Genomic DNA, 144,179 nt, shown 5'->3' with positions numbered 1-144,179 from the left:
CATCAATTTGACGAAAACACTTCATATGCAACGTGATCTCACCAAGCTGCTGATGAAAAGCCCAGCACCGAGAGAGCGGCCGGAGTGCTCAGAGCAGGCGCACTGAGTGAGTAATAGAGTCATACTGTGTTGCATCTCAAACGCCTCTCAGTCGGTGTCTGTCCTTTACCAGCCGACGACTTAGCAGGCTAGCAAGGGAGCATGTGCATTAGTGCAGACTCAGACCCTCATCCCCATCATTTGAGTTACATAATGCGGAAACGTCTAACATGGGCACCTGCCTCTACCCCACCTCTCACTTTTACCCCCGCTAGCAACCTCCACAGGACCTCCCCTTGTTCTTCGCACCTAACATTCCTTTTTCTTCCTCTCTCCTCTGTCGTGTCCCTGTACTCCCCTCTGATCTCCTGCTCTCCTCCTCCTCTTCTCCCTCCATCAAATGGTAATGCATATCTGCTCGCCCACTGCCTTTGGCTAGGGCGGCACTTTGAACCCCAGGATGAAAGAGCTGATCCTGTAATGAGAATCTTAATACCAAGAAAGTGTTTGGCTCTAACACGCACGCACGCACACGGACATACACTCGCCAGCTTTGAACAAGTGAATTTTACAGTGCTACTCGGCTACATGTCTAATGCGAGCTATTTTAAAATTCTGCTGCCGCGTGGAAGTGGAGTTAAAGTGTTATGCCGTCAAAGTATCACTCTAACGTGTGGCGGATGGACAGCATGCATATGTTCAGAGCACAGGACTACAGGTAAACAAGTGGCATGGTTCTTAGGAGTACTTGTAAGAATGTGAGCACAGACTCCACGCTCATTAGGCGTGACAAAATGCACTCTTATCACTATTAAATTGGCCTGAAGCAAACCTGTACATGTAGGGCAGAAAGGGACAAACGCACAGGGACTGTGCTTTTTGTGTCAAATTCAGTAAGCTGAATATGTTTTACTTGTAAGAATTTACCTCACTTCAGCTTATCTCACAATAAGAATTGTCTCAAGGTGCTTTACACTGCACAGTAGATGCCCAGTCATCACATGATGCAAGGGCAAATTGGCACGAAGAACTTCCCTTTAACAGGAAGAGACCTGTGTCAGAACCAGGTTCAGGGAATTGCAACTATCTGTGATCCTACAGTGATGTTGGTATCTGGCAACGTGCAGCTACAGAGTAGAGCAGCTAGCATGCACTGGAGATTTATGATGGTGAAGACAGTGCTCTAAGAGCTGAGGAAAGTTTAATATAAATACAGTGTAAATGAAACTAGGTTAAAGTGGCAACTATGCTGTTTCATAATATGGACCTCCCCACTTTTGGATGAAACAGTTTTGACATATGGAGAGATGTAATTGAATCACAAGGTGACACGATGCCGTGTGAAACACTAAAACTTAATTTCTGTCCCTACAGGAAGAATCCTTCATTAATTAGCCCCCAGGGCCCCCAGAGCTAATTTATACACCTCAGGGTAACAATGTGTATCTTTTTGAGGGACAAAAAGTACATAGTAAGAGGTACATACAGCATGACATTATGAACACTAACAGGAGAAGTGAATAACACTTTGTTCATCATAGTCCCCTTTAGTGGGTGGGAGCATATGAAATATTTTTCAGAAGCAGGAAAAATGGGCCAGTGTATGGATTCGAATGAGTCTGACATTGAGCCAAATTGTGACAGCCAGACACCTGGGTAAGAGCATCTCCAAAACTGCAGCTCTTGTGGAGCATTACTGGTTTGTAGTGGTCGGTATCTACAAAAGTGGTTTAAGGAAGGGACAGTGGTGAACCAGCGACAGGGTCGTGGGACAGCCAAGACTCACTGGTGCACGTGGGGAGTCAAGGCTGGACTATCCAAGGCCAATTCAACAGACAAGCTACTGTAGCTCGAACTCCAAATTCCCCAAATCTCAAACCAATCCAGTATCTGGTAAAATCCGATCCATGGAGGCACGAAGGGAGGAGGGACCAATTCAATTCAATTCAATTCAATTTTATTTATATAGCGCCAAATCACAACAAAAGTCGCCTCAAGGCGCTTTATATTGTACAGTAGATAGCACAATAATAAATACAGAGAAAAACCCAACAATCATATGACCCCCTATGAGCAAGCACTTTGGCGACAGTGGGAAGGAAAAACTCCCTTTTAACAGGAAGAAACCTCCGGCAGAACCAGGCTCAGGGAGGGCGGCCATCTGCTGCGACCGGTTGGGGTGAAAGAAGGAAAACAGGATGAAAGACATGCTGTGGAAGAGAGACAGAGATTAATAACAGATATGATTCGATGCAGAGAGGTCTATTAGCACATAGTGAGTGAGAAAGGTGACTGGAAGGGAAAAACTCAATGCATCATGGGAATCCCCGGCAGCCTACGTCTATTGCAGCATAACTAAGCCAACAAAATATTACACAGGTCATCTTATAGATCTTAGGGTCTCCTTGTTCAGTAAGCTTAGACAATTCGATCTGCCCCAGACAAACAGAGTGGGAGGTTCAGCTAGCTCCCATGCTCCATGTTTTTCATGAAGTCGATCAAAACAATTAGTCAATTAAAACTAGACTGAAGCTAAAACACTTAACATACATGGTGACCCAGTGTTTTGGGTTTTGTATTATTATTGATCTTTGTTTTTATTTGGGGTTCAACTGCTAGTGTGATGGTTTTGTATTTCTAGTTCTTAGGTTTTGTCATGTGGTTTCTCTGTGTTCTGTGTTTCCTGTTTTACTTTGAAGGTCCATGTGTGGTATTCTGCTTTGCTTCCTCCCTGTCTCATCATGTCTATTAGGTTCAGCTGTGTCCCCCTTCTGTCTGCCATTTCCTTGTTACCTTGTGTGTATATGTAGTGTGTGGTTACTCCTGTACTTCGTCACAGCGTCTGTGTATCATCCCCGGTGTTTCTCTGCCCAAGTGTGTCTCCAGCTATATTTCCAGGTTCATGTTTAGCTGTTCCTAGTTTAGGTTTCTTACAGGTTGTTTAGTGTTCAGCCACCAATAAAGGCTCATTTTCAGTTTGAAACATTCTCTCCTGCATCATTGTCTGCGCCTGGGTCCACCCTAGTCAGAAGTTTCATTTAGTCTTATAGTCCTTCTGTACAATGGTGGTTGAAGATGAGGATGTGAGATCAAGCTTTGGTCAGTAAAACAATCAGACTGCTCTCTGTAAGGTGCAAACAAATAAGTACCCTTTGTCAAGAGTTCAGTGGTAGTAGCTCAAAGGATACCACTACACTGATAAGCTATTTCACTTCAATAAAGTACTTATTTCCTCCAAAACCAACACTGCAGGTATCTACATGGGGATTATTTGTGACATTTACTGTCAGGTAACCCAAGAGGATTATTTCTATAGACTTCTTTTTAAAAAACCTTCTGCACTTACTTCACTTTTCAAACCCTGAAGCTATGAGCAACTCTGAGCACACAGAAAAAATGAAGCAGTAATGTGACCAAATCGGAGGATGATGAAAAGCACTTGCATGAAACTGAAAGACACCAGCTGAGTGTAAATGACCCCCAAAAATCTGTCTCAGTGTTTAATTTCACGTGTCCTTCACACAAACATTTCTTCAGTGCACTCCTACAGTGCTTTTCATACAATAATACTCCTATATAATGATGTCTCTTGTGGATTCTAGCAGCAAACATTGTTTTGTTGTTGCTTTTTTTTTCAAACCTAAACCACATCTGACAAGAATGAAGTGTTGCCCTTAAATCTGTGTCATCCTTTGCATGTGTCACATAACCACGTTTGAGGACTCACAGGAATGCAAGTGTGCACAATGTTGAGTAACCAAAATCTGTACTGTAAGAGTCAGGGAGTTCACCTCATTGTAGTGCAAACAATGAAAAAAATGGAGAAGACATTCTTTGGACCTGAGTTTCTACTCATTTCTATTGCTACTGTAAACATAAGATAAAATCCTAAAGCAGAATATATTGCAACTCCCTTGTGACTTAGAAAGCTCATACAGAGCAAAACCGTCAGCACTAGCAACATGATGACATACTGAATGTGACAGTAATGCTTAATATATAAATTTATACTGCAAAGTTAAAAGCTCATTGGCTGGATTTTTGTATATCCACAGGCCACAAGTCTAAGAAGAAATCAAATGAGTCGATATTTCAGAGAGGCTCGGAGCTGGGGTAGTGGAATGAAAGCCATATCGACCCACAGAGTAATGATCTGAGGCTGATGTTACTCCAGCCGACAGATTTCCCAGCAGCACTTGCTCTCGCAGAGTCCTAAAATCGGCACAGATGTGAATCTTTCCATTCCACCTTGACCTTTTACTGAATATCGTGTAGCGCATCAGAACACCATTTACTCTCTCAGCTAGTGAAATATTTAAACCGTGGGAGACGGCTCCTTAAAGTGCAGCGCCTATCCCTCGGCCCCTCTTCTGAGAGAACTATGACAGAGGCTGGAGCTGACTGCGCTCCATCTATTTTGATGTGGGCCATAAATGAAACATGGCGGTGGGGTGATGAAGGCTCAGAATGGACAAACAAAGAACATTTCAATAAAGTTTTCACATTTATGATTTACAATCAGAACTCAAACAACCTCACCTGCTCTGCTCCTACAGCAAACATTGATTAAGAGGAAGGCCCCTTTGGCATTTGTTCTCACCTTATCTGTTTTTCTAATCACTCCTCTTTACAGGAGCTATAGCATTTTAATCATTCTGTAAGAGCAACAGGACATGCAAAGGCAAGAGAGCAGAGACACAATTTAACCTGCCTCCGGCTGGTGGAGAAAGGAATCCTCCAGCAGTGAGTCATCTTGGAGTGGTTCCCTCTATACATGCTCGGCTTACATAAACAACAACATGGCAACCAGCCCATAGTGCTCAGAGTCATTCACTGCCTTCATTTGACACACACGGGATGTAATGCGACTGGCTGTAAGCTAACTTACTAAACCCAGCATGCTTCAGTTATCATAATGACACTTTTCATTAAAGTTTTAGATTAAAATAGAAAGCAATTCTTAATCAGAAATGACAGCAGCAGATACACACCTATAAATTCTTGGCAAACTTTAAAAAGGGGGTGTCACTGATTTTCAACAACAGACAATAATGTGCTCTTGATTTTTTTAGCCACTGACTATGTTCTTCTTGCTTAAAAAGAAGCTAGAAGATTTTTAGCAGTTGTAGCTAGCCAGCTAACTTAGCTTAGCTACATGAGTTAGATAGTTAAAATCAAAGTTAACTCTTTGATCCAACTATTTAAACATAAAATGTGTGGACATTTAATTTTTAATAACATTTTAATAAGTAGGACACAACGAATTATAATGTTAGCCTAAACTAATTTAGACTAACATTAGCATTTTTATTAGCATACATTAGTGTTATTAGCGTTTTCGTGGTCGTTTTCTATTGCAATCTGATAAGGAAAAGTTAGGAAATAGTTAATGATATATTGTTTGGTCTTGGAAATAAGTGCATTATTTGTTCCATTTCATCCAAGTTTGCTCGTATCTTATTAATTTATAAAGCAAATAAGACACTACCCTAAGTAATAAAATGTCAGTATCAATATTATTCTTGTTAGTTTCTGATTCAGAATACTCAAGCATAAATGCAAAGCTTGATGGGCAGTTACTGTGCATGCTACAAGCTGGAAAACTGGTCAATTAGCAGAAAAGGAAAAGGAAATAATAATCCATATTAATTTCAATGACGCTTTCATTAAATGTAATCGTTTGGCCTTTTGTATGTCAACCATTCCTTTCCCAGATTCTGTATCACTATTGCAATTTGGGAGTAAAAGTTATCCTAGTCTCAGAGTGGCCAAAACAAATGCAGCGTTATCTCTGTGGTGCAGAAGCAGGAGCAGTTACACACAAACATTCACTCACAGAGGCACAGATTAGAGAGGAGACTGCGCCTCGGCTTCCTATTATTAGAGCAGAGGTTTATGGTCAGAGAGCGCTGCAGGGAATCACTGAGATTAAATTACACAGACGGAGAACATCAAATACAGAAGAAACTTCCCAGGCTCTGGAGAGAATGATGAGGTTTGGGTGAGCTGCGAATTTTTAAAAAAAAGGAGATACTAGAGCAGCGTGAAAAAGAGGGATGTATTACACCAAACCTATCTCCATTACTTCCTCTACGCTTGGTTGTCCTCAGACACACTGCCAAGCAAGGCTTTACAGGATTAATGTGGCAACAGAACTCATACAAACACTCCAGAGTTAGTACTGCATAGTACAGGTCAGCACCCTAATGCAACCTAGCAATGCTTTGTACACCATAATGAAAACCATAATGAATACATAAATTATATTAGCTTGATGTCTTTTTATAGATGGGTGAAGCTGCACAATGGGGCTTCTTCAATTTAACCATTCATTGAAGTTACACCCAGTGATGTGACTCACTTTTAATTTGAGAATATTGACCACTGCTGCTTTAATCACGCATAGATACTTACCAACAGTAAGAACACCTACAACAGTGTGTCAGAGATCTGTGGATACGTGGGAAATATGCTGATATGTTAATATGTCTGGTTATATATACATAATAATAATAATAATAATAATATATACATTTGTTTTTATGGACTTTTATCATACTAATATTTATAATAATAAAACATTTATACTACTGATATCTTATTATAATACATAAACCGTTTGTCTGTGTATTTGTTTCTTTGTTCACCAACTCCTTCTACACAATCAGAAGCAACATATCTTGGCACACAGGTTCATCTTAGACGTCTGAAGGTTCTTATCAGATATTGTGATGTTATCATGTTGCCTAGCAACTATTAGCAAAAGGTTAAAATAACTTGGTTTTAATATTTATCCATCTGTGATGCCCTATAAAATTATTGTATCATTGTTACATAATGGTAGTAATGTCTTATTTCCATTTACAAATCTTCAGTTATGCATGATATGTCATGACGCTATCAGGTTGCCTGGCAACCACCTAGCAAGGCTACAGTGACCTGTTTTTTGTCACTGTCATTAAAGCACACTGCCTTTTTAGTGACAATAACATTTTATTTATATTCACAAAAGCTGAATTATTCATGATATTATAGCATCATCATGTTACCTACCAACTACCCAGCAATGAGTTAAGTTTATCCACATGTGTGTGTATATGTATTTATGCACCCACAACACACACATGTGCAAAAACACATGACTTGTGAGATCAAAAATGACATATTTTTTAGGGTTAGGCTTCGAATCATCACAGAATCAGATTCAAGCCACTCCTTTGTCTGTACAGCTGGCTTTGAAACATGCCCTAACATGTCTCTGGACATGTGGTAAGGACACTAAAATCTGTAAATATCTGACATTTTGTTCTTGTAGATGGCAACACTTTATAATTCAACCCACAATTTCTGGTATATTTTCCCAAAACTTAGCATGTAATTGTTTTAAATTTATGGTTCAGTCACTTTATAGCTTAAAGTATTTAAATGAAAAGTACCTGTCACAATTAAAATCTAATGGTTATTTTGTTTAACCATAGTTCTAAAACCCAAATATAGTTCAATAGTTTACAAGAACCTGAAACAAAATTATTATATTCGGTGAACTAGAATTGGCAAGTTGTGTTCAAAGTCACGTTTTCATTAAAGTATTAATGAATACTCAAAACTGTTGTTAATTAACTTTGAGGGGAAACGGAGGCATTTCAGTTGTAACAAAAACCTACTGTATCCTTTGAGCTTTACTTTGATCTACTTGCAGGAGAGCAAAAAAGATCAGATTACTGTGTAAGACCTGACACCACAACCAATCCCCCTTTTTTCAGATGAATGAAAACAGTGGAGGTAAGAGTAACTCTGGTACTCTTGTTTCCATTATCTTCAGTATATACCACTTTGGAATCTCCTGACTCTGCCATTTTCCAACTGATTATCTGTGTATGAGCCTCAACCCGAGGGACCCAGCGGTGTTTCTGTCAACCTCCCACAGTCTAATAAACAAGATTATACCTGTGAAGCAAAGACTTTTTCAGTGTTTGTTTTTTGTTTTCGGTGAATTGCCCAGGCCTAATTCAACAGCTCGTGCCCCCCTTTCTGCTTCAGCAAGCCACTATCAGCGTGAAAAGGTGAAGGAAATGTGTTGTCATGGCTACATGACTTGCCATTAATGCAGTCGGAAAAACATCTTTGTATGTCCTTCCTTTGTCTCGGTCTATTTTTTCACAGGCAGGCCTGCCTGCTCCTCCAGCTTTCCTTCATACCTTTAACTTGGGAGGGCAGCGTACTCGGCATAACTCTAGAAAGTGACCCACCCAGGTTCTTCCAAAGGGTATTCATTCCTCTCAGGGCGCTACGTCAGAGCAGGTTGTGATGCTAGCGCAAGCGGAAAGAATATTTCCATGCCGTATTTGCATGCATGCAGTCCCTGCTGTGAAGTCAGGCAGGGTTGGCTGATGGGAGGACGAGGAGGGAGGAGGGGTAGTAAGAGTGGCGAGGATTCTCCTGCGATGACGCAGAAACCCTGCACGGTCTATTTTTAAACCTATTGAAGTGTGCAACACCCTTGCATTACTGTAACTCTCAACTGCGCCTTCAAACCAAAACAAATAGAGACAGAGAGGCAGAGCATAGCAATACAATCAGCCCCTTCTTTTACTTTCCTCTCAGGCTTATAGAACCACAGTGAAATATGGATTATGACTTCATATAGTTGAGATGTGGTGCTTTTAGGCTGAATGATTGTCTGGCTTGGAATAAGAATAGGGTCGAATGGATGATCCCCACTAAAATGAGTTGGCAGCACTTGAAAGCAGCGACTGGCTGAGGTTGTGTCCTGGCCAAACGCACCGCAGCCTGTATTCATTAAAGTCTCAGCTCCGGGTTTATCAGTGAATAACACAAGCTGGATGGAGCTTTTTTTTTATATCCTCTTTATCTTCTCTCTGGTCTTTGTTTTCTTTCAGTGGACTGAAATGCTGAGCTTCCTTGAATTGCAGATGTGCTTCCCACTCGCGTGGCGGTATCTCTGGCCCTCAAGCCTCTGAAATGTCACCGCTAGACTGTACATGCCAAATTCAATAACCAGGAACAGGTGCTATCCCCTCTGATCATGGGCTTAGTATAGAACTGTGAGCTGAGATCAAGGTTAAAACCTACCAGCACCTATTGATGATCTGTGACGAGATGGAAAAAGTGTAATACTCTTCATGATTCATCTCTGGCCTGCTCTAAAACCCTCATCTGGTATCAGCTACGATCCAAAACACGCTGAATTCCCCTCCCCACTCCCCTCTTTGTTCCTTGGCATTGTGCTGACATACTTGGATCCATCTGTCCTTGCTGGGAGCCTTGTGATAAACACCACTGTGTTAAAATACAGTTCAAATGTATCATCTGCACTTCAGGATGACTCACTCTGGCTTGGCCTTTGCATAAACATTTTACAGCACAGCCATTTGGACCTTCAAACTGAGAGTTATAGTATGTTTATTTGAGCAGTAGGAAAAACTGATAACTACTCTTGCTCTAGCAAATTTAAAAGAGAAATGTGTTTTATTTGTACAAAAAGAAGACTGAAAATAAAGATGAAAAGTTCCCCAGCAAAATAATTGTGGAAATAAATCCTGGATTTGAATTTTAAAAGCAGCTAATTCTCTGATTGAGAACATGGATCAGTACAGAATATTTAAAAGAGTAATAAACTTGCTGGCTTCACTGCAGAGAGCTTGATGGAAAGATCAACAGACTAACGCTCAGATATCTTTCTGTCAAATCTGAAGCAAAAGTCAGGAGCCAGCTGGCTTACATACTTAAAATATAACCTGGAAACAGCAGCCGTCTCGCAAACAAACACGCAAAAAAAATATCTGGTTAACCAGTTAACACATTTAATTTGATTTAATCATCATTATTAAAAACTGATCTGTGTAAATAATTTTTTTTCTTGGTAATTTAGCTAAGCTAAATTAGGTCATTTTCACTTCCCACACAAAGGCCTGATTACTGCCAGACTTGTTGGATCAAGAAATAACTTAAATAGAACCTGAATAAGTGAAGATCGAGAATAAAAAGTTACACATCATGCACAATCTAAAGAAACTTTAGCACAGCTGAGAAACAGTCCATGACATCTGAAAGGGTCCATTTGAGCCACTATGGAGACTTGGAACTGGACCTTCCCCAGATTGACTGACCTGGCAAAATTACCCCATGAGTGCAACAACTCATCCAGGATTTCACAAAAGAACCCAGAACAACCTTTAAAAACCTGCAGGCCTCACCTCCCTCAGTTAAGATCAGTGTTCACGATACAATAATAAGAGAGAGCCGGGGCAAAAATTGCATCCATGGGAAAGTTGAGGCGAAAACCACTGTTGACAAAAAAGAACACAAAGGCTCACATTTGCAAAAAAAAAAAAGGTCTTGATGACTCCAAAGGCTTCTGGGAAAATATTTCATCGACGGACTAAACAAAAGTTTAACTTTTTGAAAGGTTTAAGTTCCGTTACATCTGCTGTAAAACTGACACAGCATTGATATACAGAAAATCACCAACAAAGAAGTTCTGCAAAGAAGAGAAACCAAAGTTTCTCCTACTTCCTTACCTTCTGGAGGTATTTGGTTGTGGCTGACTTTCATGCTTTTTTATCGTGGGCTACCAGGGTACTTGTAGCTGTCCTGTATATGTACTATTCTGCCTTCTGGCAACTCCAGACCATCATTCAAGATCATCTTCCCTCTCTTTTTGCAACCATTTGGCGACTCTTACCCAGTCTGAATAACATCCAAATGTCCTCGTTGTAGATCCTTGTGATCCTGATGGATCAGTGAGTCGAAGTCTCTCTCCCTTCTGGCATATAGCTTTTTTGCAGTTTCTCTTAGCATTGCACAGACTTATAACCAGCAAACTGCCCAAATCTCTGCTTTTACAGAAGTTGTCCAACTTGCTGGTGATCAGTTAATCAAGTGCATTTGATCACCTGACTCTGATTTTCCCTCTGAATTTGTATAGAAGCAGTAAGGTTTTTCCACAGGACTGCATAGTCCTGCAAAAGATGCAGTTTTTTATTACTGAGAGCATTCAAACAATTTACTGAGAGCTGTTTCTGCTGTATAATCTAACTTAGCTAGTTTTCAGGGTTAGTGCTAATAAACAACCAATGGTTGATAATACATTATTATCAATTACATGTTCACACATGCAATGCCTGAATATACACCAATAGTGAAATAACATTAAACAATCAGCCAAACATTTATATTTTTACTACTTGTTTCAATTTTAAACAATGTTAGACGCCAGTCTGGAACTCATTTTTCCAAATATACAGGTATCAAATCAAATCACTACAATTCAAGAGCTTCTTTTAACCTTAATGCTACCAGATTCCCTCAGTTTGCTATGCTAAGCTAAATAAAAGCTGCAATGCAATAGTAACTGTAAAGACAAGAGCAAGAAAGTCAACAATCATAAAAAAAAGAACAAAAAGTGTCCCACTTCATTCAGTTGCATGAAAAGTATGAAAAGTTTTCACAGCTTTTCTATTCGAGCTTTAAACGTAGATCTGAACAGGTAATTTTGTTAAAGTAAACTAACCACCTGCTATTTAACATGAACACATGAGTTCCTATCTGTTCTACTTATCTAACTCTTGGCTCAAAAGCAAATACATTTAGAAATGTCAGTCTTTTTTATTAAATTTCAACTCAAAGTTATTTCAGCCCTTATTGCTCCTTATTGTACCAACAAACACAGGCAAAGAAACACCCTTCAAAACAAACACTAGTCCTACGGCACACTACAGGGCTGGGCCTGCAAGAGATACAGTATGATAAGGCCCTTTGAGTAATAAATGCAGTTCATGTCAGGAATGTATCTGGAGGGGGGCACACTGTGGAACAGACAAGATGGAGTCACAGCAAGGCAACACCCCTCACCACGGGAGTCTCCCAGCTGGTGTGACACCAGACCATCTGTGGACCTGTTTATCCCAGAGAGCTGAGGTGGTCATGTGGAACCGAATGTGTGTGTGTGTGTGTGTGTGTGTGTGTGTGTGTGTGTGTGTGTGTGTGTGTGTTCTGAATATTGTTTTCCACCTAGATTGCAAGGCTTCATCGACTTCATTACCTATATTGTAATGCAACGGTTTAAGCTGAGGACTAAAATAGTTTCTCTGGTACATGCTGACCCAGTAAACTAGAGCAGTGCACAGTGTGCAAAATGGACTTGCTCCACGGCTAGTTAAATGTTCCTGTATTTACTGAGCATACAACACTCACTTAAATGCATCCAGAATTTCAGGGGCGTGTTATCGGACAAAAAAAGGGAAGAGCAGGGTGTTTCTGCAAAAAAAGAAGGGAAAAAAAAGCAATGACATTACTCACGGCATCAGCCGAGAATGTTTCCAGTACAACTGTGTCTCACAAGGGTGGACTCGAAACTAGCAAAAATCGCTTTTCCCTCTAATCCTCCGCGAGCTACTCCCACTGAGCCCTGCAGGAATTAATTTGCAATGCTGGGGATTCTGAGCAATTTATTTGCCACAGCAATCTTAACTGAGATTTGGATTTCATTATAGCAAACAAGAATTCAGAAACAGATGTATACCACTAAGGCCTTTTCCAGTGTTTCAGCTCTGTGCAAAGCTGCATAAGACATTACTGAGGGTTGCCATGATGACATGTACATGATCATCCAGAAATGTAGCAGTGGAAAGCACATTTACTGAATACTGAGTACAAATTGTATGGAGTACAAATACTTGCACTTTAGATAGGTATTTCACTAGCTGGGACCACATCCTTGGTAACGATAGGCGATGAGGGATGAGGAAGTGTGAACTGGTGCTGCGGTTTGGGGAAGGCCTCGAAGGGGACTGGCGACGGCTCCCGGGCCGGGCAGATCCCCATTTACTAACGAGAAATGAATGAAGGAAAGGAAGAGAGGAGAAGAGAGGGGAAAATGGGGGGGAAGGGTGGGGCATGAAAATGAGAACAGCAGGTATTGGAGGTCTGAGGCCGGAGGGGGCGTGAAGGAGGAGTGGTCCCGTTCCTGAAATTCAGATGAATTTCAGGAATGCACAAGGGAATGATACGCTTAAACTCACTGAACAACCAAAAACATTACAAACACTGACAGGCAAAGCGATAAACATTGTTGTTCTCTCTAAAACACAAAGATCTTTTGTAATCTAACATTCATATAGATGTTACTATTAAAATTACTATTACCACCTAAATATTGTTGCACAACGCCCATGGCAAAAGCACTCCCAGATGGCAGCAGCCTCCCCCAGCAGGATAATTCCTCCACCACACCACAAAAAACACTCCAGGAATGGAGAGTCCAAGGTGTTGACGTGGCCACCAAGCTACCTAAATTCAACATAGGATGACCCGATGGACCCGATTACGACACACAGGAACCAAAGAAGGCCAGATTCCTTGTGCCAGACACTACAGGACACCCTTAGAGGTCCCAAGTGACCCACACAATTTTAGGCAGCAAGTTTTAATGTTATGGCTGATTCTTGTATGATAAACTTATTAAACCATAGACAGTGCCTCCAAACCATTTTAATCTTTGAGACTTCGTAGTAATAAACAGCATCAACTACATGTCTATTGGTCATTTCAATTTCAAAAGACAAAAAGAAGAAAATATGTGACCCCCAACATGTTTTGAGTGGTCAAACATGTCTAAAAATAGGAGAAGAATAAGACTGACTTATATATAAACAAAAGGTGAGACAAAGAGTGTGTTTGGGTTGGACACTAGGATGCATTTCTTACCTGCTAAACTAGTCTAAGATTTTGGGAACTATGCACTATGGAACTGGTTTGTCAGGAACAAATAGACGTCATTTTATCTAATCCATCTATAGCCTCCTGAAACCTGAGTGCTTGTTTGCATTTTTTTATTTCTTCTAGCTGTTGTTGGGACTGATAGTATAACATTAAATGTCACCTAAGAGCTGTTTATCAAACTTTCCCAAAGTTCTTCATTAGAAAGCACAATTTTTTTTATATTTGCACACAATAACAGATTCATTCAACAAAATTATCAGGCTCGATATAATTAGCCCCTTGAAAAACTGACCTTCTTATTAAGACATGGCACAAAACACTGCTGTGCAAAGATGTGCTTTAAGTTTGCAATGCTCAAAGCTTATAAAGTCAAGTTAAACCTGAGGGTTATCTTCCAGTGTACACGTACTATAAAAATGTCAGCAAGTGTTTGAGCTGTCACTCGAGAAAGCATCACACCAAAAACAAAAGAAATCCGTTTAGACTTGAGAAATAGAATTGTTGATGCTCACAAAGCAGGAGATAGACATACAAAGTTATCAGAGCGTTTCCAAGTGTCAAGAACTGGAGTGAGAGGCATCGTCAAGAAATTCAAAGACGAGTACAGAACAAGCCTGGCAGAGATAGGAAGCAAAGGATTTCAAAGACTTCAAGCCAGACTGAACTATGCTAAGGACAAACCTGTGGAAAGATTACGCATACTGGAAACGCTGGGTACGGATTGTTGCTTTGTCTTTCAACACGACAACGACCCGAAACATTTGCTGCTCCTGGTGAGGAATTACCTCCAGAAGACCAAAGTGAAGGTTACTGACATGACTTTAATCCTACTGAAAATCTGTGAGCTGAATTGAAGATGAAAGTCCCTGCCAGAAGAAATCTGAGAGATTTCCCAACACGCCTTTCAAAGTAAAATAATGTAACCGTCGAAAATTATACTGGGATGTTTGGAACAGCTGTGTTAAATATTCCTTGCTCTGCTTGACAGCACTTGGAGAATACTCTTTTTAACATGATTTTTTATAGGGAGGCTAATAATGCTGTCGTCATCTGAATTTTAAAGTATAACACACAAAAAAATCACAATTTTAATACAGTGTAAAACACTTTATAAAGCATAACGAAGTATAAGGTGCAGAAAAGTCCAAATTTAATATCTCCATATGCGGACGCAGGGTCTCAGCAGGGTGGGTAAATGCTCTAAACCTGAAACAAAGCTGAGCATCTCCTCTCCTGGCCTCATGTAATTACAATTAGCTTTCCAATCTTTGTTGTAACTGAATTTTCTTTTCATTGTGATGCTTTCCATGATTTTTGCTTTCTTTACAACCACTGGATAAAAAGCAGACTGTCTAGCAATGTTAACTTTTGAACATCAGATCCGTTAAAAATGTGGGACATTGCGTTAATATGTGGGAAAAGGGAGCAAGGTATTAAAAGTTCGGTGAAATCCCGCTCTCTTGGGAACTAAAAGATAAAGCAATCACACTCAACATGTTAAAACCATCTCCATTTTAGCTAGCTAAAACAGGAACATGATATCAGTCATTGCCTGTCTTTGTCTCACACTGAAGTGCAATTAAGTCACTAACCAGAGCAACACACTTGCTTTCCTTTAGTGTAGTGACACCAACCCAAACATTCCTCAAAATGAAAGACAAGCTGGGTGACATTTTTATTTGTGTGATGTTTCATTCTGCTGTGACACACGACACACAGTGGAGAAAAACCAATGCACTCCACCCACCTTTACAGCCATGATTACAAAGACAACAGATCATAAACCAATCCAGAGTTTACTGCCAGTTTTAACCTTGTTACCCTTTTGATAGGGCAGCACCACCATAGCCACTCACACGCTAAATATTAAAGAGAAGTCTGCATATAAGAGGTAATAAATAAGTCCACTTCCCACAGATCATGTTCAACTGTAGTTTATTTTATTAAAAAGACCAGGGTGCAAATATGAAATTAAAAAAAATAAAGACAAGCATATAATTTTTAAGCATTTAATACAAACTTAACAATATAAACTATTTCAGTCCCTCTTGACATGTAAGACACTGACTCAAAATACTTTGTTATACCTTAATGTTTTTGTTTGTTTTTTTTTTATCAAGTATTGCACAATGTAGGTACAAAATTAATATTCATACGATTACATTTTGTCCATAGTATAGCAAAATCTTTTAACTTCTTAACAGAAAATACAATTCATCTTTCAGAAAAAAGCAAATATTCCTACACTTTACTTCCACCACTAAGGAGTACTCTGTACACAATCTTCAGAATATTTGATGTATAGTATTTATTTATTTTTTTTAAAAGATGGATTTCTTTAACAATTATCTTTAAAAAAAGAAAAGGAAAAGCTGCTGCAGCCATCACAGATCACTGGAGTAGTAAAAAGATATAAATGCAACACCATGTCATAGAAACAATATATACTCTGATATCTTACAAACTCTGTACTAAATTAAATTATACAATTAGAAAAAGACCAAGTAACCCCACTTAGAAGTGCCAATTCATAAAAATCAGCCTTGTCTTACCACCTGTAAAATACTGTAAGAGGCCAAAACTTGAAGCTTGTGTTTTTTTTATATTTTTTTTTAATCTTATTTTAAAGTTATTTTCCTCAACATAGTAAAAAACTTTGTGCTTGGTTGGCAAAAAGAAATCAAGAAAAACAATGATGCATGTTGAATTGAAGTAACCAAGCTTGGATGTGTTTGTACAACAAGCTTTTAGTAGAAACTAACTCAAGGGGGCATGGTCAAAACACCCTTGGGCACATGCGCTTTATTGACTAGACACTACATCCTTAAAGTCCAGTTTCTAAGTGTGCGTTTTGTTTTTCCTTCTCTTTGAGCCACCGTCATTCATAAATAGCATCTTCTGATGATGAGCTTAGTTAGCCATGACTGGCTGGAATTGCTGGTTAGAATACTGCATGTTGCTCAGACTGAAGTTGAGGCCATCCATAAGAGACTTGTCGTTGAGGCTTCCGTAGGCTGCAAACATGTCAAAGGCATTGTTGTACTGCAGTGGGCCAAGCCCCAGGGAGCCCTCCCCGGGGAACACGGCTCCAGGGCTGGACTGGCCCTGGAGGCTGGGGAACACAAACTCCTTGGCGTTGGGAGAGAGAGCAGAGGCTTTCTGCTGCTGCTGCTGTTGACTCAGGCCGAGCCCGTACAACGAGTGCATGGAGGTGGAGATGGCTTTCTGCTTCAATAGGGTGTTGACATTCAGACCCAGGTTGTTGGTAGGGGAGGTGCGGGCCACCTTGCTGCTACTGCCGCTGTTGCCGTTACTGCGTCCGCTGCTCTTCATCTTAGTGGAGCCAAATTTGGTGGCGGCGAAGGTGGCAGTGGTGAAGGTTAAGGGCTGGGTGGAGCGTGGCATAAAAGATGGGCTTACAGCAGCAGACTGCCCAAAAGGAGGGGAGGGGGAGCTGGACTCTGAAGAAGCCCCGACAGGGTCGCTGATTGGCATGAAGACCTGGGCCTCAGGATTAAAGCTGTTCTTGATCTCCTTGTCCAACTCGGACCCATTTTCATTGTTATCATCCACGTATAGCACCTTAACCGGTCCCTTTTCCCCGATCTGGTAGGAAACCTCAAACGGGTCAATCCACACGCTAAGGTCCTGAGGAAGATTATTCCGGACGTCTTCGATGTCCAGCCCGCTCTCTTTGGCTGCCTGCTCCACCACGGGGTCCACCTTCTCCCCTACATGGATGCACCTGAACCCCGACCCTTTGTATGGCTTATCCGGATACCAGTGGCCTTCATATTTTTTCTTCAGCTGTCTCTCAAGCTCTTCGCCAAAGATATTCACTCGTCGTCGAGGGAGTTTGTTGTATAAATAGGAAATAATAAAGTTGAGGGCTACTTGAATTTCAAGCTGCATAGCTGCTTTCAGTGGCAAGAGGGCTTCTTTTACCGTCACAGGTTTGCTTTTTCCTCCCACAAAGCGTTGCAAAAAACCTCCAAGGCAGCAGTGATGAGTGTAATGAAAAAGCTCAGCACGTGTTGCCGAAACAAATATCCGTCCTGCAGCAGAGTCGAAGTCAGGATCCTGAAATGGAAAGAAAAGGGGACGCATTATAGATGTGCAGCTCTTCACAGCATAACACAAGAAAAGCAAAACAATTATCAGTTTGGGCCCCTTCAAAAACAAAAACAACATTTTAATCACTATCCACTTCCTTCCCTCTCTCTGCACAGCAATGCTGGCATCGCAGCTGTACAACAGCTATAAATACATACAGGCCACTGACTCAGATGGTGTCAGCAGTGCGTGCTCCCCAGCGGTCTAGTGTGACAGATAAGTGCACCCACGGTTGACCTCTGCAGAGGGCGGTGGATGTAATGGCAGGTGTCAATAGTGAGACGGATTTTCGATCGCTTCGTTTTCGCACTGGACATGTTTAGACAAACTCCAGCCTTCTTTAGTTGGATAAGCTTCATTTTAAATAACCCAGCCGGGCTATTCCAGCGCTTTCACCCCCGCTGAGCTACAGTAGGTAGGGAGAGGAGCACGTACACACTCGCGAGGAGAATTGCTGTTACATAATCATCATTCAAAGTCTAACCACGGCCATAAAACCCTCTGTTACAGCAGAGCAAGAGCGTACGTGACGTCGTCAGCGCTGTATACACATAAACTGTCCGCTTTCTCACCCCGTCAGCTCTGTCGCTGTCGTCCACCTAGCATTAGCTGGCCAACTTAATGATGGGTGTGAACTGAAATGTGGCAAGCTAGCTATCAAGAAGGCAGATAGTGTTAATGTTTAGCTCGCCCAGCTGCTTATCAGCATTACCTCGCGGTGACATCGCGTGTGCCAGCCGCAAGATATGCGCACAATGAAAGTCGATCGTAAGAGACAGTCAATGTCACCGTTAACGACAACGTAAGACGAAAATTGGCGTTTTAGCCGGACTCCGGTCGACACCAAGCTGTGTAGCATTTTAATTAGCTAGGAAGCTACAGCTTGAATACTCGACAAAAATACTTTCGTTTAATAACATCGCTGATTGCGACACTTAGAAAACTAACAAGAGATAGTGATGCACGGCTGTGTCAGAGTCCGAGAAATTGATGTTACGGCGACGGTACGTTAATATTTACCTTACATGGAATCAGCAGGTCCTTCTTGCACGAACCAGAGTCTGCTCCAGGAAACGTTAGAGTCTACACAGCTTCTAGTGTCACTTTCTAAAGAAGATAGAAAATAATGTAGCGCTCCAGGCGATTTTCTTGCTTCCGTGGGGTTATAGTTGAATTCCGATTTGCAGGCTTCTAAGCTTACTCCCCACAGCCTGGGAGTTTTTACAACTCTGCCCTTTAAAACTTGGGCTTGTTTGTTTTTATAGTAGTCCTCCGCCACGGACATGGAATGGGGTGGTGATGCGGCTTACAGGGGTCAACACCCAGTAACGGGTTTCTATTGGCCAAGCGCTTCGTCGTCACGATAAACCACACCAACTACAGCTGTGACTGGATGATTTTATGTTCAGTCAAACACAGGGTTCTATTTACGGTAGTGGTTTGCCTTTCATCTGTTATGGACTACTTTGTCGGAAAAAAGGTTTTAACTAAAAACCATTTGAAACCTGTGCGGAGAAATATGATTTTTATTAAAACAAAAACTATTAAAAATATAATACCTGCATGGCTGAAAGGTAAAGAACTGACACTGACTGTCTTTTTATGTGACATATCCTCTTGAGGGCTCTACATCTCAATGATTGTGCTCAGTTGTGCATAAAACATACCGCTAGTTATATTTATTATGATAAAAATTTCGAATAGTCAGTATAGTTATTGCTGACAGCGAGTAACAAGGCTGAAATGAGACCACACTTGGCACCACTTCTCCCACTACAGGGTTAAAGGAAGCTAGGATAACCACTGTGGCGGAGGGACACACCTGTCACTGGCTTTGTTCCCTGCTCCTCACCAATGACATTTTGATGTTCCTTGAGTGTAAACCTTGCTGAACAGCATTCTCTTACTATTAAACAACACGATTCAAACAAAACAGATTTTGTAATTGTAAAATAAAAATAATGAAATAATAATGCTGTCATTTTTCAACCCATGTCCCTGCCATTGAATTCTCTTCATTATAAGGCCTGTGGACTGTGAAATTCATTAGTTACACATTGAATCTTGGCTGCTCTCCTGCCTACGTGCAGGCTACTTGTTTTTAGCAGCTGTGCAGTGCGGGGCTTACACTCTCCCCTGTCAGACCCAAGGTGTTTGACGCCACAGTCTGCTCTTACCTAACATGGGCTCCCGCACTCCCATGTTTGCACAATAAATACAATGCCACATGAATTATACAGCTGTGAGGGAGGTAGCGGGGCAGGAGAGTAAGAGAGGAGGAGGGAGAGAGGACAGACTGTTCTTTAGAAAGGGGGGGAATGACTGAGAAACAAAAGTATCTCTTCCTGACTCAAAAAATATCCCACTCATTGCTGTATGCCATGTCTGTTAAATCTGAAAGCTGATTTATAGCTGCCAGCTGCTTACAGGCTCTCTAGAGGGAGCAGCAGGGAAGTCAATATAATTTCAGAGGAGTATACGATTGATCTGAATCAATCATAATTCATTTAGATAGTCTGTTGTTTGAGTATGTACCATGCCAAATCATATAGCAGTAATAAAAAATAGACACATTCCTGTTCTTGTTCCCCTGTTCAGTTATGTATATATATACACGTGTGTGTGTGTGTGTGTGTGTGTGTGTTTTAGCATGATTTTTTATTTTCTTTTATAGATAGATAGATAGATATAATTCATTTCTAATAAAGTGTGTGTTTGTATTGCTGATTACTTCATTTCTTACTCGTGACTCGTTTCTAAAAATAATCTCTTAAAAATCCTGTATAAGTTAACCCATATGTGTGCACTCAGAGGTTAATTGTGGCTTATCAACAGGACGGTTGATGGTTAGCCCAGCATCACATCCCAGCACCGTAAACAGTGCTATAAAATGCAGTCAGATCATAGCCAGAGGGCTGCAGGGTGCTGCGGGCACAATGGAGAGTTCTTCCAGCCTCCAGATTGAGACTCAGCAGGGGTGAGAGATGAGCCCCCACCCACCAACGAGGAGCATGTGTGATGGATGACCCGAACAGAAACTAAACACACCGTGGGGGCCTTGGAGACACACCAAGGCCACCAGAGCAGGGCAGGCTTTGTTTTTTTTGTTTTTTTGCCTCCGCTTTTCAAAGCACAGAAAATGTGCGACTATGACCAAATGTTCAGGCATGTTTCAATTTGCACTCAGCTGCATCACTCTTCAACAAGAAATACGTGTCTCCAGCGCCGTACCAAAAGAATGAGCGGGCCTGCCTATCCTCCCACTGGGTATACTCGATACACAAGTGTTAGTTTTGGCGGTGGACAGGTGGAAAAATAGCCCCACACCGTGCTTAACAATGACTTATTTGTTATTCTCCACTAGAGTATGGATCTGGAGCGCAGGGAAAGTTTCCTCCTCTTGTTGCAAGTCTCCCTGGCTGGAACCTGGAGGTAAACACAGTTAATGAAGTAAGATGTTTTAGCGTGATTCTTGCAGATTTTTTTTTAAGTGAAGTTGGTTCACATCAAAGTTTTTCAGCCCTTCTCGTCACAAAGCCGTGAAATCCTTTTTTCCTCTCTGGCTTTGCAGCTGCACACGAGATAAATTCCCAGATGCACTCAATGGATTTTAATTTGTTATGCGTAACCTTATGTGACTGATGTCTGAGATGAAATGAAATCCAACATTGGGCAGAAGAATATCTGCCACGCTTTGCTTGCTTAGTGCAACGATATGAGTAAAAAAATGCTCCAAAGACCATGTTTTATGGGAAGAAAGTGGCTTTTGGCACATGAAATTAATAGAACTGGCACAAAAGCAATGCTCATGTGAACATGGTGTATAATGAAATGTGTCACAGGCTGCATTCATTTCTTTTGGTTATTTGACTAACACTGAGATGGCTTGGATAGATGTATTAGATCCTGTTCTTACCAGCAGACTTCAAAGCTCAAACACTATTCTGAACAACGATTTACTCTTTCATGCCTCACACGAGGGCTTCCTTTCTATCTTGTTTTCGGAATTTTTACCTGTAGGGAGGAAAAGAACTGACTTTTTTATAACCCCTTTCAATCTCAAGTTATAGTAACTCATTGAGCTGTATTTTTTTTTCAGCTGGTTGTGTTTTTTAGCAGAAGATAAAAAGGTATCATTTGAAATGAATAGGCTGCTATAACAAACTACCGACTTTTACATTTCCATTACTTCTTCATTAAAGGCTGTGCCTCAGATTAATGTGTCTACATATCTTTTTAATTCAGCGTTTTTTGACCTTTTGGTAACAGCAGCAAAAATATTTATGTTTAAACAGGAACAGCAACCAAAGCATGTTTTTTATTAAAGCAGCCATAATCAATATTTTTATGTTAACAAGGGATTACTGTGTGTGTGTGTACCCTTAAGTCTTACTCTCACTGTCCCTCTTTAGTGTGATTTCTGGCAGAGAGGTAGCTGTGTGAATTGAAAAAGCTTTGTTAGACTGTACCTTGTGATACCCATTCAATATCAAATACTTAACAGAGCAAGCTGGTGACTAGCTGCTGAGCATTTAGCAACACAGACAGAAGTTATATCTCACTGGAGCTCATTGCAACCAAAAGCTAAAGCATTTGAATACTGGATTTAGTGCCAAATAAGAGAACCTACAGGGTGCAAGCACTGCATAGGTACACTTTGTCCCTGCAATGCTACTGTTTGCATTAAAGCACCATGGAGTTGGAATTAGTGCCATCATGCAGTCAAATTGTAGCCATATGATGAACTAAACTATCCATTCACTGATTTTCTTAACCACTCATCATAGGGTTCATATCCTGCCATAGAATCAGGGCAGATAAACCCTGGTCCATCACAGCAAACCAAACTAATGGTAAATGGTGAATTGACCAGTATGTGTACTGGTATGTATTTCCACTTACATATTCAACTCAGAACTCTAAGTGCTTTTTACTGCAAGTCTCGTTCACCCAATAACACACACATTCATATAAGTGCCTTTTTCTATACCTAAGCATACACACTTACACTCCGACGGATGCGTTGGGGGCACACATGTTTCAGTATCTTACCCAAGGATACTTTGACATGCAGACTGGAGTAGTCGGGAATCGATTTACATCCCTCAGACTTGAGCTCCTAGTAGACTTGTGGACATGGAAAGTATAATAAGGTCAAACTCAAGAGAGTCTAAAGTCTTCTAATATAAGATAGTATTAGCCACTTAGGCAACACAGACCAGGTAAGGGTGTTACAGAAAACTGGATAGTTTTGTCTCCAATCCCTTTTAGGTTTTGCAGTTTAGTTAGGTTTAGGAACAAACATTATGCTGTTAAGGTTGTGGAAAGATAATGGTGAGTTAAAAAAAAAAAAGGACAATTTTACATCAAAAAGCAAACTCCAAGACTAAAAAATAAAGTCAACATAAAAGTGTCATAAATTGCAGTTCCACAGGCTGCATTCATTTATTTGGTTATTTGACTAACAATGACATGGCTTGGGTAGATGTATTAGATCCCGTTCATTCCAGCGGACTTCAAAGCTCAAACGGCATTCAGAACAATAATATACTCTTTTATGCCTCACACGACGGCCTCCTTTTTATCTTGTTCTCAGAATTTTTACCTGTAGGGAGGAAAAAAATCTGACTCTCAAGTTATGGCAAGTCAACTCATGGAGCTATTTTTTCTTCATTAAATGCTGTGCCTCAGATTAATTCATCTACATGTTGTTTTAATTTAGTGTGGCACTTTTAACATGAAAGTTGCAGTTCCTCCACTGGCCACTTGAGGCTGGTTTCAAAAATGAGTCAATCCACGCCCACAATAAAAAAATTATGTCTTTGATAGAATTATCTGACAAATTTTTATGTCCTTGTGTACATTTGAACCATCCATCCATCCATCCATCTATTCGCTTCCGCTTATCCTTTTCAGGGTTGCGGGGGGCGCTGGAGCCTATCCCAGCTGTCATAGGGCGAGAGGCGGGGTACACCCTGGACAGGTCGCCAGTCTGTCGCAGGGCTAATGCACACGGACAGACAACCATTCGCGCTCACATTCACTCCCGCATTCACACCTAAGGGCAATTTGGATTAACCAATTAACCTATCCCCACTAACTGCATGTCTTTGGACAGTGGGAGGAAGCCGGAGTACCCGGAGGGAACCCACGCAAACACGCAAAGTCCACACAGAAAGGCCTGATAGTGAAATTGAACTCAGGACCTTCTTGCGGTGCGGCAACAGTGCTAACCACCGTGCCACGGTGCTACATTTGAACCTTTCAAGAAATCTGCATTTCAGTTCAATTCTCCCACGGTGTTAGTGTGGAGCTTGCTAACCAAACTTGCAAATATTAAGTGATAACGTAATAGCACTCCACCCTTGTCAGTTTTGGCTCTAGAAAACAAATATGGCAGCAGGCAAACGGCCAGCATTCGGACTTCAGAATGTGGAGGGCAGCGGGTGATGTCAAAGTGTCCATCCTTTATATACAGTCTTGGCACTAAACGCATTTTTACAAAGCTTGTTTACCTATGTTAGAGAGCGCAGTTCCACCTTATCTAATGATTCACTCAGCTGTTAGAGATGGCTGTACTTTCAAACATTAGCTCACTGGTTGATTTCTGGGAGATGACTGTCATAACTTTTTTAATGTGCTCAGGATTATGGCTCATTTAAGTGTGGAAAGATAAGCAATACCCATGTGAGAGTATGCAAGATTTTATGTATTTATTTGCTGATCAGTTATTTTGTAGAGAAATGTGCTTTTTATATAGAATTGTGGACCTATTTAGGTGTCTGTAAATATGATTTTGTTATACTGCCACGTTCCTGAAATGCAGTCTTACCCACAGAAGACGAGGTGATGCTCAATTAGTATTCATTGCAGCTCTGTAGTGATGGCAATCTAAGATTACGCTGCACACTGGAATTTATAGCTTCATGCACACACGCACAAGCATCTGCTTTATTCTTCTTCCTAAATTCAAAGGAATGACAGTCTTTAAGCACTCCACTGCAATGAAGAAAGCAGGCAGAGCTGACTTTTACACGTGTGTTTACGCAGGTTAAGCATCTAAAAGTTTAGAAAATGAGTCCTTGCGGCAGTACGTGACAGCCTTCTTGAGGGTGGAGTGCATGGGGATCGGGTATTACGTGCCGCTTCCTCTTGAGTTGCTTACAAATGTAAGCGGGGGAGGCCAGAGAGTTCTTTTTCACACCAGTGCCAGGAATGTCATCAATATATGCACTGGTAATATTTGTCCCTCCTCCCTCCCCAGATGTACTCTCATGCCTACATGCATGGATAAACACAGACATTTCTCTGAGTCTAAGCCTCTAAGCTTACCATGCATCTGCAGAGTGGGAGGGTGGGAGGTTAGGGGGGTTAAGGCCATGTTTATGTGGAATAATGAGCATATTCATGCCACATAGCACCCAGCGGTTTCATATTTGAGCCGGGTTGCAGTGTTTTGACCCCTGGAAAGATTCATATCAAGCCATCTGGAGGACAAGGAAGGTTACACAATAGGGGATCAGCTGCGCTCATCCTATTTAAATACCATTCTGCTCTGCTATTTGGTTTCATGTCGGGGGATTATGTTTAGCATGCCGGGTGCTGTGTCATGAATCAGGCAGCAGAACAGAACAGAGTTGCGTTAAGCTTAATAACATGGGCATGGCACGGAGACAAGATCACTTTTTGCTGTCGGCCTGGCGCACGCGGCGCACTACATGGCAAAGCTGTGCCCTTGCAGTCAGATCGACTTTTTGAGAAATTCAATTACACTCTGAAATGAACAGCCAGGGCTTGTGGATAGAATGGGTTTTAGACTGAGAGCCATCCATTGCAACAGGAATGTGCCACATACCCATGAATACTGAATGGAGTGTGCTACAGTAGGCAGGCTGTCCCTGTCATTTTGATTTGTATTTTAGCCGTCCTCCACCTCAACTCACCCGCCACTGCTCTTCTTCCATTTGGACTATAACCTTCTCCCCCACACCTGCTGCGCACTCCTTAAAACAGATTTCTGTCTTTTCCCCTCATCTACGTGGGTGAGATCCTTCCCTGGGCAGGCACTGCTACGGATGATGTCAGGTTATGTGAACACCGTGCATCATCATCGTCATCGGAGGATATTAACAAAAACATTTGCATTTACGAGCCTCGAAGATATCCTCGAAACACAGGCTGTTAACGGCGGCAAATATGCACAGCTCCTCTATTGAGAAGCCTTCAATTCTGTTTGCCAGAAATGATGTCAGTGTAGTCATGGCAACTATTCTTACACATTACCCCATGCTCTTCCACAGTTAGAGTAGCACTCAAGTGCTATTTTTCTGACAAATGTCAGATCTCATCTCTTAAATGGCAATGAGGATTTTTTTTTCACCACTTTGAAACGCAGAGGAGGAAGGATGGGCCACAGAGACAAATGTGATTGCTTCGTTCTGCCTTCATAAGCAGCTGACGCGGATGAGATGGAATAATGAGCCTGAAGTCATGATCTTTCATGTGCAGAGAGGGCAAAGAGTGCTTCTGTCTATATAAGTGTTGTAAATGTCCATAACAGGATAATTATCATTTAAGAAGATAAACTTGCTAACGATAAACACGCACGACGTTGGAGTGTGCGGTTTTTTAACCTTCTTGGCAGCACAAGCAGCAGTCTGTGCTCTCTGACTTGGAGAGCTGACACAGTGCTGTTGGGGTAACAAGAGAAGGTGGAGCCATATTTCGCTGATGGATGTCCTTTCATAGAAATGGAGAAAGGTGATAGGCTGGGCGAAAAAGAGCGTGAGAACACAAAAAAGAGCCGCGGTGCAGAAAAACGAGTGTTTCAGAGGCCCGATCTGTACTGAACGCAACTGCATCAGCAGCTCGATGTTGTAATCTCCAGGGAGAGGGGGAGGAGAGTAATTGTGACATTGCTCTTTGGCTCGGAATTGCTACTCTGTGCGATTCAGCCCAGTAATCAGAAAGCGCAGGGGTGAATAGTCAAAGCGGTCAATTCAATTGGTTTAGATGATTAATGTAAAAGCAACACCTCTCTGTATTACACCTTAATGATAAAGACCCAGTCTGTTAGCAGCATTTGGTCTAATTAGACTAAATGTTCATAACTTTATTCTGATGCTTGCGTAAACAATGCTTGTTACATGGTTGACGAGTCAATTCCCTTATATTACGTTCAAACATATCTCTAAATCGGGTGGTATTTACCCACCCGTGCAGATGGTTTTGCGTGCCTGGGTTCTGAGATAGTTTTCATTTACTTTCAACTGAAGAAATAGTTCCTCAAAATGGTCCCGGGAAAAAAATGTTGGCAGGGTATTATTTGTCATAGCTTTGAGCATTGAAAAATGACATTCACCTCAGCTGTACTGCAGTGGTGGCAGACACGGATTTCTCAAAATTTGAGCACATAACACTCACACTAGCTGCACCCTGGATGTTCAAGTAATGATGTAACACTTGGGAAATGTGCTTTCTTAAATATCAGACCAGCGCTGGGAGAAAGGGTGGACCATTTTCATGACTGCAGATTACATACGTCTGGAGCTGGGAGGCAATTAGCATAGGTTAGAGAAAAATCCAAATAAAAAGTCCAAAAAACCTAGACCTGTCAGGGTCCTGGGTCTCTCGACCCAGTGTTTTGAGTTCTTTGTGTCTTTATAATTTTATATTGTGATTCATGTTTAAGATCTTGGTTTATTCCATAGTGTCTGGTGTTCTAGTTTAGGTTTCCTGTATTCTGTTTAGTTCCCTGAGTATTTAATAGGTTCTCCTCGTGCAGTTGCCCTCTGTGTCTCCCTCTGTGTGTCTGTGTTTATATTGTGGTGTTAGTTCTGGTGCTGTTCCCACTCCTTGTGTTCTGGATTTTCTCATCCCATCATGTTCTCCTCCATATTCTATTTCTTCCTCCAGGCTGTCTCTGTATACTTCCTGTTTTACTTTGAAAGTCTGTGATGTCTCCCCGAGCCTGCCTGTGTTTCCGCCGCGTTTCTTCCTGTGTTCCTTTGCATGTCATCCCGTGAGTTTTTCCATGTGTGTAGGTTTTCCCAGTTTAGTTATTTCTTAGTTCCATCTCCACTTAAATAAACTCACTTCTCATATCAACCTCTGCCTGCACTTGGGTCCTTATTTCACTTCCACACGTCGTGTCACGCCGTGACAAGACCAGCACCAATTAACATGTTTTGTCTTTGTAGGTAAATATAAAATGAAAAAACTATTGTGTTTTTACTGGGAGTACAGATGCTATTTTACTTTTTAGCTTTGCTAACTAAGAGTTCATATATTTAGCTGACATGTTTAAATTAACTCATTTGTATTTCAATCATTCCCATTAAAAGAAAAAAGTTAGCTATAAATCATCAACAAACTAGCAAGCACATTATTACAGAGAAAGGGATGTTTATGCTCATCATAAACCTGAAAGCACAACTTTTTTTTAGGTGTTCATTTTAGGTGAGCACAAAGAAAAATGAACTCTTTAGATAACTTTTTTCAAGCTAGAAGAATTTTTTTACATTCTCATAATAAATTCTCTTACATCTATCCATCCAGTCATGTTTTCTTCTGCTCATTTAATTCAGATGTTTTCGAGGGAATAGAACGTACTCCAGCTGTCACAGGACGAACACAGAGAAACAGACAACCATTCATGCTCACATTTATAGCCTAACATGCACATATTTGGACATGCATGTCCGCACTGCAAAGGAGGAACATACATTACATTGGCAAAAGTATTTAGTCACCATTCCAAATGATTGAATTCAGGTGTTATGATCACTTTCATGGCCACAAGTGGATAAAATCAAGCATGCATATTTGAAAGAATGGGTCACTCTCAGGAGATCGGTGAATTCCAGCGTGGTACTGTGATGGGATGACATATTTCACAGTCCGCTGTTAGTGGTATTATAACAAAAAAGAAGCAATTGGGAACGACACCCACTCAGCCACAATGTGACCTTCAAAATTAGCTCAAGAACAGTGCGTGGAGAGCTCCATGGAATGGGTTCCAAGCCTTACATCACAAAGGACAATGTAAAGAGTCGGATGCAGTGATGTAAAACACAGTGGCACTGGAATCTTGAAGTGTTCTCTGCAGTGACGAATCATGTTTCTCTTTCTGGCAATCCGATGGGAAGGTCTGGGTTTGGTGGTTGCCAGGAGAACGGTATTTGTCTGACTACATTGTGCCAAGTGTAAAGTTTGGTGGAGGAGGGATTATGGCCCCTAAGTTCCAGTGAAAAGAACTCTTAATGCTTCAGCATGCCGAGGCATTTTCTGGACACTTTCATGGTCCCAACTTTGTGGAACTAGTTTGGAGATGGCCCCCTCCTGTTTCAACATGACTGCACACCGCTACAAAAAGCAAGGCCCGGAAAAACATGGATGAGTGATTTTTGTGTGGAAGAACTTGACTGACCTGCACGGAGTCCTGACCCCAACCTGATAGAACACTTTTGGGATGAATTAGACCGAGGACTGCAGCCAGGGTGTGTCGGTCACAGCAGGTAAGTCTAAATACTCCGAAATGTTACCTTAGTGGGTCAGTTCACCTTCTCCCATATCTCTCACCATCTGTTCCCAACGTCATGAGCCTCTTTGTTGCACCACATTCTACAATAAAAAGGCTACTTAAGGCCAATCCAGTACAATACAACTGAGCTGTGTCAATCCCACAAAGCTGCTGGTGTTGGGAAATACTCACATGCTAGTGGGACTTAGAGACTCAGTATCCGTATCAACAGCTTAGCTTACACTGTGAGGAAAGGGAAATTCCTGTGTCCTGGTTAGTGTAGTAAATACTACTGTATTAGAAACGCCACACAGTTGAACTTTCCTTCACAGTAGTTATTCATATATCATTAGTGGCATAACTCAACATGTAGCCTCAGCTAGAGAGAAATAGCTCAATAGCTACTGGACATTTCGTTCACCGTGAATATATCCCAGTGACTTTATTGACTTTTTACTTGTATCACCATCACACTGTTTCGATTTCTTGTGTGTAGAAAGCTCAAAACACCTTTTACTATAAAATTTGTCCACACATTCATGTTCACTGTGGTGACAGCCGCCACCTTGTATTCACGAACTCTCCTGAGGTCTGTAATTAGTGACAACCCCAAACCTAATCCTAATGGTAACTACAGGCAATCACAACATCTAAATGTTGCTTAAATTATTCTCCCAACAACTGACACACATCAAAAACTCTTCTTTTTTCCCCAAAAAAAGGTCTCTTTGGCCTTTTCCAAAATAAGGGTTAGGGTCTTCACCAATGATGACTTAGAGCAGGGGTAGGGGAACTCAAGAGCTGGTATCCTGCTGTTTTTAGATGTGTCCTTGATCCATCACAGCTGATTTATCCTCATCATGTAATAAATGAATCATTTGATTCAGGTGTGCTAACCCAGGGTGATATCTAAAACCTGCAGGACACCGGTCCCTGAGGCCTGGAGTTCCCCAAATAAAAAGCTCCTTTGGTAAATGTCAATCAAGATTAAAAATCCTAGCAGCCAACCAGAAGAATGTTGAGTAATTCTATAGTTGTATAACAAGCAGTGCCTGTCAAAGAAATGTATTCACAGCCCAGCTTAAAAAACAAGTGTTAACTGCATGCGTTTAATAAGAGTTTGGTGTATGCCTCAGCTTACAGAGGTGTTAATAAATAAGCTTGTGCATATACACGTCGATGCAGCTAACCTCTGCCTCTGAGCTGAGTCCCATCCAACTTTTACTTAGTGCAGTGTTTACCGTCTGCTATGGCCCACGCTGTGGGTGGAGAAATACCCACAGCCTTGAAATGGGAGCCTGGAAGGGGATTGGGAAAAATGTCACGGGAAAGTGGCAAATGATTTCATGTCCCTGTGAAAATCCATTAATCACATATTTGCCCCGATCGAAGCGAGAGGTCAAAGAACCCAAACATGGCCCTCTGTGCTGCCTCCCCCACCGCTGACCAGGTCTTCCTCTGTCTATTCCTGTTTCTTAACTCTGTTGTGTAAGCATTTTCTATTCGACACTTAACTCGGTAATGTTTGCCCTTTCTCCCTGTGACAGTTTGTTCATCTTATCTGTACCTTTTTTTTTTTTCCATAAAATGTTCCATATTTTCCCCCCTCTGCTCTCAGTCACAGTGTGAGTGGCTGTAGTCTGGAGCAATGCCAGTACAAACAGCTTGGGCAAACCTACTTTCAGAGCGGGGTCCGTATGAGTATTCTTTCCCCGGTATAGTCCACATGAGTGTGTGTGTGTCTGTGTGACATGGTCAAATCCAGGACATAGTGCCATGAATCCATGAGGTCACAGGCATACAATCTCCCTTCTGTTGGCTTGGCTTGATGTTGTGTGTGTCAGGAAACAATGCGCACATCCTGGAATAATCAGCTGTAATATTGATAATTGGTCCGAGGCTTGCCATTACTTACTAAAGCAGCAGTACCAGCAACACACAATGACTATTATCTATAGGAAAAGCACTTCCTCTGATGCAATTACAGGCACAATCAATATGGTTAGCAATAAGGGCAGGAATCTTATGTTTACATTTTAAACCTGCTTGTTTATGTTGAGAATCTACCGCTGAGCAAGCAGGGCTGTTTAAGCTAATACATCTAAATGTAACATTAAAAAGTGAGGGTAGCTAAGATTTAAAGGACTGCATTAGTGATCTACCTCAAGCAGCAAATAAATGTCATTATAGATTACTTGCTTTGTTGTCTGGTTTAATCTTTGTTTGCAAATCTGATAACAACATGTCGCAAATTGTTTACAAAATTAAAAATGAAAGAGAAGAATGGGATTATTTTAAAGCTGCATTAGCTGTTGTTGGCCAAGCGGGGTAGTACAAGCTATAACCACTGTTAATGTAATCACAGAATAATAATGCAGACCCAAGGAACTTTCCAATTATTTTCACATTTCAGACCTGGACAAGGTATCCATCATTATTAATAATAAAAATATATGTTTGATGCTCTAATCAGAGCTTTTTCTTTTAGTCTACCGTATTTTTCGGACCATAACGTGCACCGGATTATAAGGCGCATTAAGCGAAACAAAACAGTCAGATAAGTCAAAGTTTACTCGGCTCATTCTTCTTGAATTGATTCATTAATGTTGAATCTCGCAGCTGCTCTATTCCCATGTTGTTGCAGTATATTAATGACTAACCTCGTATTGTGGATGGATTATCTCAGTTGTTCTCCTGACTGAAGTTTGGTCCATTTTCAGCATCCTGCCATGCGATTGCATTTGTCCCTAACCATCGGGAACCCTCACGTTAGCTTTTATCAAGTGGAAAAAAGTTAGCGTTCATCCTCCACCTTCACTGTTTATATTATGCTCACATAGCTGTGTCACTAGCGATCACGTAGCACATCATTATATAGCAGCTAGCCCAACTTCAGTAACCCTACAAACGTCACTGCTGTTTAGTTTTCTGTCTTCATTTATGTTGGAAGTGATAGCAGAGCGGTACATTATAATTTCTTCAAAAATCTCTCAGTCAGAACATGCTATATCATGCTTAGGTGGAAACTAGCGAGCTAACTTCCTGCTAACTTCTAACTCCGTTAAATTTGATAAAATCTGTTTTCATGGATGCCTGGATGTTAAACTTAACTGTTATACCTGGTAAAGTAGCAATACTGATCATTTTATTAAAGATGAAAGAATTTAGACGGTTTGTAAGTCTCAGTGATGCCGCAGTGTTCATTTGACTTTGGGACCTGAAGTGGACGGAGTTTTGGACCCAGATTACTAGGCTCCTGACTATGGTAGCCGTAATGCTCCGACAATCCTTCAAGCGGTGCGGCTTCGTAGCTTACCAAGGTCGTACTAAAACATTTTTTGGCAGATTTTTGAGCACCATGTACCACATAAAATCGGTTTGGGGTCAGTAAGCACAACCAGAATTCATACATAAGGCGCACTGTCGATGTTTGAGAAAATTAAAGGATTTTAAGTGAGCCTTATAGTGTGGAAAATACGGTAGTTCTAGTTATTATTTTAGAGCTGCGTTTGCTCACTTTACTGACAGATTTTTTCTTCTTCTTCTTGAGATTAGCAAACACGATTGGACTGCAAAATATCTCGATTGCATCTACACGGTGAGTTTTACAGTGCCAAGATACCGGCAGCTTCACCTTTCCCTGGTGAACATTCAACCTCTCAATCAACCTGCTGTCTCTACTGTAGAAAAAATAAAAGAAATACAAGAACGTAACCCAGGAGATTACTAATCACACACAGCAATCTGCGGTTTGTCTCCATATCTAAAGCCTGCATCTGTGCTCCTGAACGAGCCAGATTGCTGTTGTTAATGGCGGAAAATAAAGAAATAAAAATACAGGCATGTCACTCAAGCTGCTTAACAAAAACCACCTCCAACAACGGTGAGTCATCACGGCAAACTCCCCGACTAAAACTCCAGACTAAAGGCGTGATAGAGGAGGGGTAGAGAAAGAGGAAGGGAGGCAGATTGTCACATCTTTCATGCCTTGGACCTAAGAGTGAGATTTTGAATACTGTTAGTAATAATATACTCAAAGCTACTTTCTTTTGCTTTGAAGTTTGAGGGGTGAATTCTTGAGTAGGCTCTGACGTAAGTTTCTCCAACACACCAACCCAAAGGCAAAAAGCAGCCCACGAGCCGAGAGAGGGAGCTTTATTCCCTTCAGAGAAACCAAAACAATAGCGAAGCTACATCTTGTTTCGTGCAGCTATATTTTCAACATCCATTTAGGGGAAACTGGCCTGACGAACAAGACACATCATAGCCTGACTGTGAAGCTGCAAACTTTCTCAGCAGAACAGTGGGCAGCTTATGCAAGCGGAGCTCCACTTTCAACAGCAGCTGTTATCGAATGCTAATTCACAATCCCATCTTGTGTTTGTGTATCCATGTATTCATTATTGGCACAGGACAGGCTGAGCACAGGATCATAATTGTATACAGCCACTGGTGCCGTGAACGGTTTCAGGAGGAGTTGTCCTCTTCAGTAGAGTGGCGCTGAGTTGCCACAATGCGGTATTGTTCTGCTACATGCTGATATGAGCTTTCCTGTTATCCATTTTCACCTGAGCAATAACAAAATATGGAGGGGTCGCATAGAGAAATCAATAATGTGTTTCTAGAGGGAATCAAAGTCTGTGATGGGAGAGGTTAGGATTTCACCGGGCCAGACTCGGGTGAAACTCCAGCCCAGGCCTGATCTCTGTGGGAAAGAGGCAGAGGCAGCGCTGAATACTCTCTATTCATGGACGATGTCCTTGCTCTCTGTCTTTCTGTCTCTGAATCCCTGTAACATGTTAACTGTGTGCTGCCCAGGACTGATCCAAGAGGTGGACATTTATGAATATATTTACAGATTATAAAAATGTGGATTTGTAATCATTTGAGAATATAGACTGTATATAAGAGATGGTCCATTGGATGAATGGATGTTGTATTTTGAAAGATGCCTGTAGTTTCATTTTTAGCCGTTGAGTTAGCCAATGTTGTTAAGGGTTGCTCTATCTTACTGTTGCATTGACAGAGAGCATGAAGTACAATTCATCAAACCAAAACATGTTTCATTATCAGTCAGACTGAAATTTTAACATTATCATTTATTTATGTATTTACAGTGCTCCAGTATATTTATTTATCAAGGCTGTCACGCAGCCTTAATCAGCCACTTTAGTCAGCCAAAACTTTTTTGATGTCTCATTTTTTAAAAAGTACAAAAACTCCTAACATTGTGATGGTTAAATTATATTAAACTAATTCAATGCAAGTGAGCAAAAATACATTTGGATTTTTCATCTTGTCCTTAAGTTCTTGTGCTCACCCATTAGATTGATTAGAAACCTTAGAAAGTCCTTCCATAAGCATGTTTTGGATTCAGCCATTTTTTATTATTATTAATATTATTTTTCCATCTTGAATATCTTTAGTCTTTCAGACTTTGTCAATTCAGAATTTACTGAGTACCATAACCTATCCTTATATAATGTCTCTGCAAAAGGTCGTGGCTGCATGGCTACATGAATCGGAGCATTCATGCAGTGATCTTGGTTCTGTCAGATCTATCTCCACTTGTTCAGCTATTTGCTTATATCGAGTGATAGCCCACTCTTTCCAGTTAGCCTTTTTAACAGTTTTTCACAACAACAAAAACCATCTCAGCTAATGTCACAGACAGTAAGAGATCAGCACTAGCGTTAGCTTGTCTACTTTTGAAACACTAAATGGTTACAGCCAAAATTATAACTGTAATTATAAGCATGCCTGGACACTGACATGATGTTTGCAGTTTTACCCCTGTCCACCACCTGTATAAGCTTTGAAATTATAGTCTACAAACTAGCAACTTCACAGTGGCTGCGTCCGTCTTTCATATACAGTCGATGCTTAAAAAACAGTCTCATCCAGTCACAGTCGTAAAACAACCAACAGCGAATATGGGTTTTTTAGATAAGTCTTAAACAGAGCACTAATACGACATTCATAGATAAAAAGTCTTATATATCTAAGCAATACAAGTACACAGTACACCAGTTGTGCTACAAATAGCGCCTGCTAATGTTATGTAGCATTAGCTAAGCCTTATGTATGAATCTTATGTATATAATGCAGCTAAAAGAGAGAAAATTTGCTGTAAGAATTTTACTGTCAGATGTTTTTATCCATTAATTTGGACCAAGATGCTTCACCTGTCCATATCTGTCACTCCCAAAACTAGCTTTAGGTGACATAGGCCTGCAAGCTAATACTACAGCTGTGTCTAGCAAACTGTACACAATCTTTTATTACTGACATGTAAATATTTTAACAGTTTTATCACAAGATTAAGCAAGAAGTAAACTAGTAAATGCATCGTCTCATGGGATTTTTGTGTGCTTGTGTTTCTGTTGTGTTTCCTCTTCATTCTTAAGGGTCCAGAATGCATTATGAGATGTAAGATTTGAGCCATTATTACCAATAAAAGTTGCTCACCCAGTGCATACAGCTAAAATGGTTTCCCTGTTTTTTATTTTGCCTTACTTCCACATTATGCGGCCCACTGCCCATGTGGATTAGTGACTCGCTCCGTGGTCTTTCCCACTCAACACAGAATTTAAATAGAAATGACATCAGGAAAATAAAAATACCTTTCCAAGCAGTGAACCTGATTTTTGAATGCTTTCATGCTTAATAATATTTATAATACAAGGAGTGAAAACTGAAGTCTGCACTTTGAGTCGTCCTGAACAGCTTTAACGTCTAATCATCACATCAATTGCACTGCCACTCAGCACCCAGCCTTCATAATAAATCTTTTGTGGTCCCATTCCTTTCTCTCCCAGTCATAATGATGGTATCTTTACAGCAGCTAAATGTGGGAAACAAAATGGAAATATAATCCTGTAATTACGACTTGTGGCCAAAGTGGATGGTGCTCAGCAAAACCCATATTCACACATCTTTGGGCCAGTTCACTTAGCTAACAGTCGCCTATTCACACACACGGCAGACAGAGTTACACTAGTGTTTCTGGTCACTTGATCTGTACCAGTTTTGCTCTCCACCAACTCCTCAGGGGAAAAATTTGTTACTTTGATTTCTAAATGCTCCACTGTTTTCACAAGTTTGTTGTTAACTTTGTTGTCAGTTTGTTTTGTGCATCTTTACACACCTTTTTATGCTGATGCAAAAAATAATGCAGTAAAAAGTAACATTCTCACTCTGATCCTTAAGAAGTACACCATGCACACGGGACAAAAACTTACAGAACGGGTAAGCAAAACATGCTGCATGCATATCAGAGAATGCATTGCACTCATGCATGAGTGTGTGTGTGTGTGTATGCAGATCTCTGTACAAGACAGCGTGTCCCTACCGAGCTCCTCTTTAGTTTCCACCCTGTGCTCAGTTTCACTCTGTTTCAGAGTTGGCTAATTAATCATGCATTATTGAGAGACAGAACCAGTGAGTGTAATAGCCTTCACTGCAGTCCCAGCACAACGCAAAACCGGGTCTTAACGACCACGTGTCTGTGTGTGTCTGTGTGTCTGTGTGTGTGTGTGTGTCTGTGGGAGCCGCTCAAGGTCAGGTAGAGAGAAACTTTGGATTTCTTTGATTTTCCTGTCCATTTTCAATTATTTAAGGACGAGTTCACACAAACGTGGGTACATCAGCCAGCACCTGTCACCTAAGAGTCTGCTTTGTCTGTTCTACTCTCTTCTGTTCTCTTTTTTTGTGTTCTCCCACATTTGCTGGTGACTGGCTGTCTGTGTTTGCAGTGACTCAAGACAGAGCCCTCTAATCCCTCTTCGTCATCTTCCAGGTGGGAATTCCTGGTTAGGTGCAGTTAGCCAGTTAGTTTATTGATCCACAGCACTTGGACGTGACATGGGTCACCTGCACTTTCCTCTTCATATGCTTCATCTCTCTTTTCCTCTGTCAGCAGGCACCACAGTGGACGGATGAACCGACAGACTGCCCTCCCCATCTCCTCCTCCTCCTACCTCGGTACATAACGTGGGTCGGCACACACGTGCACACTGAGCTCTGCCGCTACCTACCTTCCTCTCTCATTCGCCTCACACACACAAATGGACGTGCTCTTTCTTTTCTACACACGCACAAGCACGCACAATTTCTTGGCAGGATGAAGACCTTGCTTCAAGGGTTTAATCAGAGTCGAAGGGACTCTCGTCTGCAGGCAGCCGTTCTGCGAAATAACACATAAACCGAACAGCAGTGAGGTGCAGCAGCCCACTTTGCAATCAGGCATTTCAAATACTAATCAAACATGAGGCAGAAAATTTGAATTTAACTGAAGGGATGTTGAGGAGCCATCTGCCCATTGATTAGCAGGACACCGCAGAGATCAGTCTCCTCCAGGATGGCAGACGAGACATGCATATTAGAAATATTATTGATTCGGCTGTTTTTATCATAAATTAGTATGACTTCTGTGTCTAAGAAGGACACGGGTGACATTTTACACTGACTGTCTGCCAGTGCTGCTGACCTCTCCCCCATGTCCCTTGATAGTCAATTTAAAAACTGAATTTTATTATCTCAATTATTGTTGCCACGTTACATTAAAATATCCCCTAACCCTGAGTTTTTCACCAATTTGAAGAGCCACAAACACTTCCAGGCTGGTTTATCATCTCGGAAATAATTGTTAGAAAGTGCTCTCCAACCAAGTTGGAAAAGAAATCGTGAGAATAGTTACACCATTTAGTCACAACAGTAAAACCACTGGTAAGTTAAACAAATAACACTGATAATGTCATTAGAATGCAATGTTCTGCTGACATGTACCAAAGCCGTGCATGGGTCCCTCATGGAAGCACAGAAGCAGGGAAGACTGGAAAAACTGCTCAGGAAACTGCTTGCCACAGTCACATGACCCAGAGGACACCCCCAAAGTGAACCTTTGGACCTGAAAAATACAGCACAAAATTCAGAAGGCATCAAAAATTCCAGTTAAATTGCTTTCTACTTTCTACTCTGTGGCCGTTTAAAGTACTTCTTATTACAAGCCGTGTCTATCTGTTCATAAACATGCCTTCAAGTGTTTTCTTATTATCAAACACACACTCACACAGGAGCTATCTGGCATTTCGTATTTTGCCCATGGGCACTTTAGCATGTGATCTGAAGGAACTGAGGCTGGAATTGCTGCCTTCTGATTAATGAATAATCCACTCAAACTCTCGAGCCACAGCTGCAAAGGATCAAAAGACCCATAACTAATTTATCAAACAGTGGCCTACACTGGCCACATGTACTTAGACCTCCATGGTTTAAACTTCAAGACAACCAACTGCAACTATCAGGATCACACAGGGTTCCTTCTGAGCTCTGAAGCCAGATGGGTCTGATAGGGGTGCAACCACAAACAGAGATCTCAACTACTGTTTGTTTGTGCTGTGGACACTGCATCCACATCACCTACTGCTTTCTAGACTTAAGACTCATCTAGTCTCATTTTAAGCCTAAAACTTCATTTCACTCTTGCCATGTTTTTTACTCTGGCAGCAGAAGATGACATATTTTGGGTAAAGAGTGCCAAACTTCTTTAAGAATCTGCATTCATAAACTGTATGCGACATTGCTTTTTAGTCCTAAACAATAGGTTTAGACATTTGCACTCACCAAAGCTTGAACACAAACTTCACGGGCTGTTTGTGCCACACAGAAACTTTATTATTTCTGAGAGTTCCAATAAAAATGTTCAATCAAAGTACAAATATGGTTAAGTAGCCTCAATCAGCGACTCAAAATTGGCAAATTTGCAAATATATTATATATAAATATATATGCCATATAAAATGATGTTGAAAACATTTTAAACACGGGAGTCTATAAAGACTGACTCGCTTTTGTTGCCAAGCACAAATGGTGATTAGAGGAACTGTTTTTGGCACTTGGACATTGGCTTCATTTTTCAGCCCATGAGATTGCGGTTTGGTTTAATTACTGTCAGTGTGAGTTCTCAACAAAGTGACAGGAAAGGAAAAACCATAGGCGTGTGTTTTAAAGGTACTTTGGAAATGGAAACGTGTTCTACACGTGCTGCTGTGCGTTGGGCTCAGAGTGCTTCCAAAATCCAGCTGATGTCACCCTTATTACTGTGCCTGACAGCCTCTTATCACATTTACTGCAACTTATCACAAGTGATAGAGCATTGCTTGCGAAGCAGACGGCACTTGAAACCGTTGGAATGAAGTGGAATTTTCCTTTAACTACCAGCCTCACTCCTTGATCGTGACTGGTGTAAATTTCAAGCTCCCTTGTTGAACCGTGTTAAATGCCCTCCCTTGTCTCATATAAAACTTGTCATACTTTTAAATTTAACTGCACTTTGACCCCTTGTGGCACATGATCCTTTGTTGCTATAGTGTAAGCTCTATCCTGCAGCTTTCCTCCCTGGCTGTTTTCTTCCACTTGTGTGCATTTATACAATGCTAAATCTGAGCTCAGGATAGCATTTAGCGAAATGCTGTGAAAGCTTCACCTGACCTCGCCACACTCTGAAGGCGTACAGCCCTGCTCAGCCCTGGATAATCTGGAGCCAAAAGGGAACAAAGTCAAGCCCACAGAGAGAGAGCGAGATAGAGAGGGGGAAAGAGAGAAGCAGCTGATCTATATGTCAGGCTCCAGTTACATGAGAGGTGAGCTCTCTTAATGCCTCAGTGCTCCCCATCACAAGGAAGTGGTCACACAGATCGCTGACGGAGCGAGTGACCCGGAAAACGTGACTCGCTAATAAACACACTGCAGTGTTTGGTACAGTGATAACGTGAGCGTGGAACATAATACACTGCTTTTTTTCTTCTTTTTTTTCAGTGACTAATCTGTAACCTCTGAGATCATCTACTGAAGGGATGTCATGGAAAAACCAGCAGCTCGCTAATAATCTGAGAAATCTCTTGTCTGCCCATCTGTCAATCATCCAGGCGTGTGGGGGGAGGGGCACACATGCACATGTAAGATTGTTGTAAGGACATTTTTTAAAATTATTATTATTTCTGAAGTTTAACCACTAGTGTCAAACGCTTAGGTTAACCTAATTTTAACTTTAATCCTAAAACAAGTCATAAAAAAAAATGTGACCAGGCCAAAAAGTTCTAACCTGGACAAACTTTCTTAAATTTGATGGTTTAAAAACTCAAACTAGTTCAACTACACATTATTCTTTATTCATTTATTGTATGTATGTATTGTCATTGATTTTGTGTCTTTGGTTTCCTGTGACAAATGTCTCAGACTCGTGTTACTTGGGAAAGAGGTCCTTGAAAAAGCTGCAACACACAATCCATGCATTCAGCACAGCCTTGCTCTAAATAGATACAGTCTTATGCACACCTTCACTGAGAGAGCTGAGTTTGAGAGACATCCTTACAGATGCCCTGTTTTCATAAAAGTAACTTTTTATATGATTAATTAAAGCTGCAAAACCATTGCTTACCCTGCGCTAGGAGTGCCACATTTCAGAGCATCATGGAGGTGTTTTTCTGTCTTTTAATAGCGCAGAGATGGCGAGGGGGAATCCTGGTGGTCAGCAGAAGACTATTCCTGCAAGGGACCTCTTAGATTACAGCACAAGACCCCCTCAAGTGACTGCTGACATCCAAACATCAGGTGATATCACCCTAAACCACCCTGCCTGAGCTTCTTACAAGACTCTAAAAGATCATTTATGGGGACTTGAGCAATAAAGCTGTTCAAGTTGGAACCTTGACTGGCAATCAGCTGTGTACAGCTGGAGGCAACACTTCAGACATTAATGAGAATATGATTGATCACATGGGGAGTAATTGAAATTGATTACTCATTGGAAAGTTAGGACTTAATCCTTGAGGTCTCCAGGAGTTATGAGGGTTATGAGATAGTGGTGAGATTATGCATTATCATGCACACCGTAGGCATGCCAACAGAGGTCAACAGAGCAGACTGTGATCAATACTAGCAGAGACAGACCTGGCGGAGACAGCTGATTTCCATCCTCGGCAGGTTCAAAAGTAACGAGTGCTGAGGTATTTGTCGACAACTTTGAAGAGTACCTCCAGGGTACAGTTGAGTTGATGGATAACGTGCCAGGTATGGACAGAGAAGTGGCTGTAACCATAAGTTAAAAGTTGTTGTGTAATTTGATGTTGCATGCCAAAATTTGAAGATCTCAGCAATAAACACTCAGAGGCAGATATGTGCGCACACCCACAGCATCTGGCTCATCTGGCTCAGGCCCTGACAGGAAGTGGATTAGAGGAATGGTTGGTTTGATGAGGACAAGCCAACAGAGAATATCTATAATCTGCACAACCACAAATCCAATAGAGATCATGGCAGCAGCCTCAAGTTACACTAACATCTGATTGAGGCAACCAGCTGTTATGGGACCCAGCGTATTCCGGCTAAAGACACAGCATAATGAGTGCATAGGAAAAACAGGACTCAAACGCAGCAAGTATCTCTTTGCACCAATTAGCTCTTGATTCATGACATCAAACAAAGGTGCATTGTGACCATATGTTACCTGTGTGCAAACTACAATAGCAGCGGACAACGTTAAATGCCCTCCTGGATTGTTTGAGCATCCATTTGCATTTTAGAGTTGCTGTGTTCTCTTGGCACATGATAGGTCCATGACTAAAATAAACCATCTGAAAGCTCTGAGGCTTACAGCCCTTCTGTCGCTCACATATTAGGTGGGCAGAGGCAATTTTTTAAAGATAATTCAAATCCTATTTGTCTGAAGCCTTAAACCTGAATGAAGAAAAATTCTCAAAGAGATTTTAAGAGAATGCATCTCTTGCAGTTCAAGGATTATTTATAATAATTAGGTCTTATTTCTGTCGGTGTCTATTCATCTAAAATTTACACAGGGTTGAGAAATGAGCAGTCAGTCAAACAGCTCGCAAATTATTTAAAACTGAGAGGACTTGCTGTCAAAATGTCAGATATAAAATTTCACTGCACATGAGCACAAAGTCTAATCATAACTGAGGTCAAAGTTAAGTAAAAGAAAGTTTGGTAATCATTTCCCATTAAAGTAAACACTTCTTAAGTCTAGGAGCTCCTAACACCAGTCTGTCATGTTATATGTGATTTTTGGATTTCAAAAAGTTGTTTCAGAACAAAAGATGAAAATTCCAACTGACACACATCACGAACTTCACACTTTTCTTTCCCCAAAGAAGTTCTTTGTGTTTTTCTCCAAGAACACTGGGTTAGGGTCACTCAGAGTTTATCATTATTGATTACTTTGACTTCACATGGTCAAACTGAAGGGAAAAAACAACCTGCACACCTATTTTATATCACGTCCAAAGTAAGACAACTGAAAACAGACTTATTTTTAAGTTGAAAACCAGCACAAGATTTAGCTCAGTGACTCAATCAGTTACATATTCAATAGACTGCTGAGGCTGGTGTGTCATTAATTAAAAATACTTAACTCACCAAATGAAAAGTTTAACTCTGTTAGTTCGGGATTTGTCCAATAGAGTAACAAGTGTTTAGACACAAGGGGTGTGAGTGTTTAATAAGTGTTTAAGATCTCAGTAGGCATAAACGTCACTCTATCACAGTAGCCTCTATTACGATATGTTTAAGGTGAGAATGTTAAGCCACAATTTTGCTTCAATACTCTGTAAAAAAGGTACGAATGCGAAATGGAGAGGTTTTATTGTTGCAGCAGATATAATGGTAACTGTGGGACGATGTAAGCTTATTGCACATGGGAACAGTTTGCCTTTTGTTCACTTGATTAACTTTGTAAAAGAGTAAAACTGAACCCGAACAATAATTAACAAACTTACCCATGTGGTCTTTGTACTAAAACTAACTTCAGAGTAACTCCCACCCTAATCCCATCACCCTAACTCTGTATTTTAACCTATATTTGAATATTTTTGATGTGTTTCAGTTAGAAGTATTATTTTCTTTGTTCCCTGATTGCCAAGATGTAAGATGAGAACAACTTAATAAAATAAAAAAAATTACTTATTCTGATTGGTTAAGGTTACAGCCTTTACACACTAAGCTTGTTGCAAAACAGCAACACAGGATTCCAAATTTGGGGGTTGCAAACGTCTCATCCAACATAAATACACACTAAACATGTGGCATTTTTGCAAAAAATGTGTCTTTAAAAAAAACACACTTTGACAAAAAAGCCATTTGCATCGAGCAATAACCTGGTCTTGATGTTTCTAAATAAGGAAAAAGAAGAAACAAAGATTTTAGGTTGACCCAGTTCTCAACAGAAGACAGCAGCAGGGAGAATTTCAGAGTTTGGTCCAGGAGTTGAAGCTGCATTACAACTGCTTTCGTACATATTTCGGGGAACCACATCTGAGGAGGCAGAGAAATCATTTCAGAGAGTCTAGCTGAGGTAAAATAGTATTATTTTATGATTTCCATGTCATTACTACTGCATTTGTTGCCAAATTTTCAGATTTGCTTTTGTATGTGAAAATTCTAATTAAAACAAGAAAAATCTAGCTTGATCTGAAAAAATAAATTCTCAAAAACTGTCCTGCAAATCTAAATTATTGTCCTGCATGTCTAAATAATCACTGCTGAAGATCTCAGATGTTTAGGAAAAGTCAGAAATGTGAAAAATGTGGAAATGTCCTCTGCTGAATGATACAAGGAAAGGAGAATCCCACTGAATTGGAATACAAAGTGCACAGAGGTATAGACTTTGGAAAGTTTGTATGTATGTAAAAACTCAGTAGCATGAATATGTTGTTAAATCAATGAAGAGGCAGTGGTGTGGCTGAAAGGCATCATGAAGAGGGGTATTCTGAACACAGTTCAGATAAACCAGCTATAAAAAGGATTAAGGTTTAATGTTGCGAGCTTTGAAGAGGTCATAGATTCTGAATTGACAAAAAAACAAAAAATCCAATAGAAAAACCTCTTGCAAGCCTGCTCTTTGTTTTTCAGTTAAGATTTCCAAGAGCAATGGTGAAATTTCATGCTCAAGATCCCAGTCGTAATACACCGAAATCATCCTGTGTGAAGATCCAGACAGGACTGACTGCAGGCAATCTTCATCCAACGTGCACAGAATCAGATCCCAAATCACAAAGCCGTGTCCTTGTTTTTCTTGCACTCGCATATTTTTTGCAAAAATCATTTCCTGCTTCTGTCGCTTCCTCTCGTAAATCACAGCGACACTTCTTTTTGCCATTTCCCTAAAGCATGTTCCTCAAAAAAGGCTTCTCTCCCTGCTTCTTATTCATGCCTCAGGTTTAATGTTGTCTGCTCTGTTGTGTGTTTTTTTTTAGCCTCAAACCACTGCTCAACTTTCCATCCTCCAACTCAAAATGAATACACTATGGGATGGTGCATTCAACAGTGTATCAGGATAAAAGTTTCATATTTTTTACTTTTAAATAGAGTGAAATAGATGTTCAAGGCAGATGCTGAAGCTTAAATGTGATTGATATTTCCTCAAGCACACAAAAATCAAGCTTGTCTCAAGTGAATAAGGTCTGCTGGAGCTGGAATAGATCTAACATGTATACCAGGGCTCCAAGAATAGGAAATCGCTTTGAAGGCATGCATTTTCAAATAATGTGGTGCACAGTCATGCTAATTTCAACAAGTTTCATTTTAATGCAATGTATCGCTGTCCCAATTAAAAAGCTCCTTCAATCAAACAGCATGAGCCCCCAGGCATGTGGCTCATTAGCTCTTGGGCTTCTAAAGTTAGCTGTTCTGATTGTTCTGTTCAGTGATTTTGAGTTTAAAGTTACTTATAAGCAAGTACGTTTTTAATTGTTGTTATCTGTGTTACTTTGTAAAAGCTACACTTTTGTATTTTGTTCTTATTAGGTACTGAAAGCTGAACACTGTATTTTTGGGCAATTAAAACTTTAAGAGACACCATCAGAATCTGAGAGGATGGCAATTTGTATGCATAATGACTGTATATTTAGGGCACTGAAATTTCATGCCTGCTGTGGTGAATGTTCCCTGGTTTTCTGCTTCTATATTAGCTTTGCAATATCCTGTAGTATCTTCTTTACTAATCCCAAAAGGTTGATTCTGTTCATCTGGACGTAGCTTCTTCAGTGGGGGAAACGTTTCATCACTCATCCACATGACTTCTTCAGTGTTAGCTGACTGCAGGTTTCCCCAGCCTTATAAACAGTACACTTGCACAATGACTGAAACTAGCCCACTGAGTGAACAATAGGCTGGGAGGTCACTTTCTTGATCATCAATATGCATATTGTCATGACCATTGATCATTGATCAAAGACCATTGATCAGTGACCCCTGATCAATGGCTATGAGTACCATTCACAGAGAGTTGGGGAACGGCTGCAATCACAGCATTGTGAGATGGTGAAGATTCACCATCAGTGGTTGTTGATCAATGGTCATGACAATTTGCATATTGATTAATTAGAAGCTAAAAACAGTTCACCCATTGACCAATACAGGAGGACTCAACATTAGCCAAACAACAGCCAACTTAAAAATACTATAAATTTAGGAGGCTATTCCCCATTTCTCTAGTGATTGATTATAGAAATTTGAAATACGTCTTTTATCCTGTCTTTTGTCCCCTAACCTCCAAACAGTCACGGCAGATGGCAGGTGATCCCTGAGCCTAGTTCAACCAGAGGTATCTTCCTGTTAAAGGGGAGTTTTTCCTTCTAGCTATTGCCAAGTACTTGCACATAGGTGCCCGTGTGATTGCTGTTGTTTTCTTTGTATTACTGTAGAACCTTTGCCTTACAGTATAAAGCAATTTGAGGTTACGGTTGTTGTGATTTGGTGCTATATAAACAAAACTGAATTTGCATTGGATTGAATTGAATTGAATTAAAATACCTTTCACATGGAAGTTAGTTAGATTGGACAACATGTAAGCCTTAAGATGAAAAGAGAGTGTGATGAATGTGGTTCTGTCTGATATCAGGCTATTAAAACCTCAGAAAGTTGCTGAGGAATACTTGAGTAACTAGAACAGGAGTTCTCAGAGTTTTTAAGACTAAGTGCCAATTAAGGGAGCCAGCATATGGACAACGCAGACATGAAACACTTAGATTTAGTGTTTGTAATATTTCTGCTCAGAGACTGTGCTTATGCCTAAGACCTGATTTAGACTGGGGAGCATCTTTGTAGAGCCTACAACATAATCTACACAAGTGACTGAAGCGACTGACATCGTTACCATCGTTATGCTTGTGCTGATGCATTATCTGTTAATTACCTTGTGTTTGCATCCTAATGTTTTATTGAGAGTGGCAGACAATTTTCTCTTTGTACATTCTCTCACATCAGTTCTGATAGTTTCTCCAGGAAGTCCAGATGCTTTTCTTTCCAAGATTTTACACATTATATTTTCCCCTATTTATTCGTGTACTTGGTTTTGTTAGCCCCAAGCATGGCTACCAAATGTCTATACTGGGTTCTGAATTCTGTTGCGGACACGTAGTGTACATGGACAGCTGGCTACACAGATGTGTAGTCACTCCTATTATGGTTCTTTAAAGTTCACCTGAAGGTCAAACGCATAGTTGGTGCATTGCAGTGTTGTGTCTCCATGAACAAATATGCACGGTTACAAAAAGTTAGCAGGGGCACAGATGTCCTCTCAGAGCTTTTCACTCTCATGATGGAATCGATGTTACTTGGACCCAAGCTGACAATACTTGGATGCAGAAACTATAACACACTCTGGTTTCTCAGAGATACCATTCACAACATGTGTGTTACCAACAACGCACAATGGATGTTAACACTATCTTACTTTATATATATTCAGTTATAAACAAATCACCTGATTGGGCTCCATCAATGTAATCAATGTGCTAAAATTGATCATGGCTATCATGTTTAAAAAAACAGAGTTTTTTTTAAGGGTTACTGCTGCTAGAAGTAAGGAAAATATGGTTGAATAGTTAACAGGTTATACAGTTATCACCTTAGTCCTTTTCTGAGTCTCTAGCCACCGTTTGTCAAGAGGATTGTGGAGCTGTTGTGGCTGTTAATAAAGTATTTGGTGTATATGCCAATGCATCAAAGATGGTAAAGGTTGGTTCTCTTGACTCAGTTTTCAGAAATAATTTCAGGTTTTATTCATCATTGGTGGAAATGTCTTGAGACAGAGAGAGGCAGGCAGAGAGGATGAAGAATCCGACTGTAGTTAAGGTGAACTGAGGTTTGTTTATGATTTTCTATTGCATGTTTTTCACTCACTGAATGTATTCTTTTGTTATAATCTGATCATGCTGTCTAACAAAAATGGATAGTAATACCGTCAGGTTCACATTCCAAGTTGTTGGGGGGGGAAAGCTCAGTGCAATAATTGCCAGCAGGACCCTTTGTAGTTTTCCAGACAGTTTTACTAATTAAGTTAGAATAGTCTCTGAATACAAGAAATAAATATCTGCTGGCTCATGGTTTGATAAGCAAAACAACGCTGGGCTCCCTGGAGGCTGTGAGTGAACCTCTGTCTGGCCCATGAGGCTCACAGTCAACAGTCTGATTCAGGCTGACAGCCTTCTGGGGAACTGGTCTGAGGAAAAGAACAACAGCACAGCAACAAGGTGAATCACAAACGCGACAAGGCCGTGTAAGGATAAGTAAACGATCAAACGACAACACTCCCTTTACCTCGGCATGTCTGCGAAGGCCGCGCTGTAATTGGATGAGCAGCCTGCATTTGAAGAAATCCTCCTTCCTGGTAGCAATGCTGAGGGACCCTTCAAAAAGGTGTTGCCTAATTTAAATTGCATTCTGGCAAAAAGCCTTAAAACAAAGGGCTTATTTAGTGCTTTAGAAATTTTTGAGGCAGTTCTCTTTTGACCTGTCAAAACTAATGAAACAAGTGACTCCAAAGGCTTGTTTTCATTCATATATGTAAATAGCTTGATCTACAGAGGAGGGGGAAAAGCCTAAGTAAGGAGTGCAGTTTGTTTTCAGCATCATTATTGCCTCTCAAATGAGCGCTTGTTCTAATATGTTAGATGTACAAAGAACTTAGTTTAAAACCAAAGTTTTTAAACCAGTAATCAAATCCTCTCTCCAGAGGAAGAATGTGATTTATCTGGGTTTTAAAAACTGAAGCGTCATACGGGCGTTAGTATAACAAGTAACCAGTTCAGAGTTGATGCCGTGCCTGCCAGCTGTCAGCTTTTTACTAACAAGACAGCCAGAAGCTGATTCTAACAAAAGCTGAGTGCTTCAAAAAGCAACAGGTGAAGCGGACGACATCTGAAATAAAATCAGCCACAACGGCTGACAGAACCGAGCATACGGAACTGAAATGATCTTTTTCTAATGCAAACGATCTGCAGCACTATCATCACACAGCGGGCTACAAGGGAGGCAACTGCTCATGCCAATTTTGTGACCTGAAGTGTCCTTCATTTTGTGAAACTACTTTTTTTTTTTTTGTTCCTTCAGTGCAACTGGAAGATTTCAGCTTTGGAACTTGGCAACTTGCACATTTGAATTTTTCCCTGATGTCACCGTAAAGCCATTTTCACACATGAACTTCAGACGATTTCAGGGGAATCGTTTTGGGATTTTTGCTACAGCTGTCTGACCCACGTGCAGCACTCAGCAGGAAATAGTCCGCTTCAGATGCATTCACTATACTTGAAATGGGGTGAGGGAGCTCCCTGATAGAGTAGCTACCAGAATGTTATCTGCTATAGAATCCTCTTTTGGTTTTAGAATAACATTTTCTTATCTCCATCATTGTTTATGGTTTATATTAATTATAAATCACCCCTGTTAGTATTCCTGATTTGTCAAACTCTGTCTTGTATCAGGTTGGTTATCACTCTTTGTTTAATCTGTCTGCACTTTTAGTTTTTGTTATTTTATATTCTGATATTTTGATTCTTCTGTTAGTGCAGGGGTCTCAAACTCCAGTCCTCGAGGGCCGGTGTCCTGCAACTTTTCCATGTGTCCCTGTTGCCACACACCTGAATACGATTAGTAGGTCATTAGCAAGACTCTATAGAAGCATGCTGAGGTAGCAATTCATCCATTTGATTCATGTTACAGCAGCTCATGAGTGAATGAACATGGTGCAATAAAAGTACTTTTAGAAGTACATTTTTTTAACCACTTACATTTACTTAAATTTACTTGAGTACGGTTAGGGTTTGCCACTTCAGCATGCAGTCAAGTTCTATGCTCTTGCTAATGACCTACTAATTTTATTCAGGTGTGTTGCAACATGGAAAAGTTTCAGGACTCCGGCCCTCGAGGACTGGAGTTTGACACCCCTGTGTTAGCGTCAGAGATGTTTGGTTTTTGTATGTCGTAGTTTAGTCCCCCTCTGTCTATTTGGTGTATCTCCATGTTTCTTTTTAGTAAGCATTTGTCTCTCATGTCTTGTATTCAGTTTTACTGCCCTCGTCTCATTAGCGTCTCCTGTTCCTCATTTGCCCAGCTGTATTTCGTTCCCCTGATTAGCTTTTAGTGTGAGTATTTAAATCCTGTTTTTCCCCAGAGTTGTCTTTAGAGCTGGGGTCTCGAACTCCAGGCCTCGAGGGCCGATGTCCTGCAGATTTTAGATGTCACCCTGGGTCAACACACCTGAATCAAATGATTAGCTCATTACCAGGCCTCTGGAGAACTTCAAGACATGTTGAGGAGGTAATTTAGCCATTTAAATCAGCTGTGTTGGATCAAGGACACATCTAAAGCCTGCGGGACACCGGCCCTTGAGGCCTGGAGTTCGAGACCCCTGCTTTAGAGTATCTCCTCCTGTTGTCATGTCTCATGTTTGTGTTTCCTTGCTTTATATTGTGGACATTTACTGACTTTGCTGGTCTTTCTCTTTCAGCCATAAAAAGGTTGGGTTGTGTTTTTATTTTATTTATTCTTTAAACCTGACTTGTAAGGGCTAATGTCTGCAGTGCGTTTGGTTTAACTGTAACGTACGCAGCAGTTCAAAGACCTCTCTATGTAGCCTCAGAGCAACTGCGGTCTGAGAAGATGTTACTTTGATGTGACCTTCATCTACAGCATGTGCTCTGTTAATGTATCCCACAGCTTCTCTTGTGATCTGTGCATGTTGCAGTCAGGGGTAGTCACTTTAAGAAAGCACAACGTGGTGCCACAGACACCTGGGTCATAATCTAAAAAAAAAAAAATTACACTTGAAGGCATTGATTAGTCACTGGAGTGCTTTGACCTAATTTCTGTTGTCGTGTCAGCATGCACCTTTGGACAATGTTAACACAGTGATGTCGTGACATGTGATACCGATTTCCATTCCTATCTGATACCAAGTAAAGTTCAGGCTCTTATCAATGATACTGATCTGATACATTGTATTAAAAACTTGATGTGTCTGGAAAATCAAAAGTAATATAGTTCAGTATATTTTATATCTCTATAATGAATACAAGACATCAGGCTACTTGTGAGTTATTACTTGTGACTTAATTGTGAATAATTTACTCACAATCTAAGACTGCACATGGAATACATTACACATTAATGCAGTGAGGCATTATTGTACTAAATGCAGTAATCAAATTACAGTTCCAGTTGTTACTGGTTCTTCAGTTACATGATGAGAGGATAGCAAAAGTATCAAACGTACCATTTTCTTCCTGTGCAACAATGCTGCAATCAGCCTGCTTCAGTTAGTATGCAGGGAGGAGCAAAATAGTGCAGGGCTCTACAACTTTTAGAGGTTTTTATTTATATTGCAGAAAAGGACAAGAGCACGATAAGGTGTAAACTGCATGCAAAAGAGAAATAACTGCATTATACTGCTGATGCAATATCAGCTCTTTGCATACATCAACACAGAGAGCATGCTAACACACAAGCAAAGAACCCGGAGTGAGTGTATGCTAACGCCAGCTGCAGCCTAAGGTTTATATGGTAACTGGTAATTTCAGCAAACGTTTTGAGACTGTTTAATTGTAGTACTTCCATTAGTTCACTTCTATGTACTACACTACATATTGTTTTTGTGTGTGTGTGTGTGTGTGTGTGTGTGTACGGGTTCGTACTATCCTGGTGGGGACCAAAATCTGACATTTACTATCCTGGTGGGGACTTTCTGCACCGTGGGGACCAAAATCCAGGTCCCCTCGGGGTTGAAAGCAATTTTCACACTCAAAATGCGGTTTTACTGTCAGGGTTACAATTAGGTTATGGTTAGGTTTAGGGTAAGGGTTAGGGTTAGGCATTCATTTTTAATGGTTAGGGTTAGGGTAAGGGGCTAGGGAAAGCATTATGTCAATGGGATGTCCCCACGAAGATAGCAAACCAGACATGTGTGTGTGTGTGTGTGTGTGTGTGTGTGTGTTTCAAAAGTTAGATTGAGCTGAAACTAAATATACCAAATTATGCGCCTTCTGACATTTGGAATGACTGACTAGAAATACCATAATAGGGCAGCATTTGCAATGTGTTGTTTAGTGTTTGTGGTCAGAGGCACAACACTAATTATAAATACTATTGTATGTGTTCTACTAAAAGTTATGAGTAATTTTTTCTTTTTGTTTTTTTTAAGTAGTTGTATTGTCAGTGTGACTGATTCACGTGTTGGTCTTTGTCTTTTTTTAGACCAACATGTTGGAGAGACCAGCCACTCAGTACTCCCAACCACAGAGCCTTGTGGCCAATGTGACTAAAATCAATAAGCTTTTGCTTACATCAGCACATAGCTAAGCTTATCCTCTGGCAAAAGTAAATGAAACAATGGTTGAAAAATGACTGTGACAAAGCAGTAATAAGGAAAAGGACAATTTAGCATAGCCAACAGCAGTTCATTCTTCAGACAAGTCCAGTTTGCCCAGTTTAGGATTACTGACCCAGTAAACCTTCACACTCCTGATAAAGTCACGGTCATTTTTAGCATCATAGATGTTCTTCTGACTTTTGACCTTGGGCTGCACATCTCAGGTTCTGTTTATGCCAAGTCATAAACCACATGGAAGTAGAATCCCAAAATGCTAACCAGTGAGTGGGCTCCCTGCGTCTGCACCAGAAGAAAACACGAACACCTATATGTTACTGTTTGTCAGCTTCCTCGAAACGCTGCTACTTAAAAGCTGCAGGAACAAGCACAATATGGAAAACTGAAGTTGACTCAAGCGTGGTAAATATCTCCCAACCAATTCACAATACACCATCCAGCCACAATCCCCTGCCTCTCAAACACTCGTGCACATATCCTGTTTGTGTAAAGACGGCGCGTCTCATCAGTGTGGTATTATACCCACAAAAGTCCACATTAGCACATGAATAGGCATTAAAACAGTGAATTAGAGCTCCCGTGATGCTTTCAACGTGTCCTTCCTTCTATCTCTTCAATCCACAAACTCAAGGCCCTCCTCAGACTCCCCTATCTCTCTCTCTCTTTGTGAGATGAAAGGATGAAAGCGGCGAGGATGAGGGGGTGGACTATTCCTGTCAGAAGAGGGCAAGCCTCAGTGAGTAGACTGTGCGTCACAGGTGTTTGTGTTTTTTCTGGTGCTTCTCTCTGGCTGCGCCAAAACGACATTTGTTTTGCTCTTTTTTTCAGAAATGCTGAGCGCATTTATTGACTTGTTCTCACAGCACTCCAAGGAATCAAGAGGGGAGTGGGAAAAACAAGGTGAAGGAGAGCTACACAGGGAAATAAAACATAAGGGAGTTGGGGAGGCGAGGGACCGTGGTAAATGAGAACATAAATCATCCGAATGAGACACATGAGTCAGTAAGCAGAATTATGCTCTGAATCTTACCATCAGCAGCTTACCGCAGTCACTGGTTGGGCAGTTGCTACTGTACTTGAGTAGTTTGGGGGGTGGGGATGGGAACCATCCATGTCTGGATTTCCTGCAGCAATTACAGGCCAGGCTGAGTCAGAGAGAGAAGGTTTAAGGACGATTCTGGTTTCATATCACATGGGCTTTAGCTTTGTAGATGTGTTCATCGCAATATGCTTATAAGGAGGGCGTCATGGGGCGAGGAGCAACCATTTGCTGCAAGGCTGAAATGCAGCAGCCTGGCTTCAAGTCTAAGTCTTTGCTGCGTGTCTTCCCCCAGTCCCTCTCCTGGTCCAACTGTGGACCCTCCAATGAAGGCAAAAGGCAAAAAAATAATATATATATTAAAAAAACAAAGGTGCCAATTGCAGCAAGGGTTTGATTTGCAGGCCCTTCTCTCCCCCCTGTCTGTCCCCCAACCTTACTGTCTGACTGTCCTATAAAATAAAGGCAAATATGTCCAGAAAATACTGTATCCACACACATATTTCTTTATGTATACATAAAAAATTGAAAGTAGAAGTAGCATCTCGTGCGTCAGCAACTTGTATCCACTTCTGCTCAGACCTGATTTTTGGCCCTTTCGAGATAAATTATTAATACTTGAGCAGTCTATGCTCTGTAGATGCTTTCCAAATGTAGCCACAGTTATAGAAGCACAAACATATTTGTCTTAGATTGCAGAAGTTAAGCAGGAGACAAAACAGGAACAGCAATATTATCTCTATTTCTAGAAGTGGATCAGTGAATTCACCAAACAATAGGACAGTGCACTGAGGAGGAATATTTTCAACAAAGTTCTTTTTGTGGTTTTGATTTTTGAGACTACACCATAAGGGAAAAAAAGTACTGGGCCACTTAGACATTACACCTACAGGAGCTGCTTGGCCATGGAAACCCATGCCACGAAGCTCCCAGCACACAGTTTCTGTGCTGCTCTGTTTGGAAGCCTGCAGTTAGTGAGTCAGCAGAGCACTGCCAACCTTTATGTACTATTCACCATACACCCACTCTGTAACTTTTCCTATATATTGTTAGACTGTTCTAAACATGGCAGGTTTAGAAGCTTAAGCTTTAATTCCAAATAAAGTGACTCATATATCAAGTGAAGTGGTGCTTGCTGTAATCCATTTGAAACTTAAAACAGCAGCAGTGATATGTTCTCGTGCACTTTTTAACCAGTATTTATTTCAGCCTGGCCTCTTGTAACCGTGTGAACAGTGTTTGTTGTCACTGAGAAGTGAAGCTGCCGTAGCATTGCATTGTTTGTGGTGAATGCTTGAGCGTACAAATCGCATGACTTTGAACCCAGACTTCTTGATTCACATTGGTCTGCTAGCAAAAAACCAAGACAAAGGTTTATTTCAATAGATAAAATTCAACAAACACATCTGGGTGTCTAAAGAAAAATAGCCTTAGACTTGCTTTAATATGTTAAGGCTTTTATATAAATATTTTAAAAAATGGCTTTCTTCAGGAAAAACTTTGTCTGGAAGCCTTCAAGGTTAAAGTTTTCCACCAAACCTCAACTGATGTCAGAAAACATTCATGAAGGTAACAACAAGAGTTAATCTCTCCAGATGATGAACGTATTTCATTTAATTAGAGAGCAGAATAAGGTAGCCTGTGTTTGTGTGCACAGGATATATCTTTGTGGAAGGGTTACTTGGTCAGCCATATCTGACTCTCGGCGACTGGCCCCCTCAGAGGCGAGTCCCCCTCCCTGGCAGCCGGTGCAATCCTCAGCTGGTGGGTAGAGAGGGATACCAGGCTCACCCCAGCTTCATAACTTTGTGACCTGGAACTTTTTGATTGACCTTGTGGGGATTTGGGATTAAAGCAGGGATATAATGTGTTGTGTGTGCTGGTAGGGTGTGTGTGTGTGTGTGTGTGTGTGTGTGTGTGTGTGTGTGTGTGTGGGAGGTGGTATTAAGGTAATCCTGCTGGAATCTGTATATAAACCGTACAAACTACACGATGATGGCCGAGCACAGACGGATAGACTGACATCATGGTGGCTGTGTGCAAATGTTAAGTCACAAGTTATGTAAGAGATATATGCACACACAGTATACACCATCCCACTATCACTGTCTCCCGCTTACTTTCCCCTCTCTCTCACACTCCTACATGTGCAGAGTATGCAGGACCCGAGGCTCTCGGAGAGGTTAGTATATTTTGACCGATCGCCATTCCAACCTACACAAAAACCTCAAATAGACTCGGGACATGTAGCATGTCACCGTTCTAAAAATAGCATCAGAATGAATGCTATAAACTTAGGAGACATGCGATCATATGGCTGCCTCTGCTTAAGAACAATGCAGAAATATTCAAGCAATTCTTAAATTGAATTATTGAAATTTCACCCTCACTGAGCACCAGGGATGATGAAACAACCCACAAAAGCAGAATTATTTAGAAGATTCTAATATTTCTATTTTTTGACTCATTTCTTGGTCATCAAATAATCCTCTAGCATGCTGACTTAGCCTCTGGGGCCAACAGTCCATGACTGAGGGCTTTCAGTTTATTAATGCAGAAATTTGATAGGCATAATAAATGTAATCATCTAAATGTATCTAATCTATCTCATGAGAAATGTAAATCAACATCAGATGATAGGTCAGTGTTTTTAAGATTGAATTTTGGGATTCTGCACATTGACATGCTCTGTTTATGATCTGTTTAAAGTCACAGGTTGACTGACACAGAGGGAGAAACATCAGTGGTTAGACTTCTCTCCAATTGATTGGTATCATCCAAAAACAAGAACTTATTAAAAGACCCAAAAAGCCTTATTTATCCTTGATTATTAAATTAGTTTCAGAAAACTGAAATAACTCAAAGTAAATAAACTGCTTATGATTATTTCAGACTTATTTTGACTAACACAGCTGACGAGGAATGAGTCTGTAGTGTAGATGGCATGACTGACACACTAACAAAAGCAGCATTTGTTAACCCTTTGAGGTCTAAGTCATCATCACCCTAACTATAGGATTTCAGAATATTATGTTTTTGTTCTTTTTAAAAATGTTCTCTCCGGTTTTGGCATTAAAAGCACACAAAAGATGCACCAAAAACTGTTTACATTTTTTTTTTTGCAAAATTGTGTTTCTTGCTTGTCTTTGAGTTACGGTCAGGATTGCAGTAATCGCTGATGATGGCTCAGACCTCAAAGGGAAAGGCCAGATACCACAGCCCAACCTTAAGGGTCTAGCAGAGCACAGGGCTGTTTTGCCAGTAAAAGTTAGACTAACACAACATCAGGCAGGTGTTCATAATTTTACGCCTGATCAGTGCATAATAGATTTCTTCTCGAACGTTACATTGTAACTAAGCTAAACTAAAGGCCCATTATTCATCTGTGTTCGGTTTGGCTTATATGCCACCATAATTTCAAGAAGATTTAGTGTGTATTTTTCACATTTTTCTCAAGTTTTGTTTTTGCGAGTGTTAAGGTGAATCCATGCTTTTGTATGATTCATGCTTCTTTCAGTAACTCAGACTAACGAGGCAGATAAGGCATGAGGGCAACCAAACAGATGGCTGGACCTGCCACCATCCCCTAACTAATGGTGCATAAGATTTTCAGCTTTGTGTATGAGACATTTCACATTATCCAGAAAGAAAGGGAAAAACTGGATTATTCTTCCTTTTTTTAATTAAACTGTAGATTTAATAAGTGCAAAAAAGCTTTTTTTACTTCCTTGACAGGAACATGATTCCAGCAGTGGCTACTAATCTTGGCTCCTGTGCCACAATCACTTCATCATCCCATGTTTTCCCCTCTCTCTCTCTCTCTCTCTCTCTCTCTGGAGTGTTTTTGTGGGGGGTTACATGCTACTTAGCATGGCAACCTAGTGACGCTCTGAGCCTCTTACACAAGTCCATTAGCAAGCTCATGTGTGCATACAAACGCACGCATACACGCACACAGGGATTAGCTGTCGTCACAGCGAGCAGAACCCGTCGCGGCTGCTGGAATGGGAACAGGGTTTCCTCCTATGAAGAGGCTTAAATTAGGAAAGGAAATAAGAAGTGAAGTCAGGTGGGGACTGAAAGGTTAAAGATACAAGAAAAGCCCTGACGACAGGGCAGCTTTACACTCGCGCTCACATAACAGCTGTGCATCATAAACAAGTATCTGAGTTGACCCCAGTAGGGTAAAATTAGAACCAGACACTCAGATGGCCACGCTCTTAGATTGTATCGCTGCTGTTGCAATCGGTGGCTTTAGTGATCTCGCCGTGTTAATAAACTCTGCACAGAATAGCTCCTGTCTGAGCCGATAGGAGATTGATTGCAGCTTTTGTCCAGCAGCTCTTTACAGTGTTTGATATCTGCTTGTGTATGCAGCAGCAGTTCTTCTTTCTCTACTCTCTGTCTTTGACCAAGGTGAAACACGGCTTGATGGGGTTTGCTCTCTCTCTGTGTCGGACTGTGACAGACGTGGATCTTTTTGCTACACCGATCAGCATGGATGCGGCTCTTGGGGGGGGGGGGTGAAACTGTAGCAACAGGATGGAATTTCAACCTCAAACTCGGCATCAGGTGATTAAAATAAAAATCTGTGCCGCGCTCTCCACATCGCCATCTCTGGTGATTTACAGCATTAAATATGCTACAGTCATCCTGTGTCTGACTGAGAAGCTGCTCGAGAAAAACCTCACGTCGTCTTCTTCTCCCAGAAAAAAAGTGACTCTTTTCTGCTCGCTCCATTTGTTCCCTCACACTTAAATAGCCTTCATCGTTCTCTTCTAACACTTCCTGATTGTTCTCGTGGGAATATTTAAAGCCATTACGACGGGAACCTTTAACCTCGCAGCACTCGTTCCTTTGTAATGTTGCCGATCTTGGTGTTAAATCTTTTTAATGTTGCACTAAGTCTATGTTCATGTACAAAAGAGATCTATAAACGAAGCTGAGGTGAAACAGTTTAGTGTTTGTTCTCTAACAGAGCATTAAAATCTTTATATTGCGTCATGTGACTCTAAGTTGGGTATTAGGGGGGTATTAGCTGGTGTTTACTACATTCGGGAAATTGCATAAACAACAGAAACGGAAGGTAAACAGTTCAGCATGTAGCCATAACACAGTGATTTAGGGTTTATATACTTATGCAAACATTCTGCAATATTAAAGGTTAGCAGCATGGTGAGAATTAAAGCCACAATGGTTTGTTCGGTGGGACCGAACAAGCAAAATATTCTTCTCCACAGTTTCTGAAAAAGCAAACGACAGATGATTAATAATGAAAATATCCCTGCTGTAATTTTTAGCTATTACAACCAAGTACAAACAAGGCAAAGTAGGAAAATGCATCAGAGCGACTGGCTGTTCTAGGCTTCTTGTGACAATTACTTTGAGGTGCTTTAATTCTTAATCTGGCTTTTCCTGAAAATACAGGAGCAAGACATATTTCTGAGGTCCTGCATCTCATAGGAATAAAAACAAAAATGAGTGAGGTTTGAACCATCAAATAAATTTGCAAAAAATGTAACTAGGCCTCAGTCAACATCAGCCACTCCTGATAGATCAGCTTATTTCAAAGTATGGCAAAATCTGTGTGGCAAATCTCATACAGGCTGTGCTATTTCAGCTGCTACAGCCTGCACAGGCGTTGCACATCTGCAAGCTGCTTTGCAACACACATTTGCCCCAGTTTTAATTGTGAGTCTGACTTCATCGCTTTCATATCTGTTGCCCTTGACGCCCGCTCTGTGCTGATGTCTGGTTGCTTCCCCTGCCTCTGGCTTTTCATGTGTGCACATGAAAGGTCCTAGAAGATAGAAAGTACTTGGGGGGATTCATTCATTCATTCTCTGGGTTCATTTTGGCAGCATCCTGCCTTTTCTGCCCTGCCTTGCTTGACTCATCTTTAAAAAAAAATAGACCTGGTACTTCTGGGAGTTCTGGGTTACTCTGTGGCATGACTGCGGGAATCACAAACATTGTTTTGGGTGGGTTCAGTCATCTCCAGTTGCCTCTGGTGGCCACATCAGAGCCAGAATGTAGAGCAGCCATGCTCAGTGTTTCCCCAGATTATGGTCAGGAGAGGTGTATCTACAGTATATATACTATCTTTGTACCTATGATTTGGACACAGTACCTGGGCACTTTGCAGTGATTGGTCAGTATTCCAGAGTCAAATGTGAGGCCATTTATCCTGATCCCAAACAAGTCTATAAAAGAATGACAGACAAAGAAAAGAATTAAGCTCTCACAATGATCTAGTCAAACACTGGAACTCAACCTGATTGAAATGTTTTGGTGGAAGAGAGTTGTACATAAACAAACCTGCAAACTTCAGTGAACTGAACTAATGTTGTAGAGAAGCACGGGTCAAAATACCTCCACAGTGATATGAGAAACTGATAAAGTCATACAGAAAACAATGACTTCAAAGTATTCTTGCTAACGATAGTTCTACAAACTACTCAATCTGCACACCTCTTTCAATATCTATATATCTACCAATAGTAACCTGAGTTATCTTCAGTTAGCTGAAGGTTTTTTGTTTGGTATTTTCCAATAAAATTCCACTGATTTCCGCCAGTGTTGTCTCCTTGCAGGGCTGACTTTGACCTGTGGTAACAGAATAGGTTCTAGAAGTCTATGTATCTTTGTTGATGTGGCACATTATCTAAATTTCATCAATATATGAAAATCAGGATCACAGCAAGTAATATTAGAGGTGCTAGAATTACTTTGAAATAAACTTTTAAAGAATCCTCCAATTTCGAGTTGATTGCTAGAAGTTATCAGTAAAGCACTGCTGGCATTGAACGTGAGAGTTTACAGATCAATAGAGTCGATGGTGTGGGTAAAAACACAAGCACTCAGGTTGACATTGAAGGAGAGCCTGGGTACTGTTTTGCCCTGTTCTCTCTAACCTGCTATACAAACAGCATGGTGTCGGGGGGAGGGGGGCGGCCGGGATGCTGCAGCACTCTGTCGAGTCCTGGAGGACAGCACAAGTCCATCTCATCTCTTAATTACTGTTGTCCCTGAGAACCAACCGGCTAATAACTGCCCCACTGCTGCAGCAGGCGGAGGACTCCACTGAGCACAAGCAGATGGAGGAAGAGAGAGAAAGTCTCTGCTTCACAGCGAGCCAGAAGAGAGAGGGCTCAACTAGGCCTTTCTTGACCATCTGGACTAGCATGCAAAACACGGTTCATGCGCACAAGCAGGCACGCACTTTATTTTTGTAATAACACAGGCCGTGCTACACCCTGTTCCCAGTCACAGCTGATTTGTAAGAACATTTGTCATCATCATCACCTCTGATCACCTCCATTAGAGATGCCCTTGTCAGAGAGCCAGTGGCAGCAGTACCAGGTAGAGAAAGTACAGTACATATGCTGCTCTATACTTAACAAAACAAGCCCTGCTATTGCTGGTCCGTGCTATACGTGCATAGCCAGATACAGTAGCAGCCACACTGTAAATAGCAGTGCATTACTGTAAATACACACAGCTTTAACCTGGTCAGCGTACAGAACTCCTTTTGCTGCTTCCTTTTCTAGGAACATATGCGCTGATGAGGATCAGTGGCAGATATGGGGCAGTATTAGCTCGGACACTGATGCGGCTAATCTCCCCAACTTTCTAAGATGTTCTTCTCGTCGGTGTGGACGAGCGCGCACACACGGGCATGCAAGCCGACCTCAATCCTCCCCTTTCTCTAGGCCTGTGGATCCAAGGGCGCAGGTTTTATTTCAGTGCAGTCTTGATGAAGGTCTGGCCTGCACACCACTGCCACCACAGTGCGGGTGTGCAGTAGTCCAGTGGGCTTTTTCTCCTGTGTGACTTTGTATATGAGGAGACTCTGCAGTGGAGAGAAATACTGTCCGGGCTGCAAGACTTTCTGGAGACTTTCATCTCATCTCAAAGCACACACCATCCAGAATATTAACACTATGGATTTCATCCAAACCCTAAAAAGAAAAAGCTGTCAGATCACCGCAGGGGGATAAATGTAAAGCCAGGAACACTTCAGGAAACATTAATTAGAGATAATTAACACCTTCCTTAAAATTGAAGGGGATGATAAAGATGCTCACCCCTCGACGCTTCTGTGTGAGGGGATAAACACAAGGAGAACCTACAAAGTATTAGACAGATGGTTTTAATCTTGCAGCTCATTGGTGTATGCCGCAGTTGCCTTGTCATCTTGAGGTTAAATAGGCTGAATACATTTTCAAAGTAATCTATGTTCTTCTGTGCTTTTGTGGGAAGTTCAAATGTATTCTGATACTACAGGAAGGTAGGGAAATCGAACGACTAACTGCAATATCCAGATGACAAAACTCAAAAACTAAAAGCCTCAAAAACATCTTTTCTTCCTCCTGCCAAGTTTTTCCTTGACTAGAAAAGAAAGTCAGTGTGGCTGCCTTGCCAGCTCAGGTTCATCTCTGCTTGTTATGCGCAACCTTGATCAAACTATGAAAATAATTTATAAGACTGGCAATTCGAAGAGGCGAGAGCGCAGGCTTTTATTTTCTCCTTCCCTGCCAATCACGGCTTCTGAAGGAATTCTCGCCGTTTGCTGTTCGGTTGGTGTCGAGTCGGGTCATCTGTCAGTCTGCTGAGATTCCTGAAGCCCGTTCACCGCAGGTAAGGTAGAGCGGTTCGCAAGTTGTTTTTCCAGTCACCGTGGAAACGCCAAACACTCATTTACATGGATGTGGTAATGTTTTTATTTGGGGTTTGATGTTTTTTTCTTCTCCATCAGCTGACTGTTAAAGAATAGCCTGCTGCTGCACTGTATGAAGACTAGTATCTCTCAGGTATAGTGAACTGAACAGGTGCTGCAGACGGTGACAGGAACTCGATTTCTGCTCACCTCTCTCTCTCTCTCTTACACACACACACACACACACACACACACACACACACACACACACAGAAAACAGTGGCCCGCACAAACAACAGCAGCCCAGAGGTAATGCAGATAAGTCCCATTATCCTTTGCACGCTCGCACTCGCTGCCTCTCCTCCTGTATCCCCGGCTCCACACTGTCCTTCAGTGTTTCCATCTCACTCATGAATGTTTGATGGTGCTGCCAGCTGCTCTCTAGTCTGAGGGCGGCACGTGCTCTTGCTCACAAACACAGGCTCTGTATTGTTTGTGGCCTCAGTGGCTCCTGGAAAACAACGGCCACATGCATGTGTAAGATAGGCACGCTTATGATAACCGTGGAATCGCACGAGAGCGCTTTTTTAAATACACAGGAAAGTCATTGTTTTGTGTCCAAACGCGGGAAACGGCATGAGGCTCATTCATTGGAGAAATCTTTCACAAATGAAGTGTGGGCAACTTTCCCACCCACACAAATCACTCATTTGTCTCCTTCTTTCTCCATCCTCTTGTTTTTTCTGATTTTCAGAGTGCAGCATCCTCGGTCATATATTCCTGAGCGGCTGTTTGCCAGGAAAGATCAGTTGAGGAGGCGGTGGTGGTGGCAGGTGGAAGGGTGGGGCTGTTGGCACACACTAAAACATTTGCACTGTGCATCAGGATGCTCGATAGCACAAAAAGACCAAAAGATTTCTCTCATTCGCCCCACCTTGCGCGAAACACTCAGCGAGAGCTTCCACCTTTTCTGACACCCCGAGGATTCTCTGAAAGAGCCATATGTCTCCTCTGCGTTGTCACAGCAACAATATCGTGCATTTCTCCCTTATCATGCAAATGAAGTGGAGATGCAGACCTACTGCCCTGCAGGAAAAATACTAGAGTTGACCGGTTGCCTTATGCTCGCATACTGTCTGGGCCATAGAAATAAGCCAGGTGTTCAGTTTACAACTTGCATATTCTCTCCTCCTATATTTATCCATCAGTGGTGTTCATTTGTTTAGAATAGATTATAATTCACTCTTATTATTACTTTTAAATGCGTATCAGATTTGCCAGTGAAGCATTTACATATTTCATCTTCTGGTTATGAGCAGCAGCTAGTTTTCTAGCTGTTTTATATTTATGTTGACACGTGTAGTCAGACAATGAAACGACCTATATAACCAGTTATATAGGTTATGTAGGTCATATAGGCTAACATTTTACACTTTTAAAATAATAATTAAGCTGCTTTAGCCGGCTTGCTGTTCAAATTGAAAGCCACTTTGCAACCCACATAAACCCCAGCTGTTTCTTTCATCCTGTGTCCGACAGTGTTGGCTGCTCTGGTCTGTGCATCTTGCTTTCCATGTCTATGTGTGGAAGGGCCGGCAGGTCCCAGAACACAGCCATACTACTGCGTATAGATTAATGCAGGCGTAAATAATCTTCTCTTGACTATAGTTGTCCTAACTGAAATCTAATGAGCAGAAAACTGTTTCTAGTTAGTCTGCAAACTTGCCATTTTAAATTGTTTTCTATTTTTCTTCCAAATCTTGTTAGATCATTGCTGATTAAGCTTGATTCTTTTCTGACACCAAAGCAAACTGACAGTTTTTAGTGGCGAGTATTTTTGAGTGGTAGGGTGTGCATTTGCGGGCTTTTGGTACGTACAGTTCACCCTGAAAGTATTCAAGCATTTCACTTGTTCCACAGTTTGTCATGTTACAGCCTTATTCTAAAGTTGATCAAATTTATTTTTCACATCAGAATTCTGCAGGACTCCTCCAATCAGGCCTCTATGATAGAGTGGCCAGACAGAAGCCCCTCCTCAGTGGCCCACCTGCAGAGACTTTTGTCTTTTGCGTGTTTTCTGGCAAAAATTTAACTCTTTGATCTGAATACCAAGCGGCATGTCTGGAGGAAACCAGGCAACGCTCATTATCTGGCTGATACTGTTCCTACTGTAAAGCACGGTGGTGGCGGCATCATGCTGTGGGATGTTTCTCAGCAGCAGGAACTGGGAGACTAGTCAGGGATGAATGCAGCAATGTACAGAGCCTTGATGATAACCTGCTCCAGAGCACTCTTGACCTTCCAACAGGACAACAACCCTAAGCACACAGCAAAGATAACAAAGAAATGGCTTTCAGACCACACTGTGAATGTCTTTGAGTGACCCAGCCAGAACACAGACTGTATCTGAACATCTCTGTGCACTGACAATCCAACCTGATAGAGCTTGAGAAGTTCTGGAAAAAACAGTGGAAGAAGCCTAAAAATAGGTGCGCCAAGCTTGTAGCATTATCTTTAAAGACTTGATGCTGTAATTGCTGCTGAAGGTGCTTCAACAAAGTAATGAGCAAAAACTTCAGCATGACTAAATGTGGAACAAATGATCTTGCTGTGATGGATGAATATATAATTGTTTTATCTGCATGCATCAGACAACTTGTTCCAAGTCATGAACCAGCCAAGAAGAAGGCCAAGGACAAAATGCTATAAAATTGCTCCCTTACAGACAGTGTCTTATTGTTCACATTTGGAAATTTTTCTGTCTGCTGTAAAAGTAGTTGTTATCCACCCCTACAGCTGCTTTCACTATTCAGAAATAATTATATATAGGTCTCTAAATCAAAGAGGAAGCAGTCCTATCATTATCCCTATGCTAAACTGTTTTGGATGTGAAAAGTCTAAAGAAATAAAATTTGAGGAAGAACTTTTTCACCTTTTGTATTAAGTATTTAAAGTGTTTTGGACACTGACACTGGCTCCTTGACATTTTTCAGGGGAGGAAACTGCTTTTCTCATTTACTAAAGCAAAACAGATATAGTTGCCAATCTGGGGAGCTGAAAGGAAAAATAACACAGTAACTGTTTTGGCCCCCTACTGCCAGTGAAAGACGCAATAATTCATTAGTGTTATTTTAACTCTTTGCATTGCTTGAAAGAGGTTTGCTGGGGGTATAAATAGCTGTGCAGTACCCTAAATAAAACTCTGCTCCCTAGTCCAATGAAATCTCTTTTCTCTTAACCCAGCCTCTCATGTCTAGTGTTCGTCTCCTCAACAAACCTCCACTCAGCCAAATGTCCAGACAACAGGAAGACAGAACTGGGTCATGGCAAACCTGAGGCTTGAAGCTCTGGTTATGTTACCTCCAGAGTCGGGACCTCAAGGCCCTGAACGAGATCCAAACGTCAAAGTCTGGCTCCATCAGCTGAGCTGGTCAGCAGAGCTGCTTCCTTAGAGCAGTTAACAGAAATTATGATTTTTGGAACCAACTCTCTGGTCAATAACACACTTTTCCAACTCTAGACAAGTGATTGCGTAGTGGCTCATTGTGCTGATGTGAGCTCAGTGTGTTTTATTTGGGTCACGGTTGTGCAAACTTTTGGTCTGGGCTGCAGGTGTTCTAATGGTGATAGATTCACAGAGCTGAAATTTACTTAATTTTTTACAAAAGCAAGTGTTAGAGGTTCTTTGTTAAAACCTACTACGTGCAGTACAGTTATCACACTACTTTGAAATCTGACACTGTGTAAGATCACTTTACAGGATTCTTGATCACAAGAATACAAGAATGGTTTTTAGCTGCCTATACATCTTTGTGAAGATACCAGAATAGATCAAATGCAAAGTTTGGTCACCTAAGGACCTTCGCAATAAAACCTAATACATTATCAATAAGTGATAAAACATTCCAAGGTTTTATGGTAAATATGCTAGAGAGTAGCCATCTTTTACCCTTTTACATTTGCAGTTATGAGCAGCTTTGTTTTCCATCAAGAAAACCAAAATATGTCTGATATCTGCTCTTTTTTAATTTGTTTTGGTCTCATTTATAACTTATGAGAAAAATATCAGCTATTTAATGTCGACATCTACTGACTGCCTTTACCTGTATCCCATTTGATCCTCGGTAAGTAGTGTACAGTGTGTTTACCACACATAGGTAGCATGGCCAGGTGACCAGTGGAGTTGTCAGCTAATGCTAGCAAGCTGTATATGCAAACTCAGTGCAAGCAAACACAGACTTACATATAATATAACCAGCTACAAGTTACAGTTCATATGAAAAACGCTTTCAAGAGGTCCAGTTTGGTGTCTAGTACGAGAAGAAGAGAAGCTCAGCAGACAAGAATTGGCAACAGTGGCCTGTGTTAGCACACCAGTACAGCTAGCAGTACCAGCTAGTGTTAGCAGCTACACCCATAACATGGATAGCATCCAAATAATGATCTATGGAAAACACTGTGTGCAGTTCTTATTAAACAGGAATTATGAGAGCTCTCTAGTTTTCAAATTTAGCTTAAAATTTTGTTTTTTGATAAAGCTTATAGTCGGGCTGGATCAGGTGACCCTGAACCTTCTGCAACAGGCTTAGGTTGCTGACTCACTCACCTTTTTTTCTAACCCTATGTGTTTATACACCACTGTGCATTTGGCTGCCCCTCCCTACGCCTGTTACTGCTGGAGGTTTCTTCCTGTTAAAAGAGTTTTTCCTTCCACTGTCGCCAAGTGCTTGCTCATAGTTGGTTATCTGATTGTTGGGGTTTTCTCCATTATTGAAAGGTCTTTACTGCACAATATAAATTGAAATTGAGTTCAAAGGTGTGTTTTTTGTTTTTTTGTGTGTGTGTGTGTTTTGAGTAAGCTATAAATGAATTATTTTTACAGTTGAAGGTGAGCATTTTTACATGGGAGTATATGGAAATACACTCACTTCTGAAGCACAGCTAAAGTGGCCATTAGAGAAACTGCTTTTTTTTTCTTTTTCCAGCCCACAGCTTGCCCTTGATTTATTACAGACAAATAGGTAATTACATGGTTTGTCACCAAGAATGCAGTTTTAGCTATTTGACATGAAGAGAAGACTGGAGGATCAAATCATCCCTGTTTTAGGTTTTAGTGTTGTCTTAAGACATTAAGATTGACAACTAAGGCTACCCAGTGCATGCTGGGATGTGTTTGATTCCCATAAACAAACATCAGAAATCATGTCACTGAGTGATGTTGAGTATGCTACAGTATGTAATAAAAACTATATCTTTTTCAAATGCTGTGGGGAAATTGTATTTCACAATATTTAAGAAGCTTATAGACAGGAGCCCAAATGTTCCTTAAAATGAGGTGATTGGCCATAATGTTTCTCAGTCAGTTAACTGATGCATCGCTGTGACTAAGCGGGCAAACATATAACTGAACAGTGTGAAATTGTGGTCTATTATTGCACTCCACATGCATAATCTTGTGTCATCAAGACTCCACTCTCCATGGTTATTTGCAGTATTTTAAGAGAGAGGTTTGCAGTCAAATCAGAGGTTGCTCACATCGATTAACCCAACAATCTAGATATGTGCTCATGCCCAGCTCCCCGTGGCCATCCTTAAAACAGTGTTTAAAAAGTGTTGTGTTTAGATTGGAGCTTCTACACTGTAATACCATTTTCCTTGTTGCACAGCAAACATTCACAGAAGTTAAGAAACTGTATACTTGACACTTACAAGCCCAGAAAGTGGGCAAACCAAAGGTTATTGTATATAGTACAATCTTTTTGAATAACTCTCTCTGCAGACATTTTCCCCCAACAAGGTTGCATGTTGTTTTCTAAATAAAGTGCTATGCATTTCACCTTGACACAAGGTCAAATGGACTGAAAATGACAACAGGAGAAAGTGTTAGTGTTAGAGGAATCCTGATCTCACATAGCACAGATAGATAGATGGGTCATTTGAAGATTGGTGACTTTCTTCCCCTAGAAAATGATCCATTAATATCTGTCAGGCATGTGAAACAATTTACAGATCCAACAACTATATGATCACATTTCCAACAAAACATCCACTAAACGAGACCCAACTAAGGGCACAGGAAAATGAGGCAGTGGGAAGGAGGATGGAGGGTAAATAGCTCAGAAAAGAGGGCCAGGTATACACACACAGACTATGTGACTAGGAGTCGTGTGTCCTTACGCTCTGCAGGCCAGAGGTAAGGACACACTGTTTTCTTCTCTTTTACCCCAACTTCCAAAACAGCAGTGCTCCCTGCAGGCCTCAGTCGTACCTCACTGTGAAGGCAGAGACCATGAAACCCACGCACCATCCTCAGAGAGGCCTCGAAGGCACCGAATACCAACCAAAGTAGGAAGTAACCATAACTACTTCAAAGCCAAGCGTTATGCACCCTGCGCTGCCTCCGCTGAGTGTATCTGTGACAGCACACAGTGCCGTAGGATGGGTCAGAGAGCAGTTCACCATGGCGACCGCCTCCAGGGTTCAAAAGAGCGGATACATTAGTGACTCTGCGTCTGCTGAGCCAGCCTGAGGACTAGCACTCAGTACATCTATACCCGCACCTCGACAGCTTTCTTATGAGGACAAACAGCATCGCATGTGATATGACACTACTGTATGTAAAAAAACACAAAAAAGAGGAGGTGGGGTGACAGAAGGATGATTGTGTTTGCCCTCTGTGTGAGTCTTATGTAACTTATATGCAAAAATTCTCCTCTGAGGATTAGACTGAATAGAATGATATTCACGGTTTAATGTGGCTGAAAATTAAATCGACAAGAGTGGGAGAGACTCATTTTTGCTAATCAAAGGGACTTGAGAAGATGTAATATTGTGTGCTCCATGTCGATGTGGCGTATCATTAGATTACATTTGGTCACGCTGTGAGTGACGAATCACTGGGAGCACCACAATGGCACGCTGTGCAGCTGACAGGTCGAGTGCAGCTCTCGAGTGTTTGAGTGCGTGAACCACTGTGTGGATGAAAGTTAGAGCACAGCAAGGACGGTGTGTGTGTGAGTGTGTGCACACACGAGCTGTGTTTGACTCCACTGAGCCCAAAGGGTTTTGGAGGGTGGAGTGACTCATATCTCACCCTTGGGCTCTGACTCTCAAAATGCATCTATTCCGCTTTTCCCTTCTTACCTTTTTTTCTCCGGTGTTGGTTTTTATATCTCATCAGCAAACTTCACTGCGATCTGAACTCGGAAGCGATTTAAAATCATCTTTCCACATCATGTTGAGTGAAAGAAGAGGGAGGGGGACTGGGGATGACGAAAAGCGAGAGAGACAGGCAGACAGACGAGCAACGGCGAGGGCAGAGAATGGAGCAATTGCTAAAGGCTCATTCATCCTGACAGTGTTCATGGCACCAGTCAGAGCGTCCCAAAAGACAGAAGGAGGATGGACCAGACCTCTGACACACAGACAGCCTGTCCTCGCTGACCGGCTTCACCTCATCTGAACGGCGGTCGCGCTGGGAGACTTATCCGGGTTCTGAGGAGAGGGTTGATACGATAGCCACATGGTTTTACAGTTTGCATTAGAGCAGCCTGTGCATTTTCATAACCTTTTCATGTCATTTGCCTACATTTTGTTTTTCTGATGACTTTCCGTCTGAATTCAATGTAAGCCATATTTGAACACTTCATTTTCATCACAACCTTGTCCACGTGTTCACCAGCTACTTGTGATTTTTTTAGTCAGTTTGAGTGGCTACATAATGTCAGTGTCTCTATATGAAGATGTTCCATTAGCACATTTTCATGTAGTGCACTATGAGCACTATGTACTTGTGTACATTGTACATCTCATTGTCATTAGTCTTGCCATGAAATATAATAGCCACTGCTATTTTATAAACTTTTTCAAATTGTCTTGCCTCTAAACAAACATTAAGACACGATAGAAATCCTTCTACAGGGAAGAGAAAATTCAATTCAGTTCAATTCATTTTTATTTATATAGCGCCAAATCACAACAACAGTCACCTCAAGGTGCTTTATATTGTAAGGTAGACCCTACAATAATACATACAGAGAAAAACCCAACAATCATATGACCCCCTATGTGCAGGTATTTTGGCGACAGTGGGAAGGAAAAACTCCCTTTTAACAGGAAGAAGCCTCCAACAGAACCAGGCTCAGGGAGGGGCGGGGCCACCTGCTGCGACCGGTTGAGGTGAGAGAAGGAAGACAGGATAAAGACATGCTGACATTAGTATACAAACAAAAAACAATGCTGCAACACATGTACAGTAACGTGTGGTTTTTTTCTGCCTGAAAAAAAGCTGCTGCTGTTAGCTAGCCAGCTAGCATTGGCAGAGATGTAGTTCTTTTTATTTTAGCTGAACACAAAAATAACAACTAATATATTAATATCAAATAATAATACCTCAGCCGAGACAGGACTCACATATTTTTATATCATGCCTGATCCTTCTGACTTCACTGCAGCACTTTAACACCCCACTTACATAATGTACATTCACAAATTTCGAACTGTAAATTTCCAGATTGTTTTATTTTATTTAACTTACTTAATGTATATAATTCACTCACTTATTGCACATAATGTCCTCTTTGTATATATTTACTTACTCACTGTATATAATGTTTTCTCTCTCTTTTTTACACAGTCGAGGAGCGTATCAGGTCACATTTCACTGCATGTTATACTTGTATAACTATGCACGTGATAAATAAAAGATCTTGAATCTTGATAAATAAATATGACTGAATATTACACAAGCAAGTGAACAAAAAAACCCCCAAAATACACAAGGCTGACAAAGCTGGCCTGACACGAAGTACAGAAAATATCTGCTGCACAGTCTATAGTCTGAACTCAGCATCACAGATTTGGGTTCTTTGATCAAACCAACTCTAGGTTTCCTTCACTTCTCTTGGTTGATGGTACCTTGTCAAAAATTAGCAGTCATCACTTAGCCTTGATTTGTAGAGGGGTTCCTAGTCAAACTATAACTAAGGCCTGTATTTGTATAGCACTTTGCTTAGTCCCTAAGGACCCCAAAGTACACTACATTCAGTCTTTCACACACTGGTGATGGCAAGCTACATTGTAGCCACAGCTGCCCTGGGACACACTGACAGAGGCTTGGCTGCCAGACACTGGCGCCACCGGGCCCTCTGACCACCACCGGTAGGCAACAGGCGAAGTGTCTTGCCCAAGGACACAACGGCCGAGACGGGGCTCGAACCGGCAACCTTCCGATTACAAGACGAACTGCCAACTCTTGAGCCACAATCGCCCGTATACTATACAACTTTTTTTCTCTGTCAAAAAAAAATCAAATGATCAATCGCTTATCAAACTGGCAATTAATCAATGTCAGTCAACTCATACGTTAACTGATTGGTTTCAAGGGGAAGTAATGAAGCTGACTTGTTTATTTGAGGTCAGCAACTCCTTGAATATACTCAATACCCAAGTAGGTGAATCGAGCCTTGATCTACTATATGTTCTATTAATTGTACAGGTGAGGTGTTAAGAAATCTCCATAATTATCATTAAAAAACCGAGATTACAAGGCTTTGGGGGATACTTGCCTCATTTTTTAAAATAAAAAATATGACAGCTGGTATTAATCCTGATTTAATTGTCTTCCCTTCATGGGATTACTGATATCCTGTTTTAAATCAAAATTTCACTTCTCCTCTTCCTCATATTTCTTATCCTGTTATGAGAGCAGAGCACTCACCAGCATCTAAAGCCTTATTATTTTTAAAAACTACTTATTTGTTACATTCATGCATTTATCAGTCACATCAAATGTTTACATCTGCAATAGTCATACTCATGCATTTAGGGAAACAGTGAACTTTCTATGTATCATTTACCTCCCTACCTATGTTATTAATGGATGAGATTGATAAGTCTCAACACTGCCTGCTAGATGTGGTCATATAAGGACCATGAAGGAAGGTGTACGTGGACAATAGCTTATACAGATGGTGCAATCTGAAAGAGATATGAGAGTGCAAGATGGAGGCAAGGGAGAATGTATCTGGGCAGCATCAGATGGTAGCATGTAGGATGAAAACCAAGTAGAGGAAGTGAGTGAAGGCAGTGCCAAGGATTAAATGGTGGAAGTCGAAGAGGGAAGAGTTTTGCACAGAGTTCAGGAAGGAGTTGAGACAGGCTCTGGGGAATAGGGAAGTGTTACCAGATGACTGGGAAAGTACAGCTGCAGTACTGAGAGAAACTGCCAAGAAGGTGTTTAGTGTATCCTCTGGAAGGATGAAAGACGACAAGGACACTTGAAGGAATGAGAATGATTGTGGAAGTAAAGGATTCAAATAAAGAGGTTAGCAAAGAAAAAGTGGGATAGCCAGAAAGAAAGTAAACACGAGTACTGAGAGCCCAGGCGTATAACTAAGAAAGAGGTGGGAAAGCCAAAGGAAAAGGCGTATAGAGAGTTATATGTGAGGCAGGTCACTAAGAAAGCAGAAGGGGACGAATCAATTGGCTAACCAGAGAGATCGAGCTTGAAAGTATGTGCAGCAGGTTAGGATGAAAATAGATAGAGATGGAAATGTACGAGCAAGTGAAGGTAGTGTGCCGAGGAACTGGTGAAGCTATGAAGAGTGGAACGGTGGTTGGTCCTGATGACATACCTGTGGAGGTATGGAGCTGTATAGGACAGACAGCAGTGGACCTTTTAACAAGATTCTTTGACGTGATCTTGCCTGATCTGGTCATGCCTGAGAAGAAGTGTACTGGTATCGAGTTTTCAAGAACAAGGCTGATGTGCAGAGCTGTAGTATCTACAGAGAGATAAAGCTAATGAACTATAGCATGAAGATATGGGAAAGAGTTGTTGAAGCTAAGCTAGGACAGAGGAGGACGCTCGGTATAGGGTGAGATCGAGGCAGATGGACCACTGTTGATCTTTTTAATGCTCTTCTTCTTGTCTATAATCAAAACAGTCATTTTCAGATCTCTCTTGCATTCATTCTCACTAAAAATCTTTTCACTAAATACACAGCATACATGTACAACAAATAAACTCTAAATAAAGCCTATGCTAGCCTACTTATGAGGCTCAGTCCTCCATAAATAGTTAAAATAGTTTCAGTGTTCTATAAATCAGTTGCATGTGATTCATAAAAGTTTGTCATGAATTGGACTTCTTTCATTCACCAGGAAGACTCTTCTGCTGGACATTTCAAGTACTTATTTTGTGGAATAGAACTGCACGGCCCAAGGACCGAATTGACAACTTATTAGCATTTATGACTCAAAGACTTAATGCTCAACAGCTGTTAGGCCTGAATACAACACAAAGAATGCAACAGAAATATGCCTTTGTGGGTTATTCATTCATTTATTTTAATTAAATTCCACATTTTATCAAGCCTACCCTGCTTTCCTGTTTTTCACAATTTTAGATCCCATTTTTGGGCTGTTGAAGGAATAGACTGACACTTTTTTTTTGCCAGGAGTTTTCAATAGAAGATTTCTTTCACTCTGTTTGTGCAATGCAAAGCTAGTGAGTTGCCACCTGTGCAACGAGTCCAAACGTGAAATTTCCTCGCTACTAAATATTCTACAGTCAACTGTAGGTGGTATTATAACTACGAACTTTGTGTACCGTTCAGATTATTATTGCCTTTCCGATGGACAAGTCTGGGTTTGGTAGTTGTCAAGAGTACGGTACTTGTCTGACTGACTATGTTGTGCCAAGTGTAAAGTTTGGTGGAGGGGAGATTACGGTGTGAGGGGTTTTAGGAGTTGGGCTCTGCCCCTTAGTTTCAGTGAAAGGAACTCTTAATGCTTCAGCATACCAACACGGTGGAGCCTGCAAGCCAGGACTTCTTGTCCAATATCAGACATCACAAATGTGCTTCTGGAAAAATGGTCAAAAATTCCCATAAACACTCCCAAACATTGTGGAAAGCCTTCCCAGAAGAGTCTACATCATATTAAGCCCTATGGATTAAGAATGGGATGTCACTCAAGTTCACATGCATGTGAAGGCAGACAATGTAGTGCATGTGACAGCCAAAGTTCAAAGTCTGAGCAAAATAAATGCTGCAAGTTAGCGTATCTGGAAGAGAGATTTGATAAGTGAAACACAAAGTGCATGAGAGGTTCTCTCTTTTGTCTTTGCCTCAGGCTCGTGGATGGTAAAAGAGAAACGAGGGTACATGAGTGTCTGTGGATTTGCATGAACTGAATGTGTGTGCAGACCTGGCGAAGCGTGTTTTCAAATTTATTTATGTAGTTCTAAAAACAAAAAGCGCAACAAGACATGTGAGGCTTGGGTTTAATTATTCCTGATAGCTTCATCCACATTGTTATCTCACTTATAAAGAGCATAATGTCACCCACACAAAGGGAAAAAGCCCCACTGATGAATGCAACGATCATCATGGAAAGGAGACCTGTCGTCATATAAGGAAAAAAACGAAGAAAGACGTGAATTAACAAAGTGGAACAGCAGAGCGTGAAAAGAGCGATGACAAACGTGGAGAGGACGAAAATAGATGGTGGGGGACTCCAGCTGTGTGTTTATCCTGCACCCGGGAAGGCTGTGTCAAGCCAGCTGAGATGACATAGCAGATGAGGGCCATGACATGCAGCACGGGCGACAGACTGCGTTAAAAGCACACACTAGCAAGGTGGGTGCTTGTCTGTGTTTGTGAGTCACTCACGATTCATGCTGAATAGATGCACAACAGCAAATCTGTCTCGAGGAGAGGGGAATTTTTGGAAAGCAGCAATTTCTACTTTGCACATTTGCCTTCTTGTGGCAAAACAGTGGCATTCAGCAAACTCAGCGCCCACCTCATTACACCCCTCTGACCTTCTTTGAAATATTGCCTGTGAGACCACATGCACACACAAACACGTGGTTTAAAACCTCATTTTACGGCATTTTCTTGGCTGGATTTCACCTCAGAGCAATTCTGTGTTACTGTAAACAGACATGTGCGGCGGTATCAGTAGGTCAGTTGACCTGGAGCATCCAGGGCAGCAGTTACCACGAGAGGATCCAGAGGTCATAGTAGTGATGGGACCTGGATAACCCACCATCTGGCTATCTTACGTAACTGTGGAGTAGACTCTAAAATGGTACAGTTTGGTTATGCAAAATGTCAGGAGAGAATTTCTCTCCCGTTTGCAGGCTGATATTAATGTTTGTGACCTTTTCAGGAAACGCATGATTGAAGGGAATATTAAAATGATGAATTTTATCATGTGGGCAGTTTGGTCCCACAAGTCTTAAAGGTTGCATTCTGGAGAGTACAGTGAAACTATACAACTTACATGGCTTAAAAAAAACGAAGAAAAGAAGATTTTTTTCCTAAGTGAAACAGAAAGATTAACTATAAAATAGATTTGTTAATGTCAGTACACTCACAGGTTACAGCTTTCATTAGTTATTGCATTATTGATTCAGTTCACTGCACAATATAAAGTTTCCATGAAGGGGCAAGCTTTAGAGCAGAGGTTTCAAAACCTACAGAGCTCCACAGGCCACTATGGAGTTGGCTCCAAATGAATCAATAGCATAAGACCTTCAGCTTTGCATCAGAAATATGTACATGCTAGTACAGAGAATGGTTTTAGTCTGTTTAGCTGAATTACACACTCACTAAAACTGCACAGGTTGGGAAATTTTATATAGTTTACACATTTATTTTGTATTAAGACCTAAAGGTATTCATTGTTTAGGTTTGCTAGCCAAAGTTAGCATCAAATGTTAGCAGTAATTCCTTATAGACACATTAGACATTGCTAGCATTAGCTGGTAATGTCCATGCTGAACCCATACACAGTATGGGGAAGATATAGCTAATGAGTCTGTTTAGCTAAATCCCATGCTCACTAAAACTGCACAAGTTGTAATTCTTTTTATTTATTTAGCTTACTCATTTATATTGTATTAAGACCTAAAGGTATCCATTGTTTAATTTTTGCTAGTCAATGTTAGCATCAAATGTTTGCAGTGAATGCTTATAGACACAGTGGGGGTGTCCAAATTCATGGGCTGCATCCTCCTGAGGCCGCATTTGTAGGCCGATTACGTCACAGCGACGCGACGAAGGCTGTCCAAATTCGTAGACTCCTCTGAATGCAGCCGACAAATGCGTCCTCCTTTTCCCTGAATTTGAAGGATGGGTTGGTGTGTCCTTCGTGGCCCACCATATCCCAGAATTCATAGCGCGGCTCAACCAATTTCAGTTTTCAACAATGGCAGCCGCTTTTAATATTAAAAAGTTTTTAATATTACCCTTATTACTCTTTCTGGGTCACAAAATACACTTTTAACATATTTTCAGGCGAGAATGTAGCTGTTAAAACTTCAAATATCTGCTCGGTTTATCAAGACATCACATTTTTGCAAAAGTGCTTTGACGTTTTTGGAGACGTCTGTTACCCACCAGCTCGATAGCTAGCCGGGAGCTCGAGGGTCACTGGAGCCGCCAAGAACGGCAAACTCCCGGCACATCATTTTCAGATCACCGCGGTCTTTAGCTACTCAGGTTGAACATAATATATAAGTCACTTAGATAACCTAAAAATTTTATTGTTTGGCTTTTTTCAGTGTTTTATTTGTTCGTGAGTAAATCGGTTTGGCTGAGATTAAAGTTATTAGATTAGATAAAATAAAACTTTATTAATCCCTCAGGTGGATTCCTTTGTTTTCACACAGCTGAATAAACGTCAAACAGAAAACTGATTAAACAGAAGTGTGAGATGGTCGAGAATTTACACCAGTGTCCATTTATATTTTAGATAGCAAGGAGCAGACGGCCGAGTTTATTAAACTCCACCGAGACAGCGGTCACGCAAATCTGAAGGCTAAACTGTCGAATTTCACAGCCATTTACTTCCGGCCTACCCGACCTTCTGAGGACCCGGCCCACGTAGACCGCGAAGGCCGGGTCCTCAGGAGGATGCAGCCCATGAATCTGGACATGACTAGTAGACATTGCTAGCATTAGCTGGTAACATATAAAAGATGGATGTGGCTTATAAGTCTGAAAAGTGAAGCCAGCAGAGAAGTGCCCTAAACCTGTATTATTTTTAATGACCACCAGGGGACAGTATGTAGTGTTGCAAAAAGACATTAGAAGAAGTCTATTGAAGTTTATGGAAAAATGGCTTTTTAACTTGACATTTTAAAACATGATTCATGGGCTCAGTCCCTCATTTAGGGTCATATTAAACAAATTATTAAATGTATTTTGTCAATTTTGGTCACACTGTGTTTTACAAAAGGAGGATTATCTTTTATATTAGCCATAGCTAGAGTTGTGATTGACATGTTGTTAGCCAGTGAGAAAGTGGTTTCACACTCAGACTCACCCCTTTTCTCATCACATCCAGTTTCAAAATAACTAAATGGCAATAGTGAAAATGCTCATTGGAAGGCCACAGAACAGGACTTTAAATATCAGGGTAACTACATCCGTCTGTTTATGCCTCTATTTACCCCTTCATCCAAACATGTTAAGTTGCACAAAAACAAGATGTTGACTCAAAAGTTTAACCTCAACAGTGATGATGTCACAGTGACTAGGACCATCTTTTATTTGCAGTCTGTTTTTTCTGTGTTTGTTTCTTGTCAATAGTCGTCCTGTATTGCGTAAGGTTAAGGAAATTTGTATTATTCTGTTTTATTTAAAAAAACAAAAAACTGGTGCGAAAAGCAAAGAGTCAGCAAACTTTTCTACTCTCAACAAGAATAAAAATCCTTTTATCCTTTAAAAATCTCTGGGTTTTACCAGACTGTCGTTTAGGCTGTTAAGGCCACAAATATGAACCTTGTTTGGAACATACTTTTAATCCTTGGTTAAGTGAATTTTAAAAATTCTACAATATGGTGTGTTTTTATTGTTTATAGGATCCTATTTATATATTTTGATGGGCATGTTGATTGAAAAGAACAATCCATTCGCTTCCGCTTATCCTTTTCAGGGTCGCAGGGGGCGCTGGAGCCTATCCCAGCTGTCATAGGGCGAGAGACAGCTGGGATAGGCTGTCTCTCGCCTAACATAACATAGCATTATGTTGAAAAGAACATAATGCTAAAATCTTTACATGCCATTTAAATGCTGTTGTGTAGAAGCCTTAATTTAGTGCCAATATACTCTTTTCCTTGAGCGCTACCAGTCATAACTATTTAGCTGGGTTGATTTTCCCCCAAAATGTCAGACATGTAATTTAAGGTCACATCTTCCGTGCAAAAGATGTCATATTCTCTGTCTGAAGGTCATGACAGGGAGTAGAAAATCAAGGTTGAGGGAGGGAAAAAAGGAAATCCGCTGTATATGCATCACTTAACCTCCTACTCCGCTATCATGACTGTGATCCATGACAGCCAGGCATTCTCCAAAGAGCTTTGGAAGAGATTAAAGCCTCTCTGTCTGTCTCTCATGCTGCTAAGCACCAGTTCCCCCTCATTCAAAGGGCTGAAACCAAGGCTTTGAATAGAACAGTCACGGACCAATCGCAGGCAGGGGAGGGGTGCCTCTGTCCTTCTAATAAAGTCACTGGAAAAACATTAACACTCGGTAGGTTGAGCACTCCACCTAGTGTTTGTGAAGAAACACAATCAGACTCTCTGAGGTGATACAAATGGGTAAAAGCAAACTCCAAATGTGCCTGCACAATGAGCACATTCAGAGAAACACAAGGTGATTAAAGGAAAAAGGCAAAGGGAAGTTTTACAAAAACAGAGCTTATTCCGGAACCTGCCATTAAAACAGGTACCACCATAAACACCAGAGTATTTTGGCACAACATCGAACATGCCGAGGAAACTTTGAAGCTGGACATCAGTCAGCTTATTTAACTGTTTATTTAGATAAAGTAACACCCTAAATAAGTAAGTTTGATGCCAAGTAAATTTTTTCCCTGGATTGTAGAAAGTGACATAACAGCCTCCATATGATAAAAATGTTTAAAGGGCTTCAAACTGACTGAGAGGCAGTGCTGTCTTTGTCTCTGCCATGTCTTTAAGTTATTAGCCTTAATTAAACCTGACTGCACTAGAAGCACCAACACTGACTAAAGATCTTCCATTCTGTTCGTTACTTCCTTCAAACTGGAGAATGTTAAGTGCTCAAAGGTTATTAGATGCAAGTGGCTCAAATCCTGAGAATAAATGAGGCATATTGTCAGAGGTGTCTTCCTCCCCATTGTCGCCAAGTGCTGTCTCACAGTGACTTATCATTGATGTTCTCTTTTTAATATTGTAGGGAATATTGTTGGGTCTTCACAAGATGGTCTCGGTCATGGTTGGCCTTTCTGTGTAAAGTGCTGTTCTCTCCTCGTCCTGCTTCAGATTCCTCCCACAATCCGAAGACGTGATTTTAGTTTAAAAGTTGATTCTAAACTGGCTGTAAATGTTGATGTGAGTTTGTCAGTTCCACTCTGTCCGGGGTGCACCCAGCCTACTAGATATCACCTATGAGAGGCTTCAGCCCTGATTGTTGGGGGTTTCTCTGTATTATTGTAGGGTCTTTCCTTACAATAATACATTGGAAGGGACTCTTCAGGCAAGTCCTGAGGAGTCAGCTGAATGGTAAGAAGAAGAGCCGGGCTATCAACACCTACACCCTGCCCGTGATCAGGTACCCTGCTGGGATAATAAGCTGGCCAAAGGAGGAGAAATATCAAGATCAGAAAGCTCCTGACCATGCATGGAGGGTTTCACCCCGAGTCCAGCACCCTGAGGCCGTATGCTAAGCGGAAAGAGGGAGGCCAGGGACTAGTGAGTGTCAGTACCAGTCTCGATTGAGGCAACAAACATCCATGAATACATCAGGAAGATGTCCAGAACTGACTGCTTGCTTAGTGAATACCACAGGCAGCAGAAACCCAAGAAAGAGGAACCATCATGGAAGGACAGGCCCCTGCACGGTATGTACCACCAGCAGATAGAGGAAGTGGCTGACATCCAGAAGTCTTACCAGTGGCTGGACTGTTAGACAGCACAGGGGCACTAATCATGGCAGCACAGGAACAAGCTCTGAGCACAAGATCCATAGAGGCTGAGGTCTATCACATCAGGCAAGACACCAGATGCAGGCTGTGTAAAGATGCCCCTGAGACAATCCAGCACATAACAACAGGGTGCAAGATCCTAGCAGACAGGGCATACATGGAACGCCATAACCAAGTGGCCGGCATAGTATACAGAAATATCTGTGCCGAGTATGGACTGGAAGTCCCAAGGTCAAAATGGGAGAAATGGTCAAGAATGGCCAAGCTAAGATTCTGTGGGACTTCCAGATACGGACGGACAAAATGGTGGTGGCTAACCAACCAGACAAGCAGAGGAAGATGGCCATAGTGATAGATGTAGTAATAACAAATGGCAGCAACATCAGGAAGAGGGAGAAGTACCTAGGGCTCAGAGAAGAGCTGAAGATGCGGAGGGTGAAGGTAACAGTGGTCCCAGTGGTAACTGGAGCACTAGGTGCGGTGACTCCCAAACGAGGCGAGTGGCTCCAGCAGATCCCAGGAACAACATTGGAGATCTCTGTCCAGAAGAGCGCAGTCGTAGGACCATCAAGATCCCAGGCTTCTGGTAGAGGACCCGAGCTTGAAGGACAGACCGCCCGCAGGGGCAAGAGGGGAATTTTTAAAATAAATATATACGGGTTTATTAATCATCAGTGATGTCATGAATACATCAGACTGGACTGACTAAAACATGCTGCCATAAAGAACACTTGAGGAAATCATCCCTACCGTTCTCTGTGAACCTACTCTAGATTAATCTCAGTCTTTTGGTTTGTTTGTTTTTTAAACATTGTTGTGTATACACTGTTTGCTCTCATACCTGTTGCACTTTAACTTTGTTTATTTTAGACTGGATTATTTTTATCCCTTATCCTGGTGCTGTGACAACGATTTTCCCATGTGGCACCAATAAAGTCTCCATTTATCAGTTTGTCTAATAAAATTAGTGTTAATAATTACCAGATTTCTGTTTGTTTTAAACCATCAAGGAGTCATTACTGATCAGCGAGCCCATCCCAGGATGTCAAATACTGCCATTTAGTTTGGCATCACAGAAATATCCCAGAGTTATCCTTCAGCTCATGCCTCGTGTCACAGACATTGTGAGGTCTCCCTCCTAATGGCTCAGATTTGGATCTAAACCGTAATCCTTCCCTAAATATAAACAGTTTTAGTGCCTAAATGAAATCTGACAAATGGCAGCCTGCAGGTTCAGTCTTGTGGTTTTTCACTACCATCTGGCCAACAGTGGATACAAACTGAAAGCACCTTAAGATGGTCATTGCTGTAAACTCTTATGTCCCTTTTCCATCACTACCTATTCGACTTGACACAACTCAACTAAAAGAGCTACAAATAAAATCGAAACTGAATAACAATCCAAATATTACAAACATCAGTTCTAACGTTTAGCAGCAATACAAATAATATTACACAGATTACAAAACATGCAACATTTCATTAATAGTTTACGGTTGGTAACAAAAGTTCAATTGGTGATTTACAGTTTATTAATGACAGTGAATGAAATGTTACTGGATGGATGGCTCTTTACGTAGCCTCCTTTTACAATCATTACACTTTGTGACGTTATAAGCTAGTCTGGCCATGATGTAAACCACAGCACAGCCCTACCATACCATCATGGTTCATCTTGAATAGAAGTTTGCTTTTCATGTATGCCAAATCTAGATTTCTGTTAGTTTCACTTTACAAGCAGAGCCACCATGTGTATAATAACCAATAATAATAATAACAATAATAATAATAATAATAATAATATACCCAGCAGACCAAACTTGCCCACAAAAGTTGCTTTAATTGATTGTTAAAAATAAGTAAGGCTATAGATGCTGCAGAAGTACAAGATGTTTGTACTGCAAACATGGAGGAGGAGGAGCCCTGCTGAGTTAATGAAAGCATTCGCAGAGGGGAGGGATGACACAGCCGTGTGGAGGAGCTCTGCTGAAGACTCTACAACAAAGTTTCCTCTGTCGTGCTGTGATGGGATGGAGCTGCCCAATCAGTGCCTTCCAGACTTCAGTTTGTCTTCATTTCCCACGCTGGAGGTGGAAACTGATGCGTCTGCTGACAGGCTGCAGGGCTTCTGCTTTCAAACACCCCACGCTCACTCCCCTTCAGAGGTGCATAGCTGAGTAAAGTCATACAATAAACAAAAAACCCAAGCCACATTCATGTTTCATACACATATATATAATCATATATATTCATATTCCATGTACAAAGATACAATCTGAATTGCAAAGGCTCAATCATTGTAAATAAATACTGAAATGGCTAAATTGCAGTATAATTACTCTTCTCTCCTGGAGAGAAGATGCACAAACACACACACACACCCTCGCATAACGAGAACAGGCCTCCGCTATTACAGTTCAATACAAAGAACAAAACAAAAGTGCAGCGTGCTGACACGCAGGCCAGAGACCGTCTCCAGTGGACATCTGACACACTGCACTCAGCGGGGACAGACATGAAAAAGAAAAGTTCATATGAAACATGGCAAACGGGGCTTTGCCGCCAGGCTGCGGTATTGCTAATTGACACATATACATAGACGAATTTGTGGGGGGGTGGTTGGGGGGGACGGGGCAATAATCCTCAGTGTGGCTTTTTTATCCTCTCAGTTTTAGGTCCAGCAGCACATTCTCTTTTCCCACACCCTAAAAATATTCCCACATATTAAAGTCTAAAAATAGATCTCATCTATACATTAGGAATTCTGTTAGAAAAACTCACACAGTATCTACATGGAGGCAGACTCACATGCTGCAGAAAGGTGCCATCATTTAGACCAGACACAATTATTGTTTTAGCATGTGGAAAACTTTATATTCTTTAACCTTTGGTAACAATCAGAGCATTGTTTTGGGAAAAAAATAAATACTCCGTTACACTCAAAGCCTTTAAATCAGTCCTCACGCATATCAAAGAGCCAAAGGACACAACCTCATCCTGGATTCAGCACACGTCTGTGGTGTGTAAACCTAAAGAAAGTCCTCCTTTCTTTAGGTTTATACAGACACAGCAGCTTCTGCTTTTTATGTCATCAAATCTTCTGTCAGTGAGTTAAAATGGTAGCTGCTACTGCAGCTCTATTAGAGCTGCAGTTTATGCCTCTCATTCATTAACACTGCGTTCAGTCACAGAGCTAAGCATCAGATTTTCAGGAAAAACAAAAACCCCAACCATGCAGAGTCTAAAGACACGTCCTGGGAAGGGGAAAAAAAATCTCAAAATCAAAATATGTCCCAAGATTCATGCAGATGAAGCAGCACTACATGAAGTGCCAGGAAACTTTTTCAAGAGGACCATGAATAGCTGTGCAAAACGAGACATTTTATAGTTGTTGTACAGCAACATTTGACGGGTGCTGCACAAGAGGATGGAGCACCATGTTGCATCTATAGATTGTGCTAAATAGTGTAACAGACTAATCAAATGCTAGAATTTCACCAAAACCAAAGCAGAAACAGCCTGTACTTCACAGCATGATATTATTTGTCTGATAAAATTGCTACAAAAGGACAAACAGCACAAACATGATGCAGAAGTTCATTTCAGTGACTTGAAATTTGTGAATGTAAAACTCAGCAGCCTGAATGGTCACACTCCTAATTCAACAGAATCCAGAATTATAAGTTGCAGAATTAAAAAACAAAACAAAACCCATGATTGTATTTATGCAGGGACTAATTAGTTGTATGGGCTTTAAAGTTGTTATTCTCATGGGTGAAGTTGGGCATTTTAACATGGAAGTTCATGGCACCTCTAGTGGCCACTAGAAGAACTGCAATCTTTGGTGGTTCCACATGGGCTCTTTTTTCCAGGGCTAGGTTCTGCAGCGTGGTGCAGATGTGGCTTGAATGTAGCGGCAACACACGAGGCACAAACTGGGCTACCATTTCTGCAAATTGATTATTAGGATAGATGAACAAAACAGACACAAAGCAGCTCGATATGTGGTCTATTGAATTTGACCTAAAGACTTTCAAAAGCAAAGTTATCAAATGAAGGCTTTCCATTTTACATTATTAAAGAATATCACTTATGTGGCCACGTTTTGTTGTGTTTCTAATGACCGATTTTACATAAGCCGAGTCCAGCATGGGCACACAGTAACTGGACTGAATGAAGGGAACCTGGAAATGTCAAATACAACAAATCAAAAGTAATTCTTCTCTGCTCAACAAACGCTTTACATTAAATAATATTAAAAGAGGCATTATAACAGATTACATTTCAAATCCATGAAATTAAAAAGAAAAAGAAAGAAAGAAAACAATAATAAAACAACATGCATCCAGGTTATCCTTGAGGAGGAGCTCAGAGCAGTTTTTGCTTGTTTTACTCTTTCTGTTCAGGACTGAGGAAGAAAAAGTGCTGATTAAACTCGCAGAGGAGCCCCGCCCACCTCGACTCCTCCATGGTTTGAGAGAAAAGGCAAATCAGGCCTCGAGGGGTCGGAAGCGAGAGCTCAGTCCTGAGTCACCTGCCAAACGATAAGGTGGCTGCGCTCGGCTTTAGGCTGAAGTTTGATGGGGGCGTCCTCCGCCTCCTCCATCTCTCCGTCCTCATCGCCTGCAGACACACAAGTCGTCATGTTCTCCTCTACAACCACAGCGCCATTACCGCCTAGTCTGTAAGCACATCATGCAATAAACTCACCCATTCTGAAGTCGATGTAGCCTTCTCCTCCGCTCATCACCAGCATACACTTAGTTCCTTCCTGAGTTGTGGCATCTGCCGCCTTGTCGCCAGCTGCTTCTACTGCACACGATGCAGATGGAGCTGCGTGACCTTAAAGCACAGAGGGACAAACTGTAACTGTAACTTTTTTCTAGTTTTCACATTTAACCAAAATTACACCCAGTCAGATTTCGGCTCAATATTTAGTCAGCTGTTTGAGAATGACAGGAACTATAACAAAGCATCGTCTTTCCTTTTTTTACTAGTCAATAAAGGACTGAGTTGTTGTTCTAAAGCATTGGATTTAATGCCTTCTCAGTTTTAATGTAGAGTTAAGAAACAAACACGAGCAAGGACCGAAAGCCGAGGTTGGCATCACTTGTTTTGTCATCATTTAATATAAACTCCCCGACAACCTTCAAACATAACCTCATTCAAGAGGTCTGGGAAGGATCTAGACTCCTTTCCCTCATTGAATCTTTACAATCTCATACCACAATACTTTCATTGGTTAGATCTAATGATTAAACTCCCTATATTTTGCTTTTTTCTATATTATGTTTGATTGAGCTCTTTATTGTGTGTTACTTTTCCTTCCTGTGCTATTTTGTAGTGCTGTCAGCGTTAAATCTCGTTAAAATGACACTAACGGCATAACAGCATTAACACGGCAAATCTTCGTTAATGAGTTACCACGGATTACCCCGTGCGTGGGGCTGCACGGCATCAACGCATTAGCGCGGTTAGCTCGTTAATGCGTTGACTCCATGCAGCCCCACGCACGGGGCAATCCGTGGTAACTCGTTAACGAAGATTTGCCATGTTAATGCTGTTATGCCGTTAGTGTCATTTTAACGAGCTTTAACGCTGACAGCACTACAAAATAGCACTACCATTTTGTGTTGGGATGTAACTATTTTATTGTATCTTTTTCCATCAAGTTTCTGGTCCCTCCTGACTGTTAGCAGGCCAGATGAGATATATAATCTCCTCCATCAATTCTGGGTGTATCCTACTCTGTGAAGTGGAGATGTATTTATTAGTTTTTCAGTTTTGGGCAATTCATTGACCTGCTGCTCTTTCCTCTAACCAAGAACAGCTTTGGAGAAAATGTAACTCTGCAGTAACTAAACACTGCAGTAACTAAACACTGCAGTAACGTGACATGTCTATTTTACAACGATTTGACACCATTAATCACATTGTTCACCAAACTAAACCCTCAGGTTGTGAGAGGTTTAGAGCAGAGGATTTGGGCTTCTGCAGTTTGTTTAGTCGATTTCTGCTTGCTCACCTGGAACAGCTGTGAAGAACTTGACAGCATCACGGTGACCATGGAAAGAGAGCTGAGCGTGAGCCATGGAGCAGTAGGGAACAAATGTCCCAGCTGTGACTTTGTCGCCACTGTCGTCACCATAAACACGGACTGCACTTCCTGGTTGGTTACCTGCTGCCTTGGTAACCTTGCTGGCTGCTAATGCTACAGCAGAAGTGAATGAACTATTAAGCAATATAATGTCATTACTACATTGCAACAGCTCATTCAGAGATCACAGATAAAGGCAGGAGCACTGAATACAGAACAAATAGTCTCAGCTAACAGGTTAGAAAAGAACTAAACCGATCCAGCTCAGACTTACTCTCTGTCAGAGGGATGGAGATGATAACGCCATTGCCAGTTCCGATCCACAGACGGTTACATGACACCATCAGAGCCGTGATTCTGACAAATGAGAAGCCCAGTTTGCCTGTGCCTGGAACACAGACAGAACTTTTATCTCTGCATTTTCAAAACAAGCTGCTGTTGTGTTTACTCAAGACAGACGATTGTACAACTGACCCAGCATTTTGCTGACATAGGGCTCAATGTCGACATCCTGGAGGTGCTGGTAGGTGTGAGCGTGGAAGAGCCTGAGGGTGGAGTCGAGTCTGATGGACACCCAGATACCGTCGCCGTCCCAGGCCAGCAGACGTACCTGACTGTCTTTACGAGGGTGGGCATCAAATGATTTCTGCAGTGTACAAAAACATGAGCAGTTTAGACATGAAGCAAAGGGAAGACTTCAGAATTGCTAATCATTACCACAAGGTTACTGTACCTCTATCTTCATGGCTTTAGGGTGCACCACATAGATCTTGTTCCTGAAGCCACACCACACCTTATCATGCACTACTGTCATGCAGCGGATGGAGTGTTGAGGCTTCCCCAAGTCTAACAGATGATAGTTTGTCAGGTCCCACTGTCCATCTTACAAAATAAAGTTAAGTTAGACACCTGGATACTGTGTACACACTTTAAAGGAGGATGTGGCAACAGCTCAACTCTCTCACCTACACCTCTGTGGAAAATGGCTAATGTGCCATTAGAGAGGCCGACTAGCACACGCCCTTTCACGTGTCTGTGGGAGGAAATGTGTGAGAATTACATGTTTAAACAGGCAAATAGGAAGGAAATGAACTCCAGCTGCCACCTGTCTGAATGCACTTACACTATGCCGAGCACAGAGTCCTTCAGCTTTATAGAGTGAAGACACTTCTTCCACTGAGCCACGGAGGAGTGCACGTACACACTGGAATCACAGCAGGTGCATCGATTTAGACAGAGGGTTTTTTTTTTTCTTTTTTTAAATTCAGTCACATACAAAAGTGTGTTGAGTGAAAAAAAGTTTTTTAAAAAAAAAAATCTCACTATCCATTCTGTGCGCCCAGCCACATAGTGGGAAGAACACTGCTCATTTTCTGAGCCTCTTCTCTCATCAGGTCCTGCTCCTCTGCGCTGGGGTTCAAGCTCACGCCATCCTTCAGCAGATCGCTCTCCCTGCTCATCAGAGAACACAGTAAATACAGTGTTTACATCAGACGTCTGCACTGGGACGGTTTAATCTTATGTGTTTGGACCCGAGTATACAAGAAGGACTGATTGTGTGTGTTTATTGTACTTCAAAAGGGCAAAAAGTCAGTCGTTATGCTTGATCACCAAAAGGACAAAGTTTTCTAAATGAGTCCTGTTTGTCATCGGTCACTGTGGGTCTTAAACTTAAAAAGTGAGTGGATTAGTCACGCTGCTTCAATCAAAAGGAGACAAATAAAAATCTTGGACTGATTTTACCCCTTTTCTTTTCAAGGAATATTGGATTAAATGCTTCACTGTGATGCACAGGGGATTAACATACAGTACTGAGCAACAGTCTGAAGCCATCCCACATTTCTTTCCCTTTTGCCCTCAACAAGCAGCCAGATTTCAAAGGGTCCGGAGCAATAGTTTCTGAACATCTTTCTTTGCACATTAGCTGAGTAACAAAAGAATGAAGTGCGTTCCAGATATGCAGCCATTAAACATGCAGATCAGACAGTATATAATTCAGTATAGATCATGTTTCAAGGTAAAAGGCACACAGCTGATGAGTGATACAGAAACAGAGCCTGACCTGAAGCTCTGATGCACTGCAGTAATCGTTCAGTAATGTTTACATGTAGCTCATGATACAGTAAATGGTTTACAGCAAGCTATTGTTGCTGCTCTGTGGTTTGTTTATGGCTGCACTGAAACAAAGTGACGCTTTTATTAGTAAGACTGAATCACAAAACCACTTTGCCTCTTGATGTTACCTCTGAGAGTAGTTGGCTGGAGTCTCTACTTTGTGCTGAGCTCCCAGTGGATCTGTGAAGACGTGCTCAGTGTAGATTTCCCGCAGGCTTTCTCGTTGGTCAGCAGATTCTGCACTGGTCTCTATCGCCTCTGTGGCTTCTTCCGCTAGTCTGGATTCTGGGGAAAAGATTATCTCTTAGTGAACCAATCGTACATGTAGAAGCACAGTAGTTTTATTTTTGCAAATCTATCAGAAGAAGACTCTTTTGCGGTGATCCCGACAGCTCTTACCGGCTTCTCCATCTTTTCCTGCTGTCTGAGGAACAGCTGTTACTCCCTCAGCTTCACAGCCCACCACTGTGATGCCTCCGAGCACGCTGTCGCCACCTGTTGAGCTGGTACTGGTTGCTGAAGAGTTGCCGTCTCCCACCGGTCCCACCTCAGAGTTTGGAGGCACTTCTTCTCCAGCTGGGTAGTCTGTCTCTCTCGCACCTGAAGGAAATTAACAGAGAAATCATGCTGTTCTTTATAACTGATGTGCGCTCTCTGCAGGCCAGTGAATGCCAAGTGAGCTATCTCCACAAAAAAGACAATAAAAGAAGAAAAAATGTCTCCAACTGTGGGATACAGATACACTAATTAACTGACCTGGCACGCTTGCGATGCAGAGGATGTGAGAGTTACAAACAAAGAAGCTCTCCAGGATGTTCCCAGGCTGGTTGGCATCAATGACGACAGCTTTAGTAGTGGACTTGGTGGTGGTGCAAATCCACACGAGTGACGACAACTCCTCCTGGTGCCGCTGCTCTTTCTGCTGCTCCTGGATCCACAAAAACAAAGAAGCGGAAAATAAATTACTTATTAATTACTTCTGTTTTCATTCATATCCCTACGCACCCTTTTGTGATGACTTAAAGGGGACCAATTATAATTTTTCTAATTTTCTGTCATTATATAATGTTACAGTAGCGAATTAAACAGAACCAAAGTTTCAAATAAAGTTCGCTGTGGACACAGATGTCCCACAAACCTTTAGTTTCCAAGGGAGAACACCAAGACCCATCATAATTCTAATAAAGATTACTTTGAACAAAGTTGCTTTAATAGAATCAAATAATTAAAAAACACAAATTTGGAAATCAGCATATTAGGTCAAAGATTACATCAAAGTTTGTTTGCATGTACCCTGAGTTCCTGATCCAGCTTATCCAGACTGCTCTGAGATCCAATCTTCTTTTTAGGGCTTTCTGGTCCTGACATGTCACTATAAAACACACTGGCCCCGACTATTGAACCTCCATCTCTGGTTTTACCTCCAGAAAGATTCACACAGGTAGCACACCACAGCTGAAGCACAGACACACAGACACAGCAGTCAGATATATGAATAATAAGCTAATAATTTACACCACACTACTCAGACAAAAGTGTCAAAATGTTCATATTTCCTGTTGTGAACCAAAACTTTAAAACCTTCATAGAAGCATCTTTCTCATCTAGCGGTCTGAGGAAGACAGGAACAGGTAGACTCTTCATCTTGCTCTCTGCCTGACCACCGTTAGCCTGAAAAGCCGAAAACACAAACAGTCCCTGCATTTAAAGCTTTGTTCTAGTGTAAACTTGCCTTTGGTACAATTTATATGCTCCTTTCCTTACTTTGTATTTCTTAGGGAGGCTCCAGCCGTACGCCTGCAGTCTGCCATCCTCCTTCTGGACGTGGGCTTTGACCTGCTGGTATTGAGCCCTCTTCTGTTCTCGCCTGGATACCACGCTATCAGCTGGCGCTCTGCGGGACAAAATAGCCGCTATTAACTCGACTCCATGTTGCATTTCCCCATCTCTTTACTTTGCTCTGTGCTTTGCTCCTCTTCCCCTGCTACATATGGTCACAGCCACAGAATGAAGTTCAGAGACAGCGGACAAGAAAAGTTAAGAGAAATTGAAGTCATAGATGACAAAGCTAAAAAAACCCAAAAAAAACACCATTTTTCGTTGATTATTTTTCTTTTTTTTCTCTTCATCTGAAGATTTGCTTTCTTTCATTTCAGTAGCCACTATACTACCACCTCAGCTCCTCTACACAGTTTATGGCTGACTAAAGAAAGGTGACTACAGGTCAGGGCATCCGCTTCTCACAACAAACCTGCAAACTAAGGCTACGTTCACACTGCAGGCGAAAGCGCATCACATCCGACTTTTCTGACCCTATGCGACCCATATCCGATCATGGTATGACAGTTTGAACAGCACAAATCTGATATTTTCAAATCCAACCCAGGTCACTTTCGTATGTGGTACTGAATCCGATACATATCTGATGTTTTAGAAAGCGACTGCTGTTTGAATGGTCATGTCGCATTAGGTCACTGACACAAGACAGAAGCCAATTATCAGCGCCGGAGAAGACATCGTGAATGCTTCCTGGCCATCCGTGTAGATGTTGGTGAAACTGCTGGGAAGACAACGTTGGAGAAACGTGAACATTTTATTTGTACTGTATAATCTGCAGATTCTGACAGAAATCTGCAACTATCCTTTGAAGCACCGCTCCTCTCTAAAACAGCAACAAGGATAATTATTAGCCCATATGTAAATAACAAAATAAGTTTATAACTTAAAGCAAAATTGCAAAACGTAAACTCCGAAACAAGTCTTTATATTAAGGGCCATCAGTCAAACAATACTGTTTGCTCTGGGTCTAAACAGAGTGCGTTATGTGAGACGTCTTCTTTTGCGCATTGCGGCTGCTTTGAGGGCCGTGAACGGTTCACACTAGAGCGCGTTTGCTGTCACATTTTATTTGTACTGTGAACAACCAGACAAAAAAAATCAGATTTGATCAAAAAATCGGAATTGAGCATTAACACCTGCAGTGTGAACGTAGCCTAACAGTGTGTGTGTCTTCTGACTTACTCCTCATTGAGGAAGTCAAAGGCTTTACTCTTGTCACTGGGCAGCTGCTGCAGAGTGCTGCTCTTCTTCTTGACGGACGGCTGAATCTGAGAGGTGGGTGCGTTGTACTTGACGTTTACTGGGGCCTCCGCTGCCGGCTTCTTGGCTCCTCCACCCGACGAGCTGAACAAACGGCTGAAACTGGAGGTGTAAGGGCGGGGAAGTGGAAACGGAAAGGGGGGGGGGGGGGGGGGGGAGTGGAAAAAAAGCACACAGACAAACATATAGAGGGGCGGACACAAGCAGTAGCTCCAGCAACACAGGTAGGGTTTAACATTTAAGAATAAAAAAGGTTCCTCTCCCAATGCCAACACACCATGCTAGCTTTCATTCAGACCAGGGAATTAATTTGTCTTCTAAACAGAAAAGCATCAGAGCACCTGTAAATTCAGAATGCTGGAGAGCAGGGAGTGCGGGGTTAATACTGAGCACCGACTAGGAGGTTAGTCAACACAGAGCAGAACAGGCCTGACCAAAAACAACTTCACATTCCCACAATTCCTCTACAGTAAGCATACAAGTTTTTTATCTATCTACATAGTGATAGATGTTTACCAATTTTTTAATAATATAAGAAAATATTTGTCAATTAAAGTGGACCAATTATGCTTTTCCTTAGTGTATATATGTATGATATATACAATTACTGTATGTGCAAGCAAATCCTCTGAGGCCAAAGCTGAGGCCTCACACTGCTCTAAATTCTTCCTTTCAGACGTTTTTTTTTCTACTTTTGGACTTTTGGCAGATAGACTGGATAACCCTAATATGGTCATCTCTGGAAAACTGCCCACTGTGAGCACACCAGCTCCAACTTCTATTTATATCTTTTGTCTGTAAGGGACAGCCAATCAGGAGAAAGCTGGCTTAAATGGAGGGAAAAGGGAGCTAAAACCGCTCGTTACACACAGTGGATTAATTGAGGTGCTGCACAGAGGCACAGTACCAGATAAATAAGAATCGCTTTCAACTGTGAAACATGCAAAGCTACTTTAAGTTTTTTTAAAAAATGTGGTGTTGGATTCTATTAAACCTATTATATCTTTAACTGTTTCAACCAATACACTCCACCCATATTTCTGAGTTCCCTCCCCACTCTACACCAACCCTCCCAACACACCTCCTGCACACAGACATCACGACATCAGGCAGAATAGAGGGACAAACAGGAAAAAGGCAGAGATGCACATTTGTCAGATACGGTTTTATGGTTTTATAAGTGCAGTTATTCCAGTCCCAAAGAACTGCTTCAAATAGTGCCCAGCCTCAAACCAAACTCAGTCCTTATGGACTCTAACAAAGGAGAACAACAGCTGCCTCAGAAGCTTCTCTGAGGTTGAGTTTTACAACTTGTTTTAAAACATAATCAAGAATCTACGACCGGTCTGAGAACTGTAATCAGAGGCACTGCTCTCTGGATTGCTCTCCTCTGTTAGGGGTTTGTTATAAGATGAGAGCTTCAAAGGTCAGTTATGTTTATCATGGCAGATTTACCTACATCCTGGAGAAACCATTCAAACATGGAATACAGAAGAAGAGCAATAAATATGAGCAATCATGGTAGTTGTGGTTTAAGTCCTCAAGTTAAAAAACATAAACACTTGAGCTTACAACTGCCAGAGGCTGGACTTCTTTTTCTCTGGAAGAGTTGGGTTCTCCTTTGAAGCCCTGAAAGAAAAAAAAAGAAAAAATTCTAACAATTTCTAACAAACTTCCTGTCTTAGCATATATTTTACTTCAGCTCTGCGTGCAGAAGAACATTTATATATGGACTCAGATGATCATGTTACCGGATCATCTCCGTCCATCTGACGGCCTCCTGCAGCTCCATGAGTCTCTCCTTATACTGGTTCCTCTCCATCAGCACTCTGGCCATCTCCACTCTAGTGAAGCGCTTCCTCTGTGCTGTAGGCACATCACTCTGCAGGCAGGAGACCAATCTTTACTTAAAGATAACCCATACTTATAGCAAGTCAAATACCTCGACATTTTATGCTGCTCAGACTTGTATACGAATGCAACAAACAGAAATAACAAGCACCAAGGACTCACATCATCCTCATTTTCATTCTTGACCTTCTGTTTGGCTTCGTCCAGCTCTGCTCGAACTCTGCGACAGAGTAACAAAGTACAAACTCAGTCTGTCACAACTGTAAAAATGCAGATCCTCGACTGGTGGGCAATTCATTTATACATTGTGTTCTGAAGCCGACTCACTTTTTAAGTTCTTCTTCTAATTCTTTGTTTTTTTCCTCCAGTTTGGTCTTGGCGTGAGTGACAGCATTCAGCTCTCCTTGCAATACCTCCTTCTCACACGACAGCTCATCCACACGAGATATCAGGTCATTCTTCACCACATTCAAAGCATTTCTGAAAAGTAATAAATATGCAGAAAAAACACACAATCTGCTGTAATATCAATTTTAAACACAAGGGGGCACTATTACTCTGTTCCTCAATATTGGTTAGTTCTATATTCATTTATCCATAAACTGACAAATTTTAACTCCGTGGTAAAAGTCTATCAAATAGAGCGGAAAAAAAAAAAAGCCCAGCAGGTTATTTTAAAGGTTCACTGGGAACGGAAGAAACACGTACTTCAAAGATAAAAAACTAAAGCATGAAAAGCAGAGACAGTGGCTGCAGAGAACGATTTTCATTGTTTTTAACACTTTCAGCTGTTCCTCTGTGTCGTTTCACTTCAGCGCTTTGTATGTTACAACTCCGCTCTTTTTTGCAGGTGGCTCACGGATCAACAATAACACGAGCAAGAGAGGCCCACAGACCACTGAAACTATAACTCAATGCAGACAGACAGGCGGACAGCGAACACGCTCTCTCTGCATGACCACTAATTCATCTGCACCAGGAGACACTATGACATATTGGACCACAGATTTATTAACAGCTTGTGACAACATAAGACCCTCTTATGCCTTTAGAAATAAATAAATAAATAAATAAATAAATAAATAATACTGATCTGGCTTTAACTAGCGAGGCACAGTGTCAGTTTATGACATGTCTGTACTCACTGGAGTCTGAAGCTGTGAGTACAAAAGGTCCAAACTGTGGGCTGTAATTGAGTCCTCAGACTGTATTATAACTGTACTGTTGTAGGTTCATTAGTGATTCTGCAGGTTTGCAGCACTCTAGGATACACTTATTTTTGCTGCTCTTAATAGTCTGCATTGGTCACTACTGAAATAAAATACTTGAGTCTTAAATTGGCACACCTTGAACAGCTCACCTCCAAAAATTTTCAGGTGCTTGCAGCCTAACACCAAATTGTACTGCTTGGTAACTGCAGCCTGTCAGTTTGTTGGCTCTTTGCTTGTACACTGAGATGATAGGCGGCTCTTCAGTAGTTACAGTGATTACTCACTTGGTCTCTAGCAGCTGGGTGTTCTCATGGATAAGGTGTTCAACTTCTCGCCCCATACCTGTAAATGATCAGAGATGATATTAAATCAAAATATCAAAATCTTACTGACACCTATTTTTTATTCTATATTGTTTAGTATTTTTAAGTTCTTACACATTTATGTCTGTCCTACACATTAACACTCTCAGTCTTACCTAAAAAGTTGTAGTCTGAGAGTCATGCAAAGGGGAATAAGAAAGCGTTTTATGAGACTCTGCAAGTAGGTTAAGTGCTCTCGTTTTAACACGCCTAATTTATAACATCACGGCTCTTCACAGCACAGCAGCGGCACGATAATTTACTCTGGATATCCAGGAAACAAACGTCACAGAAGGGACACACTATACACACAAATGGATGAGCTAGTTAATAGAGTGAGAAATTCACTGACACACACCAGAAAACTCATCTGTATAGATGATAATGCCCGACAGCCAAAGAAAAGACAATTCAGAGAATACGAGAAGAGGGTAAAACTGGTTGTAAAATTAAAGACTGAGGTTACATTGTTACTCTTGACAGAGTAAGACTTCTTACCCAGCAGGTCAGCTCCTTCATCCACATCTCCTATGAGGTCATTTCCTGCAGACGACAGCTCCTCAAACAGAGAGTCGGTGTTGCGGTCGAATGCTAGATTCTCTACGCCACCTTTAGTTGGTGTGCTGAATGGACAGGTGGGACACAGAGGAAAGGGAGAAAAGGATTATCATGAAGAGGAATGCGTGATTTTGCAATACTTTAATACTTTTATCAGCAATAAAGAGGACTGATAAGGTGAGGCTCATTAGTGAGGTTATAATGAATATGATGAACATGAGTGTAATTTTATATATATATATATATATTTTTAATAGTTATGTAAAAGCTCACAGATAAACTGATGAATATATATATATATATATATATATATATATATATATATATATATATATATATATATATATTTTTAATAGTTATGTAAAAGCTCACAGATAAACTGATGAATATATATATATATATATATTTTTTTTAAACTTCATATTATTTATTGATAAACATAATTATTGGTTATGCTCCCAGATTACTGCTGTACCTTGTTCCTCTGCAGCCAGCGAGGTCCATGTCCAGCTCAGGGGTGGACTCTATGATAGCCTGCACCTCAGATTTCTCCAGGCTATCTGCTCCATCTATAACCAGCACAGACTTAATACTGGCACAGTCTTAACTGAGAACAATTACAAGGGAGTGCAGTCATGTTACCGCAACAGAGAACCTGTGATAAGAGAAGTACTGACCATCCTCTTTAAGAGGTGTAGTATCAGACTCTGGACCCTTCTGCTGTCCTTTCTGCACCGCTGCTACGTTCTTATTGCTCTCTGGCTTTCCACTGCTCCAGTCCAGGTTTTTGTTGAGGCCATCTGAACTTTCCTGGTCCTGTAAGGGGGTGTCCACAGACTCCATGGCAACATCAGAAGCAGACCCTCTCCCAAGACTAGACATGGGACTCATGCCAGTGGAACCACCATGAAAAGGAGACAGTGGTGTGGTGGACTGAGAATTATTGCTGTAGTTAGATGTGGGGGTGTTTGATTTAGAGGCATCCCCCAGCGAGGGAGTGGTGGATTTGGACCCTCCATCTTGTAAAGACACAGGTGTTCCGTTTTTGGAGACGCTTCCCTGGTTGGTTTGTGTGTTGGACTTGGAACTCCCACAGTTTAGTTGGGACAGTTCATCCTTAAGGTGAAGGAGGATAACGGCAATCAGAAGATACAAGGTAGCAAAAAATAAAACTATGAGCCTCAGGAAGTCTTTAAAACTTTAAAATTCACTCCTTATCAATTGTAAAAAGTAGGTTATGTGCACCTCACCGCATTCATAACAAAGCCAAGCAAAGTTAACCAAAAAAGACTATCATTCAATTGTAGTTCAACGATTACATCATCAGAAAGGAGAATCTACATTTCCTCCATTCAAATAGAATATTATGTGTCAACTATGTTAAAATGGGAACATTTTACCATGCAGCTAAACACACGGATACACGACAAAACCCAACCCAGAATGCAACATGCTAAACAAACCCTTTATTAAATTAAAGCTAAAATATTACAATATCAGAGAAGAACAAGGCATCAAATGAGTGTCTAAAGAAGAAGCAGAGTAAGATCAAGGAGTGGCCTAGCCAATCTCCAGACCTCAATCCTGCCGTAAAAATCTGTGGACGGAGCTGAAGCTTTGAGTCGCCAAGCAGCAGATTTAAAGAGTTTCTGTAAAGGCGAGTGGGCCAAACTGGTTCAGGAGATGTGTGAAAACCTGGTGACCAACTATAAGAAATGTCTTACTGTTTAAAGTGCACGCCAAAAAGGATTTCTCCACCAAGTACTGTCATGTTTTGCTTTGGGATTACATAATTATTTCACTTAATGACATGCAAATCATTTTATGACTTGTGTAATTTGATATTTGGGTTTGTTTGTTTTCTATTTGTGGTTCATGTTCTCTCTCTCTCTCTCTCTATTAAAATGAAATTACCATAAAAAAAACAAAAAAAAAAAACAGACTGTTGATTACTTTAAGTGAACATACTTACAAATTCAGCAGGACAGCAAATAAATTATTTCTCCACTGTACATATACTTCACTAGCCTTGTGTTGTAAATACACCAAACTATTTTTCTTCTGTATTATGACTGTGCTCCAAGTGTTGTTGAAACTACTCCATCCTGCAGTTTTCATCATCTTGTTTGATGTCATCTTTACTAAAAACCAAAAATGTGTCTCAATGACAGAAAAAGCATTTTTATTTTGGCACAAGCTGCTCGAGTTATCCAGTCAACTCTGCGCTCGAGTTTTCCAAGTCACACAGAGGGCAGGGCAAAGTCATGTGATAACACACTCAGTACTGGTTTAAAGGGGGCAGGGTGGGCATTGACAGAATTATATATGTGACATAGGCAGGATTATTCCAATATAAGAAATGTCGCTTTTGACTGATTTTCAGTTACTTGTCTAACCTCACTTTACACTTTATATTCCACATCGTTATAAGGCATTTTTTGCTGCTCTAATTACTAAAAGTCTATACAGGACATCGTTCCAAGTTCAGTGGATGTCGCATGTCGTTATCTGTTAGTTAACTGGATCACTTGATAACCAGCTTCTTGATCAGTTTTCTAGGATCCTCAGAGTGGTGCACTGTTACAGGTCTGGTGCAGAGTCAGTTTTGCCTCATTGCCCTTTGAGAATCATCCCGAATTTCAACAGGTTTAAGAACTACAAGTTTCCCTCAATCTGGGATGCAGGCCCCAAACAGCTCAACTTCACAAATCTTTTAAAATGTCATTAAACCTGAATAATTTCTTCTAGTTCTTTTACTAAAAGGGGCAAAGAGCCACTTCCCCTTCTGATACTGCTAAAACACTCTGTTGCTAGGCAAGCATCGTGCATTATCACTGGGACTTAAGGTATTTTTAGTGTGTTAGCATGAGCAAATATTAAAACACACACTCACAGAGCAAGACCTGCAAACCACCTAAGACACAGAGCACAGAACTACATTAGCCTGGTCGATGCACAGGCCATAGTTTCTACCTGGTCCTGATCAACATCCATATTGGGAACATTCTGTGGTGAACTTTCACCTTCCACTGTGACTGGAGAAAACAGTTCTTCAAGCTGAGAAATATTAGAAATAAATTATTCACTAAACACACAATATAGTTTTACTGCTACATAGTGGCCACGCTAATGTGGAACCACTCTAAGGCAGATGAAAAGCTCAAGAGCCAACAACAGGAAAAGTGTGGGAAAGGCCTGAACTTATCAAACATAGCAGTGAGTCCTGTTCAAGGCTTCCTTTAGCAGTAAAGGTCACCTCTTTGCCGAAGGCTCTCTATAAAAGTCAATCAAATCAAAACTTTTGAGTATTACGTTCGTACTCTAAAGTTCACGAGCACTTAGCAGAGGCACTTTGATTTTCTAAGCCTCAATTGTTTTGATCCTCTAATGCCGGAGACCTCTATCCCATAAATAGGACAGTGCTGATGCAAAAGAATCAATCAGGACAATAACACCATCATCCAGATCCCTCCGTCATCTTGACAAACAAAGGGGATAAAGATGCATCTGCAGACAGTATTAGAGAATGAAATTATATCCATGCTACAGTTTCCTCTAACATATTCCCTCTTCCCTCTCCGAGTTCACCTATTTTCCTCCCTCTGCACTGGTGGGAGTATTTCCTTTCATTTTACTCGTCTGCACAATGGCGTCACTCCATTGTTGCTATAGTTACACTGTACAGCCAATTGGGGGAGAACAGTGCTCAACTGTTGACTGTGGCTCTTCCCTAAGCTTCCAAAAAAACATCTGCACATAAACACACACACAAGCTGCTGAACGTGGCAGGGGAATGGGATCATTAACTCTAAATCTTCTGAAAATGTCAACTAAGAGGGCAAAACACAAAGGCGCTGCTGTGCAGCTGGACTAAGAGTGAAGTGTAAAACTGTGTCATTGTGTAAAAGCCAAGTTGAAAAAAAAAAGATACACTGGGATATACCACCATTGCAAAACTTTGGTAACTGAACGTTATTTCACTTTTGCACTCTTAAAATGTCCTTTTGACCCAGTACTAGTGTAATAACTACAGATGAATACTTATTAGATGCTCATTAATATTCATGATGGAGCTTTGCTGGAAGCATGGTTACCAACAGCAACAATGTGAAGACACACTGTCCTTTCTACCCTCCCCTGAGGTTAAAGGCAGGCCCCCGAATGGTACCACTTTCCCTGTTTCCTGGGCTCCGCGCCACCCCATCTCTCTCTCTCCCTCACACACACACACTCACACGCGCTGTTAAAAATTCTGGACACACTGAACAACCCTTTCTCTCTGGATGGAAATGTATTCTTTCTTTGGTGTTTCTGCTGGCACTGGATGCTTTCGATTTGGTTTCACAAACTCTTAAGCGAACACGAGATGATGTCATCGGTCTGATCCGTGGGAAGCTTGCTAACTTTACACTTTGGAACTGTTGATATGGAGAGAAGTCTTTCTTCGGAATGAATTAACAGTGCAAACCGTGACCTGCCTACGGCATACCTTGAGGCTGGTGTTAGACCGTGGATGGCTAAGGTTGTTGAATCTCCATGGTTCAGATGGGGTGTCCACGGGTTCTCTGTGGAGGTCAGGGGTCATGCCATCAGCTGCAGGAAGTTGGAACAGCCCCATGGAGACTGGACGCTCCTTCCTGGAGACGGAGAGATGCAGAAAGAGGGATAACTCAAAAGTGATGAGAACAAGTTTGGAAGGAGTGAACGATTTTCTAAGGGACTGGTCCGCTAATGTTTTATAATTAGCCATTCCAACGTTAAAAATCCCAACTCAAAGTGTGAAAATCATCCAAAACCTTTCATTAAAACACTGAAACAAGATGCAAATGAATAATTTCCTTCAATACATAAAAGGTATAAAAGATGTTCAGAATAAAAAATAAATAAATTTAAAAAGGAATAAGACATATTTTTCAAATACCAGCAGTTTTTATTTGTTCTAAATACTAAATATACAAAAATTTAGACATAAAGGTCAATGACATAATAGAAAATGAAAACCCTTTATTTACTGGAAAGTTTACTGGAAATTAATTGCTGCAGCATACCTACAGTGCCATCATAGCACATCAAGGTGCAGTCCTCAGTCCTCAGAGACTTATGTGAGCTGGTCTCTGACTAAATCTTTAGCTATGCCCATATTAATCATTTTAATTTTCAAAGGTTTAACCTTTGCACACAGACAATAGTGCCGCATTATCAGAACAATAAAACTCCGGGCCTACGTTTTAGTCTGGCTGCTCAGAATGTGAGGCTTTAAAAACAAAGCCACAAAGACTGACATTAGCAGCCACATGGGTACTGTGGGTCACTCCCACAGACTGTATAAAAAACATGTTCCGAGTTTGAAAAGTAAAGTGTTTTAAGCCTGCATTCGTTCTACTGACCACAACAGCAACACCTGTAGTTACAAATATACTTCCAAGCTCTACAGAAAGGCCATTGGTCCTTCCCATGGCAAAGAATTATCCATGCACACGTATGTCTTGGCAATCACAAGTTGTAAGCTAATAATTATTTTTTAGTAGTTGGTCTCAAACTACAGCATTAATTAAAATTCTGACCTGATTATAGTACTCATAAAGAAAAAAGTTAAGGTATCACTAAAGTTAACAACTTATCCCAAGAATATTATTCCCTTCGGCAAGTGACTGACAAGGTCTGTATGATAGATCCACTGAGGATTTTACGCTTTGTGCAAATCCACCTTGAAATGGCTTAGTAAGTTCATCATGACTGAATTTGATAAGCTCCATGAATATCTATACCAAATTTTATAATGTTTAATCCATTAGTTGCTGAGATATTGTAGTCACACTGCTAGCAGAGCTAAAGATTACATTTATTTTGCAGCAGAGGAGGTCTTAATTAAAAAGGAACCACAGAAAAATGCAGGAAGTGTACATTAATGAGTGTAGTTTATGTGATACTATACAAACCATGGATCTTACTGAATTGAATCCTTTTTGTTCTGTTTTGTTAAACAGTTACTGTTATACCCCCAAAAAATCCTCCATTTAATTTGATCTTGCTAAATAAATGGACATTTTCCAGTGCAGTGAAAGCAGATCATCATGATGTAATCAGTTAGACAAAACAACACAAAGTGTGTGACAAAACTGAGTGGGGATTTCACAGAGAGGTGTTGTAGCAATGACTCCCTTGGCACTGAAGTGGTGGGAGGAGAAAAATAACTTGTTGCCTCATAAACTCAATTAGCTCCCAACTACTAGGCTCAGGCAAGTCACACAAAACCAACTTTACCAGCCTCTAGCAGAGAAAAGGTGCATTTTGTGATCTGTGTTATTAATGTACAGCTTAGAAAGAAATCATCTTCAGCTTCAATAAATAAACTCTGGCAGCTCAGCTGCCTGGAAGTGATGTACATAAACTTTGACAACAACTGTAACACAGCCTTCTCCACTGCAATACACACCAGCAGCTTTTCACACTACAGTGACCGACTATAAAAAAAACAAACTGTTGTAGAGTGAAGAGAACAATGGCTGCCATGGGGAATAAAGCAGCCGGCAAGCAGCGATGAAAAGCAGCCCCCCCCAAAAAAAAAACAATAGACACAGCAGTCACATGCAGGCCCACTGATGGTGAGCAGCACTAGTTTTTGTTTTTTGTAACTGAACAGTGAGAAAAATATATTATATATTCATATGTTAAGCTACCAGCACAAGTTTTACTTTCAAAAGATGGTTATTATCAGGTGGTAAACACCCACCAAAACCACCAATTTCAAAGGTGAAATCGGGAAAGGTAATTTAGTCAAGATATGACTCATGCCACTCACATCCCCCTCTCTCTTTTGACCTACTTTTAGAGTGCAGTCTGATAGTGTCAGACAAACACACCCACATGGCAGCAACGCTGCAAGGTTTCAAAAAGACTCTGTAGCTGCAATTACTGATTTCACACAACTACGCACTCACATAACACAAACAAACATATTTTTGTACCTGCTGGGTCTGGGTAGGGAGGGTAAGGAAGGCAGGGCAGGTAAGCCTCCGGTAGAAACAGAGTAGTGAACCAGAAGCAGCACTGATAGAGAGACCAGCACAGCAGAATTGATGACCACCGCTCCCCCTACAAAGCCAAAAACAAACAGCAGCATACACCCGGGGCTCATGGCCCCCCCAAATCATGGCCCCTCGCCTCGCCGGAGACAGGTAACCGCACTCTGCGGTTTTGGGTGTTACTACTGTGGGTACATCTACGGCAGAAGTCAAAGATGTTGTATCCTCCTAGGTCAAAGTCCCCAATGAGTGCAGAGCTGTGGGCTCTGCAGCTCAGTGCTGAGGCACCGAGAGACAGTGGGAGCAGGTCAGAAGCGCAGCAATGTGTCAGCAACAATCACAACAACAGTAATCCTGGTGGCTTCAGCACCAGTGAGAGATTAGAGCAGAGCGGCTGATGATCCGGAGCAGAGAGAGACTGGTAGCTTCAGCTCTCGTTTCACTGTACTCCTCTGGAAGGTGATTGTTTTTCTTGCTCCTTTCCTCTTCCTATCCTCTGCCGAGATGCCACACAGCAGCCACTGTGCAGTCTAGAACACTCTGACGCTTTCCCTCTCTCGGTGCAATAGCACCCACTACCACCCCTCCCTCTCTGTCTCTCTCTCCATCTCCCTCTCCCTTTTGGATGCTGAGGCAGCTCGTTCCATATGCCTCTTCTCAGGCTGCAGCTTACTGGCTGCAAAATGAGGAGACTGATCAAAACAAGCACGCGCATGTGTGTGAGAGTGCGTGCATCTGCGTGCGAGTGTGTGTGTGTGTCTGTGTGAGTGAGAAACTGCATTCACTGAATTCATCAGGTATCTAATGTTAAATTTCGTCAAAAGTAAAAAATGCTGGGTGAAAAAAAAAAAAATTGGGGCCATCAGTTTAGCTCAGTGGGTGCTCAGGTGACTACAGGCTGTGTGGCCAGAAAGCCGTGGCCCGGGTTTGAGTCCAAAGTTCAAGTTATAATAAAATTAGATTACTACATTTAGATTATATATGTAAGCTCAGTGTAGCAAATGCATCTGTGCCTGGAACGTGTTCTATGTTAAATTATTTGACCACAGCCATGTTAGGTTGAGCTAAATGCTAATGTCACAAGGCTAACATGATCCATGCTGATGTTGTAGGCATCTTATTCTGCTCATTTTCAGCTCTATATTTTAAGTCCTGGACTCCGATAGAGTAACTTTGTGTTATTAGCTCTTCATAATAATCCTTATTATATTTATGCCCCTTCACTTTAAGCCAACTGCTTTCTGATTGGCTGCCCTTTGTAAAGAGAAAGTTTGAACAGGAGGTGGGTGGGGCTTCTGAGCCAGAGCTGTGTGCCCAAGCTGGCCACATTAACCGTTTACCTCTTGAAAAGCTACTAGCTGTAACCCTTGAGGCTCTTTTGTGAAATGAGCAGCCTCTGCCTATGCAGCTACCCTTGAAAAATTCTATTCAAATGGTCATCAAACCAAGTTTTTATTGATATACATTGAGGTGTCGAATCTCATCATTAAGGGTACAAGTGAGGCTGTCATTTGACAACTTCCCCTGTACTCTTAATGATGAGCACAGTAATATCTGTATGACGTTATAAATAACATACAATACAAAGTCAAGAAAAGAGGAAAAAAACTGGAAGTACAGCTTTTGGATCACTTGTGCTTAGACTGACCTCGGAAAATAATAATAATTAAAAAAAAAAAAAAAAAAAAGCATACTGCATTTACACTGTAAGCAGATACATTATAAACCACACTGAATAAAAAGTTGTGGTGCAGCTATTTAACCTTAAACCAGTCTACTGCGGTAATAAAAGCTTTTGACTTCACAGAGTACCCCAGTCATATGTTACCATCATTTGAGTCCTATTCCTGTCTTTATAATGCCTCCATGCAGTTTATGGATGTCTACCAAGCTTGTTAGCCTTGGCGTATAATTTAGCACTCCACCTTCCACAATGGCAAGTCGAAAGTAGTGTTTCAACTTGTATGGCTATACTTTTCAAATTTTGACGCAGATGTTTGTAGATCAAGATCCAAAGCTGGTTATGGAGACGCGTATAATCTGAGGAAATATCTGGACAAACCAAATACTTGTCAAAGTTGATTGTACCACGTCTGATAGCATGAATGCCAAATTCACAGAAGGACTAAAGGCTAAAGTTTGCACTTATTTGAGGATGATAATGATAAAGCTTTTAGGGAGGCAGGGATAGCTTCCAATTCAGTAGCGGGATAAATTATCACAGAAATTGGACTGTCTACCCTGGTGGTAAATGTTTTAACTTAACAGTTAACAGCATGGACTCACCATGTTTACAGGATGTTTTAAGTGCAATGAAGACTCCCTGCTGGGTAAAAAAAAAAAAAAATCATCTTAAATGTGCAAATTGTTAATCTGGACCTTACTAACATGAAGCTGTAAAGTTACAGCAGCACAAACTGTGCAGTCCCACTGTTTGAGATGATGATGCAGAAAATATAAACGTTGTTGTACTTGGTTCCAAGTTTCTTTTACATCACTGGAATAACAGCACACACACACACACACACACACACACACACACACACACACACACACACACACACACACACACACACACAATACTTGTCCAATAAATAAAATAGATTTTACATTTCCACGTCTTTAATGGGCTGTGCGACTGTAACCTATAAACTGGATACATTAAAAACAGTAAAGTGTCAGAACTCTCATGTACACCTTTCACCTGAGAAATAAACAGCAGCACCGAGAACACACTCAGCATTAAAATAGTTACCTGCTATTTCACTGCTCATGTTCACCAATATTAACTAATCTCATTCATTTCTTATCTCGTTTGCAACAGTGCTGCTGTGTCGTAATACTGTTACTTTTTAAAATAGATTTTATAGAAAATTTTTAAAATCACAATTTCATCAGCATCACCTTGTTATAAATGGTAAATGTATTTGTATAGCGCTTTACTAATCCCTAAGGACTTTACACATCCAGTCATCCACCCATTCACGCACACATTCACACACTGGTGATGGCAAGCTACACTGTAGCCACAGCTACCCTGGGGCGCACTGACAGAGGCGAGGCTGCCGGACACTGGCGCCACCGTTGCCTACTGACCACCACCAGTAGGCAACGGGTGAAGTGTCTTGCCCAAGGACACAATGACCGAGACTGTCCAAGCTGGGGCTCGAACCAGCAACCTTCCGATTACAAGGCGAACTCCCAACTCTTGAGCCACGATCGCCCCATACATATAACATCTGTGGCTGGAGTAGGCAACACTCCTAATGATCATTTTGCAGAGGCATGGATTGCCCATTTGTGGGTGAGCACATGACTGACTGTTTGAACTTCCTTTTTATTACATCCCTGTGGTGAGGAAAGTAAAAAGTTTTCAATAAATAAAAAGTCTCAAATGTGAAATATATTCTCCGAGGTACCTGTGCTGGTTCAAATATTGAAGGTACCCAACTGTCTCCAACTATAATATTAAACAAGAAAAGAAAAGAGGAAAAACAAAAACGAGTGTGGCTGTCTAACCGTGTCCTGACTGATGTTCCTGTATCTGAGGGCTCTGCTGTCATCGCTGCATGTTGGTGTTTAGTCCGCTCCAGATGCTCCATGTAGCTGTGGATCATCTAAAAGATATACAAGCGAGACGATCATGGAATTAGGACAAGAAATGATCTCACTGATACAAACTGCACTAATGAATATGAAGTGCTTTGGGTCCACAGCTGTGACAGTCAGCCTTACAAAGAACCATGTTGATGCAGTGTGTAGGTGACAGCCTTCATTAGGCTTTCATCTCCCCTGTTCAGCATTATTCAGATTAGCAGTTGGCTGCTGAGGCCTCAGAGGTTTATTTGGACATTGAGGCAACAGTTAGTGATAAATAATGAACAACAGACAGCGACAGACTGAAGGCTCAGCAAAAACCTAATTTACAGTCAGATTCTTCATGTTTAAAATCATTCTTTTTCTTCTTTTCCTCAACATTTTGTGGTTTCTTGATGGTCTGCTGGAAAAAGAAAATGCTCAACTTTTGATGTCCAGTTACTTATGATCCATTACTTATCATTGTATTTGAAAACACTCCATTGTGTGGTCACAGGTAAGTCCTCCCCACATATGAATGCACATGAATAACTTTGAATAACATGAATAACCTTATAAACTTTAATATGCAGGTAAAGGACAGCGTATGTTAAATGTACACACAAACATACACATTAGTTCAGTGGAAAATTCTATCATGCTGAGATTTTAACCTGTCATTTTGATTGATGTTTTTTGGATAATGGGACATATTTAATATCATTACACTGCAAGATAATCTGACCTTAAAAATTACTAACATACAGAAAACAGCTACTAACCAGTCAAATCTAAAGGATATGGAAACCATATGGAGTTTTGTGTCTGCTTATCCCAGCACGTTTTCACTTATTCTTTATTTATATGCTGTGCAAGTTATAAAAATAATAATATTACTGATTTTTCCCCACACCTTACTATAAAAGTATACATACAAACATGTCCTCACACTCTTACCTCAGTATGTCTCTGATGAAGGGCATTGTACTCTTTTTTGAGCTCTGCTTCTCTCTCCTCCAATCTGCTAACTGGATAAGAAACAAAGTTCATATAATGAAAACAGGAACAGGACTAGAACCAGCTTTACTGAAAAGACTAAACTCTATGAGAGTGGAAAATCCAACATTTTTACATGTTATGTCACTGAGCATGATACAGTTATCTGCTGCAGTAATATCTCAGAGCCAGAAGAGGGCTGCCATGCACCAACAAAATCCTCCCAAGAGCCACCAAAGAACTGGGGGGCAGATTTACCTACAGCTCTGAATACCCAATGTCAAGTCCAAAAGGGATCCTTTTTGCTTTTCCATTACTAAAAATAATAATAATGCTTTGAAGAATGCTTTAAAACAGCAAACATGCGAATGGAAACAGTTTTAATCAAAGACACAATTTCAGGTTTTGCCTAAAAGCCTAACTAGAATCTAACCGAACCCTCAGAGCTGTTTATGAAACAAAGTTCTGTTAAGCAGTCTGAACTTTAGGCCTCAGACCAGTGATGACCGACAACCGTTTGTTTGCTGAAGAGTTTTCCACGATTCTCTTTGCCTTATAATTTCACATCTATTAGAGAGTGAAATGTTTTGAAAATACTGTTAACCTCTTTTTAAATCAGGTCAGAATAACAGCTAGTCAACTCTGACTAGTTAGTTAACATGTCAATGTCATGGGGATGAACCCGTTAGCATCATGAATTTTTACACCTTCATCTTAAACACAGAATGCCCTGAATTTAACAGAACGAGGCCAGCAGTAGCTGTATCCATGTCTGACAAAATCTAAAGGAACTTCAAGGAATAAGAATGGAAATGATGCATCTTTACAATTAGTAAAAAATAAATAAATACATAAACATTGCTCTGAGTTCTATCCAACCAGTTGAGGACAACTTACTGATTCCAGTGTTTGTGGCTCTCGGGTGGCCCTGCTCATTCAGGGCCAAACAGTCGGGCAGCAGTTTAGTGTGTTTTTCAGATTCCAGCCATGCAAGTGCACTCCGTCAAAGGTGGCCCTAAAAGTTTGCAGAAGCCTGAGCACTAGCAGCACCCTCTGCGTTAAACATGCACAAAGTTTCAAGTCCAAATCCGCAGATGTTTAGCAAAGCTTGATTTGAGAATTCTTGAGAATCAACATGCACGTTAGCAATGACGAGCACCAGAGCAGCTGCATCTTGTGGTGAAAACTGTGATTTAGTGTGGGTTTTTTTGAGGGGCTCATAGAGGAAGTAGATGTGAAAGAGTGCAGCAGAAATAACTGCGGTGTTATTTAGAGGTGTGTTCACAAAACAGAGTGATTGTTAAGGAAAGCCCCACACGCAAACAATTAATCCTCTCACAGATAAAACAAGACTTGATCTGGTTCTGGACTCAGTGTTAAAATCTGGCTCACTTGTGTGTCAGAATTTGCACATAGTCTACATGAATTCACAGTTTTTTTTTTATGTAGAAAACAACACTGTAAGATTTTTAAATCAGTTTTCCAATTCAGATTTCATTTAGTCAAACACAGTCACGCCCATTAAGGCCTGTTACGTGCCAGGAAAAATGCTGAGAGTGGCAAAATAATAAAAACATCAAAACTCCTGATAGCAAATGTCTTGTTGTCAAAACACATTATCCAATTAGAGCATGGAGCTAAATGTGGTGCGATTTACACAGAGTGCACACGTGTTTCCACTGACAGGAACACAGTGCAGTCATGCAGTTCTCTCTGCTGCCAATTCTGACCATGAACATAAATTACAGAATAAATGAAACTGGCACAATGACATAACCAGAAAAAAGAGGAAGCATCAAATCGAAAGAATTAAAAAGAGATTTGCTGAGAATTCGCAAATTTCCCCTGAGCATGGAAGAAGTCACACACCATGTCACCAGTGGAGTAATGCCCACATCAAGAAGGGGTTTTTTTCATGCCTTTTGAAGGCTCCCACACTGTGAGGGATGGTATAGTTCTTAAGTACTACTTCAGAAATGAACTTATTATATTACATCAAAAATATGTAATTTGTTTAGATTAAAACCCAGTAAAATTCCTGGGCTTTAAACGTACTCTATTTGGGCTCATTTAGTAAGTTAAGCACTTCATAGCATGTCAATAATAGCCTTCATTCAGTTGGTCCATCTGCCCTGTGCAGCACATCGGGAAAATAAACAGTCACAAAATCTTCAAACTGTTGATGCTGTTCACAGGGGGTGTGTGTGTGTGTGTGTGTGTGTGTGTGTGTTAGGGCCATTACAGTAAAACCAATGCAAATCCAACTTACTCTGATCTGCATAGTTTTTAGTTTTTAGCTCTAGCTGCCGTGTGTGAGATTCCAAAGTCACCAGTCGACACTGGAGATCCTTCTTCTCGCCATCCTGGGAGTCTTCCAAGGTGATGTACCTCTGCAGATTGACACAGTGAAACCAGATATTTATTACCACAGCACTAACATTAACAAGAGTACTGTAAGCTACTGTAAACACGAGAACATCCACTGATGATTTGTTTATGACAGCATCAGGAGGAAGAAATGTCACACATGCATGTGAGCGGTCAGCTTCCTTAGCCAGTCAAGCAATCATTGGCATCTATTACACAAGAATGCCTGAAAGAGAAGAATGAAATAGAGCTGTATGGATTAAATGTTGCTTGTACTTGATAACAATCTGGGTGATACTAATATTATTAATACAAATAGGAAACAAAGCACAGTGTCTGTCTTCTGTTCATTATCAAAGTTATCCAACATCTCAGCACAACAGGTGCAAAGCGACAGCTTCCTCACAGCTTGTGCTTGAGTGCTTTTCTGTGTACTATTTGATATCCGTATCAGGATTGTTTTTGCAGTCTTCACAGCAGCAGCTGTCAGCAACCTCAGTCCTCCTCTAAAACAGTCTTGGACATGCAATCATGTTAAATCATTACTATGATAAGATAAAGAATTTTATTACTTCGCTGTTCCAGGAGGTGGGTTTCGATTTTCAACCCCTTTCTTTAAACCGTCTCCAGCCAAAAAACCATCAGTCAACATAAAATCTAACACATAAGATGAAACTGTAAAGAGATCTGGTAAAGTGGGTTTCTAAAGGATCCAATAACAAAAAAAGTAACTAAAATTCTTTAAAGAAGCAAATAAGACGAGATATGACCCAAAAGACCACAAGAATGCTCAAAACAGGTTTCTGAACTTGGAGAGAACTCCAGTACAACATAAACAAAACTACTTTAACTATAAGCACGAACCTTGTGGCACCAGAACAAAAGTCAGGAAATCACCATAGGTGCTGACACTGACTGTTTACCAAGGTGGTGGAGTAACCAAGCCAGTAGAGCCACATTACTAGTCTGACCATAAAATCTTCAGTTATTTCAGTCTAGCACTCATTTTTTTGCTCTTGTGGTGTAACATACTGTGCAGCAGTATGTTACAATAAAGGAGGACTCTTATTACATTATAAAATAGAGATCAATAATGCTGAACTTGATTCATGTAGCACTATCAGTCTGCTACAGCGGTTATAATGAAGAACAGAACAGCAAACCTCAGTATTCACATGATAGGGTGGGGCTAGGTTTCACAATGAGTTCACCCGAAACCTTGGCTGATTGTGACCCACACCCGTTTTCATACCTTGGCTCGTGTGATTAGCTAGAGCAGGGGTCCCCAACTCCAGGCCTCGAGGGCCGGTGTCCTGCAGGTTTTAGATGTGTCCTTGATCCAACACAGCTGATTTAAATGGCTAAATTACCTCCTCAACATGTCTTGCCATTCTCCAGAGGCCTGGTAATGAACTAATCATTTGATTCAGGTATGTTGAAACAGGGTGATATCTGAAACTTGCAGGACACCGGCCCTTGAGTCCTGGAATTGGGGACCCCTGAGCTAGAGGATCAATAGGGGGTCCATGACCCTCTTGTGGACTCTCCACCAGTTGATCTTAGAACTGAAGAAGCTTCTCGGATGAGAGGTGAAACGTCTTCAAGGAAACGTAAAGAAGTCCAGATGCTTTTCTTTCCAAGCTCCTTAGACTACAGTGACCTGGATGACTGAGAACCTTCACAGACAGAACAGCAAAGCGTTTTGGCCTAAGTGTATTTCTGCACCCACAGTGGGTGACAAAGAGAGAGACAAAAAAGTTTACTTCCTGCTTTACTGTTTATACCAGCAACAAAACAGAGTTAACATTGTTCATACACAACAAATAAGGAACTAGCTGACTCTCTTTTATTAACGGACTTAACTGAAACGGTATCAGCTGAACATATGAAACCGTTTGAAGTTAGAAAATCTGGCTGGTTCTGTATTCTTTTTCCAAGCTGGCAACATAGACTAATGAGACACATTATCAGGTAAATTAGGGGTCGCACATCTTGTATTAGCCAAACGGGCTGCTAAATATAGGCACTTATCCAGTGCATCGGATCAGCATGTGTTTAGGCTTTGCTGCTAATGCGGCTAAAAAAGGTTATTGTTTCTTACATGAATATTTTCTACGTCTACAGCAGAGATCAAATGTTTCAGTAGATCACTCAACAAATAATTTAAATAATAAAATGCTGCATTACTCAGATCTTTGGGAAAGTAAGAAGGTAGGGAACTGTTAAGATTGCATTTACAGTTACAAGAGAACTTAAAAACTTAAAGGGATGGGGAATCTTATAGCTACATGTCAGAATAATTGCAACAATAAAATACAGTAGGTCCCATTAGAGAGAAGTGACAGACAGCATCACTGTTAGAACCGTTTTGATAACTAAAGGTTAAAGGCTACAGCCAAACTTCTAGTAAAAGGGAATACACAGGGTACTGCTGGCCTCTTTGTCTCATTTGTACTGATACTTCAGCTGAATCAGGTGTCTGATGCTGTAAACATGCAGTCTTGTGATGCAGATGTGAATAAGACACCCCGCAGTAGAGCCCTGGGCTGGTGGTGAGTGTCATCTGCAGAGAGATGAGGGTCACCTGAGAAGCCTGCTACAAGCAGCCTCTTATTTAAACATGTCCCATTAAGACCTGAGGTGTATAAAAAAGGTGTTTCATCAAGATATTTTTGCGATTTTCTTTTAAGTTTTTAAAAATAACACGGTCAGATGTCTTTATCTGTGGCGCTGCAGTCTGCACATGTACATAACAAAGAGACGAGGTAAATAGGTGAAGCAGCAGGGGTCAGTGTTTTAAAAACCTTCTCCAGTTCCCCCCTAAGACTTTCAACAATTAGCTTTAAAAGACACCATTTACCACCATAAAAGACTAACTGACTCTACAGCTGACATATGTTGACCCCACCCACCCAACACACACACACTGCAGCAACACATTTATCTGCATAACTCTTTCTCACCATGCTGCTCCTCATATGACCTGGGAAGGAGGCTTGCACATATGACAGAGCTCCAGAGAATAAGTGTTCCAGCGTTTGACCATGCACTCTTCCCCCTACGTTACACGGATAATGATCTCTTTGTCCCCGGGTGCCAACACACACTCTCCTACTAACAAACACATGTGCTTCCAGAACAAGTGTGTGCCTACCCCCACACAGGGCTTCACTGTATTGGCACTCAATTGACAGAGACTGAAATCAGCTCCTTTTTAGAGCTTTTGGCTGCAGATTCCTGCTGGGATGTTTAGGACAGCTGGGGGTGTTTGAGGTCCTGGACACCAGATGCAGTAAAGGGTTAGATGATCTCCTGCAGTAGTCTAATAGATTTCCAAAAGTCATGGTAAATAATTTGTCTTTTAGATAACACTGTTTTGACAACATACTGTGGGATCCTACTTAAAATAATATCTCACTGGAAACATCAGCTAAATCATAAATTCATAACACTATACAACCATGAAAGCATCTTTCTTAGAACTGCAATGAGTCGATTTATTAGTCAAACAAAACACCAACTACTTTCATAATTAATCTTCACACAAAATTTCAACCAAAACCACTAAAACTTTATTCTCAGATGCCAGAAATGCAGAAATGCATCACAGTGAATTATTACCAACATTACAATAATCACTGGTAGCAGTCAGTATATGAGAGGCTGTATTTACTGCAGACTCACCAGCGCTTTGAACTAATACTAGCATGCCATCCCTATTGTCAGACTGCTGTTGTGCTCTTTTGGTAGTTTGTGTGTTCATTCGTCATGAACCAAACAAACACACCCTGACCTGATAACAGACTTTTGCAGTGCTTACGACTCATTCTGAGGGAACGATAAATATGCGTGTACCAAATTTCAGGTGATCACCTGACATCATCATAGACTGAAGGGCACAAAACTGTGTGGCAATTACACAGCAGATGTTGTGTTCTCTAGATGGGGGAAGAGTTTGACTTTTTAGCGGCACTGGAAAGGATTGCCAAAGTCATAGGAGTTCATTCTCCCCACTATTATCTGAATCACATTTCTATCATGATGGAGCTAAAGGAAAACGTGGAATATAACTCAAGTCTGAAAGGATTCATCTACTTGAGACAAGTTAAAATTGTGCACAATTCAACAGTAATTGACACATTTCTATCCCAGACATATGTCTAAGATTTGGTTATAGGCCTATTTGTTTGGCAGATATTCAGGTCTCACTTTGGGTATTGGGATATTTGATATTTTTCAAAGCTGAAATATGTACCATGTCACATTTCTGATGTTACAGCAGTAATCAACATGCTTTTGTTCAACTCACTTTTGCTAATTTTCATCCATAGTGGAAGCTGATTTGCTTGTCGCGCAAACAGAGAGTATTAAAGACTGATGTAGCTACAGCAACATCACCAGTTGGTTTAAGCCCAGGTTCCTCTTGTCTGTGTAACCCCCTAATGTATTTAGTATCAGCTCATATGTCCATGACCAGTATTCACTCTCATTGACAGTTGCTTCAGTCGCTCGCCTGAAAACGGAGAAAAGTTTATCTTGGGTCCACTCGCTTCACTTTTCCAGCAGTTTAACTAATATGGCCAGAAACATCTGTCACAATTCAGTCTTTTCTTCTTTAAGACACAGTCAAACAGACCCATTCAACAGTATGCTGAACCCAGTATTAGTGGCTCCTGGTACATGTTAGTTATTCACCGTGATCAATCAGTTGGCATTACTCGTGAGTAGTGTGCAGCCTCTCCCACATCAGCAGCAGACAACCATGGACGGACAAAAGAACTGAGGGAAGTGCCGTTTTTCCCAAAGAATTTCCTGCCTTGCCTTTTCCTCCTTTCGTTGAGGCAAGCCAATGAGAGGAATTCCTCTGGGCTTGGAGGACAGAAAAGCAGGACTTGGCCCATACGACGTTGATTTGGTGAGATTAATCTGATTCTTTTTTCCGAGAGTGACTTGTTTAAATGAGCAGCTTAATAAATGAATCTGTGCCACACTGCTCATTAGCCTTGGAAAAGGCAGTTGCTTTGGTGTGGGCTGTGTGCATCTACACGTGGGTGTAAATGTGAAAATCACAGCTATCTGCATTGGAACCGTCTACAGACAGAGCAGGTGTATCCCTACAAAAAAAAAAAAAATGCATTGCATGCATTGATGCAGAGTTTTTTTCTGAGTGACGGCACCTATCATTCAGCAGAACAATAAATTTTGTTGTATGTGCAGTATCAACAATTTTCAAACATTCAAGTCACGATCATGTTGCTGTGTGCAGACTGACATGGGCTGCGTGTGATCCTGTTCTCTCAAACTTTGTAAAATCTGTGTCCTAGTATAACAGAGCATGAGATAAGTGATGGATAAGAACAAGGGAGACTTTCTTCAATAGCAATCACAAAAACAACACTTGCTATTTAAAACAGCTGATGCAATAGGATCAGTCATCCTGCATAGCTTAAGGATCAGCTGGTAATATGTTTGCTATGATGGTTCTCCGTCATCTGAGCACATCAGTATTTATGTTTATGACAATATGAGCATAACACAAGTTGCCTTGAGACACTAAAGACAGTCTATTTGACATTTTTGACAGTGATTTTGTAAAGGTGTGCTATTTGTTGTGAAATAACAAGAGAGCAGGCCTCACCTGATCCTGAAACTGCATGTTAATTGTCCCATTAATTTGGAACCTGTTAGACTAGAAGACTGTGTATAAAATCTCCAAAAGTTGAATCTGTTCATCTGGACGTAGCGTTTTGTGGGAGAAACGTTTCGTCACTCATCCAAGTGACTTCTTCAGTCTCAGCTGACTGCAGGTTTCCCCAAACCTTATAAACAGTACATTTGCATAATGACTGAAACCAGTCACTTGGATGAGTGACGAAACGTTTCTCCCACAAAACGCTACGTCCAGATGAACAGATTCAACTTTTGGAGATTTACTTTCCTGGATGATTGAGAATGCATCAAGACTGTGTATAAAAACATTTGTCATTCACACACATATTGATTTGTCTTTGTGTCTGTGTCCAAACATTACAGAGGGCACTGTATAGCAGAGGTGAGAAATTTCACACAGCTGGATGAAAAAACCCTCAGCATACTGATGGAAAATCCCATCTGCACAGGTCTCAAAGCTGAGGGAACATGTTACAACATGATATCAATTATTAATGCACTTCTCTGTGACCTGTTGTGCTTGTCATTCAACATTTAACTGTCAAGGCAAATGTCAACAACTGGGATTAAAAAACAGCACCTATTCACACAAGGAAGAATGGTTTACTAATGCAATCTAAAATAATTTAACAGTTTTTTTGCAGGGAAGTATTATTGCAACCTCTATTCCAGTTATCGGTTGTGAGTAATTCAGCTTGGATTGTTAGCATACTGTCTGGCAAACAAGTCAGATGAGCAAACCTCTGCAGCAGTTCACAACTTTTGAGTTTCATAGAGACTGCTCATGTGAATAACGGTCAAAAATGAAGATGCAACTATAACCACCAAAAAAAAAGAAAAAAAAAATCCAATCTAAGACTCGCAAGAATAATGTACTACTTCTGTTGAGAAGGCGTACATTATCTTTAAAATTCTCTTCAGTTATAGTTAAAAAGAAAATAAAAACAAATAAAGTTATCTAGTATTTAATTTACGATTTTATTTTTAAGTACATCTCAAGTCCAAGTGATCATCAGCTAAATAGAACAAAGCCTGCATTCAAGGCCTTGTTGCCTCTGCAAGCCCTAATACAAGATACATAATGAATGTAACAGTGAAGATCACTTGTTTTTGCTGTTATTTATATAAATGTTAGCTTTGGTAAACTGTATCCAAGTGATTTGGACTATGACTAAACAGAGCTTAACCAGATATAATTGAGTAAATCCAGCAGCAGTCATTTACAGTACCTCATTCAACATAGAAGCTCAAGGCTGCATCAAACCTGTACAGTAAAATATATATGATTATAATAACTGTTACATGCTAATAGCTATGTGTTACCATAGCAAAGTGCAGGTACTCGAATCACAGAGATCAAAACTGAAATTTTACTGCAAAGATTTTTCCATGTAAGAGAAGTAAGAGTTCATTGATTTAATGATTCTCACCACCAGGTTTCTGTGTTATTTTAAGGGACCTGTGTGTGTGTCTTAATTAGACTGTTTTTAACATTCTGCACACTTGGAGCTTAACGATACAGTATTAGAAACCTCTTGATATACCTGGTTTAAACACACAAAAAAAAAAAATGTGGTAAATGGCAAATGGACGAGTTCTTATATAGCGCTTTTCTACTCTGAGCAACTGCAACTGCTTTCTATCTAACATTCACACACATTCATACCCAGACGGATGAATGCAAGGATATTTGGCATGCAGACTGGAGCAGATGGGGATTGAACCGATGTATTAGATGACAACATTTTCAGAATGTTACGTTTTTATGTCAAGGCACTCGCACACTTAAGATTACATTGGGTTGTATATGGCCCACAAACTGAAAACAACTTTAACAGTCCTGATTCAGTTCTTTGAAGGAAAGTGAACTTTTAGAATGTGTACTTATGGCTAACAATAGACACTGAAAGCGGGAGACAAAAGGGAACACACATGTACACAGAAGCACAGATAAGAGTGCCTGTAGACAGCCAATCAAACTCATGAGCATGCCTGCAGCTGCTAAGAAACAGCCCCAAATTTACCCAGCTCACAAAAGCAAGAATAAGGAGTGCAAGCCACAATGCACCAGGGCCACAATGAAACGGTTACAGCATACTACATAGCTGCAGGTTTTACACCAACTCTCTTAAATAAGAAGATGTGATGAGGAAACTGAGTAAAAAACAATACAACACTGATCATCTTTTCACTTGCTTCAGTTGTACTCTAAACTTCAATCTGAGGTAATTGTAGAGGTTCAGGTACACGCCCATGCAACATGCCCCAAAGTTCCCAGCAATAAATAAGAAAAGCAACCACTAACAGCAAGTGCTACACAGTGGTGATGCTTGTAATGAATATGGCCAGAGTTTCAAATAATGAGGTCAGCGTGTGTAGCAGTTATCCTGTGAAATAAAAGCTCAGTCTTCAAACAGTTTAAATCCTGTATGTCAGACAGTTTTTCTAGTCTTGGATCTTTACAATATCAGAGAGGAGCCATCTTTAAAAAGGCCATCTCAGGGATGCAGCACTGGATGTATGCAAAGCCCACCTGTTGTTGAAACTTTGTGTTTCTGAAGAGCAGCCAATCATAACTCTTTAAGGCAGGGCAGACCTCAGAGAGTGGATGAACTGAAGGGCTGCAGCAAAGCTAACTTTTATTATATAAAAACTGAATTGTGTAAAACTCATGCAAAGCTACTCTAGCAGTCAAATGTGGGGAAAAATGTATAACTACAAATCTGCATAATAAGCTTGGGTTTCAGACCCAGTGTGCAAGACTGTGGCACCTAAACAAGCGTTTCCAACACAAACCGCCCTGCAGTCATGAAGAGCATGGCAACGGGGGTGTCATTTGGGCGGAATCAAATGCAGGGTCAGTGAGACAGCCATGAGTCATGAAGCTGAATCTGATCACTGAGATTCAAACTTGTTTTTGGTTGAGGGAAGAGCAGCCAGCTGGCAAATAGATCACTGACTGGTTTGCATATATCTGACACTGCCAGGTTATGCGAAGTACAACAAACTACACAGTGGTGCATAAACCCATCATATAATGCAACTACTGGTCCCAAGAGACCCTACTGTGGCGACAAAACTTGAGCACTGTAGTGTCTCAGAGCTGACCATTAGGCATGGCTCGGGTACAGGACGATCTTTATAAAAAAAAAAAAAAAAAATGCAAGTGTACCGAATAAAAGAGGCCACCAAATATACTTTATAAAAAGTACAAAAGGATAAGTAATGCGCTTATGTGTACTTGAAAAGCATTGCAACAGTGAAGTGGCCGGATTTTCCAACTGACTTTGGCACAAATCCTTTCATCGAGCGCATAATACACCCCTTTAATCTTTAATCCCGCTTGTAAATTAGTTTGGCGCTGTTGCTGCTTGTTTTGTTTTGTTTTTTAATCAGACCCACCTCTTCTGTGTGTTTTCTCAGTGCCTTCTCTCGCTCATACTGGGTAACGAGCTGCTCGTTGTCCTCCTTCAGCAGCTCCAGCTCCACTTCGTGCTCCTGGTTGACAGCGAACACCGAGTCCAAGTTCTCCAGCACGGCGACGACCAGCGGCATCAGCTCCTTTACCACATCCTCGTCGTATTTTTCTATGAGCCGTTCAAACTCCCTGTATATTGAACTGGCCAGACCTGAGACCCGCTCAGACATCATGGTCGAGTTGCCCGAGTCGTCCTGATACAGGACTACGTCGTCCAGCTCCATTTTCCCGACTCCACTTGCACTTCTTTCCCAGCTAACGTTAATGAGCTAGCCGCAAGCTTCGGCTGACCAGAGGCTACCCACCTTCTACTTTCGCGGCAACAACAAAACTATGCCCCTAAAACATCGCTCGAATGTTGTTTCTCATGCAGCGGAGGCGCTGTACTTCATTAACAAAGTCCTATCCCTTAGTCGTGTGGACGGCAGACTTTAAAACCTTGCTAGCCTAGAAGCTAGCAGTACTGAAAAGTCTTTACTTGGCTCCTGATTAGTTGCCCTATCCAACAGATGGGCTTCTGCTGCTGCGTTCACGTGCTGTCGGAAAGATTGGAACAAGCGAAGTTCAACGAATCAAAAAAAGTAGTAAACGCAACATAACAGAAAAAATTATTTAGCAGTTATGGAAAAACAAAACACTAAAAGGTGACAGTATAGCCCAATAGCCCTGCTAGCAAATATAGCTTGCGCTTACAGAGAAAAAAAGCTAATGGGATTTTAACTATTGCTCATATATAGTTACTTTTAAGTGACGTTTGAGGGGCGGAGAAAAAATCGTATCAAAAACTGGTTTAAAGAAAAACACTTGTAGCTTCGTCTTATTGCATATACATAAAATCCAGATTTAACCCGTAATGTTCCCTTTAAAGGATATTGAAAATCATTTAAGTGACCGGGTTAATACACACTTCTAACTTCTAATTCTAGCACTGCAGCACAAACAAAGCAGTTATGTAGGCGTACCATATGATGTCCTTCATAAGTCAAACCTGGGATCATGTCGTTTGCCGAGCGTTAGTAACGCATTGAATAACCGCTCTGTCATTTCCCGAGTCAGTTTGGAAATATGAGCTCACAGGGATCACTTGAAGATGTCATGTTGGTGACGCTGACGTCACATCCCAAAGTGTGCTGCGGGGACAGAGTGTGAAAAACTAAAAGTAAGACACTTTTTTTTTTAAATGAAAAGATGGTTCGATAAAATAATGTGCCTATCTTACCAACTCCTTCATCCACATGGTCTTTTACTTTAATATTCAGAATTTACATCCCTTTAGATTTCAGTACTATCAAGAGAATATGCAGTTGTTTCTAATGCGGTCAGTTGTGCAGTCAGACTTTCAGCCTCTCCTGCCATTGCATCACATCATCTTTTGATCCAAGCACATATAGTGACCATTACTGCAGTTTTCACAAAAACAAAGCATCCAACAAAATGAACAGAAACTTCACCCTCATTCTATCAGCTCTCCATACTGTGATCTCCTTTTGATGTAAATGTAATACTTGTTAAATTATTAAGTGGATTTGGTCATGGCTTTTACCTAGGGAGCACGTAAGAGAGGTGGGATTATTCACAGCTGTTTCTACCTGTGAAGATGTTCTTTAACCTGCCAATGTCTGTTCCCCAAACGTCAAGGCAGATGAGGTTTCTTCCTGTTAAAGGGGAGTTTTTTCCTCCCACTGTCACCGAGTGCTTACTTATAGGGGGTCTTCTGATCTTTGCCGTTTCCTCTGTATTCCTGTGGGGTTTTTACTTCACATTATACAGCACCATGAGGCGACTGTTGTTGCTATATGGCACTAATTAAGCAAAAATCAACTGAACTGAATGTGTTTACAGGACAAATTTATCCAATTTGGAACAGAAAAAAAAGTGTTTTTAGGGATAATATGGTGTTAATTTCTTTTTGATTTATGGTAAACACTTCAGGAAAAGCAACCTTTTATACCAAACATCAACATTTAACACATTTTAGGTTTCTTTCAGTCTTTATGTAATATATAGCCTGAAGTATAACATTAACCTCCTAGGACCTGGCGTCCACATATGTGGACATCACATTTTGGGTTATTTAGACCAAAATACTGAATTTTGCTTTACAAGGGCCTGATACCCACTTACGGGGACATTATACTGCTACTGTTCTATCAAAATTTTAAATGAATATCCTCATATGTGGCTCTTATTTTTCTTAAAACCAAAAATAAGGTAAAAAAAAAAAAAAATCTGGTAATTCTTTCTTTTTACATTCATCAGGCCCCAATGTGACCAAATATCAAAGAGAAATTAAAATTGCATGCTGTGGAAGAGTTCGGGTCTTAGGAGGTTAATGCAGAGGTTCTAAAAAGAATCTCTGCACTAAAAAATATATATATTTTAGTTAAAACCCTTTATTATTGCTTACATTGATCTTGTTGCCTCTTTCAAATGAGCTGTCTGCATTACATAACAACAGTCATACTTTTTTTTTTCTTGAATTTGTTTGTGTTTAAAGTTAAAAATAGGGTAAGAACTAATGCCTCCTGGTCTGTTCATAATTACACCCCCCCAACTGACTCCTGTGGCTTCAGTCCGTGGATTAATCCCATTGTTAAGCCTTATAAAACTTGCTGGCTCTAAGATCAACAGGCTCATCTCACTGAGAAACTCATTGTTTATTCAGAAGAGGGAAAAAAAAGAATAAAAAAGGTGTGCTTCACAAAAGAGTTTAATTGCATCCAGAAGTCCAATGCTTTCTATTGAGATTGTTATGCAGGCATATTATAATATAATATATATATATCACCTGAAATGAGCAATATCCATGGCAAGTAAACAGGTTCCCACGTTTTGTGTAAGTACAATCTTTCTACTTCTTACACCAACACATTTATGCCAAACACCATGCACTATTCAAACTGCACTGAAGAAAAAAAATCTCACTGTAAACAAGCTGCTCTCATCACCGTGTCTCTCAGCTTGGTTTCTGTAATGCATAGGCACTGTTCAACCTGATGTCTCAAGACATTAAACACAGGACAAGCTAACCACAGCCACTACACAATGAAGGTGTGAATCCGGTACAGGTTTCTGTGGTGAAAGCTACCCTTATATCACTCTGACTCAGTCTGCTCTCACTCTTTGAAGAGAAAGAAGATAAGAAAGGAGGGGGCAGCCTCTTCCAACCACACACCGCTCACACTGACATAAAAATCAACAACACTGGCATCACAGTAAAAACTGCAGCACTGTCAAATATTGTACACAACGCACATTCAAAGATCATGGCATTCAGTTGCTCATGAAGTAACTCAAAGTCAAAATACATCAAATTATTTGATATAAATCATTAAAAGTGCAATTAAACAAATGAAACTTTGTGCTCCAGAGAATTTCTCTTTACAAATAAGGTTCCCTCCATGGCGATCATAACAGGCAGCTCTCTACGCTTTCACGTATTCTCTGATCAAATACTTGTATATTTGAAATCTTTGAAATTTCATAAGGCTTGGCGCCAAAATATGAGGAAATGGTGTGATTACAGGCCACGCGAACTACCTGAAGCAGTCCTTTATCAGGCATCGACAAACAGAAAACAAATGGTTGGCAGATGGTTTAAACATTGCGGAGGTGGGGAGTGAAGACACAAGGAATCAGTCTCTATGGTACATTTCAGATAGCGTTGTGCTGGCTGTCGCTTAAAGATGAAGGGCACAGGGAAAAGGGCTTGTCCTTGGTCAGAGTGCCGAGTGCTCGGAGCACAATGTCGGGCATGTGATCCGTAAGCATCCTGGGGCTGATCAAAATACTCCGGAATGCCATTTCATTTGACCAGTCTGCACGGTACCGGACCTGGGAAAAGCAGGATCTAAGGAAAATAGAGGACAAAGTGACCAACTAATTTATGTGCTTTTCTCTCATAACACTATATGCATCTAAAATTATTAGTTAGGGTTAGGGGTTATAATGAACATGAACACATGAAAGCCTAAACACAGTTCACAGACTGTAGATAAATAATGGAAGTAGCTTGCTTTAAAAAATTGGGGGTATTTTTCCTAATGTCCAGCAGGGGGAGACTCCTCTGGTTGTAAAATGAGCTGCATAGGAAAACTGCCCTCAGCTCCTTTGATTCATGCCATCAGTAAATATTTTTCTGATGAGTTTATGTCTTCAGTTTCCAGTTTCAAGTCTTAATAAATGCAACACGATGTTGACTTTGGACATTATTTCGCTCATTAGTGTCCCAAAGAATTCGAATGGTGTATACACAATCGTACTCCATCAGTATGCAGTAAACCTTGGTCCTTCCCCCACACATCTAGTTTGAAACACTAGCATAGTGATGGCAAAAATACTCAACTGGTCTTCATATGCTAAGCCAGCAAAACTGCCATTGAGTTTCCCAATTCCTTTACTGTTGATGGGGATATGAAGTACTTTTGAACCGCAAACCAGTCAGTGATCAACCAAGAATATGTCTAGAACTTTTGCCTTTCTTGAAAAAGAATTACAAGATACACAAAGTCATCAACACTTGGCAAGTCTGCTGTGAATCTGCTCATTGGAAACATGAAACATTTGCAGACCCACCTCCGTGTCGGCCCATCTTCTGTGATATGCAGAATGCGTCCCGGGAGGAAGAGAGGCAAGTGTGCAGGTGTGTGGGCGGGTGATTCATCCGATCCCAGGCTCTGATAGGAGGATGAGTGGCGAACGATTAGAGACTCCTCTCCCAGGAGGGGCTGGCTAAGCTCTTGCTCCCTCCTGTTATCCATCTCAGTGGGGCAGTCATCCGGGTCTCCGCCAAACAACTCATACCAACATCCCTGCAGCAGGATGCGGTACTGCAATGCAAACATGAAAAAAAAGGGTCCAGAATTCTGCAACTTCAAGATATTTCCAGATAGTCTACAGGCATAGGGCTATATGAAGGGTTCTTACTTTGGGTTTATTGCAGTTTGAAACTATTTTCAGTAGCTTTCTCTTCAGATCCTCCATGTTGGGAATGCTCAGTCTTAGCGGAAAACAAAACAAAACAAACAGAGACAGTTGATTGATTATAAGGTTGTCTGCGCAACATTCATAAAAACTCAAAAGATCACGTTTGTCTGCAAACATTCACTAAAACAACTTGAGAAACTGGAGATTTTGTGTCGTACCCTGGTCCATCCATGCTTTTTTTCCCCCCCTAGTGACAGGTGGTTGCCTGGGGGTCAGTGACCAGTCAGTAGGCCTGTGTGATTGGGGCTTTAGCAATCATTTTTCCAGGAAATGTCATCAAACTTCAGCAACCACTTACAATCAAATGGGGACTATTCCTTTTATTTTTTCCCTGGTGGCTCATAAACCCTTTTTATTGCCCGATGAACTGGTTTGAAAGAGGACAACAGTGAAAGATCCATGTTGGGTGGTAGCAAAATGTCTAAGTTAACAAGCTGACATTTCCCTTGAGTAGCTTATAATCATAGGTGTATAATTAAAAGTGACATGCTTTTGAGAGTGACTTGTTGCGGGGTTTTTTTTGCCTGTCCTGTCTGACGGTGTAGCAATCAGAATTGTTGTCTGAAGGCCAAACAAATTTATTTTCCCAAGTGGACCATTACAGCTTTTGCTATACTGGTCCACTATTTTATTAGATTTTTTATTAGGATTTTTTTGATTTTGAGTTACTATATTTTACAAATGGGGAATATTCTTTTTCCCCCCTCACATTTTTTTCCTAGATCAAATGAGTGTGGATTGGATTTTTTTTTTTTTTTAAACAAAAACAAATAAAAAAAACTCTACCATCAATATTATTTATGAAAAGTCTGGAACTTATTTTACTGTTTGTTTGATCTTTGTACTGGTAACCCAGAAGTGGAAAAGGTTTATGATTAGAATATGTTTTAAGAAAAAAGGAAGTTACAGCTTAAAAAACTTCAGGTTATATTTTTCACATGAAACTTAATTCCTAAAGAACATATTATTATTATTATCATCAGCATCATCATTTTCTAAGACACTTTTACCATAATACAAAAAAAAAAAAAATGTGGTCAAAATATGTTGGTAGAGTACAGGGAAGAAAACACTGATGAATCACAGACTGATGTGTATGCGCTGTTTGTGAAAGAAATTTAGTAATGTACCCACTTATCTGTTATAGCAGATATAGTGCTAGCAATATGAGCAGACAGAGCGATGGTTAGCCAGCAGCTGTAATGCTGCTGTGATGTCGTTATTTAACAACATTAGCTCATAGAATAACTTGAAAATAAACAGCTACATTAATTAGCCAAATTAGCAGATGTTACTCACCTAAGATAGGAATTTGCTACTTTACACTGCTAGCAGCTAGTCTATGTTAGCAGGTGAACTAGCATTAGTTAACAATGACATATTGCTAGTGACTGAACTAACTCTTCCTTGTTGTCTTACTTATAGGACAAAAACAAACATCAGTTTTTGTTTTTTGACCTGACTTGAAGTTGGTTTGAGACTAAGTGGACAGAGAGAACAGACTTCTTAGATTCAAAACATTTCAAGTACGTAAAATAAAAACACTCATGGCTGTTATATTACTTGATCACATTTTTGATTCCATAATATTTAGATCACTTTAATGGCATCATGTATAAAAATACATGATAATAAATTACTAGCAATCAACTTAGGGGAAATACTACACAGTCTGAAAATGTTAAGTTTTTTAAAACATGTTACAATCTGTTCACACAATAGTTTGCATATAGAAATTTGAGTTAAAATATTGACAAAGGCTTAGAAAGTAAAGGAGTGTGTCAGTTACACTTGTATTCTCCTATGTGAGTAATAACAGGGTAGAGCTAAATATAGAATCTCCATCATGCAGTAGTCTATAATAGTTTCACCACAGAACATTCATGCAGGCTTTTTGAAGACAGCACACAAATATACACGACCTTTAATGATCCACTGTGAACATTGAACATCACTGTCACAAGCATCTATTGAGCATCAGCAGAAGTAAATAATGTAAAGAGCTTTCTGTGTTACCTGGGAACCAGATCCTTTCCCAGGACCACTGAGACCACAAAGTCCTTGGAGTAATCAGCTAAAGCTTTACTGCACACAGAGAGGAAATAGAACAAAAAACACAATAAGAAAAGTGTCCCATACCTGACAGTATCCAAATGTAATCAACACTTTTTCTATTTAAATATGACATTACACATATCACATTAGCTGGGTGGCAGAGCAGTTTTTCTAATTGCTGCTCAGCCAACCAGCTCTTCCACCAGATCTGTTCACAGCCTGTAGCTGCCAAACCCCTTTAAAATCGGTCCTGACCTCAGACTTTGTCTGCCTTACCTTAGGAGGCCCCCTGGTGGAGAGAATGCATAGCACTGCAGGGTGGGGAAGGAATTGCGCAAGAGGATAGCAAGCACCGAGGCTGCACCAGCACCCAAACTGTGACCGGTGATCACCAATTTATACTCCTATGAAAAACAGGAACACAAACACATCATCTGTGTGGCTTCAAACAGAAGAAGGGAGATAACTGCCCGAGTGCACACACACAGAAAGCAGAGCTTTTATTTTTCCATATAGGAAGGAAAAAAGCAGGCCAGTTTTATATTTTCAGATTATTAAAAAACTCACAAGATTTTATTTGTGAGATAGAGTTTCCAGCTGAAACACACATTTAAGCTCTGTTAAAAACTGCAATCAAATCAACTTTGCAGCCACTTTAAACTTTAAGCCCCTTTTCTGAGAATTCACAAGTGAAAACTTCAGAAAGTGTTTTTTGGGTAAATTTTTAAGGATGTTGACATCACCACGTGGGATAAAAATGAATGTTACATTTGAAATTCTCCGCACTCAAGGTTGCAAAACTGAGAAGGCTGAGTTTGAACGAATTAGGTGCGGTTTGCAAGTTTAACTGACAACTTATGGTGACACTGTGAGACACATGCAAATTCTTGATAATCGCTGTATCATATATGGTTTTACCAACTGGTTATCATGAGCATGTGAAGCTTAGCTGGTGCTGCAGAATGAATCCAAAGGAGAAAATACTTTGAGTAGTAAGAATGTTTTTTTTCCACCAAGAATATGTGCAACAACCTACTAACCACTTTCTGATGTTGAAAAAAATGTTGAAAAAAAAGTTGTTTTTCCTTCATGTTGGGCTTGATTTGGCAGCAACAACCCTGTGATTGTTCTCTTGGATCTTGCATTACACGTTTTAACAGATTAAAAAGCAGAACTGTTATAAACCTTTAAGCTAATATAAGTGGATTGAGCAACTTGGATAATATTGATAATTCTTTATTATATGACTACATTCAAAGATACAACTGACTCTTAAGGAATCGTGTTGAAGATGAGTCTCGTTTCAAAATGTAGGCAAAAAGGAAACCTTTCGGATCACATAGCTTGTTTTGGCCAAACACCAATCCCACATTGTGAGATGGCCACTGAGAGTTTAACCAAAATGTTCTTTTTTCTTTTCAATGAATTATCAGAAAACAGATCAAACATCCAGGATAGCAGTGTTTGTTTTCTGTTCTTCTTGACAAATTAATCTGTGCAGTTTTTATACAAGTCCTGTGACACTGATGTTCAATTGCTTATGAGGAAAAATGAAAATCTGTTTTTTAGCCTTGAAAATGTTGCGTTGCTCTCTCAAGGATCACAAATGCTGGAAAAATTATCCAAAATAAAAAGCATAACATTTGGACAAACCCTCACTAAAGTTACTGCACCAAAACAAAACCCCAAAAGAAAACTACTGATTCTCAGGTGGTTCAGTGGGAAGTACTGCCTGATCTTTGGTGAAATGATCCAGTTGTGATAAAACTAAAATAACCTAAAGTGCAACTGAAAGGTAGCCTCTGGCCCCGGTTACATTTCTTACCGGTGCAATGGAGAAAGCCTGGTTCAGGATGCCATCGTTGACCAGCCTCTTGTAGACGTAACCCGCTGCCTGGCTGATGCCCTGCAGGAGACACAGTCATCTGCTGAATCTGGCGGAAAACCTCAACAATGACAACCTTGGAGAGCCATATTTAAATGAATGTTCACCTTGTGGGCGTAGCAGGCTCCTGACACTCCTTCTATCGGCAGGTTCTCACATTCAGCAGACAGGTCTGTGAGGACATCCTGCAGGAGACATGAAGTTTAAATCTCTTGTGGGTAAAAATCATTCAGCTCCTTCCTGAAGCTCCAGACTCATAAGAAGAAACGTTAAATTATTCCAGAATCAAATCAACATTTCACCTACATCACTCACATGTGTGGACACTCAATGATGCAAACACTGATGTTCTTTCACTTCAACTTTTTTTTTTTGTATAAGTGCTACTGAGTGAGTGCTGAAGGGTCACATGGCATCAGATGGAGACATAAGACCTATATTCATCAGTCTATCCTTTCACTGACTTTTCACTTCGTTGCACACAAAAAGAGGGAAGTGATACTGAAGATAAAGAGACAATAACAGGCAGTAACCATTACAAATGTGGCTCTGAGCTTTAACTTGATGCAAAATCTGAGTGTATTTTTGGGATTTTGTATCTGCCACACAGAAAAGGCCATGCTGCCAGAAAAAGACCTCTGAAGGTGTCCTGTGATATAAAGCAAGGACACAAAGGCAGGTTGGTGGAGTTGGAGTACATCTGAGAGTGACATCAAAGCCTGCCAGCAAGTAAACACAAGACAGGAAACCTCAAGTCTAGCTGGTTAGCATCAACTTTCAAAATAAGAATGAGAGGGCTGTCTGTGGGGAAGGGAAGAAAAACACAAACATACAAATTGCTAAAATAAGTAACAATCCATACTTAGACAGCTGATACCCCATACTGTTTTTGGCAAGGGAAAAGGGGGAAAAAAATAGGTCCCAACTCACTTTAAGTGAAAGAGTTCCTCTGACAGCCACCAGAATCGCCTCCCTCTTATGATCCAGAGCCACAAAGAAGGGGATCTCATAGATCTGCAACATACCATGTGTGCTTAGATGTGCTGTCGTGAGGCTGGAGGTGCCCTTCAACTTGAACCTTATGTAACGTAAATGGCGAGTGAAACCCCCACCTGGTTGTGGAAGCTGACGTGGATAAAGTCTCTGTACTGCAAACCAGTGGTTTGTAGGATGGATGAGAAATGGCAGCCGAGGTGATCTCCTCCAACGATTTCGTCCTCGGCCACACGACTCCTGCAGCTGTAACACGTACACGCATTAGGATTTGGGTTACTTGTCTCACCACAGGTTCCACTGATTGCAACACGCACAGCATCTTACCAGTCTCCACTGAGCTTGCAGGGCCCGGTGAAGAGGTTGGAGTAAATGTACAGCGGCCAGCCGTAAGCAGCCGCAGCAAACTGCATCCAGTGGGTGGCTTTCTCCAGCTCGGCCTCCAGATCTTCTCCCTTGAAATAGTAAAAGACAAATAAGTAGGACTCTGCTTTGCTGGTTTCACAGCATGAGCTCGACTTCATCTACACAAATCGTGACTTACTACAGGAGAGGAAGGGCTATGAGGGACTACGACATCTGGATCTCTGCTTCGCTCCATCTTATCCTGCTCCTGGTGCAGCAGAGCCAGACCGGCTGCTATGTCACTTGGAACCAGATCTGTGTCCTGCAGCATGACAGAGAGGATCTCACAGTAGGTTTTGCATCAGTGGAAATTATATTCGACGCAGCTTATTTAAATGTTAAATACATTCTTTTTTCAGCCTGTATTCTGCTTGGTTTCAGAGATCTCTTACAGAGAAGAAGCTGCTGAAGAGCTGAGCGATGCTGGAAAACGCTGCCCGGTAGCTCTCGTCCTGCGGCAGGCAGCAGCATAGGAGCCGCAGCCTGCTCTCCCACACTTTAACAGCGAGTGAGCGAGCCGTGGATAGAAACTGGGTGCCCTCGCTGCTCTGCATGTCTCGAACTCCCAGCGGCTCCATGGCAGGAGGCTGAGGACGGGGGTTTCCCAGTGGGTCAAAAACGAACACTACCCCCACGGCCGTGAACAGCAGGATGATCCAGCTGTTGCCACAACAGAAACAAGCAGGGAAAAAAAGGTTGATCAAAGCAACGTAACTAATTAACTAGTTCAATAAACCAAAATCCTGGCACCTGAAAAACCTACCTGGCGACAACTGCCGAGATAACAGCTCCTACCGTGGCAGGATCACAGCCACGGCCATCATCCGACACCCAGACGGCTCCCAGACAGGCCCACACCAGCTCAGGGACATACAGTATCGCCCGCAGATACACCAGCGCGGGCATAGAGCGCCGCTGGCCGGGGTTTGTAATGGTACCTGACAGAGAAGAATAAAAATTAATTTACACTAAAGATACGGACAGAAGTTTCCACAACAGACAGACAGATATCTAAATGTGCAACATATAAGAGTTTCAAATCAGTAAAACTGTTTCTGCAAAGAGCCAATCACCAGCTAAACCAGAAAACATTTGAGCCAATCACGTTGTTGCACTGATGCATCCTATGGTCTGCGACAGTTTTAACTGTTATCATCTAAAGTTAGTATTCTAACCAGCTATCCCTTAGCCAACATCTTTTAGATAACGCAACTTGATGCAACAACAAGTTAGTCTAGCATTCAGTTAGCTCTCCGCCCAACATGAACAAGGAAAAGGCAGGAGAATTAAATCGCAATATTCTTCACAGCTGTCCTTTCTCACATGTGGCACACAGCATGAAAATGTGCGATTCAGAAGTATCCACACTACTCCAAATTCTCCATTAGATCTAAGTCAAGAAGCTGCCTGAACAGAGCATGCAGGGAGCTTACAGGATGCCCACTCGCTAGCTGCTCTATTACAACATCAAAACAATCCCACATCATATGTACTCTGTACTAGGGAGCTACTAGGGGCATTTTCTAGAAAAGTGCAGGTGTGGAAAACACACACACCCCTTCTAGAGCAAGGTCTGATGCATGGGTGAGGATTTGCCAATTTTTCCCATCAGAGAACTCTTACACAAGACAACGAGATGCTCAATATATGTTGCTAAAGAAGCAAACAGGAAATGACTCAATGGCATTGTTCACTTCAAGTTGATCTAAAATGCTGCTGCAAGAGTACTGACAGGGACTAGAACGAGAGAGCAGATTTCTCCAATACTGGCTTCTCTTCATTGGCTCCCTTGTTAAATCCAGAACTGAATTTAAAATCCTGCTCTTCACATTCAAGGTCTTGAATAATCAGGCCCCAAATTATCTTAATGACCTTATAGTACTGGGTATAGTATCACCCAATTAGAGCTCTTCGCTCTTAGACTGCAGGCTTACTTGTGGTTCCTAGGTTGCTCTGTTAAAGTTCAGTCATATTCGGGTTAAGGTTGAGGCCCTTGTGTGTGCACTAAGGAGGCAGACCTCTAATGAACCCCAACTAATTTACCTTGAGCACTGATGTAGACAATAGCACACAGTGAGAGGATGATGAGTGCCAGCACAACCAGCAATCCAACCAGGTAGCTATGAAGAACTCCTCTTCCGTTACATTCGAAGTGACCCTTGTGATAAGTGAACAACACCATGGTGCCAATCCACCTGGAGAAAGACAACAACCAAGTCAGTTATATTAATGCGCCGAGTTAGGCAGGCTTAGGTTAGCAAATGTGTTTCAGTATTCACGAGAGTAATCAACATACCAAAGTATACGGATGAACAGTTCAAAGGAGCCCGGGAAGACCAGATCGTCGCTGGCTATCCCCCAGCGCCGACCAAACACCACCATTCCAGGCATTTTGCAGGTAAACAGCGGAGATCTCTCACTGAGGATGGCTTCGCCGCTACACAGTGAACAGGCTTCTCTTGAGCAACACAAAGTTCACGTCATGCATGACTTCACTGACAAAGCAACAGCCAACCCAGCTGGCAACGATCTTCACCCACTGGTGTCTTATCGAAATTCCAGCGTTGCATAATTATTCCATACGATCTAGACCCCACACCTCTAACTCCACCCAGGCGCGTGTGTCAGCTACACCCGACAAGGCCGACCTGTGACTCTGTTGTTCTATAGACGTATGCAACCTGCTGGCACTTCGTTTGGCTAGCATTAGACTGTGCAACTAATGCTGTTAATGGGACGGCTTGCAGGATGTTACGCGATTAGCATCTAACCTTAGCTAAAAATACTATCGAGCTATTCCGAGAAATGAAGTACAAATACCAATGACAAGGACTATCTACTTAGCTAGTAATGTGTCAGCATATTACTGAGTACATCATGTCGCCTGATAAATGTTAGGGAAACAAAAAACGGATACATTTGAGTAGGTTTGGGTTTGTTTTGTCAGGAAAATTAGCAGTGTCCGTCCGCATATGCCTTCCGGTGAAACCGGGACAAATTAGAGTTCCGGTTTCTTGTTCACCATACAGACAGAAATATAGCTCTCTTCTGTTGAGTTTCCAGCTGAAGCACGATTTCATAACATGAGATACTGGAGGGAGTATTGTCGATACCTATACCGATACAGATACTTTTAACTTAAAGGCAGCTTAAGAGCAGCATGACATGACTTATGAGCTAAATTATCATCAACCTGTCAAAACACGTTTTTAATGACTGTTCATTATTATTTGAATGCCTGAATAGTTAATAGGTAATCAGTCTTGTAAAGCAACAGCTATCACAAAAATAAAACTTTATCTTTATTATTAGTTAATGTTGAAGTGTGACTTATTGAGAGGACCAGTATTTACACAGACATGTCTCCTTTCTGATGTATGTATGAATCTAAGTATAGATCCTATCGCATAGTAGCGATCCAATACATATGCCAGTGTTGGTATTGATTCTACCAATATTTGGATACCACTTCTAGCAATGGCTGCATGGTACAAATGGGCTTCCTTCTTTGATTTCACAAGAGCATTTTATACAATATAGCTGCTCCTACTGAGAAAGAAGCTACGGGAAATGCCAGAAACATTATCCCACCATCTCTTGGATTAGTGACTCCCTGACAGATTTTAGATGAGTAAATTATCATTTTGCCACGTTGCCACAGGGGGCGACGAAGATTATGTGTTTGTGTAATGTATGGCTTCATTTTATTTATATAGCGCCACACAACAACAGTCGCCTCAAGGTGCTTTATATTGTAAGGTAGACCCTACAATAATAGGGTCAATCAATCAATCAATAAACACTCTCCTGTGGAGTTTATGGTCTTAGTCATTAGTTACAGTTCTTATTTAGTTCCTCATGAAGAGTTAAACTGATTATGAAAAAGACTGGGCATGTTTTAGAGCAGGGGTAGGGAACTCCAGGCCTCGAGAGCCGGTGTCCTGCAGGTTTTAGATGTGTCCCTGATCCAACACAGCTGATTTAAATGACTAAATTAGCTCCTCAACATGTCTTGAAGTTCTCCAGAGGCCTGATAATGAATTGATCATTTGATTCAGGTGTGGTGACCCAGGGTGAGATCTAAAACCTGCAGGACACCGGCTCTCGAGGACTAACGTTCCCTACCCGTTTTAGAGCATGGTGATTTTGTGACTCTTATGTATGAGCATGCAGTGTCCTTCATTCCTAAATCAGAGCTACCAATTAAAATCAACTAAAATAGATAAATAAATGTAGGGGAAAAAGAGCTGGTGATAACCAAAATACACACATTGAGGCTTCAAAATGCATAATGCTGTTTCCATCTTTATTACACAGTTTATGGTTTTGTTACTATATTTTTATGTCACCCAAGAGATACCATACTTACTTACATATGATTCTCACTGCAGTTTGTTGTTTGTCTACAATATTCTTGGCACGCACGTCTTTGGATGTACATTTAGCTTCAGATAAATATATGATGAAACCATCGATGATCAAAAAAAAAAACTTGACAGCTTACTCTGATCCATGTTCAATGTTTTATTACAATAGTCCAAATTAACAAATCCTCTTTAAATCTTTCAAGATAAACAATACTTAAAAAAAGACCAATTTAATAGCTCATCTTCAGATCTCTCAGGATAAATATTAGAGAAGGGGGACAATCATAAATTGAGGCTTGCTATTAAAGAAATCCAGGCTTTGGCATTCACTGGTGACAAAGTTGTCACCAATTCTCTTTTTTACAGCAGAAGCCATGGAGGACAGCCTCTTCCGGACACCATCACCCTTTCTGTTCATCAAAGGTGGAACCAGTTTTCTGTCGTTCTGGCTGTTTTCATCAGTGTGACATGGTTTCACATCTCTGAACGGAGCAAACTTGAATGACCTCTTGGAGAAAAGCCTCTTCAACAGGTTGTCAGGTTTCTGTGCAGACGCTGTAAGCCGTGTTGTCAGTCCTTCTGCAACAGCTGCTTCAAAGGCAACATCCCCAGTGTCCAGGGCAGCTAGCAGAAGGTATTTGGAGCCAAACTTCTTGCAAAGGTCTTTGTAAATGGGGATGAGCACTTTGTCAAAGGCTTTTGGGTCAGTAAATCGTAAGTCGAGAGGGGTCCTCGCTCTCACATGTGCCTCTAACTTACTTAAGTCCACATTCCTTGTTGGTGTGCGGGTCTTTATCTCAATGTGAGCCACCAACTGCTCGATAAACAACTTGAGGAAAAGCCTTTCCTCCTCTATCAGCTCCTCTGAAGAAGCCGTACCACAATTAAAAGGTTGTAGAAGTGTATTTGGACGATCTGAGACGTTTGAGCTCTGTAACGGAGGGCAAATGATGTCTTCCAATTCTGGCTCGATACATCCAGGTAAAGACATCTGCAGCCTAGTATAAACAATTAAAAATGATTAAGAAAACCAAATAAGTATATGCTCATAATTTCAACTTCTGGGTGTACTGATGACTTTAGACTTGTGACTTACACATGTGACACATCTCGCAGGCGTGGGGTGGCGATTGTTTCAGAGTCCAACTGAGCAGGCCCCAGTCCTCCCGCTCCATCAGAGGGAATCTAGAAAAGAAAGACAACCACATTTCAGCAAGCAAGAGATCTCGAAAAAGCTCTCACTATTACACTTTTAAATCATCACTTTAAAATCAGCCGCTGACTTCATGCTGCTGCTCACCAAATCTGGGAGCAGGCTGCACTGAAACACCACATATAAACCCATGTGACACCGTGTGCTGAGATTATATAGCAGAAATAAATAAAGACTACATTTTTTATTTTCATTCTTTCATGTAAGAAGTCAGTGTTACTATGGCCCCTTTGATGCGGGCAAATGTTTTTGAGATGGATTAAAGATACATGATGAGTCTATCTTACATTAAATATAGATAACAGATATAAAAATATATTACTACATTAAAATCATGTTAACAGAGCCATGCAATAAGATCACATAGACAATATACATATATTTTTTAAAGTAACCAAAACTTTTAAATAAAGCTTTCGTTGCTATGGGGGCATTTGTTTATTTTTTTGCAAATATTCTACTGTTTCTATTGTTTGAGATGAGTTAAAAGTACATTTTACTCAAACAGACTGATGATCTGATGAGTCTTGCATTTATGCAGACAACAGATGTTAACAGAAGTTGCAATATTACCAGATTAAATAACAGATCATAACAGAAATACGCAAAAAGATCGTGTAAAAACCACTTTTGAATAATTATTTAAAATGAAGAGAAGCAAAATCCATCATATATCTATTTCTATGTTCTTCTTCATTTTTAGGTATCATTTTAAATTTAAATGTAGGCACCGTTTCATGGTAATGCCATTAATACAAACAAGATGTCTGTAGTTGTTTGCTAGCTAGCAACCCTGACATTACCATGGGTTGTTCATATTCAGTTTAAACAAATAACCTAGAGATACAATGAATTTAAGTTTAAGTTTACAGGTATCTAACCTTTAGGCAGCAGAGGAAACATACTAAATATCCAAAAAAGTTCCCTCCTTATCTCAAAATCACTTATAAAGGATTTTATCAAAAGGCAAATATGAGTGGCCCTATGTTTTGGTTCAAATGTGTGCGATAAATCAAAGTGTTTATCTTTTACCTTGTTCATTTTAGAGGCGCCGTTTAATTTGAGCAATTCAGCACTTTGTCCAAAAGGTAAATTTCTCCTTCTGTCAGTTTTGCACAATCTGCACTTTTTCCAGCTAACCGTCTCCTCCAAGTACTTTCCACAACGAAGGTCAGTGAGAAAGTGAGCTCTATTCCATTTGCGTCATTTATAAAAGGTCAGGGTCGCCTTCCAGATACCTCGGAACCCTAATGTCAGAACCTAGTTCAGACAAAAGCGGGAAAAACAGGATTTGTTCGTCGCAACAGGTGACATGGTAAAATGCCAGCTAGTGGAGCCATTAAACAACCTCAGGCCTCTGCATCATGTGAGTTGATATTGTATTGATAATTTATGACCTGAAGATAGTAGCGTGATCTTTCGTTCTCGTAATTGAATACATAAAAAATAGACACTCGCACGTGTGGTTCCATGGTGTAATGGTTAGCACTCTGGACTCTGAATCCAGCGATCCGAGTTCAAATCTCGGTGGAACCTGACTTTTTCTTAATGTTTCTGATTGCAAACATGTAAGCCAAACCCAAATGTAAATTAACAAGTATCTCACTAGCACACACACAGCTTTAATACTACTAATAAACCCCGACGTTTGCTGTGGAAGATACCAGGACACATACATGTGCTACCGTCACGAGACGCTGCAACAGCTACACGACGTTCTTTCGACCATCGTAAAGACGTCACTCCAACATGGCGGCCTCCATTGCGCGACGTTCCTATGTGTTTTGTCGTTGTGTAGGAATAAACGTGATTAGGCAGCATGTAACATTACGGAATGTTGTACTGAGGCACACTAACAAAACCTTTCAGTCGAGTGTTAGTTACGGGACCCGAGAGACAGCCGGCACACAGGTCAGTAAAATAAACGCGAACAGTTTCTGTCTTTTTGTTGTAGGAAGAATGCCTCAGAAAAGTCCCTTAAAAAAGGACTAGTTTACCTACTGTTTCCGAATAAAGCTTATTGGACGTATTGAACGTAGTGTATTATCCCAGGGTGTGTTTAGTTTGGCAACAACTTAAACTATTCAACGAGAAACACAGGTTTTATTTTGACTTTTTTCAGGAAACCCAAGTTCACATTCCAGTAGGTAAGGACAAACAAATATATTTTCAAGAAGAATCACATATAAATGTCATTTATACGATGTATTAATCCATATGGTCTTGTGTTATGTATTAGAACGTTTGACGATATCTTACAGCAGAAGCAGCGGTCCTGGGGGTCAGCATGTCAATAAAGGTTACCACAGTTTAATTTTAAATGAAAAATAAATGCTTTCTGGTGCATAATTAGTGCATAACATAGTGCATGTTAATAAGATGGTCTACCATTTTCAATCCACAGTCAGCACAAAAGCAGAAGTCCGATTCCATGTGCAAACAGCAGAATGGATCCCAGAAGATGTTCGGGAAAAAATCCTTGAAAAGGTTTGTTTTCACATACAGTGAGTTAAGAAATATGTCTGACTTGTTGATGTCAATTTCATTCATTTCTACTCTTGCATCACAGTTAACAGAAAATACAGTTATTCTCTTTGCAGATTTTTTTTTTTTTTCCTTTTTAATTTTCATCCCTTACTTTGACCCCTCACTTTGATGTTGCTGTGCAGAACAAAACCCGAATCACTAAGGCCGGGGAGCTGCTGGTGACCTCAGAGCTGAGTAGGAGTCAGCAGAGAAACCTTTCTGACTGCATACAGAAGATCTCTGCCATCATAGCAGAAGCCAGTGAGAAGCCCCATGAGCCAACAGCTGAAGACATCGCTCTCAGGGCAGCAAGGTACTGCTTAGAGTGGTGTTATTTGGTTGTTGGTCTACTTTATAAATTGCTAAATTTGACCTGAAATGTGTTGTGCAGGTTGGAAAAGAGGAACAAGGAGCGCCTCAGAAAGAAGAAGATTCATTCAGCTACCAAGCAGAACAGACGTGTGGATTTTGACTAAGTGGATGACTGTTATACTTCTCCCTCCTGCGATTTAGTGGCTATAATAATCAATCCTGTGATTTTATACTATTTATTAAGTGGTTGGTGTACATATTGGGTTTTTGTTGTTGTTTTTCTTGTTGTTCTTTGTAAAATAAACACTGAAAGTGTTTCATACTAAACACCAACAATGTTTTAAGTGAAGACAACTTTTAACTAAAAATGCTACTTTAACACACTAGCTTCAACGACATACGTATAAAATGACGCTTATACTAATAATAAACAGCACTTTGTTGAAGAGAGAAGAGCCAAGGGTTATTCTTTCCTGAAAAAAAAAAAAAAAAAAACCTAGCAGAGGATGGTTTCGATCCATCGACCTCTGGGTTATGGGCCCAGCACGCTTCCGCTGCGCCACTCTGCTGCCAACGGTGAAGGGAGTGATTATTTCTGTATTTAACTCAATGTTGTACGTGTTTGTTGTTGCCAGAACTGACTGATGAGTTTTTGTAACATTAGTGTCTTAATCTTAAAGAATAATCGTTTTCGCTAGTAAGTTAAATAACCATAACGTTCGCGTTCGCTTGGACGGATACCATCAATCATTATTAGCTTCAGTAGGAGTTCCGTTTCACATACACAACATCTTCATTTCGTTTTGCTTTTAAGTTTAAACTTGACTCAAGGATACAAACATTCCAAAAAACTGCTATCGTTTGGTGGTTAGGTTAGCTGTCTAAAAAGCAACTGAATCGAAAGCGAATTTGGCGGCTGCGACGTAAGCAAAAGTCGACCACGAAGGGACTCGAACCCTCAATCTTCTGATCCGAAGTCAGACGCCTTATCCATTAGGCCACGCGGTCAGATTGATAGACGAAGAACCCAAGTATATCCAAATACCTAAATATATAACTATACAATTTTGGTACTTTACTTTCTACCACTATCTCAACCTCTATTACAACACAAATGACGGCATACCTTGTAAAACAACAGCGTTTTATTCTTCAGGCATTGTCCCAACAAATCAAGCCGTCCAAGTACAGTAGCTGTTGATGAGAAAACTTTCCCTGTACTCACAAAATGTGCTGAAGTCTTGTGGTTTTTTACTACTCCAATAATACATCAGCTAAAGTCACTTTAAAAACCTTTGGTGCTTCCCACCTCTGTGCCAAAGTACAAATACTTCGTTACTTTTGACATTCTTCGTTAACTTTTCAGATACTTTACTTGAGTAGTTATTTTTCGAACAACTTTTCACTTTTGCACCCTATATTTTTAAACAAATACCTGCACTTTATATATCTGACTTGTATCCCCACAATGCAAAATGAGTTTAACATCCCTGCCCGTATCTGGTTTGTGCAGTCAATTCTCTGGGCAGGGGATAACCTGACCTTCCTCTTACCAGCCGTCACCCCCAGGGGCGATTTTAGGGGATTGGCCGATGGAGCGGGGACGCTGAGAGGAGGTCCAGCGTACAAAACCACGACCGACTGTTTTAAACTGACATTCTGAGGTGTTTTTCAGTAAACCGGACTAACCGACGGACGGACCCCAGGCCCCGCCGCACTTTTTGGGTAAGTTAAATGTATCTGTAAGCTAATCCATAACTACTGTCGCTAGCTACGTCCTGAGACGCAGCTAGCTGAGCACTCGGCTGTCGGGGATACTTGTTTTGTACAGTTCGTTTAGCTAAGCCGTGCAGGTGAATGAATTTACCCTGACTAAAGAAATCAAGAGAAAAGCACTGGGCTGCTCAGTCACTAATTACCGTTATTGTATTTTTATTGCAAGTACTGTAAGAGCAACAGGCAGGACAATGCTTCAGCTCCTGTGCAGAGGTCATTATTAAATGTATGCAAACAACAGCATGTTTTCTGTCTTTTGCAACATCAGTATATATAATAGCACCAAATTTAAAAAAAAAAAAAAAGAATGTTACTGTTACATTATGTCATGACATCATCATGATGATCAAAGGCATTTTATATGCCTTATACATCATCATGAAGATCAAAGGCATTTCATATGCCTTTGATCTGTGAATCCCTAAATAGGGGTAGGGATCCCAAACTTTTAGTCAATTTATTTGCAACACTCAAGATTGCAGCATTCAAAGGTACACCTGAGAAACATTTTAAAACAGTTGAATCTTTACACAGTCGCTTTATCAACACTCCAACATGTCTCAGAGTAATCATGGCAAAAATCAACAAGCTTACGCTGGCTCTGCTACAGTGGACCACCAAAATCCGGAGCCAAATTCTGAAGAAACTCATTTCCAGCTTCCACTCAACAGGAAGCAAGGCCCGGATTATGCTGCACAGAATTGCAGGAGAAGTGCTGAAAGACTTAACTGTGAAGGAAAAAATGTGTTGAAAAGACAATACAGTCAGATTTCAAAAGGCAGCAAAAACAACTCTGAGAGCTACTCTCCAGAGAGAAAGAAGATGAGAATAGACACTGAGAAAAAAGAAACAGCAGTGACTCAGAGCATCCAACAAAGTTCTTCGTCCAGCATGATCCAATTCCAAGTTCAGGAAACAAACGCACTTGTCCAGCTTCCACTCAAGAGAAAGCAAGGCCCGGATTATGCTGCACAGAATTGCAGGAGAAGTGCTGACAGCTGCTCTCCACCAAGGAAAGAAAGACTTAACTGTGAAGGAAAAAATGTGTTGAAAAGACAATACAGTCAGATTTCAAAAGGCAGCAAAAACAACTCTGAGAGCTACTCTCCAGAGAGAAAGAAGATGAGAATAGACACTGAGAAAAAAGAAACAGCAGTGACTCAGAGCATCCAACAAAGTTCTTCGTCCAGCATGATCCAATTCCAAGTTCAGGAAACAAACGCACTTGTCCAGCTTCCACTCAAGAGAAAGCAAGGCCCGGATTATGCTGCACAGAATTGCAGGAGAAGTGCTGACAGCTGCTCTCCACCAAGGAAAGAAAGACTTAACTGTGAAGGAAAAAATGTGTTGAAAAGACAATACAGTCAGATTTCAAAAGGCAGCAAAAACAACTCTGAGAGCTACTCTCCAGAGAGAAAGAGGATGAGAATAGACACTGAGAAAAAAGAAACAGCAGTGACTCAGAGCATCCAACAAAGTTCTTCGTCCAGCATGATCCAATTCCAAGTTCAGGAAACAAACGCACTTGTCCAGCTTCCACTCAAGAGAAAGCAAGGCCCGGATTATGCTGCACAGAATTGCAGGAGAAGTGATGACAACTGCTCTCCACCAAGGAAAGAAAGACTTAACTGTGAAGGAAAAAATGTGTTGAAAAGACAATACAGTCAGATTTCAAAAGGCAGCAAAAACAACTCTGAGAGCTACTCTCCAGAGAGAAAGAGGATGAGAATAGACACTGAGAAAAAAGAAACAGCAGTGACACAGAGCATCCAAAAATGTCCCTGGTCCAGGACTATCCGACTCCCAGGTCAGAAAACAAAGAATTTGGCCTTGAGTGATACAAAAACCTCTGAAAACACACTAAAAGACAACAAGAGGCCAGAAGAAACAGCAGTGACACAGAGCATCCAAAAACGTCCCTGGTCCAGGACTATACAATCCCCAGGTCAGAAAACAAACGATACGGCCTTGAGTGATACCAAAACCTCTGAAAACACACCGAAAGACAACAAGAGGCCAGAAGACCAGAGAGAAACAAACGTGTGGATCATTGGGTCCAGCTACATCAGACGAGCCGAGAGTGAAGCAAAAGAGATTTTCGGAGAAAATTTCGGACTTAATGCCAAAGTCCAGTGGTTTGGCAAAGAAGGAATGCGCTGGAGGGGAGTCCTTCCTTGTTTTTATGAGGAGCTATCCAGACAGAGCCCACCTGACATACTGGTAATCCATGCTGGGGGCAATGATTTGGGACTCTTTTCTGCTTATAAACTTTCTTCTGTCATTGAGAAGGAATTGATGCAACTGCACGCAGGGTTCCCCTCAATGGCAATTGCATATTCATCCATCAACAATCGTCAAGTGTGGAGATATGGAAATCCAGGCAAAATCAATAAGGACAGGGAGATTGTGAATGCCAGCATTAGAAAGGCTGTCGACCGCTTTGCTGGAGTGATTATTGAGCATCCGTGCTTGAGGTTTGTCAACAGCTCAACTTTTTTACCCGACGGAGTTCATTTAACCAAGAAAGGAAATGAACTGTTTCTGACAAGCATCCACTCGGCCATCCAGAAAAGTCTTCAGTCACGTCACTGAAAACTGACTTGAGGAATTTCTTTCACAGTCCAGAAAACCATACGTTGTTCATTTTTAGCAACATGAGCAACATATAGCTAACGTGTGCTCTCATTTTTCTTTTCCTCTGCCCCTCACCCCCCAACCAGTCATGACAGATGGCTGCCCCTTTCTTAGCCTGGTTCTGTCAAAGGTTTCTTCCTTTTCAAAGGGAGTTTTTCCTTTCCACCGTTGCCCAGTGCTTGCTATTAAAGGGGATCATTTGATTGTTGGGGTTGATAGTTTAGAATTTAATTGGCTTGAACTAAAAAACATAAAACTTCAGGTGAGGGGTTCACATAGTAGGGAGCACTACAAAAATTACAAATAAAAAATTTAATTAGCGGCAAATCAAAATAAAGAAAACAATTTTTGAAAAACATCTCTTACTGCTCTGTTTATTTCCTTAAATGAACACTTGTACTTTTTGTCATAGTAGAATAAGAATATTAATATGAATATGAACACCAAGTTGTTTCCAGGCCTTGACGTATCCACGATCTGGTACTTTCAGGGGCGGATCTAGAAGGGTGGCATGGGGTGGCAAGTGCCACCCTAAAATGATCCCTTGCCACCCCAAGTGCCACCCCAGTTTTGCATATGACAGTGTTGTTTATTAAAATAGCATTAACAGTTTGAGCGTAGTTACAGTCAACAGTGAATATAAATGCTAAAACTGAATATATTGGATAGTGTCCCCCCCTCCACCAGTAACAAATGGTTCAGCCCATAGCAGGACCGGCTTTTTTCTTGTTTTCAGTAGCAAGTGATGCTTATGATTGTGCCAGAGCACATTTTGAACAACACCATGGGAATTTCGGATTTTACACAGGTGATTGGATGTTACACTCTGGAAATGGAAGCAAGGTGAGTGTTATTAACCCTCTGTGGTCCACGGACACTGTGCACCTCCAAATCACATGACTATGTTAAGCTGACATAGCAACAAGCTGCAGCCACGCTGAGTCTCTGTTTCAGCCCAGATTGAAAGTTCGGACTTCAAAGTATATACATTTTAATTACAGGCCAGTAAATCCAGAGTTATGATAATATATATATGTATAAGCCATGCTTTTTTCTAAATACTGTCGTCACATTTTTGTGTTTTAAGCGTTTTCTAAGGACAGCGCGAAAATAGTAAAGAAAGGAAAAAAGCCACCTCTTTCCTATCGAAAATACACCATGTCGAATTTTAAAAAAGTCAACACGTGGGATTTGGTTGTTTAGGAAGAGGGGAGAGTTTTGGGAGTGACAGTAACGGCAGCGAGACAGAGCGAGCGAGAGAGAGAGAGAGTTTTTAGATGTGGGAGATTTGTGATGTTTAGTGTGGAGTGTATACTTAGTGTGTTGTGTTGTCTTGTGTAGTTGTTCTGTTGTGTAGACGTTTTGTTTTGTGTGTCAATGAGGGCACTAATGAATGTCACAAAGGCACATTTGCAATGTAAACACTGTCACTAAGTAGAAAACCAGCAGAGTGATACACCTGCTGTTGTCAGGCCTGCAGGTTTATCCCTGTGCTCTTCTCCTCTGTCTTTTGGTGGACCATCTTTTTTTTTTTTTTTTTTTACTGTGACACATCATTTGTGGGGCATCTTATTGCAACACCTGATTGTTCTCTCATTTTGGTTTTAGTAATATTTTTAATTGGTTGTACAAAATGGAAAAAAAAAACCTACAGGTGTATTGGCTGCATTTTTAGATAAATAATTGTATATGTTTACAAAATGTACATTTTATATTTGCATTTCAAGTTATAAAAATTTACTCAACATGTCTGTGGGGTTTTTTACAGTAAAAAATACTACTAGCACTTAAAGTTCTTTGTGTGATTTCAGATCAGTAATAGTACTATTAACAGTAATAGTAGTACTAATGCAGTATGTCAGTGAAAAAACAACTAAATTCAGTTGAGCTGAAAAGATACCAAACAAGTCAAGGGGGAAAAAATAAAATGAAACAATTTGAGGGTGAAATACAAACGTAAACTCAAAAGGAGTCAAAAATGGCCGGTTGTATTTCAGACCTCAGTGGGTTAATCCAACAAATCATGAAAAATTAGGTTTAAATTTTTGTTCATGACAGTGCAGATTTCTGACATTTTGTGTAATTTAAGCTGTAACAATTTGATTGTTTTCTAACAAAAACAGTGTGAAACTTAAGTTAGACTTGTGTTTGTAAATGAACCGCCCCATGTTGTGTAGCTTTCTGGATTTTATACTTATTGGGCTACATATTTATTTATTATACAGGCTATACAGTACATAACATCAAAACTCACATGTTTTATGTAACTAAAGTGTGTAATTATGTGGGCTACAGACAATAATTAAGTTATAGACTATTTTTATATGAAAAATGTGTATACTTACTGCATTTGAATCATTTTAACCATATGTAACCACCTGCATATGTGTTTGGGGAAAAAAGGCTTTGATTTTGCCACCCCATTTGATTTCTCTGCCACCCTCATGCCACCCCAAGAAAATTTCTCTAGATCCATATATTTTTCTCTAGATAAATATATGTATATATAGACAATAACACCAAAGTCAAAAAAAAAAAGAAAAAAAAGAATTGTAGCCGGATGGGCTACTCGCCTTTCTTTTCTCTCTCGCTCTCTCTTGCGCTCGCTCTTGCTGCGCAACTACGTTAATTAGGAACCCACCTGTATATTGATTACCGGGTGGTGTTTACCTGTATAAAGGGAAGCCGGGGTTTTTTTGTTGGGTCATTCCTCCCGAGCTTCTGGTGCGACACAGCAGTAAATGCTGGCCTATTGGTTAATTTACCGATACGATCGGATCGTGTGACTGCTACAGCGCGGCTGTTTCTCTTTTTTTACTCCAGCCGTGGTGGAGAGACGCGTGAGTTGCGT

The 144,179-nt window shown here is 40.9% G+C and overlaps 5 protein-coding genes, 1 long non-coding RNA gene and 3 other non-coding genes across 13 annotated transcripts; 3 read left to right on the top strand and 6 right to left on the bottom strand.

The window, feature by feature from the left end:
* Positions 1-15,700: 15,700 nt before the first annotated feature.
* On the bottom strand, positions 15,701-19,149 carry tob1b (transducer of ERBB2, 1b). 2 transcript variants are annotated; one of them, XM_003438660.4, is made up of 2 exons: positions 18,916-19,149; positions 15,701-17,862 (listed from the first exon to the last, which is right to left on the bottom strand). In XM_003438660.4, the coding sequence occupies exon 2, from the start codon at positions 17,692-17,694 to the stop codon at positions 16,693-16,695; it is 1,002 nt and encodes a 333-aa protein (XP_003438708.1). In that variant the 5' UTR covers positions 17,695-17,862; positions 18,916-19,149; the 3' UTR covers positions 15,701-16,692. The 2 variants fall into 2 exon arrangements, with proteins under 2 accessions (XP_003438708.1, XP_005448012.1); XM_005447955.3 differs by having other exon boundaries at positions 18,921-19,149.
* A 1,585-nt stretch (positions 19,150-20,734) lies between these two features.
* LOC112847631 (uncharacterized) lies at positions 20,735-41,030 on the top strand. The gene is made up of 5 exons (XR_003221275.1): positions 20,735-21,162; positions 21,260-21,327; positions 37,171-37,399; positions 40,235-40,374; positions 40,917-41,030. It is a non-coding gene; the product is annotated as an uncharacterized LOC112847631 (long non-coding RNA).
* A 40,250-nt stretch (positions 41,031-81,280) lies between these two features.
* Positions 81,281-118,859, bottom strand: spag9b (sperm associated antigen 9b). 4 transcript variants are annotated; one of them, XM_025909587.1, is made up of 29 exons: positions 118,101-118,859; positions 108,931-109,051; positions 106,623-106,693; positions 105,609-105,706; positions 99,554-99,701; positions 95,742-96,180; positions 95,540-95,633; positions 95,005-95,129; positions 94,429-94,486; positions 93,261-93,413; positions 93,096-93,153; positions 92,834-92,964; positions 92,654-92,711; positions 91,005-91,180; positions 89,748-89,877; positions 89,565-89,654; positions 89,277-89,438; positions 88,740-88,911; positions 88,383-88,583; positions 88,112-88,268; positions 87,192-87,320; positions 86,992-87,072; positions 86,834-86,901; positions 86,602-86,750; positions 86,343-86,514; positions 86,143-86,256; positions 85,797-85,982; positions 84,482-84,613; positions 81,281-84,394 (listed from the first exon to the last, which is right to left on the bottom strand). In XM_025909587.1, the coding sequence occupies exons 1-29, from the start codon at positions 118,398-118,400 to the stop codon at positions 84,291-84,293; spliced, it is 4,077 nt and encodes a 1,358-aa protein (XP_025765372.1). In that variant the 5' UTR covers positions 118,401-118,859; the 3' UTR covers positions 81,281-84,290. The 4 variants fall into 4 exon arrangements, with proteins under 4 accessions (XP_025765372.1, XP_013128618.1, XP_019217630.1 ...); XM_013273164.3 differs by having other exon boundaries at positions 91,005-91,184; positions 92,655-92,711; positions 118,101-118,858; XM_019362085.2 differs by lacking the exons at positions 108,931-109,051; positions 118,101-118,859 and adding an exon at positions 107,559-107,840 and having other exon boundaries at positions 91,005-91,186.
* A 2,009-nt stretch (positions 118,860-120,868) lies between these two features.
* Positions 120,869-131,500, bottom strand: daglb (diacylglycerol lipase, beta). Its single transcript, XM_003438505.5, has 15 exons — positions 130,797-131,500; positions 130,544-130,695; positions 129,264-129,438; positions 128,893-129,160; positions 128,640-128,762; positions 128,423-128,550; positions 128,215-128,341; positions 128,033-128,116; positions 127,210-127,287; positions 127,043-127,123; positions 125,494-125,621; positions 125,179-125,247; positions 123,103-123,175; positions 122,752-123,005; positions 120,869-122,026 (listed from the first exon to the last, which is right to left on the bottom strand). Exons 1-15 carry the CDS (start codon positions 130,889-130,891, stop codon positions 121,831-121,833), a joined length of 2,031 nt encoding a protein of 676 aa, XP_003438553.1. The 5' UTR covers positions 130,892-131,500; the 3' UTR covers positions 120,869-121,830.
* Positions 131,501-133,004: 1,504 nt separating this feature from the next.
* On the bottom strand, positions 133,005-135,513 carry LOC100690704 (uncharacterized). The gene is made up of 3 exons (XM_003438506.5): positions 135,113-135,513; positions 133,964-134,052; positions 133,005-133,865 (listed from the first exon to the last, which is right to left on the bottom strand). Exons 1-3 carry the CDS (start codon positions 135,119-135,121, stop codon positions 133,133-133,135), a joined length of 831 nt encoding a protein of 276 aa, XP_003438554.1. The 5' UTR covers positions 135,122-135,513; the 3' UTR covers positions 133,005-133,132.
* Positions 135,514-135,544: 31 nt separating this feature from the next.
* trnaq-cug (transfer RNA glutamine (anticodon CUG)) lies at positions 135,545-135,616 on the top strand. The gene has a single exon. It is a non-coding gene; the product is annotated as a tRNA-Gln (tRNA).
* Positions 135,617-135,770: 154 nt separating this feature from the next.
* Positions 135,771-137,371, top strand: mrpl58 (mitochondrial ribosomal protein L58). Its single transcript, XM_003438661.5, has 6 exons — positions 135,771-135,991; positions 136,203-136,227; positions 136,320-136,379; positions 136,485-136,567; positions 136,750-136,919; positions 136,998-137,371. Exons 1-6 carry the CDS (start codon positions 135,830-135,832, stop codon positions 137,080-137,082), a joined length of 585 nt encoding a protein of 194 aa, XP_003438709.1. The 5' UTR covers positions 135,771-135,829; the 3' UTR covers positions 137,083-137,371.
* A 44-nt stretch (positions 137,372-137,415) lies between these two features.
* trnam-cau (transfer RNA methionine (anticodon CAU)) lies at positions 137,416-137,487 on the bottom strand. Its single transcript has one exon. It is a non-coding gene; the product is annotated as a tRNA-Met (tRNA).
* Positions 137,488-137,853: 366 nt separating this feature from the next.
* Positions 137,854-137,926, bottom strand: trnar-ucg (transfer RNA arginine (anticodon UCG)). The gene has a single exon. It is a non-coding gene; the product is annotated as a tRNA-Arg (tRNA).
* Between the last annotated feature and the right edge of the window lie 6,253 nt (positions 137,927-144,179).

The sequence above is a fragment of the Oreochromis niloticus genome, linkage group LG8 (assembly GCF_001858045.2).
Source record: "Oreochromis niloticus isolate F11D_XX linkage group LG8, O_niloticus_UMD_NMBU, whole genome shotgun sequence".
Classification (NCBI taxonomy): Eukaryota; Metazoa; Chordata; class Actinopteri; order Cichliformes; family Cichlidae; genus Oreochromis; species Oreochromis niloticus.
The sequence above is the reverse complement of the archived record's forward strand: the minus strand, read 5'-3'. Positions and strand labels throughout refer to the sequence as shown.

Excerpts from the sequence above, each read along its gene's own strand:
- spag9b (XM_013273164.3), bottom strand. The coding sequence starts at position 118,400 with ATGGAGCTGGACGACGTAGTCCTGTATCAGGACGACTCGGGCAACTCG. Across the intron at positions 93,414-94,428 it reads ACCCAGCTGCTAGAGACCAA|AAATGCTTTGAATGTGGTGA; the intron begins GTGAGTAATCAC and ends ATTACTTTTCAG. Across the intron at positions 84,614-85,796 it reads GTTCTTCACAGCTGTTCCAG|GTCACGCAGCTCCATCTGCA; the intron begins GTGAGCAAGCAG and ends CTGTGCTTTAAG.
- LOC100690704 (XM_003438506.5), bottom strand. Across the intron at positions 133,866-133,963 it reads CTGCGAGATGTGTCACATGT|GCTGCAGATGTCTTTACCTG; the intron begins GTAAGTCACAAG and ends TGTTTATACTAG.
- daglb (XM_003438505.5), bottom strand. The coding sequence starts at position 130,891 with ATGCCTGGAATGGTGGTGTTTGGTCGGCGCTGGGGGATAGCCAGCGAC. Across the intron at positions 128,763-128,892 it reads TCTTCAGCAGCTTCTTCTCT|GACACAGATCTGGTTCCAAG; the intron begins GTAAGAGATCTC and ends GTCATGCTGCAG. Across the intron at positions 128,551-128,639 it reads ATAGCCCTTCCTCTCCTGTA|GGAGAAGATCTGGAGGCCGA; the intron begins GTAAGTCACGAT and ends TACTATTTCAAG.
- tob1b (XM_003438660.4), bottom strand. The coding sequence starts at position 17,694 with ATGCAGCTTGAAATTCAAGTAGCCCTCAACTTTATTATTTCCTATTTA.
- mrpl58 (XM_003438661.5), top strand. The coding sequence starts at position 135,830 with ATGGCGGCCTCCATTGCGCGACGTTCCTATGTGTTTTGTCGTTGTGTA. Across the intron at positions 135,992-136,202 it reads GAGAGACAGCCGGCACACAG|GAAACCCAAGTTCACATTCC; the intron begins GTCAGTAAAATA and ends GACTTTTTTCAG. Across the intron at positions 136,568-136,749 it reads GGGAAAAAATCCTTGAAAAG|AACAAAACCCGAATCACTAA; the intron begins GTTTGTTTTCAC and ends GTTGCTGTGCAG.